Source organism: Heloderma suspectum, chromosome 6 (assembly GCF_057233095.1).
Source record: "Heloderma suspectum isolate Gila_16-S chromosome 6, 16-S_ref, whole genome shotgun sequence".
Lineage (NCBI taxonomy): Eukaryota > Metazoa > Chordata > Lepidosauria > Squamata > Helodermatidae > Heloderma > Heloderma suspectum.
In genome coordinates this window covers 127,832,168-127,953,183 of record NC_139463.1, presented here as the reverse complement: position 1 = coordinate 127,953,183, position 121,016 = coordinate 127,832,168, and the positions used below count along the sequence as shown (strand labels likewise).

Here is a 121,016-nt window from a genome sequence, read left to right as displayed (position 1 = left end):
CTTCTCTGCTGAGCTCTTGAGTCCCAGGAAGAGCTCAAGGGCCAGACATAGGAACAGGGCAAGCTGCCCTAGGCAGAGTCCGATCCCGGGCCCATCTAGCCCAGGACTGTCAACACTGACCGGCAGCAGGGGCTTCCAGGGCTTCAGGCAAGGTTTTTTCCAGCCCTACCTGGAGACATGGGGGATTGAACCTGCAAAGCAGGGGCTCCCCCGCTGGGCTGTGGCCCCTTCCTAGACCCTGCTGACAAGGTGGGGAGCTGCTGCGATGTCTGGGGCTGCTGCTTCCCGATTGCTGGGTAGTGAACAAGAGGAAGTTGCACACTTGGTTAGTTGCACACCTGGAAAGGTAGTTAAAGTTAGTTGTGCACTTTGAAAGTTAAGTTTCTCACCTCTTCTTCGGTCTGCCCACTTTCCCTACAGCAGAAAACCTGTCAAAAAACAGAATAATTGGATGATGCCTTCCGATTGATAGCACTGTAGGGACATTGTACACTAGCACTTCTAAGCGATAAAACAATGTTTGACCTGAGACAGGTCTGCTCTTCTACTTCTAGGCCCCCAAACAGACTTTGGCTCATCAGCACGATGCAAGCAGGCGTTCAACTTAGCTAAGCCACTGTGGTGGCCTTTCTGGACACTACACATCTATAGCCCTCTTTCATTTCTTCCCCCAGTATTCAGAGACAGGGTTTATTCTGAATCTGTAAACACCACTCTGTTCATGCTGCCATTTTTGGAACGCTCGGTTTATTATTTGACTCTGCTTCATACCATGTTGAAGTTGTAGAATATGCAATACCATCCCCCTGCACTCAATAACCTGCAGGATACATGTCCATGAAATCCCCTTTGCTCAATTTAGGATGTGATTGTGTTCCACCATAACCACCTTCATAGTTAAACCTTTTCATTGTTTAAAAAATTATGGTGTTTGCTAACAAAAGCAATTACTATGAATTCGCTATAATTCAGTACCTTCAGCATTTTCTTCTGTATACATTGACATCTGCAAACTTTTTCCTACTCCCCTAGTATTTTTATTTGCTTGATTTTTAATATGTTAACCTGTTTGCTGTAATCTTTTTATCCACACTGTTTATTATTGTTTTTTACTAGGGCTGTGCATGGACCCCCTGATCCGACTTGGAGGCTGCTTCGGAGCTTCCGAGGTGGGCCTGATTTGGCTTGGGATGATTCGGAGGGGCCCCGACTCACTTTGGCCTATGAAGCTGAAGCAGGATTCATACATCCGAATCCTGCTTCCCTCCGGCCAACAGGCTGCCCAGCCCCCAGCTCCTTACCTGGGCCTTTGTTCGGGGGGGGGGGGGAGCTGCTGCCACCAGAGGAGCTGTCACTGCCAGGGAAGCCATTGCCGGTGCGCCCAGGGAACCACAGCTGGCGCTGCTGGGGGAGCCGCTGCTGCCACCGCCAGCTCCTAGGCCCTCTGGACGTGCAGCAGAACAACCAGATAGCTGTTGGTGCACACCCATAGGACCCAGGTAAGGAGCTGGGGGCTGGGCGGTGGCAGCAGCAGCGTGGCAACTGGGCTTCCAGATCACTCCAAAGCACACTGAAGCACTTTGGAGCAACCCGCTTCACTACAGGCCACTTCATGTCCCCTCCGCTTCGCCTTGGAGGTGGCCTGCAGTGGTCTGAAGCACCCCACTTCAACTTGGAGCTCGGGCTTCAGGCCAAAGCAGTACACAGCCCTCTTTTTCTGCATTCTCCCCTGCACCAAATCCTCCTAGGACGTCTTCAACACTTCTTTTCTGCCGTAGAGTTTGTTGGTGTGACCCATATGTCCTCTGCAGCTGGACACTTCTGTGATTTCATTGTTGCCATGCCTTGGTTGCTATGCTTAGATGTGGAGCGCACCTGGCGGTGGGGGGAGAATCTGGATACATTGATGACAGACAAGTCCAAATTCAGCTGAGCTGACACAGTTTGATGTTCCAGTGCTTCTGTAGCACTGTACTGTTTAAATGAAAAATCGTATCTTTTCCAGACACTGTTCTGGAATGGTGGTCTCAACTTTTGCAGGTGTCACAAACAAATTGTTGGCTGTTGATTCAGGAACTATTGTTGTCTTTGGGCAACTGGTGCGCAGTTCTTCAGGTCAGTGGGTCTCACACCACAGCTCTCGAACATTTTGATGGGTCCTAAAATTCAGGATCTTATTTCTTTCAAGCGTCCATTCTACCTCAGAAGTGAGCAGAACTTGTGCGGCAAGAATTTTTCAGGCTGTCCAAAGTAGCTGGTAGATTTTGGAGTCCAAAAAAAGGAAATACAGTATTCCAGTAACACAGTTCTTTACTTGCAATCAGCTCCACAAGAGTTCTTTAGTTGGTATAAACTCCACAACTTTGGGATGCTTTCATCTCTTTTGGTATAATATTTTGTGGTCTTCCTCATTTAGTGTGTCAAATGAATAGTCCATGGCAATCAGCCATATTTAAATTCTTATCTCTTTTAAAGTCATCTGGCAAGTGGCAATGCATCTGTTGGATCTGGCGGACTGGTGCTTGGTCCTAAAAAGAAGTCTTGCACAGAAGTATAACAACAATATCTAACAATAACAAACCATCTACGTATCTCCCTCCCACCATTGCTTTTTTCTGCAACATCCCCCCCACATATTTAAAAGAACAAAATGTAATTATGGAAATTAAGGATCAGAAAAAAATATTGTGATGCACATAAACTACATGATCTTATTCCAATTAGTTCAAATGGAACATATAAGCTGTAAATGATATGGTTATGAAGTGCGTAATACAGTCTGTGTATTTTATTTTTTCTGTAAAACTCCAAATGTTTTAAAGTTGGAAAAGAATAGACTGAGAAGCAATTAGCGTGTGCTGCAATGGTGTGTGTATACCTGATAAGATACTCAGAGCTGAATAGTAAGCGTGTGATTCCCCTCATTCATGTTCACATAATTGTTGCTTATTATAAAAAAAACAACATAACCATTATACACACACACACACACACACACACACACTTAGATTGACCCAATGCACTGCTATTAAGGTATTCATTAGCAATATATTTGTTACACAGGATCCTTAAAAAACACCCTTTAATCACAACCAATCATATTAGCAAACGGCATATATGTGCAAAGAAATTTGTGAATTTTGAATGTGCTCAAAATAAAACAATGAGATGGCCATTTCAACATATATACAAGACTTAGGGAGCAATCCTATGGCTGCTAGACTGCGACTAGACAGCCATAGGATATCTGGTTTTCCAGGAACTGACCTTACAGCTTGCGGTCCAGGGTGGGTTCCCAGAAAACCAGCCTCCCCTGACTTCTGCACTGCTTCCGGGGCAGTGCAGAACAGCCCGCCCTCTGTGCTCGCAAGAGGAGCAAGGAGCAGCCGAAAAGGGGCGTGCCTGGGGGTGTCTGGGTGGGAGGGCAGAAGTGCTTGTACAACACATCCACTGTTGTACAACAGCCTCCTCTCCTGCAGCTAGACAGCTGCAATCGGTTGTCTAGCCGAAAATGCAGAGCAGGAGAAGCGTGAAGGGAACGACCTCCTCCGTGCTTCTCCTGCCCTGCTTTGGATAGGCGGCTGCCTCTGAGTTCAGAGGTGGCTGCCTATCTGAATAGGATTGCGCCCTTACAGTACAAAACATATATCCAAACACAAAACATGAAACATATGACGTAGACGGCTTATTTTGGCAATCATGACTTTTTCTTGATTGAACTTGTTTCATTAATCCTGCAACAATGAATCCTGCAACAATTTTGTAAGGTTAAACAGCAAAGTAAATATTCACAAAAACAACAACTTAGGGAGCAATCCAAGGTCAGAGACAAAAATGGAGCAAAGAATAAAAGGAACCTGGTGGTCGGAGTCTACTACCAGCCACCCAATCAAGGAGAAGACAAGGATGAAACTTTTGAAAAGCAAATAGCCAATGTTTTAAGGAAGCATGATGTAGTAGTAATGGGGGACTTCAATTTCCCCAATATTTGTTGGGACACAAATTCTGCAAAACATGGCCCCTCCAGGAAATTCCTGACCTGTGTGGCGGATAACTTCCTCCTACAGAAAGTAGAGGAAGGAACTAGAGGATCGGCTATCCTTGACTTGATCCTAACCTTCAGAGATGACTTAGTGGATAAAGTAGCAGTTACAGGAACTCTGGGGGAAAGCGACCATGTTGTACTTGAGTTCTTGGTTCTAAGGGAAGCAAAAGCCGAGTGTAGTCAAACGCGTACCCTGGATTTTAGGAAAGCTGATTTTCATAAACTCAGAACAATGATCAGTAAGGTCCCATGGCAAGCGACACTAACGAGAAAAGGAGTCCAAGATGGGTGGGAGCTTTTAAAAAAGGAAATTCTCAAGGCACAATTACAAACAATTCCAACAAGGAGAAAAGGTGGAAGACAACAGAAGAAGCCAATGTGGCTTCACAAAAAGCTTAGGGATGACCTGAAGACCAAAAAGGACACATATAGGAAGTGGAAAGAAGGCCAAGTAACAAAGGAAGAGTACAGGCAGATAGCACAGAATTGCAGGGATGGCGTCAGGAAGGCTAAAGCTGAGAATGAGCTGAGGTTAGCAAGGGATGCTAAAAACAACAAAAAGGCTTTCTTCAGCTACGTGCATAGTAAAAAGCAGAGGAAAGAAATGGTGGTTCAGCTATTAAATAAGGATGGCAAAACGATAACACATGACAAAGAAAAGGCAGAGGTGCTCAATTCCTACTTTGGCTCAGTCTTCTCCCAAAAGAGGGTCTATGACCCACCTGGCAAAGGCGAAGTACAGGCTGAAGGGGAAGGATTGCAGCTTGAGATTGATAGGCATATGGTCAAGGAACACCTAATTCCTTTGAATGAGTTCAAATCTCCAGGGCCAGATGAACTGCATCCTAGAGTAATAAAGGAACTGGCAGAAGAACTCTCAGAACCGCTGTCTATTCTCTTTGAGAAATCATGGAGGACGGGGGAAGTGCCAGATGACTGGAGGAGGGCTAATGTTGTCCCTATCTTCAAAACGGGCAAAAAGGAGGAACCTGGGAACTACAGACCAGTCAGTCTGACATCCATCCCTGGAAAAATTCTGGAGCAGATGATAAAGCAATCCATCTGGAAGCACCTTGACAACAATGCCGTGATTACTCGAAGCCAACATGGATTTGTCAAAAACAAGTCCTGCCAGACAAATCTGATCTCATTTTTTGATCAAGTCACCTCCCTTGTAGACCGTGGGAATGCTGTAGACATCATATACCTCGACTTCAGCAAAGCTTTCGACAAAGTGCCCCATGATATCCTGATGAGCAAACTAGCTCAAAGTGGGCTAGATGAAACAACAATCCGGTGGATCCACAGTTGGCTACAGAATCGGACTCAAAGAGTGCTTATCAACAGGACCTTCTCAAACTGGGGAGAGGTAACGAGTGGGGTACCGCAGGGCTCAGTCCTGGGCCCAGTGCTCTTCAACATTTTTATGAATGACTTGGAGGAGGAGGTGCAGGGAACGCTGATCAAATTTGTAGATGACACAAAATTCGGCAGGATAGCTAATACTTTGGAAGACAGAAACAAAATTCAAAGTGATCTGGATAGACTGGAGCGCTGGGCAGAAAACAACAGAATGACATTGAATAGGGATCAATGCCAAGTTCTGCACCTAGGAAAAAGAAACCAAATGCACAGTTACAAGATGGGGGATACGTGGCTCAACCACGCTACAAGCGAGAGGGATCTTGGAATTGTTGTCGATCACAAGCTGAATATGAGCCAACAATGTGATGTGGCTGCAAAAAAGGCCAATGCTCTTTTGGGTTGCATTCATAGAAGCATAGCTTCCAAATCCTGGGAAGTACTAGTTCCCCTCTACTCAGCACTGGTTAGGCCTCATCTGGAGTACTGTGTCCAGTTCTGGGCGCCACACTTTAAGAAGGATGCAGACAAACTGGAGAGGGTTCAGAGGAGGGCAACAAAGATGATCAGGGGACTGGAAACAAAGCCCTATGAAGAGAGACTGAAAGAACTGGGCATGTTTAGCCTTGAGAAGGGAAGACTGAGGGGAGATATGATAGCACTCTTCAAGTACTTGAAAGGTTGCCACAGAGAAGAAGGCCAGGATCTCTTCTTGATCATCCCAGAGTGCAGGACACGGAAGAATGGGCTCAAGTGACAGGAAGCCAGATTCTGGCTGAACATCAGGAAAAACTTCCTGACTGTAAGAGCAATATGACAATGGAACCCATTCCCCGGGGAGGTGGTGGGCTCTCCCACACTGGAGGCCTTCAAGACGAGGCTGGACAGCCATCTGTCAGGGATGCTCCAACTTGGATTCCTGCACTGAGCAGGGGGTTGGACTCGATGGCCTTGTAGGCCCCTTCCAACCCTACTATTCTATGATTCTGTTATTCTATGACACTGCTCTGACCTTGGAGTGGGGAATCAGAGATCCGATCCTGCTCCCCCTTGCTGCTGGCACAGAAAGAATCATGGTGGTGCCCTCTCTGAGGTCTGGAAAGCGACCTCAGAGAGGGGGTAAAGGGGGCGTTTCAGTGGGCGGGGAGGGGAGGAGACTGGAGAGGCCAGGAAACGAGCTATCCAGTGGCCTCCGCAGCCTCCTTCCCTCTCCCTCTGAAGCAAAAAAGCCTGTCTAGTGAAAATGCAGTGCGGGGGGAGGGGGAGGGAGAGATCGCCTCCACCACTCCTCCAGCCCTGCGTAGGATGAGTCGAAGCCTCCAAGTCTGGGTACTTATGGTCATCGAGGGTGCAACTCTAGGACTGCGCCCCTAAACAATTATGCTGTGTAAGGAGACTACTTCAATTTTGATTTATGCTCTCTTTTTAAAAAAACATTTGGAAGAAGAAAGAACAATGTTTGGAACTACCAGAGTCAAATAGATTTAAAGTGTAGGTTTTCCCATTGTTCTCTCTCTTTCTTCTGACTATCTCTTCTCTGGAAAGACAGAAAAGAGGAACTGCCTCACAACAGTCTTTCCTTTCTGCATTCACAAAAGTGAGTCTCAAACTTTTAGAGCCATTAAGCCTGAATAAACGCATAAAAGCTTTTAATGACAGCTTTTTAGTCTAGTGACACTACTCCTAAAATTGTTTCAAAACATTAAAATAGTTTGTTAAATTGAAGAACCTTTTCTTTCTGTATGTGGTCAGAGGCGCCGTTCTCCTTACTTCCTCTTTGTTTCAATCCCCCCCCCCCCCCGTTAAACTGCATCTTAGAAAAGAGGAAGAACAATTTGGAATATAAAAGGGTGCAATGATGAACTGATTTTCTCTTCAAAAGAGTGCCTTTTTTCTCTTGCCCAAGAGGGAAACAAAACCCTATCTATACTGGACTATTGAGCTAAAGCTTCAGAGGTAAGCAATTTATTGATCCTTCACCTGTTCCCCAGCTTTTTTCCAATACTCATTCTCCACACTGTCCTACTGTCTTCCTGACTCCGTTCCCACTACCCCCACATCCACTCTCAGGCCATGAAAGAAAAGAATTGGTCACTCATAGTCTGACTCTTCTCGAGGTGGGAGTTTTCATGGTTCACTGATGCTACGTTTTCAAAGTGCGAAAGTTTTGCTGATCTCCTAGCAAAAAACACTGTCTGCGACGTATTTATGCGACATAACTCGACAGGCTCACAGCCGGCGCCACTCCACAGACCCAGGATGAGCCGCAGCTCCCCGCCCCCCCCTCGCCGCAGCAGACGCCCGCGGGACCTGCTCCTGCTTCGGCGCGCTGCTCTCGCGCGCGGCAGCTGCACAGCTCGTCCGCCTCGGACGCGGGCAGCACCGCGGGCGGCAGCCGGGAGGGGCCACCGGCGAGGGCGCAACCGCGGCCGCCCAGCTCGGCCGGGCCGGGCCGGGCCGGGCCGGGCCGGCAGAAAGGGCCGCCTCCCTTTCCCCGGGCCGACCGCGCGACCCCTCCTGGCGGCTGCCCGCCCCGCGCGCCCCGGGCGCTCGTCCTCTGCCCTGGGCGCCCCCGCGGGCCGCGCCGGCGACCTGCGCGCGGCTCGCCGCCCTTCGGAGCGGGGCTGGGGGACCGGCCGCCGCCCCGGGACCCGCCTCGCCGGCGCTCGTGCGGCGGCCGCGCGACGCCAGCTGCGCCCGCGCGCGGCTGCTCGGCCGCCTCGCCCGGCTCCGCGGGACTCCGCGGGGGGGCGCGAGCGAGCGAGCGAGCGGGACGCGCGCCGTGCCGTGCCGTGCCGTGCCGTGCCGCGGCGCTGCGCCGCGCTGCGCCCCGAGGCGCGTCGGCCCCGCCCGCGCCCGCGCCGCGGATGCGGCTCCCGGGCGGGCGGGGCCCGGGCCCTTCCTGCCCCGCGGCCACCGTCAGCGAGAGACGCTCGCCGCGCTGCGGCAGCGCCCGAAGGGCCCGCGAGAGGCATGGCCGAGCCAGGGCGGAGGGCCTCAGCGCAGGCACGGGGAGCGGGCGCTCGCGGCGCCGAGGCGCTCACGGTCGTGTTACGCCGCGTATTCCGAGCAGCCCGCGCCTCCGCGCCTGGCATCATTCACCACGCAAATCGCACATCAGGATCAACAGCGGACCAGGCAGGTCACCTGTGGAAAGGTGGCGCGGAGCCCGGTTAGATTTCTGCCACTCCCTGTTCTCTTGGCAGCATTTTCGACCGCAGACGGCCGCGCACCGCGAATGTGCAGGGTTCCGCTACCGGAGGCGGGGGCGAGGGGGTGGGAGGAGAATGCTTCTAGCAATCGCCTGTCTGAGTACAGCGCCTCCCCTCCTCCAATGGCTGTACTGGCTGCGGGAGATGGGACTTGTAGTCCAAGACATCGGGAGGGCGCCGGGTTGGGGAAAGCCTGGGTTAGGAAAAGATCGAATCAACCCCAGGCGTCAAATGACAGAAAAAGGCTCAAGTTCGCTAAGCGAGAGTGGGAGAAATAAGACGCAGCAAAGGAAGCTGACTAGCCAGTTCTACATTTATCCTTTCCTAGAAAGACTTATGTAACCTCGGCATCGCATTTCCCCGGAAGTTTCACGAGTGAAGACACTGCTCAGTGTCAGACTCATCTTTGATTCCAGTGATTCAAGGGGGGGGGGGGGCTGATTTCTGGGAATAAGGATCAGCCAAACTGGAGTAGCCATCATACCAGGGTGGATGGGGACGGAGAGAGCTTTAAGTCAGCCTTGGCATGGCATACATGACATTCAGCATCCCATACACAGAGGAATATTGGCCACTGGCATGTGCCAAAAGCCCAGCAAGGTGGTCCAAGTGCCTCTTGGGTTTATCTCAGATGGATTTAACTAAGGCAACCTTCCCCAACCAACTTCACTCCAGATTGGTGACTACAACTCCCAGGATCCCCCAGGCTACCCCATATACTATGATCATCATCTGAGGCCCTCCTCCAAGGGAGCCTCAGAGGGTAGCAACAGGGGACAGGGCCTCTTCCATGGTGGCCCCTGACTATGGAACGCTCTCCCCAGTGAGGCCCGCCTGGCACCAACATTGTCATCTTTCTGGTGCCAGGTTAAGGCTGTCCTCTACTCCCAGGCATTTGGCAGCATGCAATAAGGTTCTTAACAGGTCTTGGGATGTATTGCTTTCTATTACTGTTAATAATTGTATAAAATTGTTATATTTTTGTATTTAACTGCTTTTATATTATGTTACTGTATTGTGTATTAGGGGCTTAATCATTGTAAACTGCTCAGAGAGCTCTGCCTATTGGGAAGTCTAGAAATGTAATGCATGAATGCATGAATGAATCAAGCCAGTCTTGAGTCTGGCTGCCATGCCCCAGGTGGTGCCTCCCAAAGGCCAATGGCTGCTCCCCTTGGCTTTGGAGAAATCCCTTTGGTGAGTCTTTGGGGTGGGGCAGGGGTCCTAGCTCAAGTGGATGTTGTGCCTGCTCATCTCCATGGGAGGGCTCAGGGTGTGTGTGTGTGTGTGGGGGGTGAACTATTCCTCTTGGATGCTGCAGGCTCACCTCTGAGCTTCTGGAAAGTTCCTCATTTGAACATGGAGGACAAATAATATTGACAGTTCAAAGATTGCACCAGGTGGAAGGGTGAAAGTGAGAGTGTGGCTGGGAGAGGGACAGAGAGTCAACAGACAGGGCTTGCACCCTAGAAATACAAAAGCAAAGGTAAAGAAAGACCAATAAACTCCTCATTTTTAAATTTTATGGCCATTCCTCCTGCTTGGGGTCAGCCAAAAATCAGGGTGTGCATGAGAGGGAGAGGGGGTGGAGAATCCTTGTGGAGTCTTAGTGGGCAAAGCCAAAGGTTTAACTGTCAAAGTCACTCAAGAAAATCCATCATCTTCCAGAGGCACGGAAATGCTGATCGGTTCAAAATTTGGATAAATTCAGGGAGACTGAACATGGTATTTTCCCACCGAGCATGTGTTCAGTTAGATAATTTATTGCAAACAGAAATCACAGTGTCTTCTGAAAGGTAAGCAGGGAGATACCTGAGGAATCTGTCTTCAGCACCTCAAGTGGGATTAATAATTTGGGGTCTGAAATAAAATTGTCCATATGTATTGGAAAGCCAAACTTGTGCATGAAAATTGTGCATCTCTTATTCTGGACAACAAAATAGTTCACATCACATTATCATTTTCTTTTTTGATCAGTCACTTTGTGAAACTGCTAAACTTTGAAACGTTGCTTTTGTGTATGTCACCGGCTATAGGGTTGGGTGTTAAATCACGTTCATTTGGCAATTTCAGGAGGGTACCATGAAACAATTTGATCATGGGCGTCTGACATTTTGACTTAAATATCTGAGCCAGTTTCAGTTATGAAACCAGATTTCATTTCAAATGGGAACTTCAGGCTTAAAAATAATTTCCATTACTAAAAAATTATTGTGGGTGTTAAAATTTTGAATTGCAGTTTGGATTGTGTACAAATGGGTGATGCCAAGTTAACTGTGAACCAAATTTTGTTTGAGATGTGGGACTTTAATGAAATGTTTTAAATTGGATCACTATGATTAACTCCCCCCCCCCCCGCACCGCCATGTTAAAAGGCACCACCAAAATTGTATTTGTTTCTTTTGTCTATTTTTTAAGGGAGGATTATTGAGAATGTGTTTGTTAATCCCCATAATTTTAATCTGTGTGATTGGCTGATAAGTGAAATCCTAAATTGCAAGTCAACGTTTTCCACAAAGTTGGACATCTGGACTTTGATGTACCCAATCTGATGAGAAGGAAGAACAACCCCCCACTCTTTTTTTTTAATGAGATGAGGAAAACTCAGTGGGCATACAGGGGGATTCCTGTCCCACCAAATGAATCTAAAGGGCTTTTTTGCTGCTGTGAAATGTCTACTTAATCAACTTGAAATAATGAGGGAGGTGTGCCCTGAAAAGCTAGAACTCTAGGGCGTGATGTGGGTAGAACCAGACACCAGAGACAACACCCACGGCAGCACTAGCTGGGCCGTTCAACCACAATATGGTTGAAGCTTCAGTTTTCACCACACACCTGGGTCCTTACCTCTTCACCATGCCACTTCTCCCCCACCCCAATACCTTCTGATTCCAGATTCCTCTTGTCCAATCCAAACAACAATGATCAAGAATTATCAAGACATTAAGTCCCTGGACACAGCGGATGAAGGTGACATTGATCTCAGAAGAGGTACCTACCTTCCTTCCTTCCTTCCTTCCTTCCTTCCTTCAGGGGCCATCATTATAATTTATGTTGTAAGAATGCAAGAGCAACTGTGCTGGATCAGACCAAAAGCCTATATAGTTCAGGATACTGTTCATAGAGTGGCCAACCTGGGCCAGATCTATACCTCGTGTCACAGCAATATGATCCCATCAGGGTGATGCTGTATTCCTCTTGCGCATTGATACATCGTAGCAAACACAATTGCATCTGTTGAGGTATTTTGGGTAATACAGAATAAAAAGCAGGAAATAACTCTAGAAAAGTGGTATACAGAGTGCATAATGGGTCCCGGGACTTAGCAGTGTGCTTCAATGCTGATAAAATGCACTGGTGTAGATCTAGCCCTGATCTGCTGGAAAGCCCACGAGCAGCGGTGTTATGGCACCAGGGCTCACAGGGCTGCAGCTGACGCTGATGGCTGATGCCACCCCCTCAGAGTTCCCCATACCCACTGAGCCTGGCTGCAATTCTCACAGTAGCTGTGGGAAATGAATTTTCCCAACAGCAATATACCATTTCCTGTTGTAATACAAAGTATTTGCTGGTGTGTTGGTTGATTAAGGCCCATTTAATTTACAAAAGATCTGCTCCTGGTGGAGATAAAGCTGCTAGTATTTTTTGTGAACCGCCCAGAGAGCTTCTGCTATTGGGCGGGTGTGTGTGTGTGTGTGTGTGTGTGTGAGAGAGAGAGAGAGAGAGAATCTTATATATAATTCAAAGTCGGGAGTTGTTTGGTCATCCCTTTTTGACGAATTCTCATGAAACACACTTCACTGGAAATCTCTTGACACACAGATTCCATGAATAACAACAGTTTTCACTATAATTCAAAGTCAGGAATTTATTTATGTCCATAAAGTGTTTTTTTTTTAAGAGTTAGGCTATCTTCTATAAGGTACTATAAAGTTTTATTTTTAATATCCAAAAATGTCAAGTATAATTAAACAAACATAATTGATTGCAAATTGGAGCAAAATGAAATATGAACACAAAAAAGTCTCTGTACACCTTTGTAAACCCAGGTGTAGACAAAATACACTGATTTGCCAGTAACGTATCGCCTGTAAACAAGTCATGAAGGGATTAAGAGACACTTACACTTTGTTTCAATAAATGCAGTTAGTTAAGTTAAACCTGTCTTGGGTGTATGATGATGATGATATAATAGAAATGGCTCACTGATGTCACCACAACTGCCTGCACTTTTGGATTTCCTTGATGGTGTGGCTGTGAGGACTGTCGTGAGTACTTCAGAACTCACCGCTATGCCCACAAGTAGAACATGAGCATAATAGCCCCCTCCTGCTCATGTTCCCCAGCAAGTGATATATAGAGGCATGCAGCCTCTGATACGGAAGGTGGCATATACCTGTCCTGACTAGTAGCCTTGACAGCCTTCTCCTCTTCCATGGCTGGCTCTGATCCCCTTTTAAAGCCCTCCAAGATAGTGGCCATCACCACATGACCATTTGTATAGGGGGAGTGGTGCACACACACAGGATGGTTCCCCAGTGTGTTCCTCTTCATTGCACCGTCTCCCCAGCCCCTGAGGGGTTTGCTCCACCCCAGTCATGGGGGCGGCGTGTCTGCTCTGGCCGGCGCCTGGTTCTCATCCTGCTGGGCCTCCTCTGCATCGTCGTCATCGCAACCATCACATTTGGCTTCACTGGTGAGTAATCCAGTGGGAAGCACCTTGAACCGCAGGGTGGGGCGGGGCTGGCAAAGAGGGGAAGCAAGGCACTGTACAGCAGCAAGGAACCAGCACTGAGTGTGAAAGGCAGCCCGGCCATGCTGGCTGGGAATGATGGGCACTGCAGTCCAGCACAGCTGGAAGGCCACCTGTTCCAACCCTCGAATGTGCAGAAGCCAGTTTTTGTGTAAGGTCTGCCAACTGGAGACCATTTTCAATCTCTCCATGTTGCTCTTGCCAGTCACCAAAAGCTGATCTGTACATGTCAACTGCATACACCACACCTAGGCCCACTTTTGTGGTGGCAGTAAGAGAATCACCTGATCTACAATGGTTGCTTCCACACTAGCCCTTTTCTCTAGAATTGCCATCCTGCTTTCACTCCCTTTTTATGGAGAAGTCATTGCTGCGAAGACATTGCATTCCAGGGTTTTCTGCACTGAGCTCCCATTTTCCCCTTGATTTGTGGTGAGTTTTATGCAATAAGACACAGTTGCACCACCAAGTCATCTAGTGCGGACTGCCCAAGTGCTATTCAGGCTTTTCGGGGTTACTGTGCCTTTAATGAAAAGCTTCCTCCTTACTACTTCTGCCCCCTTTAGGTCCTCCAGTTCAGCATATTATTGCTGACGAATAACCTCTTAATTAATAACCTTCTGTTCCTATCTGTACCTAATTATTGGTTTCCTTCCATTACTCCCACACACATATACACATACACACATACTTTCTTTATAATGAAATAGAGCTAAAAAAGAAAGAACAGAAAACCAGAAAAAAATTAAAGACCAATCCCCACCCCACCCATGGAAAACAGAAGCTGATTGTTGTTGTTCAGTCATTAAGTCGTGTCCGACTCTTCGTGACCCCATGGACCATAGCACACCAGGCCTTCCTGTCCTCCGCTCTCTCCCGGAGTGTGCTCAAGTTCATAGAAGCTGATTAACGAGGGGCAATTCATCACTAATCCCTCCACCATGCGAAACAGGAAGCAATGAGCTTTTCTACACAGGGCATTCATTGTGCACTTGTCATTCCTTACTCACAGTTGCTTATAGGTTCTTTAGAAGATCTCGTGACCCTCTAGTTTCACTTCTGTGTTTTAAGAGCACTTTTCCGAGCTTCTATAGAAAGGAAAATGGAGTATTATTCTGAAAGTGAAAGAAAAGGTATTTTCCAACTTCTATAGTTACTCCAGTATAGTACCGCACCAACTAAGGTTATGTAGTGGAAAAGCAAGAGAGGAAAAGCTATTTGTGTAGAGCTTGGATCTCAATTCTGCAATGAAACCAAAAGTAGATACAGTGGATCAACAGCCTTGTGTAGAAAAGCTCAATGAAAACAACCATGGCACAGAATGCAAGGAGGAAGTTACTAATTAACATTGCAAGGGACCTTTGTTCAATAGAACATACTTGTGACTAATTTTTTTGGAAAGAACTTGGCTCTGGGGATGTGTTTTGCTGGATAATATAGCAGCTTAGTAAGTGTTGTATAGAACCTCTGTTTTAATACTGTTTCCAGCTGATTGTGGAAAAGCAACAGCCTAGTATGGAAGCAACCAGAGAGCCCATTGGACACAAAGAGAATGTGCAGGGAAGGGTCACAGCCAGGGGTGACAGCGTCAAAGCCCATGTGAGTGTAGGATGCAAGGTGTAATACTGGTGGAGGGGACCAGCATAGGATGTCTGTTTATCTCATCTGCATCAGTTTTCTTCAATCTAGGGCGCAAGTTTGACTCTGGTTTATCAGGGATGCAGGAAGTTCTCAAAAGTGTTAATCACTCTATCTTTGCGGAGTTAGCTGCCTTGAAAAAAAAGGGTGAGTGACTGAAACGTAGGGAAAAGGTGGAAGCAGGGGATGGATTGGGTTTTGTTGTTGTGTGGGGGGCACGATAGGAGTCTAATGGGAAAGGGACATTGACAGTTTGGAACATGGCTGAAAACTCCTCTCTTTCCAGCTGCCTGATCTGGCTAATGATTAAAAACTGCAATGACAGGACAGTATTAGTTCCAAGGCTGGCCACTCTGCTTTAAAACTGTTGAAATGAAATTTCCAAAGTAGCTGACAATACTCTAAAAAAACAAGCAAACACCTTTTAAAACAACCAATAAAAAGCAAGTCAGTTAGCACTAGCCCAGCACTTGCCCACGAGACTCGACAAATAAAAGCATCAGGAGCAGCAATAAAAATGACTAAACACCAGATGGCTAGAACATCCAACAGTGGGCAAGCCCTGGGCAGATCACTGTTCAGTAAAAAGCTTGGGCAAATGAACAGGTCTTAACTGGGCACTGAAATTTTAGCCAACAGGTGCTGGGTGGATCTCTCTGGGGAGGGATGCCAACCCACCAAAGGCCGTCTTCCCAGGACCCAGCTTCCTCACCTCGTGGGGAGGGGGGAGGAGAAAGCTTGGACACAGCTTTGCTAACCTCCACCTAACCCCCTAATCCCTTTGTGCAGAGGAAAGTGATCTGAAGAAGCTCATAAACATTGACAAGATGGTGAAAAACCTGACCGTGGAGGTGAACAAAGGTGGGCCAGCACGGAGGCAAGCGAGAGGCAACGTGGGTTTGTCAGTGTGAATGTGGGCCAGTCTAGGGGTGCCGAGATGTGGAGTTGGGGAGGGGGCTGGCATTACAAAGGCCTGCAGAATCAGACCCAAAGGTTAATCTAGCCCATGTTCTTGTTAGTGGCCAGTTAGACTTCCCCTGAAAATGGAGGATCCACTTAGTCATGAGAGTGAATAGCCATGGCAGACCTCCACCAACTCCTCCCCCATGAATTTGTCTAACCCCTTTTACAGCCATAAGAACATCAGCAGAGCCCTGACGCTGGATCAGACCAAGGTCTGTAGAGTCCAACATTCTCTTCCCAAAGTGGCCAGCCAGCTGCCCAGGGGAAACCCACAAGCAGGGCATGAGTGCAACAGCACCCTCCCACCCATGTTCCCCAGCAACTGGTGTACATAGGCTTACTGCCTGTGGTACTGGAGGCAGCACAGAGCCCTCAGGACTAGTGGCCATTGAGCGCCTCCTCCTCCAGGAGTTTGTCCAACCCCGTTTTAAAGCCGTCCAAAGTGGTGGCCATCACGACATCCTGTGGCAGCAAATTCCACAGTTTGACCCTGCGCTGTGTGAAGGAGTCCTTCCTTTTATCCATCCTGAATCTCCCACCTGTCAGCTTTGTGGGAGGACCCCTTTGGGTTCTAGGGTTATGAGAGAGGGAGAAAAATGCCACTTTCTCCCTTTAAGCCCCGTTGCCACCACATCTTCTGGCTGTGACTTCCATAAGTTAATCATGTGCAGAAGCCCCTCTGTTTGCTAGTCCTGGCTGTCGTGGCCCCTTGGTTTCACGGGTGGCGGTGGCTGCATTCTGGTGTTACGAGAGACAGAGGAAAATCTTGATTTGAATGCATCCACCCACGTGATCAGGAGGAGGGCTGCCCTGTATGGGCATCGCTGAGAACTGTATTCAATGACACTCTTTCCCTTTCACCTGCTCCAGCAAAGACAGAGTTCCGGGACCAAATCTCTAAATTTCGGATCAGTGTCCGGACCCTGAATTGTGAGCTGGAGGACATTAAACGCAACGGAACAGGTCAGTAGTGTGTTTTGTGGGAGCATAAAAGGTGCAAGGTAGCTTTGTGGGGGTAGGCCATTTCCACATGAGGCTTTTATCCTGCACCTTTACTGGGTCTTCTGCTTCTGGATTCTTTGCAGGATTAAGATTGGCTCCTTTACACCAGCTTTTTTTCCAGGGTTTTTCTTTCTCTGCTGTTCTATATGTTTCATTATACAGCCACTAGATGGCACTGTGGTGTAACAGAACTGTGTAAATACAGGGAGCGTTTCATAGCACTGTTCAGGATATACCAGACTTTCCTTGATCTAACTGCCTCCCCCCGCCCCACAACAATGGTTGCAAAATTTGGAAGATGCCCTGGAGGAGGAGGATGGACCTGCAAACTACCATGAGTGAGCAAGGCCAAGTGCAGAATAAAAGCCTCATGTAGAAAAGGTCGTAGAGGGGATAGGGAAGCCACCACCAACCTGGTGCTGTCCAGATGTGTTGGACTACAACTCCCACTGTCCCCAGCTGGGGGGTGATGGGAATTGTAGCCAGACACATCTGGAGGGCACCAGATTGGGGGAAGCTAGGATACGGCATGAGCATGTAAAGCAGAGGTGGAGATACAATACTTTTTAGTGTTCACTGATTTACTGTTTCTTTTTATTTCTTTGAGTGTCTCCAAGTGAGCGGGAACTGGTTTCTTCAGGGCATTTGGGGTGTTTTGAGGAATCTGTCTTGGGAATGCCCCAGTGCCATGCCTAGCCATGCCCTTGTTCCAAGGCATTTGGGATGTATTATCTGCGTGGCGCTGTGTGGACACTGGACATGGGAACTGGGCCAGAGATCAGGACTCCAGCCGCTGGTTCAGGGGTCATTGCCATCACACAGAGTATAGCAAGAATATCCATTCCCTGGTAATCCCTGGTTCATGACAGGCAACAAGCTTTTCTACACAAAGCCTTTACCGTGCAATCATGATTCCTGACTCACAGTTGTGTGTGGGTTCTTTAAAGGGCATTGTGATCTTCCAGTTTCGCGTCTGTTTTTTAAGAGCACTTCCCCGGGGTTTCTGCAGAGCAGGGAAGATGGGGTATTATTTCTGAAAGGGAAAGAGCTACTTGCATATTTGTGCTAATCTGCTGTAGCACTGCGCCACCTAGAGATCATGTAGCAGAAAAGCAGGAGGGGAAAAGCTCTTTGTGCAGAGCTCTGATCTCAATTCAGCAATGGAACTGAAAGTAGATACAGCAATTAACAGCCTCGTGAAAAAAAACCTCAACAGCGTCCTGCGTGCCGAGCATGCATTTTTGGCTAGCGCTCCGAGCTCCTGTTTGTTGCCACGACCTCTCCTCCGTGTATTGATCTGATCCATTTGAGGGCCTTTTTTGTGGGTAGCCATCACAACATCTGGTGCCAGGGAGTTCCTCAGGCTAGCAGGTGGGTCAAACTTCTCCAACTGGAGAAGGTGTGTGGGGCTGCAGCTCCCGCCATTCCCAGCCACTGGGAGTTGCAGTCCAACACAGCTGGAAGGCGCCAGACTGAGAAAAGATGCTGCAGAGGCATTCACGAAACAGGATCATTGCACTAGAACTCCTGGGTTGAGTCAGCCTGCGTGGATTCATGCCTGTGCTTGAGAACCTGTCTGAATGCACCATGCTTCTGTCATGCATTAAAAACGTTGTTGTTCAGGCAGGCATTTGGGGTGGGTTAGGGTATTTTAGAAAATGTTTTTATTGTAGAATTTTATTGTTTTAAACTGTTTTTATTGTATGTTGTACATCGCCCAGAGTGGCTGGGTGACCAGCCAGATGGGCGATTAATAAATTTAATAATAAATAAAATAAATAAAAGGACATGGACACGAGAGCATGACTTGTGCTTCAAGCGCAAGAGGCGCAGGTGCAAGGCTGGAAGAGGGCTGTGCAGGAGAAGAACAGAACAGATGCAGAAAATGCCAATGGAGGAGAGCCGTGGGATACTCTGCATTTGACTGGAAGGGGTGAGAATTCAGCCAAATGCCCCATTTGTGTGAAATCTCACCTGAGGTCTGCAGCTGGTGAAAAGGAGCGCTTGCCCCCAAATGGAGTCGGTGCAGGCCCCTGAGCTGGCATGCTCCGAACAGAGCAGGATTCTTCTCTCATAGAACCATAAGAGCCAGAAGGGACTTTAAAGGTCATCCAGCCCCACCACCCGCTGATGTGGGAAATCTGCTGCTACCAGTGGAGGCTGGTGGCTCGGATGTCAGTGGGGCAGTGAATCCACTCCGGGTTTCAGTCCAAACTCTAAAGGAGCTCTCCAAGGTGCAAAGACCTCTTGCGGAGTCTGACTGAAACCCAGAGCAGCTTGACTGCCCCCTGGCAGCGGAGCCACCAGCCTCCACTGGCTGCTGCAGCAGCACCTGCCTTCCAGCCTCTCCTTCTGCCATCAGACGCTGCCAGAGCTCGGCCATTCTGTGATTCTGTCACCCCCCCTTCCCTCGCCCCCAGGAGGCAACACGGGCTGCTGCCCGAAAGGCTGGCATTCGTTCAGCAAGAGCTGCTATTGGGTCTCCGCCACGGAGAAGACCTGGGAGGATGCCAAAGTGGACTGCGAAGATAAGGATTCCCACCTGGTCGTCATCACCAGCTACCTGGAGCAAGTCCGTGGTTTGGGTTTTGCAGCTCTCTGGCTTCTGCCAGCTTTTTTTGGGGGGGGGAGGCTAGGGAGAAAGGCTGCTGGAGACATTAGGGTGGGCTGGGCTGGATCGAGGACTCCTGCCTGCTCTGCTCCCCGTGCGTGCGCAGGCAGCCCCTGACCAATCACAGCGCCAGTGGTGCAGCTGGGTCGTTTTGAGCCCAGGACCTCATGTTCTTGCAGGTGGGGATGCTGCTAGGCCTGGGAGCCATGGGGCCCTGGCCCTGAACCTATTCCCCAGGGTCCTGGGTGTCCCCTGGGGCCAAAGGAAGTGGCATTTTCTCAGCTTGATTGCTATGCAGGGGACAATCTCGAGGGGGAATTCAGCTGGGGAGGGAAGGGTTAACTCTCCCCATACCACACGCTGCCACACACACACACACACACACACACTATTTACTCACATACCTGATGTGGGTTTGGTGAGAAATGCTGGCTGGCTATGCCTCCTGCGAAATCTGAATGAATCCTACTCACTATTTCGAAACTGGCATATTTAGATGTACACGAGCACGTGCAAATTTATGCGGCTTTGTGTCCTCTGGGCCTGGCCCCCAAATCTTTCAAGTGCCGGCAATGCCCCTGTTTATGGGGCTCCCTTTGGAGGCCAGGCGCATGACTTCAGTTGTGAAGCACCACTCAGCTTTCTTTGCTGCTGCTACGTTCCTGGCACGTGAGACCAGCCCTGATTTCAAAAAAGGCCAACAGGGGCTGACCTGTCTGCGGCCTCTCCATCATCTCTTGCTCCCTGGGTGGCCATTTGGGGGACGCCCAGGACTGTGGGCCCTGCGCACCAGCCCCCCCCCAGCCAAGCTGCACCACCGCTGACTAGTGCTTTGCGTCCTCTCTCATGTTAGCAATTTGTGGCCAAGCACACGAAGCCCCGGAACACATGGATTGGCCTGACCTATGAGAACGTGTGGAAGTGGGTCGACGGGACCACGTACACCATACGCAGGATGTGAGTTGGTCGGCCGCTCTTTCAGTATTGCCCCCCCCCGCCACACAAGGCCTGCGGCTGACGTTATGCCACAACCCCACAGGAGTCCTACAGCAGCTTTTCCTGAGGGGCCATTCCAGCTGGGGATGATGGGAGTTGCAGTCCAACAAATCCGGAGGGCGCCAGGTTGGGAGTGACTGCTCTGGCCCAGCACTCCCTCTGCCCTGGCAAGCATGGCTGGATCTTGCCCCGACGCCTGGCCCACACACACCTTCGCCCCAGGAGCTGTTTTCAGCGCAAGGCTCAGCTCCTGGAATACAAAGTAAAGGGTGCCTCTGAGCATGTGAAGAATGCCATTCCCTCACTGCTCGGTGATCGCAGCAAGCACGCCAGAGGTCAGCACTTGCTTCCCATGCAAGGCTTTGTTCTCACACAGTGCTTGTCTTTTAAGAAACTAAGACCTTCTCCCCCCCTTCTGCACATCCCTCGCTTTCACCAGGTTCTCACACGTCGTTCCGCTCTCAGTCCAGCGAATGGGGAGGGCTGTGGCTCAGAGGTGGAGCCCCTGCTTTGCCTGCAGGTCCCCGGTTAGATCCCCACCAGCATCTCCAGGTGGGGCTGGAAAAACCCCCCGAGAACCGTGGCTGCCTGTCAGTGTCGACAACACCAGGCTAGATGGACCTGGGGTCTGCCTCTGTATAACAGCAGCTTCCTCCATCCCTGTGTTCCAGAGACTGGAGGCCTGGGGAGCCCAACAACTATTCCTACCATGACTTCAGGGAGACAGCGCATTGTGCACACCTCTATCGCGACGGCCTGTGGAGCGACGAGCGCTGCACCCACCAGTACACCTGGATGTGCGAGATGGAGACCAAGGCTTGAGCTGCCCGGGTGAAGAATGGCGCAGCGCTCCATCCCGGAGACACGGCGGAAGTGATGGCATCACGTGGCCACTAGATGTTATCTCGCGCAAATAAAAGGGGTTCTCACACAAAGAAAGGTGTCTTCGGTGCCGCCGTCTCCTGCATGCCGCTCTTCACCACAACTGACCTAGAGAAGGCCAGGGCCCCGCTCAGCCACAGAACCCACTTTGAAGGGCTGGAGCTCAGTGGCAGAGCAGCTGGTCTGCCTGCAGTGGGTTGCAGGTTCAATTCCCGGTCTTCCGCTCAAAGGGAAGCAAGTCATGGTGCACAGCCTCTGCCTGGGGGCATCAGAGAGCTGCTGCCAGTCACAGTATGCAATCAACTGGCTGGATCAGGCTTCCCAAACCTGGTGCCCTCCAGAGGGGATGGACTACAACTCCCATCAGCCCTAGGTTAGCTGGGGAAGTCTGAGCTAGACAGACCAACGGTCTGACTCACTAGAATGTTCAAAGCCTTTGGCAGTCCCTCTGTTGAGCCTACCTCGCAGGGTTGTAAGAATATAAACATTGCCTTGGGCAGATCAAGGGTGCCTCCAGACAGAGGGCTCCTACTGCCGTACAGCTATCCTGTCTTCTTCTCCTTAACAGATTTTCTGTGGTCAGGGAAAAGATGGGAGAAGCGGTAGGAAAACACGGGAGGTTTATGAGTGGGAGACTATGACAACTAGACGCACACACCCCTTCGCGTTCCATGATCGAGGCAAGAGGATGGCACAATAAATGCCTCATCTGGAAGCACCTCCAGAAAATTACAGGCTGGTTAGCTTGACATCTGTTCTGGGTAAACTGGTGGAAAGCATTCTTAAAGATTACAATTACTGAGATATAGACAAGCCCTGCTGAAAAAGAATCAGCATGGCTTCTGCCCAGCCTTCCCCCTTCCATCAGACTGCAGCAGACGGCCTCTCTGCTGGTAGCTCCTTTGGTTCCTCCTCTCCCAGAACTGTTTCCAGCTGGTCATTATAAGAATGACTATTTCACTTTTAGGAATTGGTTACCAAGTTTCTTTTTTTCCCTCCTCCTCTCCTTTTGTGTCATGTCTTTTAGATTAGAAGCCTGAGAACAGGGACTTTTAAAAAAATGGACTATATGTGAGCTGCTCTGGAGCCTTTTTGGCTGAAGAGCAAGGTTAAAAAAATGCTAACAATAAATGAACAAATAAATGCTCTTAGCAGCACACTGAAAAAAGTGACAGAAACTAAGAAAATACAAGGTATTTTAAATCTGTGTTTTATTTTCTATTTGATTGCTAGGCCACAAAGTCTTAGGGGCTCCCAAAGGATGCAGTCACACCACTAAATTCCGCATTGCTCTGTCAGCGAGTGCATAGTCCGACAGGAGTGAGGGCTCCTGAGATTCCTGGGGTCTCCAGATGTGTTGTCACCCAACACATCTGAAGTGACCCAGTTCGGGAAGGCTGACAGAGCTGACTGCAAAGGATGCTGGAAGCCAGGACTCTTTGGCTTCCCAGAGGAGAGGGAGCGGCTGAGCAGGGACATTCTGCTCCTGCAACACAGGGCGGGACTCTCCAAATCTTATATTTATTTATTTATTTATTTATTTATTTATTTATTTATTTCTATACCGCCCAATAGCCGAAGCAAATCTTCAGCCTGTGCCCTCACCCCAGGCACGGCTCATTCCCCCAGCGCCAGTTGCCGCATGGCCTCTGCTTCGAAGCGGAAGACATGCCAGCCCTCTGTGGCCGTCAGGTCCATGGCCCCTTCGCGGAGGTAGAAGTCGATGGCCGGGCGATTCCAGTCTAGCACAGAAAACCTCATCTGTGTGCAGCCCTTTTGCAAGCCAAGCTGGAGGGCAACCAAGAGCAAAGCGTTAACCAGAAAAGGACAGGAAGTGGGTCTGACGGGGGTTGGCATGGGGAAGGGGGGCATAGCTCTTTGGCAAGAGCCCCTGCTTTGAATGCACAAGGCCCCAGGTTTGATCTCCAGCTTCTCCAGGAAGAGATGGAAAAATCCCTGCCTGAAACCCTGGAGAGCCATTGCTGCCAGTCTGTGTTGACAATACTGGGCTAGATAGACCCAGGGCCTGACTCAGCATAAGGCAGTTGCCGATGCCCCTATGGGATGCAAGACTCCTGGGTTCTCTGAGAGGAAAGCGGGATGGCACACAAGTGTTCCACACTCGGAATACTGTGTAGTTCTTTTCACTGCACCTCAAAAGGGATACTGCAGAGTTGGAAACAGGGCAGAAAAGGGCAGCCAGTGATCACGGGACTGGAGCAGCTCCCCTATGAAGAACGGCTGCAACATTTGGGAGTGTTTCGCTTAGAAAAAGGGTGAGTGAGGGGAGACATGAGAGAGGGGTGCAAAGTGATGCCTAGTGTGAGGAAAAAGGAGAGGGAGGCATTTTTCTCGCTCTTTCATAACATTAGAACCCAACGGGGTCCTCCCATGAAGTTGATAGGTGGGAGATTCAGGACAGAAAAAAGGAAGGACTCCTTCACACAGTGCAGAGTTAAACTATGGAACTCAGTATTGCAGGATGCAGTGATGGCACCAATTTGGATGGCCTGAAAAGGGGACTGGGCAAATTCATGGAGGATAAAGCTATCAATGGCTACTAGTCCTGGTGGCTACATGCTGCCCCCACTATCAGAAGCAGTGAGCCTGTATACGCCAGTTGCTGCTTGTCAGTTTCCCATGGGCAGCTGGTGGGCCACGGTGTGAACAGAATGCTGTGCGAGATGGACCTTGGTCTGATCCAGCACAGCTTTTTTTGGTGTTCTTATGTCTGGGGATGAGCTAGGATTCCTGGGTTTTCTGGGAAAGGAGTAGAAGAGGATATGGGGGGCCAGGGTTCCTTGTGTAATTGTGGAAATTCAAGGGGAAAGGGGCGAAGCCTGGACACCTGGGTTCTCAGGAGGGGAGTGAATACCACTGAGAAACACGGTTAGGGAGGCTGCGGCACCAGGGCTGCATCCCTGCCCCTTGAAGCAGGTAGCGGAGAGACTGGGCGGCTTCCAAGTCCCTCCGTTTTGTTGTGAAGGAGGCGTCAAAGTGGCCAAGGACACGCTAGCCGCCCCCCCCCCCCCCCGGAAACTAGTGACTGGGTGATGTTAGGATGAGGAGCACAGAAGCAAATGGTCGTTACCTCAGCAATTGCACTCATGAGTTTCTTCCCGATTCCTTTCCCTGTGATGAAGGGCCGGGGGAGAGGGAGGGAAAGGGAGAGAGCAGTACAACAAGATGACCTGGAAGGGCTAAAAGAGCAGCCAGGACGCCTGTGTCCTCAGACGAGCATTAAGTTTCCAACCACAGCGCTTGCTCCAAAGAGAAAGCCACAGAATTTGACCCACCTTGTCTAGGTTGCCCCCAATCAGCCATTTTGTATTTAAAGGGCCTAAGCCATCCTTCCCCACATACAACCACACAGAGGGCTTCTTCACACGGAGCTTTTGTCCTGCTATGGAGGTGGCTCTGTCACGGAAGTATGCGGGCTCATGAGATGACGCTGTGACCCTCCAGGGTGTCTCCTGCCAATTCCCCCAGCCTATCCCATGTTTTCCCCAAATGCAAAAAATGTGGTATTTTTTCCAGCCCACGGAACAGGAGCGCCATGACCTCCCCGTGAAATTCTCCAGTAATAGAAGAAACCCGCTGTGGGCGTTTGTTTTCAGTTGTTGGGGGCATTGTAAGGATGACGAAGGCACTGAGAATGGGCTGCAGGGCATGACCAGAGTGGGGTTGCACTGAAGGAGACTGAGCAGATGTGACAGGTGCAAGGGCTTGTGCTCTCTCCCTTCCTTGCAAGGAGGGGGGGCACACGGTTTGAGAGTGACTCCTGCCTCCGCTCAAGTCTTGCTGAGGAAGGAAAGATCTGCGCCCAACATGCCCCCCGCTGGCGATTTCCCCCTTTGCTTCAAGGGACCCCCCTGCCAAACTGCCCAAATCCTGGCCACAGCGCAGCCGCTGACCGCTTGGCAACAGCAGCACCAGACGGCGCCAAAGAAGTGCATCACTCTCAAAACCACGTGCCTGCCGTGTAAATGCTTGCGCACATTTCTCGACTGGAGGGAGAAGAGGGTAAAATGCCTCCCTGCAACGAAGGGAGACACATCTGATCCCCCACCCCACCAAGCCAGAAGCAACATCCTCTGCTGATTCAGAGCACCCCATTACGTTCAATGGAGCTTAACTCCCAAGTAAGCATGCCAAGGGTTGCAGATTTACAGCGTGTCAGTCCCCACCCACCAGTAACATGCAAGGGGAAGGAAAGGGAGCAGGAACCAGGAAGGAATTATCACTACACCCTGAGCGGCATCACCGCCCTCCCCTCCGTGAGAAGGAAAGAAACGAAAAATGAAAAAATGAAAAAAGGGGGGGCAGCCATCTAAAGAGAACGACCCAGTCCTGCACTGATACCAGATGGGGAAAGAACCGGCATTGATATGGAATTCTCTGCCCACGTGATGGAGCCCAGAGGCACATCACATTTTATTTATTATACTTTCTGCCCATTTGAACAGGCTCCCTCCTTCTCCTTTCCACCCCGTCCAAATTACCTACCCCGAAATTCTGGCATGACGTAGAGGTCTTCCATGTAGATGTTCCTGCCTTTCCAAGTGCTGTATGTGAAAAAATAGAGCCCATAGCCTACAAGAGTGTGACCTGTAGGAAGAGGCAGGGTGGGGGAGAGAAAAGGGGAAGGGGTTGATCTGTCTTGAACTCAGTTTTACTGCCACAGGCTCTGGAAGTTTCATCTATGTTGCGTTAGACAGCCTCCTGACCCCTTTACAGAACTGAAGTTTCCAACGTTCCTGGGTTGGAAAGATGCCATGAGAGTTAAACAGGCTTGAAACGGGCAGTGCAACCCTATAGATGTGTCCTATTTTTACTTCCTTTTCTAATTACATCCAAGGTGGAATTTGCCTTTTCACAGCAGCTGCTCATGGGGTCAGCATTTTCCTCAAGCAGTCCACCACAGCCCCAAGGTCTCTTTCTCGGTCACGCACCACCAGCTCCGATCCCATCAGCCTCCCCATGAAGTTGGGATTCTTTGCCCCAAGGTGTGCCACTTTGCATGTGCTTCCACTGCACCGCACCGGCCATTTCAAGGCCCGTTCCTCCGGCATGGAGCGGCCCTTTCGGAGCTCTTCTTAATCCCTTTTGGCACCACCCCAGAAGGCCAGCCTGATGCCACAAGCAATTGCTTGGGGGTGGAAATTGTATTTGGAAGCACCAACAGAGCATGGTGGGCCAAGATGCTGTGTGACGGAGCAAGGAGCCCGTGGCCGCCACTCTCAGGCTTGGCGTGGCAGCTCCTCTGCTGCACCACCAAAGTGTCTTGGGTGGGTGGCCAGGGGGGCGGTCCTCTCCTGAGGATGCTGAACAAACAAGTCAGCCATGCTAGTGACCCCCAAGTGAGGGAGGGCTGATTTCCCCCCACATGGCACGCAGGACAGCCAGGGTGGCATAGCGGTTAGGGTGTTGGACCGGGACTCGGGAGACCTGGACTCCAGTCTCCACTCAGCCATGAAATTCCCTGGGTGGCTTTGGGCTAGCCTACCTCACAGGGCTGTGGGGAGGATAAAACAGAGAGGAGGAGGACTGTGTAAGCTGCCTGGGGGTCCTCGCAAGAGGAAAACGGCAGGAGATAAATATAATCATGAAGAAAGAAATGATAAATATCAGCCTCACTTACCGTCTTCGCTCTGGCACTGAGGGGGGACCTCGGCCACCACGCATTTATAGAAGGGGTCCTGGCTGAAGCCATCTTCACAAAGGCCTGTACATGGCAAGGGGGAAAGAAGAGAGCGGTGCCAGAGGAGAGGAAGGGCAGGGAAAAGGGCAGAACGAGGAAAAAAGCCTGCAGGAGCACCGACTGTACAGATCATTTTAAAGGACTTCAATCACAGATGTGTTTTGAGCCCGCGTATTTTTGAAGGGAAGCTTGCACCATGAGGAAGAGAAGGCGGTTGGATCTCTTCACCCACTGGAAACTCATCTTCCATCCTCCTCCCTTTCCTTTCTCATCTTCCCTATACTGAATTGTACATGTAGGTCTCTTGGGGCAGGGACCCATCCTCCTGCACTTTGCGGAGTGCCATGCACAATTGTGGCCCCACCCTAGTCCCATGGGCCAAATCTGGCCCTCTGGGATTCCCCAGAAGGCCAGCCCTTCTGCCCCAGCCCCCCGCTCCCCCCTGCTCCTTTGGTGGCTTCCCAGCCTTTCCCTGTTCCAAAAGGCTGGAATGCCTCCCCTGCAGTCGAGTGGCCAGCAGGAAGAGCTGGAAGCTACGATATCCAGGTGCTTGGGGAATTTTGGCCCCGCCCCTTCCTTTGGTCCCACCCACCACCGGGATGCAGCCCCCGAGTGCTCCTTCGAAGTGGAATTTGGCCCCCGGGCTGACAGAGGTCCCGCTCCCCTGCCCAACACGGATATAAGCTGACCTGGAAATGCCGATGGCTCTGAAGGTGCAGGGTACGCGCTTTAGAAACAAACATGTCCACAGTGACTGAGCAAAGGCCGTGCAGTTGCCTGTGTTTAGAGCCGAGAAGGAGGGAGGCAGTTCTTTCACCAGCCTCTCTCCTTCTGTCATTGTACTGCTCCATTTGCAGGCAACTCTCTGCTGCGGCATCTCAAAGATGGGGCTTGGGGTGAGGGGGTGGGGAAGCCGGCTGGTGGAGACCCACTTGGGCCCACTTGCACAATACATTTTTCAGGCAGAATCGGAATTGTGCGGCCATCCTTGGACAGTTGTTTGGGTGGAGGGGGTGCCGAATCTGAGCACTTCTGGGAGGCCAAGAGAAGGAGGACGGTCCAGCCGCAACACCCCCATCCCCGTTTCTTCATATTAGCTGAGTGTGTCCCTCCAATACGTCCACCTGATCAAGTCTAAAGCAAGCCAGTTACTTAACTTGATATAACTGGGGTGGGGGTTGCAAGCTCTCCAATGAGAAGATTCCACCACCTACCTCCCCGACCCCCAAATATGGCCATGGATCTGTGTGAGTAGAGCAGGGGGAGCTTCACCCAAGCAATTCCCACCCGGAGTCGGGCCTCACCTTGCTCGCTGATCTTCACCTGCTCAGAAAGATTCTCAAATTCCGCCAGTTCCTGAGGAGAGACACAGACACCATCAGGCACAGATGCACAAAACAGCCAGGCTCACCGAATCCCTCTCTCAAGGTCCCACACTTTCACCTGCCCAAATGCTACACTGGAATTTGACCCCCCACCCGACACCTGCTCTTAAAGCAACTCACTTGCATGGGAAACTGTCCCTGAAGCCACCCACCCCCTCCAACGCGCCGATTTTGGAGGGCAGCAGTAGAAACGTGTGGGCAGAATGCCTCAGATGCACAAAAGGAAGGAGATTTTTCCCTTCATCTAATTACTGACTGTTCCCTGGGACTGTAGTCTGTGGCCTGGTCCATCGGCCAGAAAACCAAGGGCTGCTGGGGGGCTGCACCCCCCAGTGACCAACCTGGCCCCATCCATCGCCCAGAGAAGGAACAGGTGCAGGCAGCATGTTTTGCCTGCCAGAAAGAACACCTGTAAGAACTCTGAAACAAAGAACAGCTGCCTGAGCAGTGTTTTTTCCTCCTCCCTCCCAATTCCTTTTCCTTTTGTGTCATGACTTTTAGATTGTAAGCCCAAGGGCAGGGACTGTCTCAATATTCACCTTTCTAAGCAGCTTGGGCAGCCTCTTTTTGGCTGGAGAGGAGGGTAAAAATGTTGACAATAATGATGACGATGACAATTTTATTTATTTATTTATTTATTTATTTATTTATTGCATTTATACCCCGCCTTTTTTCCTCTTGCAAGGAACCCAAGGCAGCTTACATTATCCTCCTCCTCTCTGTTTTATCCTCACACCAACAACCCTGTGAGGTAGGTTGGGCAGAGAGTCTGTGACTGGCCCAAAGTCACCCAGTGCGCTTCCATGGCCAAGTGGGGACTAGAACCCGGATCTCCCAAGTCCCAGTCCAACATTCTTGCCACTATACCACACTGGAGAGTTTGCTGCCACAAGATGTGGCAATGGAGCTTAGTTTAGATAGCTTTGAAAGGGGAATAGACAAATTCATAGAGGAGATGGGAGAGGTCTCTCAGGGGAGGGGCTGTAGCTGTCAGGATTCCTTTTGCCCCACTGAACTTCAAAAGCCGAATCAAACACAGACAAGAGGCTTCAATCTAAGGCTTTTAATCCATTACTTCAAAGGGTCATACAGATGCAAATTCTCAGTGACTCTCAGTCTACAAGGAAATGCCTTCAGGGGATTCAAAAGATAGCTACAAAAGGGAGTCAGTCTCACTAGCCTAACTTAAGGCGGGTGGGAGGTCTCTGTCTCTCGTGAGGTTCCTAGGCGCAGTTGTTCACGCAAGGACAAGCGGGTAGACCGCCTAAGTTCCACCCCAGCCTTCTCCCTCTTGGCTCTGCGTCTGTGCCTGGCATCTATTAATTCAGGCTCCCCAAACCCTGCCTCTCCCTGTTCACTGTCTCTCACAGGGTGTGTGTGTGTGTGTGTGTGTGTGTGCGCGCGCGCGTGTGTGTGTGTGTGAGAAAAGGGACCCTCCTCCTCCAGCTGGACCTTTGAAACCCAAGGAGCCTGCCTAGCCATGTCTGGACTAGCCTGGGAAAATATCTCCCCCATGTCTGGCGGTTCTGCTTCAGAATCTGAACTACTATCCCACTCCCTGCGCTCAGAAACACTCCTGACAGTAGCTCAGTGGCAGAGTGCCTGCTTTGCAGGCAGAAGGTCCCAGGTTCAATCCCCAACAGCTATAGGTAGGATTAGGAAGGAATCCTGCCTGAAACCCTGGAGAGCTGCTGCTGCCAGTCAGTGCTGGCAATACTGGGCTAGATGGATCTAGGGCCTGACTCGGTATGTCCTGTGTTCCTATGGGTTATTAGCTGTTATGGGCAACTGGAACTCCAGGTTCAGAGGTGATCTACCAGAGACCAACAGAGGACGTTTTTTGCCTTTGTGCCCTGCTTACGGGTTTCCCAGAGGCATCTGGCCGGCCACCATGGCAAGCCGAATGTCAGATTAAAATGGCCTTTGGCCCAATCCAGCAGAGAGCTCACTCTAGGTCTTGATGCTGTTTCAAAATATAGGAGTCAATTAAAACAAAGAGTTACAAAAACAGTTTTGTGGCATCTTAAAGACTGCCAAATTTATCGTGGGCAAGAGCCCCCTTTTGTTAGATGCACACAATGTAACCTCATTTGGCAGGTTGTACATGCACCACATACATACATTGGTATATAGAGGAAAACATCATAAATCCTGGGGCCCAAAGGCCATGAAATACAAGCACTATCCATGACATATCTATTCACATTTCAATGTGACATATCTATTTCACATTTGCAATGCAGCAAAAACAGCATTTGTGAGGCCCCATAAACACATAACAGTTTTATTGCAGCAAAAGCTTTGTTATCTTTAATTTGCAAATATTATAGAGGGAGGAGAAGAGCGGGGGTGGGGGGATGCAGCGGGGAATGCCAACTTTAAGCTATGGAACCCAAAAGCCCATGAGATGAGATGCAAGAGTCTTAGCTTGTGACATTTCTATGCAAAGCTCAAAATCATATTGTCAAGGAAAAGGATCCCACTGGGACCAGCCCCACCTCTCTGCAAGGAAGGACCACTCAGGACCCAATCCCAGGACCCCCTTCCCCAAAACAGGACTGGCTGAACTTGGCCTTTCAGTCCCCCAAAATACCCAGTAGCCACCCTCTTAAGCCAAGAGACACTGAAAGTAGCACTGAGGTTATGCAGAGAGATCACACCAACTTATGGTTGGAGGTTTATCAGGATCAAAATAAAGGGGTGGAGGGAAAGGCAAGAATGGAGGTAACAAGTTACACAAGAGGGTGCAAAGCCAAATCACTGAACTATAAACAGAGAGCTTCATGAACGTGCACCCAAGTAAAATAATAAACCTACCTGGCCTATCCTTACATACCTAAGCATGGATCTCCCCGAATAGCAACCAGCCATCTGCAGGTCCAGGACCACAAGGATGAAGGGGGACGCCATGCCTTGACCTCAGCCCACTTTTACAGCCCAGCCCTGGTAACCCTGCGCAGATATTGCTCCAGCCATCACTGGCTCCGTCCCTGGGCGGACTGCCCTGGCCTCCAAGAGGCTGGGACTCCCGACCAGCTCCAGCTGTCAGCATTTCCCAATTTGCAGGGGCTGCGCCTGGCCTTGGGCGAAGGGCCGAGGAGCCTCTCGATTACACACCATTCCAGGCGGTGACCTCCGATGCGACAGCCTGGCCCGATCTTATGGCAGGAAGCAGGCCGTTATCCTTGACACACATACATAAGAGGAAAACCCAGCAGCGGGAAGAAGCGATCGCACCGTTTCCCCAAGCGCTGCGCTAACGCTACCTTTGTGGGGGAGAAATTCTTGGCCTGGTTACGCACTAAACAAGCAGAATCTAACTCCCCGATCCGTTCCAGTTCAGCCGTTTCTAGCTGGCGTCACCCTTTGAAGTCAGAGTAGCGCTACTTTTTCAGCTCAGTGGCAGAGTCGCCCTGGCGAGAGACTGAACTCTTCCCCCACCAGTTTTTCCGAGGGTTGCCATTTGAGGCATCAGATCTGTGTAGATTTATTCTCGGCGTAAAGCAGCCCTCGACTAGCTGGAGCCTTCCAGAAGTGTTGGAGCAGACCGCCCACTGTGCCCAGCCCACATGGGAATGATGGGCTCGCTAATCCAAAACATCTGCAGAGTGCCCTGTGTAGAGGCTGACCTGATTGTCCTGCATAGGCAGCAGGGGGGCATTCCTAGCGGGTGAAGGCTCCTATAGCTCTGGGGGATGGCAAAGAAACAAACAGATTATGCAGTTTTGTTGGTCCATTTTTTTTTGGAAAAAAAGTTCCAACCTCCACAATAGGACCGATTTAGATGTCACTAAAACTCGAACACCCTTTCAGGTTCATCAGAGTGCTTTATCAGGGAGGAGGTGGGAATGATGTCGTTGCTCCCCAAGTCTGCAGTTTGTAACAGCTTTATAAGAACATAAGAAGAGCTGTGCTGGATCAGAGCGAGGGTCCATCTAGGCCAGCATTCTGTTCACATCGTGGCCAACCCGCTGCCCGGGGGAAACCCACAAGCCGGAGCGCAACAGCACCCTCCCGCCCAGCCACTGGCGCACGTCCACAGGCTCGCTGCCTCTGCTACTGGAGGGAGCACACAGCCCTCAGGACCAGCAGCCACTGAGAGCCCCCTCCTCCAGGAATTTGTCCAGCCCCCTTTTACAGGGGGTCCAAACGGGTGGCCACCACGACCTCCTGTGGTAGCGAATTCCAGTTTAACTCTGTGCTGGGTGGAGGAGCCCTTCCTTCGATCTGTCCCGAATCTCCCAGACCCTGTTGGGTTCTAGTATTAGGAGGGAGAAAAATGTCTCCCTCTCCACTTTCTCCACCCCAGGCATCGTTTTGCACACCTCTATCGCGTCTCCCCTTCCTTGCATTTTCTCTAAGCTAAACTGTCCCAGCTGTTGTAACCTTCCCTCACAGGGGAGATGCTCCAGCCCCTTGATCATTTTAGTTGCCCTTTTCTGAGCTTTTTCCAGCTCTACAATATCTGCTTTTTTAGGTGTGGCGCGCAGAACTGGACACAGTATTCTGAGTGTGGCTGCGCCATGGATTTGTACAGGGGCAGCATGATGTTGGCAGTTTTGTTCTCAGTTCCTTTCCTAATTATGCCTAACATGGAGTTTGCCTTTTCCGCAGCAGCAGCACACTGGCTTGACATACAAGGACTGCTATGAGCCCATCTGCCCCAGGGTGGTGGCCTCCAGATGTGTTGGATCCCAACTCCCATGGCCATGCAGGCTGGGAATGATGGGAGTTGCAGTCCAACCGATCTGGAGGCCACCAGCTTGGAGCAGATGGGCTTATAGCAGTCTTGAGCTGGGCTTGTGGGCGTCACTGGATCTGCTCGCGCTGCTGCATGCCAGACAGTATCCAGGGCCATTTTTCGGCGGCACAACCAGTGGGCGACATCAGCCCTCCCACAGCTGGTGCCCTTCAGATGCGCTGCATTGCACCTCCCAGCCAGCCCTGCCCTGCATGATGGGAGCTGTAGTTCTGACACACGTGGAGAGCGCCCAGTTGGGGAGAAGGCTAGCGCAAAGAAATGGGGGTGCGGCCCGCAGGCCAAGGACACCTGAATGGGGCAGCTCACCCCGGTTGCCTGCGTGCCTCTGGCAAGCGCAGCCTGCGTATGTTTACTCTGGAGTAAGCCCCCCTTCCATAGGCCTTACTCTCAAGGAGGCGGGCCAGGTTCCCCCGCCCCAGACGCGTTCACTACCACTCCCAGAACCCCCCACTTGCCGGGGGATTCTGGGAGTCGCAGCCCGACGCATCGGGAGGGGGCGGCGGCAGGAAGGCCGCTCCGCTGCCGGCGCCCTGGCGGGGAGCCCTCGCGGGAGGGGCGGCCTCGCCGGCGGCGGCGGCGAAGGCCGGGGGGCGCCGCGCCGCGCCGCGCCTACCCGGATCAAGCGCACGACGTCCGCACAGTCCTCGGCTCGGCAGGCGCGGACCGAGACGGCGGGGGCGGCCATCGCCAGCGGCTCCGGGTCCGCGGCCGCGCCGCCTTTCCCAGGATGCCCCGGGAGGGGGGTGGGGAGAAGACGGGCGGGGGCGGAAAGAAGCGGGCCCCGGGGCTCGCGGGGCCGGGCCAGATTCAGCCCTACCGCGAGGAGGCCCGCCGCAGCCAGTGGGCGAGAAGCCCGTCGTGGCCGGCTGGTCACGCGCATTTCAGCGGGTCGCCGCGCTGAGGAGGACTTGAGCCTGGATCCAGCCCAGGGGATGCCGTGTTCGATCCGTCAGCCAGCCCCGCAGTCGAGGCGGCCCGAATCCAGCCACTTTAAAAACGGCGATTGGGACGATTAGGGCGCCAACCTGCGCATGTTTAGGCAAAAGCGCCCTAAAACTCCCAGCAACCCCAAGCAGGGAATCCTGGGAGTTCTCGGACTTTTTCTGCCTCAACATGCATAGGATTGTGGGACCTTTTTCTGCCTCAACATGCATAGGATTGTGGGACCTTTTTCTGCCTCAACATGCATAGGATTGCACCCTAAGAATGGCTTATTCTTGAGAATAGTCTTGAATGGTGCATCTCCTCAGCAAAACACTTGGGCAGCTAGGCAGAGGGCTACATCATGCACTAAAGCACCCTTCCCCAACCTGATGCCCTCCAGATGTGTTGGACTGCAACTCCCATCATTCCCAGCCAGGCCCAAGAGGGTCTGAAGGACAGTCTTTCCCCAGTTGTGTGTTTCCCCCCAAATTCCTCACTGTTCACTAATCCCAGTTTAGTGATGATTATTTATTTCTCCACTGACTATTATTACTGAGAGGGAGAAAAGAGAGATCCACTCTGCACATGCTTAGAGGCACCCCAGCTTCCTTGGTACCAATGAGATCTAGCACCATATAGAGACCTTCACCATGGGGCATTTGGCCATGCCACATGCACCAGGACAAATAATAGAGTTGTGTGGCTGGAGAGAAAGGGGAACGGTCAAAGCCAAGGGAGAATGGCTGCCCCAGGATCTTCCCCTCCCAAATCCAGACTCTGCTCTGGTGTAACTCCAGTTTTGTGATTAGCATATTTGCCTAACTAACACAGAGCTGTATACATCACACCAGTGAAGTAAACAGACATGTGTTTGCTTACCATGCATAATTTATTTTACCATCGGGACTGGGAGCCAGGTTTTTAAATATCAGAAATGTCTTGGCGGGGATTGGAGGAACGGAAGGAGGGACAAAGAAGGGATAAGCGTGCGCAGGGTTCTTCCCACGTCAGGTAGGACATGAGGGGCTGCCACAGCTGGCTGGAGTTGTACCCAGTAAAAATCCCATTGGAGGAGGGTTGGATGACCACTTCTGGGGTGTACGAAAGCATTTCCCCTTGATAAGTGGCCTCGTGGTGTGGCCTCGTACTTTGTATTTCAAAAACACACCTCTCCCTTGCAGCATCTGCTTAACAAGAACAACACCACGGTGCATTTAGGAACAGAGGAAGCAGCTATCCAGCCCAGGACTGTCGACACGGACTGGCAGCAGCAGCTCCCCAGGGTTTCAGGCAGGAGTTTTTCCAGCCCTACCTGGAGATGCTGCCAGGGATCGAACTGGGGACCGTCTGGGGGCAAAGCAGGGGCTCCATGCCTGAGCTCTGCCCCCTCACCTGCTTTAAGTGTCCAAAGTGCTTCACAAACATTAACTTGCTTGTAGTCTTTACAATAACCCTGTAAAGTACCTCAGCATTGTCATTTTGCGAGGGTCCCAATAATTTTTAGCTAGCAAATCTTAGCACACAAATAGGTTACAGGGATGATCCCTGGTGTAAATTAACTTCCAAAGGGAGGGACTCTGAAGAACTGAGGAGTCAAATACAGGTGACAGGAGCTGATGCTCTGGGCTTCTTAACAAACTAAAGATTAACAAGTCACCAGATGCGCCAGAGGTCACTCACCCAAGAGTTCTCAAAGAGTCAAATGTGCAACTCCTGATCTCCTAGCAAAAAATATGAAGCCTGTCACTCGGGGCAGGCAACAGAAAGCGCTTTCCGACACAACGCACAATTCGATGTTGGAGCTTGCGGCCGCAAGATGCAAGGCGGCGGCTGCCTAGCTGGAGGGCTTTAAAGGGGGCTTAGGCAACCGTGCAGAGAGGAGGCCGAGCGGGGGCTGCCAGGCACCATGGGAGAGGGGCCCTCCGGGCGCGGGGAAGCCTGACCTCTCCCTGTCAGGTGCCAGGGACAAGGAAGAGGGCTGGGCCGGTGGAGGCTGGGGGCTCCGATGTCAGTGGGGCGGTGAACCCGCTCCGGTTTCAGTCAGAACTCCAAAGGAGCCATCCATTCGCACCTTGGTTCTGACTGGAACCCGGAGCGGGTTCACCGCCCCACTGACATCGGAGCCCCCAGCCTCCGCTGCCTCCAGGTGCAGGGGAGGGCTTCCCGGAGGCACCTTGCGGGCCGCAGTGAGAAGTCCCTCCTCCAGCAGCCCCCGCCTCATGCGGTGAGGCAGGCGGGTGGTCACAAGAGCAAGAGCCTGTGGGGATGACGCCCCGTCTACAGAATGCCCCCCCCAGAGAGACTCGCCTGGCGCCTCCGTGACACCCTTTTCGGTGCCAGGCGAAGGACTCCTTATTCTCCCAGGCATTTCAAAGACTGTCTTTCGTGCTTTCCGGTCTTTGCCCCGTTTTATTTTTGCTGCAGGTTTTATGCTGTCATCATACTCTGTGAGTTTGTCTTTTGTGTTTTGCATCTACCTGGACGCTGCCCAGGGAACGCTGGTTACTGGGGGAGCCACCAGGGCAGTACATCAGCAGAACGCAGGCTGCTGCAGCAGACCAACCTTTGGTGCGACCCCACACGGCTCTTCTTCTGTTTCTTGTGGGCCTCCGCGCCCTGCACCGCAGCGGGCATCTCCTCTCCACCTTCTGCTCTGTGTGGAGCCCTGTTGAGGCCTTTTGTCCACCAAATCCCAGAACTGCCCACTCCACAGGCAGGCAGCGCGATGCCCGCAGGGGCCACTGTGCCTGCAGACACCTCCCTCAGTGCCACGAAGTGCCCTGCTGCTGCCTGGTAGCTTAATATGTACATCGTGGTCCTGGGCAGCCGGGAGGGGAGCGCTTGCCAGGGAAGCCTTCTCTCCAGAGGGTGGCTAGTGGCCATTGCTTTGCTTTGCAGTGCTCCCAGCCAGGGGAGGTTCAGCTACTTGGGCAAGGAGAAGGTTCGGGAACAGCCAGCAGGCCAGCTGAGGGTTGGGGCTGGGGGTGACCTGAGACAAGGAGAGGAGAACTGAAAGAGACTGGGGCTGAAAGAGAGAGATGAGTGACTGGTGTGAGGGGAACCTGTCTGCTGGAGCATGGGGTGAGGGAGAGCAAGAGCGCACGGGCCGAGGACAGATGGTGAACTGTTGTGCTTTGGGGCTCCGTCCCTGCCTCCGCCACATCTTCAGGATCCCAGTCAAGTTACTTGTCTTTTAGCTGCAGCACTTTGCCTTTCTATGAAATGGGTGTGCAGTGAATGGCTGCACACCCACCACAGCAGCCATGTGGTGATGGCACCCATGACGCTTCCTCAAAATGTCAGACCTGCCCAACAACCTGAAAAGGTTGGCAACCCCTCGCTGCCTCGGACTGACAGGAGCTCCCCAAACCAGTGGCTCCCTGTTAAGAGGAGACACCAGGGGCTGAGCCAGCAGCCCTCGCACCCTGAGCCACATGCACCACCACCGAGCATGCCTAGCGGCCTCCCTGAAGGCCCCGCCGAGCTCTCAGCGAGGGAGAGGTCTTAGCCAGCCCTCAGCCGAGACTGCAGGGACTGACCCTGGGCCTTCTGCAGGCAGAGCAGGGAGATGCCACGGCACCTCCCCCTCCCTCGAAAAGGTAAAAGAGGAGGGGGGAGGGACAAGATCCCACCCTGTAGCCAGCTGCACACAGGAGACAGAGAGAGGAGCCCAAGAGGTGCTGGAGCCATGTGTTTCCTTGTCCGTCCCCCCCCCCCCGCCCATGTGCCCCCAGGGACCTGAAGGACATTATGCGGCTTATTAAGGTGAGGAGGGGCAGGATGGCGGGTGCGGGGGGGGGGGCAGCATCCCAAACTGGAAGAAAAGGAGGAGGCCGAAATAAGGCCTGTTCTGCAGCCAGAACCCATCAACCCTGTCCCATCTCTCTATCCCCTGCAGTTGTAAACAGAGTCCGACTTGGAGGTGCCATTAAATGTGGCAGAAAGAGACCTGATCCACAGGGATATCCTGCTCTTGCGCAGCTCCTGTCTAACTCAGTGGGGCTCTGGCTGGAGAATTTCCCAGTGGATTGGGCCCTGAATAAATGAGTGGGGAAGGGCGTGCCAGTTGGATGTTCTGTCTCCAGACATCAAAACCACTGAGGAGAACACCACTCCCTGCCCCAGAGCGCTCAGCCAACCTAGCATCTAATGCCCTCACTTTGATAGCTGGGAGAGGGCCGGCGTCCAGGGTAGGCTTGGTCAGGCCCCTGCTGAGGGCCCACAGCCCAGCAGGGGCCCGCTGACAAGAGCCCCCTGGACTTGCTCTCCTCTCCACCTTTGCCGCCTGCTTGTTCCCCTGCCTCTTGCTCTGGCCCAGGCGACAGAGCTGGCGTGAAGGAGCAGCAGGAGATGCCGCTGCCTCCTTGCTCCATGGCTCTCTGACTGCCAAGCAAGTGAGGTGGAGGAGCAGGAGCGGCTGGTGACAATGGCCATGAGAAAGTAGACTCACTGAGGGAGGGGGCCTTGTCCAAGGGCCCTCCGAACCCTGGAGCCGACGTTGCCTGGGAGCCATACGATACTGGGGAGCCAAGGAGTCCTGTCAGACCCGCCAACGTGCCGCTCCTCTCCCCCTCTCATTCTCCCTCCCTCTTTCCAGGAGGTTGTGACGCATTATGGTGTTCCCTTCGACACGATCAGAACCAACATGGAAGGTAAGGGTGGAGGGGGTTGTGTTGTGCACAGAGCTGGGCACCTCAGCTTTGCCAAGGGTCCTGGACTGCGCTTGTGGGGGAGCGCTCACCTTCATGGGTTTCTTCAGGCTCCTGCGGGCCTGACCGTGGGTTGCTTCCTGGCCTGGTCTTGTTCCTTGAAGAAATAGTGAAGCTCCTTGTTAGGATAAGCATTATTGCTTGCTGATAATATCTTCAGGTCATGCTGATGCTAAAGGCACAGGAGCTGAGACTGATTAAAAAGTTGGCAACTCTAATGCTGCACGCTCCTGTTGCCGGCTTCTTTCAGCAGAATTCACCATCTCCCTCTCCCCCTTCCTTTTTCCCCAGAGCTGAAGGATGCCGGATTCGGGACCCATCCCAGATATGAGTGTTTTGTGGCTGAAGTTCCTCCCGAGCAAAAAAGCAAGGAAGGTAATTGGAGGAGGAAGAAGATCTGAAACTGGATGAAGGCTCCACTCCCTGATGGGATGGATCTTCACACCAAGGGCAGCTAAGAACTCTGACTCCCAAAACATACAAAACATGCAGCCCCGTTGTCGACTGCGGGAAAAACAACACACCCCGTGGCACCTTAAAGGGCAGCTTTCTTTAGCCTTTACGTGGAGTGGAGACATGAGCGTGCTGATCTTTTCAGGTGCCGCAGAACTCCTTGGGTGCAGAGCGGGTGTTTCTAGATGGCTTTTAGGGTGCCATTGCCTTGCCTTATTCAGTTAATTTTATGGGGGATCCAGAGGTTGTCCTCTTCTACTCAAAACCCTCCCATATTTCCCCCCACTTCTTCCCTATTTTTCTTCCCGCAGAGTCTTTTTTGGGGAAAAAGACAGAATGGCTGCACGATGATTGCTGAAGGAGCTCTCTGTCTGGAAGCACCCAGAGACCTAATATTTTAAGAGCACTGGGGGGCTGGTTTGAAAATATTCTCCCTGTACATTCAGTACAAACGTCTATTACTGTACCAAAGTGAGCTCAGGGCACGGGCAGGGGACACAAAAGTTCTATAAGTGCTTTCAGCATAGCTGAACCACAGAGGGCAGGAAAGTGGAATGCTGGTTGTGTATGGAACCTCTTGCCTAGTGCCTGTGACGCCAGCAACTCACCTTCCATCACCAGGCCTCAGAGCTGGTTTACAATTGCTTGTTTTAAGAAGGGGGAGGATGAATGTCTATATACTTTTTTAAAATATCTTTCAAAAAAAGCAAACAGTTTGCCTGAAATATGGGGTGGGGGGCAGGCTAAACCAGTGTCCAGTTTGCTGGCATTCATGTGTAAGCGAAGCTTCGAAGCACGTTGGAGCGCCAGAGTTGTTAAGCCAATTAGGGTGCAATGCTATGCATGTTTAGACAGCGAAAAGTCCTACAACTCACAGCATTCTCCAGCCAGAATGCTGGGAGTTGTAGGACTTTTCTCTATCTAAACAGGCATAGGATTGTGCCCTTAGGTTTGAAGAGCAGACAATGGGAGAAGGTGAAGCATTGCCTTCTGCAGAAGCAAATGATTGATTGATTGATTGATTGCATTTATACCCCACCTTTTTTCCTCTTGCAAGGAACCCAAGGCAGCTTACGTTATCCTCCTCCTCTCCATTTTATCCTCGCAACAACCTTGTGAGGTAGGTTGGGCTGAGAGTCTGTGACTGGCCCAAAGTCACCCAGTGAGCTTCCATGGCTGAGTGGGGACTAGAACCTGGATCTCCCAGCTCCTCGTCCAACACTCTTGCCACTACACCACACTGGCTCTGTCCACACTAGCTCTTCTTATCCACTGATGTTCATCCCCATGTTTTTCACCCTTTGTTCTCTGCTCATCACTTGTTGCAAGCAACCCTTGTGCTGAGGGGGAGGCGGCTGTCCCCACGGTTGGGTTACTCAGCACTCTCGACCACCCTTCACTTTGCTGCGTTTTTCGTGTCATTTTTCTGCTCCACAGGTCACACTCGTGTTGGGTACACCCTGTCCTCTTACACCTATAACAGCTGGAGAGGGAAAAATCTCCACATGGACAATTTGTACGTCACGCCAGAATTTAGAGGTATGGCTAGAAAGGAACTGTTTTGCAAGGGGCGGGGTGGGGATGTTAGCGTATCTTGCTCCTCTTTCTCAAGAACCAGCAGCACTGCACACATGTTTGCTCTGGATTAATTATTCAGAGGCTCTGGAATAAGCAGCTGCTTATGTTTTCCAATAGTGCCGTCGTGGCTGAAGGCGGACGATGCTGCACAGTTGCTGAAGCTGAGCAGGCCTGTGCGGCCGCTTCCATGTGGGGTACCAATTGCGGGATCACCGTGGCTGATTCGCTCACATTTAATAGGGGTGGGGGAGATTAACTGTTGAACATCACCTGTGTGTAATCCTCCTGTGTTTTTCCAGTGCTGCTGCTGTGTTTGTTTTTTTAAACACAGAAAGTCCAGCTTCCTTAAGAAGGACAGGAGAGCAACACAGTCTGCAGAGGTGTGGAGGGCCTTGTCTTTTTTAAGGGGTGTGGTTTTGACATGGGCAGTGATGTATCAGGCAGGTGAACCCTTCATAGCACAGCACACCTTTGTGGTAATTGGCACCATTTTCTCACTTTTTCCCTTAATCAGCCTTTTAAGTGGTGCTAAACACTTTTCTGGCTATAATGTTTAATTTAAGAAATATTACAATAATAGTGAAATGTCACTTAAACAAAAGAGAGTTAGAACACTTTTGTTGTTCAGTTATTAAGTCGTATCCGACTCTTCGTGACCCCATGGACCACAGCACACCAGGCCTTCCTGTCCTCCGCTCTCTCCCAGAGTGTGCTCAAGTTCATATCCATTGCATCGGTGATGCTATCTAGCCATCTCATCCTCTGCCGTCCCCTTCTCCTTTTGCCTTCAGTCTTTCCCAGCATCAAGGTCTTTTCCAGGGAGTTTTCTCTTCGCATTAGGTGGCCAAAATATTTGAGCTTCAGCTTCAGTATCTGTCCTTCCAATGAGCACTCAGGGTTGATTTCCTTTAGGATGGACTGATTTGACCTCCTTGCAGACTGGGGGACTCTCAAGAGTCTTCTCCAGCACCACAGTTCGAAAGCATCAACTCTTCGGCGCTTGGCCTTCCTTATAGTCCAGCTCTCACAGCCATACGTTGCTACTGGGAAAACCATAGCTTTGATTATACGGACCTTTGTCAGCAAGGTGATCCTGGGAAGCACATAAGCCGGGGGTGTGGAACCTCTATGTGGAAACTCCATTTCGTAGAAGCTCCTGCGGGCTGCATTCTAGTGGCAGGTGAGGCCAAAGGCGAAGGGGGTGTGCCCCAAACATGAAAAAGACCAGCATCTTTTAGCTTAAAGCTCCTCCTGCTCGTAACTGAGCTTCTCCACACAGAGGCTTTTTGTCCTGTGATTTTACCGGGGCGTTGGCTTCCGGATTCAGCTCACCCTTTACATGCACTTCCCTTCCCCGCCTTCCCCCCGTTTAACTGTTTCATTTATATAGCCACTAGATGGCGCTGCGGTCTAGCTCCTCTTATAGAGTCATAGAATAGTAGGGTGGGAAGGGGCCTACAAGGCCATCAAGTCCAACCCCCTGCTCAGTGCAGGAATCCAAGTCAGAGCATCCCTGGCAGATGGCTGTCCAGCCTCGTCTTGAATGCCTCCAGTGTGGGAGAGCCCACCGCCTCCCTAGGGAATGGGTTCTATTGTCGTATTGCTCTCACAGTCAGGAAGTTTCTCCTGATGTTCAGCCAGATAACTTGAGCCCATTATTCCGTGTCCTGCACTCTGGGATGATGGAGATGAGATCCTGGCCATCCTCTGGGACAGCCTTTCAAGTCCTTGAAGAGCGCTATCCTCTCTCCCCTCAGCCTTCTCTTCTCAAGGCTGAACATGCTCAGTTCTTTCAGTCTCTCCTCATAGCGCTTTGTTTCCAGTCCCCTGATCATCTTCGTTGCCCTCCTCTGAACCCTCTCCAGCTTGTCTGCATCCTTCTTAAAGTGCGGTGCCCAGAACTGGACACAGTACTCTAGATGAGGCCTAAGCAGTGCTGAGTAGAGCGGAACTAGGACTTCCCAGGATTTGGAAGGTTATTGCAGGGTTTCCTCTTTTCACGGAGAACTGGAAAAGGGATCTTTTTATTGCTAGATTATTTCTGTTTCAAATTAAGCCGCAAAAATGTTTCAAAAGTACGAGAATCATAGAATAGTAGGGTTGGAAGGGGCCTACAAGACCATCGAGTCCAACCACCTGCTCAATGCAGGAATCCAAGTCAGAGCATCCCTGGCAGGTGGCCGTCAGCCTCATTTTGAGAGAAGCTCTGGAGGCTGACAATGTCATGTAAAGGACCCACAAACATCCGTGAGTGACCAATCTCAATCACAGGATAAAACCTCATGTGGAGAAGCCCTTAGGCATTGATAGACTTCCCCTTCATGAAATCCATCTAAGCCCATAGCTGGCACTGTATCTTGTGGCTGCAAATCCCATAACTGTGTTGCATAACAAAGGACTTCATGTGTCTGTCCAGCCTGACTCTCCTGCCGACCAGTTTCATTGCGTGACACTGAAGTTGAGTGTTGTAAGATGGGGTGAAGAACCTTCTCTCTCTGCACTGCTGGACTCCCCCCACATCCCCTCAGAGAGGAGTCCTAGCGTCCATCCCAACCACCCTGGGTTCCTCTTTGTTGATATGCTCTCAAAATAAGCTCCTTCTGTTTGGCCTTTCTGCAGGGAAGGGGATCAGGGAGATGCTAATGGAGCAAGCAACACAGGTGAGTCCGTTCCCAAGTCGTGTGTGTCTCTTTGGCCATGTTCACAAAAGCAGCTGTTCCCAGACCACTGAAGTCAGTGTGAATAAGCCCTCGGCCATGGAGGAGGGTCAAGAGATGGCTTCCTTATGATGTCGCCTGTGGGAGGCCAAATATCCAGGGTGCCAACTGTGTGGGCCAGCCATTACTTCCATCAGGCCCTCACGAAGGCAGAGCAGGGGGCGGTCAATTTCCATGGACGGCTTTCCTTTTTCCTCAGGCTGCCTGGCGTTGAGGGTGCACAGAGCTCCGGATGTGCATTTCTTCCACAAAGGGAGAGAAGGAAAAATTCCTTGCGTGGTGCAACGCTGAAGACCTCACTCTCAAGGAAGGGTGGAACCTCTTCCAGATAGACGCTAACGTGCTCTGGAGAATGCCGGCTCAGAGCAAATTCTAGCAGCAGACAGACAATGTTCACAGGGCAAGATTTGTGGACTTTAACTTCTACAGTTGCCTGCATGCAGCATATTCAATATCTGTGTTAAATTAAAAGAGATATGTTTCCTGAGCATATGCAGAGTGCCTTTCCTCTTGCTCACCAAGCCTCACAAGTCTAGAACTGGAGGAAAGAGAATTCCATGGTGTTAATTCAGTGGTCTAATCTGAGTTCAAATTTGCACCTTCGTAACCCAGTGGGTCAGCAGGCAAAGTACGGCCAGTGTAAAAGACCACAAACGCAAGATTTTAATTGAAACTAATCAAATTGGTTTATTGATACACAGTGCCTGAGAATAATATGATCTTCATATAGAAGATAATAATACTAACTTGAAGACAGACACTGTAACATTAGTATTTAGAAAATATTATCAGTACTCAGAGAAGGTCATAAGAGAGCAATCCACAAATCAAAAAATAAAAATAAAAATAGTTTTAGAATGGCATAAAAATGGTATTGAAATGTCAACAAAGCAATTAAAGGCACAATCCTATGCATGTTTAGTCAGGAAAGTGTCCCACAACTCCCAGCATTCTGCAGCCAACCATACTGGCTGGGGAATGCTGGGAGTTGTAGGATGCTTTTCTGTCTAAGCATTATTATTATTATTATTATTTATACCCCACCTTTTCTAAGTACTGGGACACAAGGTGGCTTACAAACATTAAAACATATACAATTAAAACATATGAAAGTATACAAAAGTTAAAATATAATTAAACAACAATACAATTGAAATTATATTAAAAACATTAACACAGCATTTTAAAACAGCATTTTAGCAGCTTACCCCTAGGTTGCAACTATGTCCCAAAGATCTGCTGGAATAAGAATGTTTTAGCCTGCCTCTGGAAACACATCAAGGAGGGAGCCATCCTAGCCTCTCTGGGAAGGGAGTTCCACAGCCGTGGAGCAGCCACTGAGAAGGCCCTCTCCCGGGTTCCCACCAAATGTGCCTGTGACCGTGGTGGGACTGAGAGAAGGGCCTCCCCAGAGGATCTCAAGACAGGGACAGGTTCATAAGGGAGGATACGGTCTTTCAGATAACCTGGACCGGAGTTGTATAGGGCTATATAGATCATAGCTTTGAATTGTGCCTGGAAACAGACTGGAAGCCAGTGAAGCTGTTTTAACAAGGGAGTTGTATGCTCCCTGTAGCCAGCCCCAGTCAACAGTCTGGCAGCAGCTCTTTGGACCAGCTGCAGTTTCCGAGCACTCTTCATAGGCAGCCCCACGCAGAAAGCGTTGCAGTAATCCAAACGGGATGTAACTAAGGCATGCGTCACCGTGGCCAGATCAGACATCTCCAGGAACGGGTGCAGTTGGCACACTAGTTTTAACTGTGCAAAAGCACTCCTGGCCACCGCTGAAACCTGAGCATCTAGGCCTAGGGCTGAATCCAGGAGCACCCCCAAACTGCAAACCTGAGTCTTCAGGGGGAGTGCAACCCCACCCAACACAGGCTGAATCCCTATTCCCTGATCTGCCTTTCGACTGACCAGGAGCACCTCTGTCTTGTCTGGATTAAGTTTCAATTTGTTCTCCCTCATCCAGTCCATTACTGATGCCAATACTGGTTGAGGACAGAAACAGCTTCCTTGGAATCTGGTGGAAAGGAGTATTAGAGCTGGGCGTCATCAGCATATTGGTGGCACTGAGCTCCAAAACTCCGGACAACCTCTCCCAGCGGTTTCATGTAGATATGAAATAGTATGGGGGACAGAACAGAACCCTGAGGGACCCCACAAGCTAATGGCCATGGAGTCGAACAGGCATCCCCCAACACCACCTTCTGAGTTCGCCCCCCCTAGGAAGGAATGGAGCCACTGTAAAACAGTACCTCCAAGTCCCATCCCAGTGAGGCATCCCAGAAGGATACCATGGTCGATGGTATCGAACGCCACTGAGAGGTCCAGCAAAACTAAAAGGGACACACTCCCCCTGTCCAATTACCGGCGTAGGTCATCCACCAAAGCAACCAAAGTGGTCTCCGTCCCACACCCAGGCCTGAACCCAGATTGAAATGGATCAAGATAATCCGTTTCATCCAGGAACCCCTGGAGCTGGGAGGCCACCACACGCTCTAATACCTTGCCCAAAAATGGTACGTTAGAGACTAAGCATGCATAGGACTGAGCCATAAAGCACTTTGAATAGTAATCCTAGGTCTACATCTCTCTCCAGACACAAGTTCACAATTATTAGAGTGCTCTACTATGACAGGCAAAGTTCATATTTACCAGCCCAGTGCAGTGGTCACATCGATCCTTCCATCTTAGTGGTTGGACATATATTAGTTATTGGGTGGAGTGGAAATGTCGTTGTTGTTGTTGTTCAGTCATGTCCGACTCTTCGTGACCCCATGGACCATAGCACGCCAGGCCTTCCTGTCCTGCGCTCTCTCCCGGAGCGTGCTCAAGTTCATATTCATTGCATCCGTGATGCTATCTAGCCATCTCATCCTCTGCCGTCCCCTTCTCCTTTTGCCTTCAGTCTTTCCAGCATCAGGGTCTTTTCCAGGGAGTTTTCTCTTCGCATTAGGTGGCCAAAATATTGGAGCTTCAGCTTCATTATCTGTCCTTCCAATGAGCAGTCAGGGTTGATTTCCTTTAGGATGGACTGATTTGACCTCCTTGCAGTCCAGGGGACTCGTAAGAGTCTTCTCCAGCACCACAGTTCGAAAGCATCAATTCTTCGGCGCTCAGCCTTCCTTATAGTCCAGCTCTCACAGCCATACATTACTACTGGGAAAACCATAGCTTTGATTAGACGGACCTTTGTCGGCAAGGTGATGTCTCTGCTTCTTACTATGCTGTCTAGGTTTGCCATAGCTTTCCTCCCAAGGAGCAAGCGTCTTTTAATTTCATGGCTACAGTCACCGTCTGCGGTGATCTTGGAGCCCAAGAAAGTAAAATCTGTCACAGCTTCCATTTCTTCCCCTTCTATATGCCAGGAAGTGATGGGGCCAGATGCCATGATCTTCGTTTTTTTAATGTTGAGTTTCAAGCCAGCTTTTGCACTCTCCTCTTTCACCCTCAACAAGAGGCTCCTGAGATCCTCTTCGCTTTCTGCCATTAGGGTGGTATCGTCTGCATATCGGAGGTTGTTGATAATTCTCCCGGCAATCTTAATTCCGACCACTGATTCATCCAACCCGGCATTTCTCATGATGTACTCTGCATATAAGTTAAATAAGCAGGGTGACAATATGCAGCCTTGTCGTACTCCTTTCCCAATTTTGAACCAATCGGTTGTTCCATCTCTGGTTCTTACTGTTGCTTCTTGACCCTCGTACAGGTTTCTCAGGAGACAGGTAAGGTGGTCTGGTACTCCCATCACTTTCAGAATTTGCCACAGTTTGTTGTGATCCACACAATCAAAGGCTTTAGCGTAGTCAATGAAGCAGAAATAGACGTTTTTCTGGAATTCTCTTGCTTTCTCCATGATGCAGCGAATGTTGGCGATTTGATCTCTAGTTCCTCTGCCTCTTCGAAACCCAGCTTGTACTTCCAGTAGTTCTCGCTTCGCATACTGCAGAAGCCTAGCTTGTAGGATTTTGAGCATCACCTTGCTGGCATGTGAAATGAGCGCAATTGTGCGGTAGTTTGAACACTCTTTGGCGTTGCCCTTCTTTGGAATTGGAATGTAAATTGACCTTTTCCAGTCTTGTGGCCACTGTTGAGTGTTCCAGATTTGTTGGCATATTGAATGCAGCACTTTAACAGCATCATCTTTTAGGATTTTAAATAGCTCGGCTGGAATACTGTCATCTCCGCTAGCTTTGTTGTTACTAATGCTTCCTAAGGCCCACTTGACTTCACTCTCTAGGATGTCCGGCTCAAGTTCAGTGACCGCACTATCATGGCTATCAGGGACATTCAGATCTTTCCTGTATAGTTCTTCTGTGTATTCTTGCCACCTATTCTTAATCTCATCTGCTTCTGTTAGGTCCCTGCCTTCTTTGTCCTTTATCATGCCCATCTTTGCACAAAACGTTCCCTTGAGATCTCCAATTTTCTTGAAGAGATCTCTAGTCTTTCCCATTCTGTTGTTTTCCTCGATTTCTTTGCATTGTTCATTTAAGAAGGCCTTCTTGTCTCTCCTTGCTATTCTCTGGAACTCTGCATTCAGTTGGGTATATCTTCCCCTTTCTCCTTTGCTTTTCGCTTCCCTTCTTTCGTGAGCTACTTGTAAAGCCTCATCAGACAGCCACTTGGCTTTCTTGCATTTCTTTTTCTTTGGGACGGATTTCGTTGCTGCCTCCTGAACAATGTTACGGACCTCCGTCCATAGTTCCTCAGGCACTCTGTCTATCAGGTCTAATCCCTGAAATCTATTCCTCACCTCCACTGTATATTCATCAGGGATATGATTTAGGTCATACCTGAAAGGTTTAGTGGTTTTCCCTACGTTCTTCAATTTAAGCCGAAATTTTGCAAGAAGCAGCTCATGATCTGAGCCACAGTCAGCTCCAGGTCTTGTTTTTACTGACTGTATGGAGGTTCTCCATCTTTGGCTGCAAAGGACATAATCAATCTGATTTCGATATTGACCATCTGGTGACGTCCATGTGTAGAGTCGCCTCTTGTGCTGTTGGAAAAGAGTGTTTGCTATGATCAGCGTGTTCTCTTGGCAAAACTCTATTAGCTTTTGTCCTGCTTCATTTTGTACACCAAGGCCATGCCTGCCTGTTATCCCGGTGATTTCTTGACTTATTGTTCTTTACAGCATCGGATTTTCTTTTCACCGCCAGACACTTCCACAGCTGAGTGTCCTTTCGGCTTTGGCCCAGCCGCTTCACTCTTTCTGGCGCTACTTGGAAATACCCTCTGCTCTTCCCCAGTAGCATATTGGACACCTTCCGACCTGAGGGGCTCATCTTCCGGCGTCATATCTTTTAGCCTTGTGGTACGTTCCATGGGGTTTTCTTGGCAAGAATACTGGAGTGGGTTGCCATTTCCTTCTCCAGTGGACCACATTTTGTCAGAACTCTCCGCCATGACCTGTCCGTCTTGGGTGGCCCTGCACGGCATAGCTTATGGCTTCACTGAGTTACGCAAGCCCCTTCGCCACAACAAGGCAGTGATCCATGAAGGGGAGGAAATGTCATAGAATAAATAAATAAATGAAACCTCCATTGGAGCCAGTCAGTGCAGTGAGGCAAAGGTTCCAACTGTCCCCAGTCAAGCCACCCCAACGGAAAAGGAAATGGAAAATATCCAAAAGTATCCCAAAGAAGAAGAGAGATGGAACAGCAGCAGAAAACATAGAACAAGTAGCCACTGAAGGTGCCCAGAAGAGCAGCAGAGCCCTCCCATCCTTTACGTCCATTTCCCTGCTTGTGTGACCCACGCCAGCCTTATCTAGGGGGAAGCGTCTCCAGGGCCTTTTGCATAGGCCAGTTTGGCATATGCCCACACCCCTCACGTGCATATTCTTCCAAAGATTCAATAACGTTTATGATTCTGCATTCGCTGTGAACCTATTGCCAGCTGAAGTGAGTTATCAGCATCTCCCTGTCAACCACGACACCAGTGTCTAAGTTCAGCTGATACATAAGATTCAGCCCAAACTCCCAGCAGCTGACACGGAGAGCTGGATTTTTCCAGCTTGCCATCATGTCTTGCTCTACCGTGGCTGTCCTAAAAACCTGCAGAATGGAGGGGCCCCCTTAGGCCTGGCAGGGCCAAACCAACCCGTGGAAGCAGGCGTGAGGCCCAGCAGCGCTCCTCTTAGGTTAACATTTGCCAGCACGGGAAAGCCCTCCATATTCTGGTTGCCCCTTCCAACTCCAGGGTACCTTTGCCCTGTAGACCAAAGGCCACTCAGAGAGGCTTCCAGTGCAGTTTATTCTGTAACTAAGGTGGGATTGTCCCTGAAACAGAGCTGAGTTCATTCAGTGAAATTCGGGGCAGGCGAAAGAAAGCGCTTTCTGACACAACACACAATTCGATGTTGGAGCTCGCGGCCGCAAGATGCAAGGCGGCGGCTGCCTAGCTGGAGGGCTTTAAAGGGGGCTTAGGCAACCGTGCAGAGAGGAGGCCGAGCGGGGGCTGCCAGGCACCATGGGAGAGGGGCCCTCCGGGCGCAGGGAAGCCCGACCTCTCCCTGTCAGGTGCCAGGGACAAGGAAGAGGGCTGGGCCAGTGGAGGCTGGGGGCTCCGATGTCAGTGGGGCGATGAATCCGCTCCGGTTTCAGTCAGAACTCCAAAAGAGCCATCCATTCGCACCTTGGTTCTGACTGGTTCTGACTGAAACCTGGAGCGGGTTCACCGCCCCACTGACATCGGAGCCCCCAGTCTCCGCTGCCTCCAGGTGCAGGGGAGGGCTTCCCGGAGGCACCTTGCGGGCCACAGTGAGAAGTCCCTCCTCCAGCAGCCCCCGCCTCATGCGGTGAGGCAGGCGGGCGGTCACAAGAGCGAGAGCCTATGGGGGTGACGCCCCGTCTACAGAATGCCCCCCCCAGAGAGACTCGCCTGGCGCCTCCGTGACACCCTTTTCGGTGCCAGGCGAAGGACTCCTTATTCTCCCGGGCATTTCAAAGAACTGTTTGAGTGCTTTTAGTTCCTTGCCCTGTTTTATTTTTCTTCCTGGTGTTACTTTTGTTTTATCCCCTGCAACATTGTTTTTACCCTTTGCTGCAGGTTTTGTTTTGTGGTCTGTTATCGTCATACTTTTATTGTGGTTTTGTCTTTGTGTTTTTTCATTTACTTGGATGCTGTCCAGAAAACATTGGTTGTTGGGCGATCCATCAGGGTAGTGCATCAGTAAAAAGTAGGCTGCTGCAGTAAATGAAGGCTGCATCAATTAAATGAAGGATGCAGCTCTTCTTCATTTCTTTTGGGTCTCCTTATCCTACACTCCAGGGGGCATCTCCCCTCTGTCCTGTCCTGCTGTGCACAAAGCCCTGTTGGTCCCTCTTTGCATGGAGTCTCCAAAGGAGCAGGCAGGAAGAGGGCTTCCCCAGCAGCTGGTCCCTGGCCGGGCACTGAAGCTGTGGTTGTCGGCACACTGAGCCACACGCACCGCCACTGAGCATGACTAGAGGCCTTCCTGAAGGCTCCTCCAAGCTCTCAGGTGGAGAGAGGCCTTTCTTAGCCCTCATCATTAAGTGAGAGGTCAGGGATTGATCTTGGGACCTTCTATACACAGGCTGGCAAGTGCCACGGCCCCTCCTCCCCGGAAGAACTCCCCGAGGAGGAGGAGGGACATGATCCCATTCTCTACCCTTATGCAACCCAGCTGCACAAAGGAGAAAGAGACAGAGACAGAGAGAGGAGCCAGAGAAGGTGCTGGAGCCATGAGTTTCGTTGTCCGCCCGTGTGCCCCCAGGGACCTGAAAGATATTATGCGGCTTATTAAGGTGAGGAGGGGCAGGATGGCGGATGGGGGTGGGGGTGGGCTGCATCCCAAACTGGATGAGAAGGAGGAGGCCGAAATAAGGCCTGTTCTGCAGCCAGAACCCAGGAGTCCTGTCCCATCTCTCTATCCCCTGCAGTTGTAAACAGAGTCCGACTCGGAGCTTCCATTAGATGTGACAGAGAGACCTGATCCACAGGGCTCAATCCACAGGGATATCGTGCTCTTGCAATACCTTGTGGCTATCTTGTGAACTGTCTAGTTCAGTGGGGCTTCTGCCAGAGAATTTCCCAGTGGATTGGGCCCCGAGTTAAGGAGTGGGAAATGTGGTTCCATTTGGATGTCCCATCTCCAGACAATAAAATATCGTGGGACAACCTCACTCCTAGGTCCAGAGAACCCAGATGCATCCTGGCATCTGCTGGTGTCTGGGAGCCAAAGAGCCCTCTTGGTCCTGCAAACTCACATCCCCGCTCTCCACGTCTCTCTCTTTGCAGGAGATTGCGTGTATCTACAACTACCCGTTGGAAGAGATCAGAACCAATGTGGAAGGTGAGGAAGGGGTCGTTGTGTGCGCAGATGAGATTTTCCTAAACTTTTTGTGGGTGTTGGAGTGGGATTGTGGGGCAGGGCAGGTGACTTCTCAGTGATATGGATGCCTTCTGTAGGCCTTGCCTTGGATTGCCTCCTTGCATGGCCTGTTCTTGTTCCCCAAACATCAGCCTGGTCTGCAGAAACAGTGAAACTCCTTCTTATGATAAACAAACATTATCACTTGCTAGTAATATAAGAACATAAGAACATAACACAAGAAGGGCCCTGCTGAATCAGACCAAGGGTCCATTTAGTCCAGCATTCTGTTCCCACAGTGGCCAGCCAGCTGCCCGTGGGAAACCCACAAGCAGGACTTGAGCACAACAGCACCCTCCCGCCCATGTTCCCCAGCACCTGGTGTACATAGGCTCACTGCCTCGAATACTGGAGGTAGCACATGGCCCTCAGGACTAGTAGCCATCAGTAGCCTTCTCCTCCAGGAATTTGTCTAATCCCTTCTTAAAGCCATCCAAATTGGTGGCCATCACTACTTCTTATGGTAGCAAATTCCATAGTTTAACTCTGCGGTGTGTAAAGAAGCCCTTCCTTTTATGTGTCCTGAGTCTCCCACCAATCAGCTTCATGGGATGACTAATTTGGGTTCTAGTATCATTCGAGAGGGCGGAAAATATCTCCCTGTCCACTCTCTCCACACCATGCTCAAGTCGAGTGGGTGCTAAAGGCACGGGGCAGAGGCTGATTAAAGAGCTGGCATGCTTTTTACCCTAGCAACCTGGCTGCTTCTGTTGCCTGCTGGGCACATGCCTTTAACAGCAAGGTTTGCCATCTCCATCTCTTCCTCTCCCCACTTCTCCACCAGAGCTGAAGGATGCCGGATTCGGGACCCATCCCAGATATGAGTGTTTTGTGGCTGAAGTTCCTCCCGAGCAAAAAAGCAAGGAAGGTAATTGGAGGAAGAGGAAGATCTGAAACTGGATGAAGGCTCCACTCCCTGATGGGATGGATCTTCACACCAAGGGCAGCTAAGAACTCTGACTCCCAAAACATACAAAATGTGCAGCCCCGTTGTTCATTGCGGGGGGCGGGGGGACACCTTATGACCTCAGCTCTCTTGGCTACAAAAGTTCTTCCAACCCCAAGACGTCTGCTGGGCTTTTAAGGTGCTGGAGAAGAGAGGAAGAAAAATATTTTAAGAGCAGTGGGGATTGGCTTCAAAATACTCTCCCCTAGTGTTCAGTACCTTGGCTTCTGCTGTACCAAATTGACTTCTGGAGGGAGAACATCAACAATGCTGTGACTGTTTTCAGCATAGTTCAGTTTGAACCACAGAATGTGGGGAGGTGGAATGTTGGTTGTGTATGGCATCTCTTGGCTAGTGCCTGTGATGCCAACAACACACCCCTTGCCACTGATTCCCAGAGTTGGTATGCTATTGTTTTGAATAATGGGAAGGATGGCTGCATATATATTTTTAAAAGTTGATGGTCTGCCTGAAATATAAGGGGTAGGACAGGCTAAACCAATGTCTGTCTTGCTGGCTGGCACTCATGTATAAGGTGAAGTTGTGAACTCTGGAACTCTGTGAAGCCAACCTAAGCTTGTAGGGGAGACACAGGCAGAAAGTGAAGCATTGTCTTCTGCAGAAGCAAATAATCTGCAGTGCTTATCCTCTGATGTTCATCCCCATGTTTTCCACACTTTGTTCTCTGCTCATCGCTTGTTGCAAGCAACCCTTGTGCTGAGGGGGAGGCGGCTGTGTCCCCACGGCTGAGTTACTCAGCACTCTCCACCAACCTTCACTTTGCTGCGTTTGTCATGTCATTTTTCTGCTCCGCAGGTCACACTCTTGTTGGGTACACCTTGTCCTCTTACACCTATAACAGCTGGAGAGGGAAAAATCTCTACATGGACAATTTGTACGTCATGCCAGAATTTAGAGGTATGGCTAGAAAGGAACTGTTTTGCAGGGGGGGGGGGCTGTGTGCGTGGGGTTATGGCATCTCGCTCCTCTTCCAGAAGAATAAGCAGCACATCCCCCAGGAACGTATGCCCTTGGTCTGTTTAGCCCGGTTCTGTCAACATCTTTTCCCAGATCTACCTGGAGAAGCTGCCGGGGATTGAGTCTGGGCCTTCTGCAGGCAAAGCAGGGCTCTGCCACTGAGCCACGGCCCCTTCAGTCTGGACAAACGACTGACATGGTCTGGAAGAAATGTCTGCTTTTGTTTCTCAGCAGTCCCATTTGTGGTCCGGGGCTTGGTTTGTGGGCAGCGATGCTGAAGCTAAGCATGCCTCTGCAGCTGCTTCCATGTGGTACACCTACTGTGGAATCGCCACGGCTTGTTCGCTCACAGTTTACGGAGGGGTGCGGCGAGCACCTGACATGGTCACCCGTTTGCTCTCCTGGGAAGAGTTAATAAAAAATTTAACTAGTTAAAGTTACATGTCAGCAGCCTTTAAAATTACACTGAGTTCAAAGTTAAGCATTTCCACTTTCAACTAGTTAAAAGTTAATCTAAAATGAAAAAAACTAGTTACAACTTACGGGCACAACCCTAAGCCTGTTTAGCCAGAATAAAGTCCTACAAATGGCTGGCTAGGGGATGCTGGGGGTTGTAGGGTTTTTTTTCCTGTCTTAACATGCATAGGCTTGCAGCCTTACTCACATATTTTCTGCAGCCTGCAAATTTCGCGGCAGAAAATGGCTCCCATTCTGACTGGGATCAATGTCTTTGCTAGCTTGTGCTCTTTCTGCAAGAGAGACTTCTCCAAGAGCCCAAACAAAATGCCAGCATGAACTACTGAGGAACTCTGGGACTTGTAGTTCATCAGAGACCATGTCTTTCACAGAAAGGCACACTACTCTCTGTCCCTCCAACAAGAAGTCCTAGAGAGCTTCAATAAAGAAATATTGTTCCGTATAGAATCCCAGAGAGCAGCTGTGTCAGGGGAAACTCTGGATAAGCCAGATTTCAATTTTTAAAAAATTGAACTTATACTTTAGTTAAAGTTAACCTTTTGAAAAAATGTGTTAAAGTTAGAAGTATAATCTTTAGGTGATAGGCATTTTTCCTAAATAACAGTGTGCACAACCTTTTCATCCCTGAGGGCTGCATGTGAGAGAGTACAGGCACCAGGAAATCGGTGCCTGGGGGGAAGGAATTTGGCAGGGGCAGCTGAAGGCACCTATGGGGGAATTCAGGGAAGGCCTGGGAGGCACATGAATCCCCCGGGCCATGGGTTGTGCACCCATGATTTAACTGGTATTAAATGACTACCAGTCAAAAGACAGTGTGCAGCTATTCCATCTTAACGGATGTTTTTGTGTGGTAAGAAAAATGATAGAAGATGTGGTGGGAAAACTTGGGATGGTTACTAACAGGGCCGGCCCAAGACATTTTGCTGCCTGAGGCAGAGCAGCAAATGGTACGCCCCCCTCCCCAAAGTCAAGGTGCATCGTACCCAAAGTTGGTGGAATTACTTTGGTACATGTGGGAGAAAATGCCATAAGCCCCTCTTCCTCCATGGAAGTAGAAATGGGGCAGTGTGATTGCACAGCAAAAGGCTTGTCTGGAAGCACCTCAAAATTATGGGAACGGCAAAAGGTGTCGTAAATGTGGTGATAAGTTCAGGTGCCTGATAAGTCTCTGGCCACATCATAACCACACTACTGAAAAAAGCCAAAAGTGTAGCACTAAGTGCACTGGCATGAACAGAACATAAAGGGAAGCGGCTTGGCAAAGGTTTATTTTTGATTTTTAAATAAAGGGAGGCAATTTGGCAGCTGCTTGAAGACAGAGTCTTCCTTTTCTTTTTTCTTTTTACATGACCTCTGGGCGGGCTCTGCCCCTCTTGCCCTTAAAGACCCACTGCCCATGAAACATAGTGGGACGCGCGCACGCACACACACAAGATGTAGTGATGGCCACCAACTTGGATGGCTTCAAAAGGGGGTTGGACAAATTCATGGAGGAGAAGGCTATTGATGGCTACTAGGTCTGATGGCTATGTGGTACCTCCAGTACCAGAGGCAGTGAGCCTATGTACGCCAGTTGCTGGGGAACACGGGTGGGAGGGTGCTCTTGCACTCATGTCTGGCTTGTGGGTTCCTGGTCAACCCCTGGTTGGCCACTGTGTGAATGGAATGCTGGACTAGATGGGCCTCTGGTCTGATCCAGTAGCAGGGCTCTTCTTGTGTTCTTATGTTATGGAATAAATACCTTACTGGTTATAACAGAGACCATCTCCTGGTTCTCCCCGGTTGTTCTTTCTCGCAGGGAGGCGTATTGGAAAGACGCTAATGGACCGGACTGCAGAGGTGAGTCCTAGGCCCAGGTCAGGCAGGTCTCTTTGGCCACGTTTGCAAAGCCAGTTCTTCCCACATCACGAAAGTCAATACGAATCAGCCCTTAGCTATGGAGCAGGACTGAGGGATGGGTTATTTATGCTGCTGCTTGCTGGAGGCCAAATATCCCTTTTGCCCCGCATTTGGCCCATTTCTGAGGAGGGGCTTAACTTCCATTCACGGCTTCCCTTTTCCCTCAGGCTGCTTGGCGTCGAGGGTGCTCCCAGCTCCGCATGCACTCATCCTCCCAGAAGCCAGAGAACATAGAATTCCTTGCGCGGCGTGGCGGGGAAGACCTCACCGTCAGGGAAGGCTGGCACATCCTCCGGTTGTACCCCAGCAGGCTTTGGAAAATGGCAGCTCAGAGTAAATTCTAGCAGCAGGCAGGCAATGTTCCCAGGGCGAGATTTGTAGATGGAGGGAAGCAGCGTGAGAGTGGGCCATGGGAAGGGAAGCACAGCTGAATGTTTAAGGTTCACCGGGGCTTAGCCCCCAAAACGTGTCTGCAGTGCCAAGGCTCAGCCTAATTAATATTTGTGTAAAAAATAAAGGAGAGTTGTTTCCTGAGCATGTGAAGAGTGCCATTCCTCTCGCTGAGTGACTAGAATTAGGCCCTGCAAGAACTGGAGGAAGAGAATTCCATGGAAGCAGGCTTTTGCCCAGCAGCTGCCCTTTTAGGTTAAAAACTGCCTACGTGGGAAAGATGTCCGTGTTTTAGTTGCTCCTTGGGACTCCAGGACATCTTTACTCTAGAGGGGAAAGGCCATTCGAAGATGCTTCCAGCGCAGCTTATTCTGTAACTAAAATGTTGCTGTCGTTCCCCACTAATCTTTAACCTGAATCTGGCTCCTTTGACCTTGAAACTCATTGCTGAAATTCCTCATCACCATGACCCCATCCGGGTGCTGAGAGCAACATCCACCCCACCCCACCCCACCCCACCCCGAGAGGCCTGAGTCAGAATTCAGCAGTGGCTCCAAATCTCTGCGTTCGGGCGGGAGAGCCCCCCGTTTCTGGTGCCTGTCCCAGGTAAACTGCATTCCCAATTTTGTGGTAGGACAGCCTTCTCCAACATGTCACCCTCCAGATATGTTGGACTACAGTCTCCATCATCCCCAGCAAGCATGGCCATTCTCCAAAGGGAAGGTAGAGCTCCTGCTTTGCAAGCAGAGGGTCCCAGGTTTGACCCCCAGCAGCATCTCCAGGTAGAGCTGGGAAAGATTCCTGCCTGAAACCGTGGAGAGCTGCTAGTCTTTGCCAACAATACTGGGCTAGATGGAGCGAGTGTCTGGCTCAGCATAAGGGCTCCTTCACACGGAGCTTCTTTCCTGCTACTAAGATGGCTCGCTCACGGAAGTTTGCACGCCCTTGAGATGACGCCGTCAACCTCCAGGGCACATGCAGAGGTATTTCCTGGTTATTTCACTCCAAAAAGATCTGGAGCTAATGAACCATTTTTTAAAGTTGGATTGTTATGCTATTAAAATGGCCACTAGAGGTTTCATTGTGTTCTATGGAACCTTGAAAATTAAAAGCTTCCTCCCTCGGCAATCACATGGTCAGTCTGGGAGCCCGCAATAAACGTGGAAAGGCTCCAGAATGGGAGGACTGCAGGGGTTTTCTTTAGGGTAAAGGCAGCGTAAGGCAGCTTCTGAAGTTCCTGTGGGATGATGGGAGTTGTAGTTCAACAAATCTGGAGAGTGCCAGCTTGGGGAAGCCTCTGGTCAGAGGTGATCACAGTAAAAGGGAAATGCCCCCATTGCCTTGACCTGGGGCTTCTTCACACGGAGCCTTTATCCTGCTATCACACGGAGCCTTTATCCTGCCTGCTATTCAGATGGCTCACTCACGGATGTTTGCACGCCCTTGAGATGACGCTGTCAACCTCCAGGGCATCTCCTGCCATTTCCCCCCCGCCTATCCCGTTTTCCCCAAATACAAAAAAAAATTGTACTTTTTTCCAGCCCAGTAGGCATTTGCATAAGTCCCGTTCAGGAAAACCTCAGTGCTTCCTGTTAAGAATGGCAGTGGGATTAGTGGTGAATCCCCAACCCCCACCCCCGCACCCAAATGATAGACTTTCCCCCCTCCTATTTCTTTTCTAGAGCCGTTTCGCTATGAAAGAAATAAAAGTGTGGGGGAAATTCAAAGGTAAAAGGTGTCCCCAACCAGTCGTGTTCGACTCTAGGGTGCGGTGCTCATCCCCGTTTCTAAGCCGAAGAGCCAGCGCTGTCTGAAGACGCTTCCGTGGTCATGTGGCCGGCATGACTGAACACCACATGACACAAAGGTGACACCACGGAACGCTGTCACCTTTCCCGCCGAGGCGGTACCTATTTATCTACTTGCAATTTCTTGCTTTCGAACTGCTAGGTTGGCAGAAGCTGGGACTGAAGACAGGAGCTCACTCTGTCACGCGGCACTCGGGTCTCGAACTGCTGATCTGCCGACCTTCCAGTCTGCAGTTCAGCGTCTTAACCACTAAGCCACCGTGGCCCCGTTTCAAGGAAATTCAAGGCAACCAGTAATTAACTCTTCCCCCCACCCAAAGCAGGGAATAGAAGCTCATGAATGGAGGGGAAATTAAGGGGCAATTCATCACTAATCCCCTAATGGTGCTGACCAGGAAGCAATAAAATGGGCAGAACCAGCAAACAGGAAGTTTTTATTTAAGCAGCCTTCCCCAAGCTGGTGCCTATGAGGTATGTTGGATGACAACTCTCCTCATACAATGGCCATACTGGCTGAGGCTTATGGGAGTTGTAGTCCAAGGTATCTGGAAGGCACCAGCTTGGGGAAGGCTGATTTAAAGCTCTGGTCGTATTTTAACATCTACACTGGACATGCTGGTGCTGCAACTGTATTTTATTGTGGAAAAAACAAAGTCACCGCAAACCAAATATTAAAACACACACACACACACACACACACACACATGGGAGGAAGATAAAATGACCTGACAATGGCCTTGACTGGATTCTCTGTCAGACATCACTGTGCGAAAGAAGGCAATTTCAGAAGGAGGGTTTCTGCGGAAGCCAGCATAGATGGGCGGATCATAGAAAAAGCAGAGAAGCCTAATTTTGTACGCAAGTTGTTGGCCTCTGAAAGAATGTGTCATTGGCGAAATTAAATTGACGGACTGATGGACGGAATCCCATTGGGGTGAATCCAGACACAGTTGTACTTAGAACAGACCCACTGAAATCAATGGGGCTCACTTTAGTCAGGACTAACTTATGTCCCACTGGTTTCAATAGGTCTAAACAAAGCCTGGATCGAACCCACTATGTGCTTTTCCTACTCTTCACAGCGCAGCCCTATACATGTCCGCTCAGAAGTCAGGCCCATGGGCTCAGGGGGATATGCTCAGGTTGGCATGCCATCAGCCAACCTTCCCCAACCTGGTGCCTCCAGATATGTTGGACTGCAACTCCCAGCATTCCCATGGCCAATCCGCAAGGGATGGGAGTTGTAGTCCAAGACATCTGGAGGGCACCAGGCTGGGGAAGGCTGCTGGACACCCCCATGCCCTGTGTCTTGCCTAAGTAGATTGAGTTGTGCAGATGTTTCTTTCTCTTCAGCAGCACCTCTGGTAACACTTTTAAGGAGCTAAACAGTACTGAGTCTACTCTGCGTTGGCAGGAGTAACCACTGTGGTGAAAATGGTGCCACTTCCCTCCTTTAGCCTCCTGGTGCAAACCCCAGGAGTAATTCTATAAAACCAGCTGCTCTTGTTCTCCCTTTGTTACACCACTGAGCCTCTCAGGGGAGCAGCTGTCTAGCTAAGTCCTCACCCATTCCCCTGCTGCTGTTTAAGACGATTCCACCCCATTCTGGGACAAGCCGCGAGCACCTCTTGAGCAAGCGGTGTTGATTCCTGCATTCCAGCCACTTTGTTGGACGAGCACACCAGGCACATCCCTTAGCAGCTGTACCCTGGAATAACTCAGAGGTATACTTACTGGACCCAGTTGGACAGTTTCACATTGCAATTGGCATAGGTAGAACCTAAGTCCATTAAAATAAGGCTGGGGTCACATGGTTGCTAATTTATGTAATTACTGATGAAAACATAATTGATTACGGTTTGGAACCATTGCTGAACATACTGGTTTTGTACTAGGGGCATACACAGTGGAGAATACTAATAGGAACTCAGCTGAATCCTGAGGGCAACTCCTCCTAACAGTGGAACATTCTATGTCCACACCATTCTTTTATAACCTGGATTAAAATTTGGAGTAAACCACTGATTCAAAGGGTACAGTCCTATACACACAACTTGGAAGCCAGCCTCGTGAAATGCAACAGGACTTGCTTCCCAGTAAACACGCATCTGACTGGGTTATAAAGATGTGGTTCTGGGTGGAGGCTGATGCAGACATGATGACCACGTTCTTGGTGTTTTGTTCTTCTGCAGATGGAATGTCACCTGTGGCAAGCCTTTGTTGTGGGGAGCATCCTTCAGTGTAGAGAGGGAACCAAGAGTTCATGGGAAGGGCTGGTCAGGGGGCAGGTTGTACATGGCGTCCAAAAAGATGCTGACGGTGCCAACCATGGTGAAGATGATGAAGGTCCAGAAGAAAAGGCGATCCACCACAATGGCCACGTATTCCCAGTCCTCTTTCAGCTGGAAGAGTTGGGAAAAGGGAAGGAAGCATTTGTGAGGGAGAGAGAGGCAATTAAAAGATCCTCTGGCTCAGGGTGGGAAAGAGGACAGGCCTGGCCCGGCCTGCCCCCGAGGCCCAGATCACAGTTGAGGTCCAAATGGCGCCTCCCTTACACCAATAAACAGGAGCCACAATTCTGCTAGGCAGGTCTCCTGCACAGACCCCATGTAAATGAACGAGGTAAGAGACCCCTAACCCTAACAACGCCCGAGAACCCATTTGCTTCTTTGAAAGACTAGCCCTGCATGCAGGACCGGCGTCAAGGGTAGGCATGGGTGGGCACTGGCCGAGGGCCCACACCCCAGCAGGGGCCCACTGACAAGAGCCCCCTGGAGTTGCTCCTTCTCCTCCTCTTCCCGACTGCAACTTGCCTGTTCACCTGCCTCTCCCCCGGCAATAGGGGAGGGGGGGAGAAGGGGCGCAGCAGTCGCATCTGCGGACTTGCTCTCTGGCAGTCAAGCAGGCCAGCGGAGGTGAGGAGGAGAACGAGGAGTCAGAGCCAGCCCAGCCGGCGCCCACGGCAGTGAGAAAGCAGACTCCCCGAGGGCCGCCGAAACCCGCAGCCGGCACTGCCTGCATGCAACTTTATGTATTTATTTATTACATTTCTGCCCATTTCTATTTATTACATTATATTTCTATAGCCAACACTCTCCCGTTGTTCCTTGTTCACTTGCATAGACCAGGGTCGTGACCACCAGTCAGGCAAGAAGTCCACCGAGGTGGCAGGCAACCGCCTTTCCCTCCCCAGCAACTCACCGCGTCATAGTCGTCCTGCTCCTGCAGTTGCTCAGCTATGTACATGATGGCATCCATGGCAGATTTCATCTCTGGAGGGAGGGCAATACAGTGACTGGGGCCATCAATGAATTTTTTCATATCCGTGGGGAACATCTCCAGGTGAAACCTTGAAAGGGTGGGATACGATGGGGTCAATCATTGATAGAACAAGCACCACACACGAGGTAGAGACCTGGGCCAATCCCATGATTTAGAGAGGCTGTTAAAGACCAGTAAATAGGATGGGGTTTTTTCCTCGTTTTGCTAAAATTATCTGCAGCAAAATAAAATTATTTTATTTCTCATTTTGCTCCAAAAGGTGGCAAAAATATTTGCCCACTCAGTGAGAAGGTAATGCTGATGATCCCAGAAGGATTAGCCTTACTCTCAATTTGCTTTGTTTGTCCTCTCAGTTGGCTTTACAGCACTCGCAATTGGCTTATTGTCACATGAACAAATCTCACTGGCATTGTAATTTCATAAATGGCTCCATCCCATGGGCCACCATTTTGTGTCTGGATCTGGTCAGTGGACTTTTGGACCCCTCCCTTCTCTCCTTCCTCATCCATTTCCTGTGCCAAAGCATCCAATATTAAGTCAGGCACTCACCTGTTGGGTTTGGGGAAGTCACAAGCAGGGGTACGGATGAAATATTCATCCGTACGGCGGTTGCTTTTCATGGTGAGTTCCTGTTTCAGATGCAGGGGGATGGGTTTAAGGGTGGGTTCTGGCTTTGGACGCCGCAGGCCCAAATACCGAGGGAGCTTGTGGATAAAAATCTAGAGAGAGAGAGAGTGAGTGCAGGGAAGAGAAGACGTTTGTATACATTTTTCCTAAACATTTGTTTGAGAGACCCTTGGAAGGCAGAACATATTGTTATGAGTATGGTGGTCCTGATGGTTAGGGTTTTACATAGCCTGGCACCTGAGGGTAGTCAAAAGAGCTTAAGAGAACAGTCCTATGCATCTTTAGATATGGCTGGCTGGGGAATGCTGTGAGATGTAGGACTTTTTTTCTGTCTAACCATGCGTAGGATTGTGCCTTAAGGGTCCTTAATGGATGGGAATCCCTCCAGCCTCTTGGAATGTCACACCCATCATTGACTTGGAGGCAGAGAACTACAGAGGGTCACGTGGAGGCACTGGGAATGCACAAGATTCTCTTGGAAGTCACTCACAGAAATGAGGCCTGGAACTCATAAAAAGAGGCTCATGAGAAGGAATCTGGTATTTTCAGGAAATCTGCGATGTTGAGCTGGTTTTGCATTGCTCGTTGCCTTCCTTCTTAACACTCTTTCTCAAATGGACAATTTGTAAACAAAACCGGGGCGGGCGGGGCAGCCATATCCATGAGAATTGCAGCAGTTCCAAACCGGTTTAAATATGCCCCATGGATGTGGCCTGGTGGGCCTGCAACAGTAGCCTCAAACTTCCTACCATGAGTGGAAAGAGAAGGACCGGGGGCAGGGAGGATTCACAGCCACAGCTCCTGAAACATACAGAAAGGAGATGGCTTCCGAATTGTCCCGCCCCCATCCCCAATCCTGCCCACTTCCCCCATTTATAGTGAAGGGCCGTGGCTCACTGACGGAGCCCCTGCTTTCCAGGCAGAAAGTCCCTGGTTCAATTCCTGGATTCTCCAAGTAGGGCTGAGAAAGAATCCTGCCTGAAACCCTGGAGAGCCGTTGCTGCCAGTCAGTGCCGACAGTGCTGGTTGAGATGGACCAAGCCAGGTCTGACCTGGCTTCTGATGTTCCTCTGCTCCCTTGGACGCAGCTGGTCCCAGACCCGGTGCCCCCTAGAGGGCAAAGCCATACCTGCCTCACCCAGAAGGGCATTTCGTGGGTATTGGGCGAGCGATGGTGCAGGTTGAGGTCCACCACGCTGAGGATGACGGAGAAGGTGACCAGGATCATGGTGAACATGAGGTACTTGACAATGACGGGCACTGCCAAGGAGGTCTGCGGCACCTTGCTGGCCAGCAGGAGCAGGAAGACGGTGAGGGTGAGAAGGGCGAAGATGGAGAGCCCCATTTTCTCGCCTGGGGGTGGGGGGAGAACGGAGACCAGCTCAGTACAGGCTCCTTCCCTACCTGCTGATCGGAACTCAAGGCCTGACACAGCAGGTCAAGCACCGAAGAGGGCAGGAAAGCTGCCTGTCCTTTCCGAGATAGCAGGCAGAGAAAATCATTTGCATTTAAGGCCCATTGAAATCAATGAGAGGATGTCAAGTTCAGAAACTAAGGGTGCAAGCCTAGGCGTGTTTAGACCGGAAAAGGTCCTACAACTCCCAGCATCCCTCAGCCAGACACACTGAGAGTGGTAGGACTTTTTTTGGGTCTAAACATGCATAGGATTGCACCCTAACTTTCTGTCTATCACTCTTTCTTTGCTTTGATAAATCTTTTATTATTATTCTCATTGTTTGATTATGTTTTGTAGTTTTACGTTTTGCTGTATGCCACTTCTGGGGTGTGGGGGTTACCCTAAAAGGCATCTTACAAATCTTTTAAATTAAATTAAAATTGCATTACATCTCTTCCTTTCTCCCACCATCTGTCTCCTTTCCTCTCATCTACTGACCAACCTACCAACCTGCTAAGCACATTTTCACAGACAGCACTGAAAGCAGCCTACAAACCTTCAAACCCTAATCAAAGAATAAAATTATCAAAACAAAAAGTCCACAGCTCAGCAAGGTGAATTAGAAAGGCAGCAGCACCTCATGACTGGCCTTATGGGATAAAGCTGCTTTATGTATGTATGTATGTATGTATTCCATTTCTATACTGCCCAAGAGCCAAAGCGCTCTGCTTTCCTTTAACACCTAAGCAATAACCCTATACTAGCCACTTTCCCCAGCTGAGTGCCCTCCAGATGTATCAGACTAGAACTCCCATCATTTCTATCCCAACTCTAGATGATGGGAGTTGTAGTCAGACACATCTAGAGGGTGTCAGGCTGGGGAAGGGTGCTGTACCATATGATCCCATTCTGGGCACACCGCTAAACGGGACAAAGTCCCTGAGACTTTCTGAGGATGGTGGTAACAGATCAATGTGTTATCAAGAGGTGTGGGTGGCTCTGTGAGCCGGAGGCAGATTTTGGAAGGATGGGGTGACGTGCGTTTTGCCAAGACGCTGGCAGGTTTGCGTGGCACTCCAAGGGAAATAATAAAGTCTGTTTAAAAAGACAAAAAACTTTCGAAGGAGGGGCAACCCCCATGGGCCATAAGAGTCTTGAGGCAGGGGCTGGTTTGGGGCACCCACCAGCATCAGGTGGCAGATAGAAGACAAAAATGGCAAGGATTGTGATCAGGATGCAAGGGATGATCACGTTGACGAGGTAGAAAAGGGGCTTGCGGCGGATGATGAGGTAGAAGGCGATGTCCTCGTACAGTGGGTCTTGGGGGAGGGTGTTCTTCCGGGACGACTTGTGCCAGATCTCCCACTGGCCGTTGTCTACCGAAAGAAAGGAGAGAGAGAAGCATGAGGAAAGGCCCTCCACCCAACCACCAGTCCTGTCCTCTCATCATGTCGATGAGTCTTCCAACTTGGCTGCCCAACCGCCATTTTGTTGTCTCAGGAAGAATCCACAGAGGCGGCATGTAGAAAGAACCCAACACTTCGGATGCGGCTTGGGGATGCGTGAGATGGAAGGGGAACCGTCGGAGATGAAGACCCTGAATTTAATACTAGAAACATGCAGGGAAGGGGAAGGCGGAGCGCGCACCCTGGTATACGTGTGAGGTCTTTGATCAGGCTGGCCCTGGGACTAGGAAGAGGTGCTGGGGTGAGCCTTGGTGAACCCTGGCACCAATCAGTTAAAGTAGCCTGGGGAAAGCTGAACTAAGTCCCATGAAAGAAAGAGAGCAGCACGGACAGTGCTTTCACGTGTACATACATGAGGGTGTGCTAACACAGCCCTCTCTCGTGCATTTCCTCACCGATGAACGTGTTCTCATAGATGACAATCTCCCTGAGCTCCTTCCCGTCCTTGCTGAGCGGGTGCAGAAGGGTGACCTCCGAGGCATCGTACGTTCTCGAGCGGAAGACCATTGTGCAGTTCTGCCAGTCGAACGGGAAGTAGGTCACCTGACAGGCCCCCCCAAACCCAGACAGTGGTCAGGGGAAACGGCAGATCCCACCAAGCACCTGTCTACATGACACGTCCTTCCCACCATGTGTTTGAGAGCACTGCCCTGTGGGTGCACCCCACCTCTGAGCGGGGAGGCATTTCAGGGGCTCCAGGGCTTCGCCAGGGTCCAGTTTCCTTGGAAGGAGGCCAGCAGAGACTTGCAGCATTTCTGCAGTATTGGGTTTATTTACATATCTCTGTGTATCTTGGCTGAGCATAAGATGGGGGGTTCACAGCATGAATGCTCCAGCAGATTCCTTCTCCCCAGATGCTGAGAGCAGGGGTGGGTGACCTCTTTTGGTCCAGGGCTCAGATTGTCCACCTGGACCAAGTGGGCAGGCCAGATGATGTCAAGGGGCGGGGTCCCTCCCCAAAGCCCTGCCCTCCCCATGACATCATCAGAGCTTCCCCCCTTTTGTTTCCTCCATGCAGAGAGCACATACCGCCATGCCTCTCTCTGCATGGAGAAAGGGACCTGCCCGGCTCCTGCAAGTGCCTGCCCTTGGCTATCTCTGATTGGAGAAAAACAGAGGGATTCCTCTCCCCTGCCCCTTCCCCAAGCCTCCAGGCCAGGCGGAGGGGTTTGGGGAGGAGCCCACGAAGGGCGCCCAGCCCTCCAGGGGCTGGACTAGGTCCTTAGGCTGTGGGTTCCCCAGGGGAACCCACAGCACCATCAGATTCCCTGCTGAGAGCCAAGTCAGCTCTTTGCCTCCTTTTCAAATCCAGTTCCAGCACAGACTTGGTGGGTTTGCACACTATGCTAAGCCACCCTGTAAATGAGCTATGCAGTGTGGGTTGTTCATGGAACAAATTATCGGGCTCACCATGGGTTGTTCTCCCCTGCTTTCCCCTCGGTCCTCTGCTGGCATCCCAGTGCCCTGCATGGCTCAACTCATCTTGTCTGCCATCCCCTCCCCCTCCCTGCTCTGATTGTGGCCCCTTTTCATTCCCTAGCTTTTAAAAAAAAAGCTCCAGAAATTTGCAAAATGGGGTCATATTTTTTTTGGCCCCAGAGATTTGCACAAAATGGTGTTGTAACATATTTTCTTCTCTTTTTTTTGTCTGTTGTTCGCAGCTACACAAGTGCGCACTTAGGGGTGTCTGATAGCTGTTGCCTTGCCTTGTCAATGTCCTTGTAAGTTTCAGCTGACAAAGGGAGGAAAGTGCAGTAGGGAACATAGAAGGAAATTGACAAGGTGAGAGTGCATATAGGCTGGTTTGCGCACACTTGCCAGTGACAGCTCTGAAAAATGGGGAAAGATCGGGAGAAGAAGGTGCACCAAAAGGCTTTGTTGTTTATTCGGTCAGTCGCTTCTGACTCTTTGTGACTTCATGGACCAGCCCACGCCAGAGCTTCTTGTTGGCTGTCGCCACCCCCAGCTCCCCCAAGGTCGAGTCCGTCACCTCCAGAATATCATCCATCCATCTTGCCCTTGGTCGGCCCCTCTTCCTTTGGCCTTCCACTTTCCCTAGCATCAGCATCTTCTCCAGGGTGTCCTGTCTTCTCATTATGTGGCCAAAGTACTTCAGTTTTGCCTTTAATATCCTTCCCTCAAGTGAGCAGTCTGGCTTTATTTCCTGGAGTATGGACTGGTTTGATCTTCTTGCAGTCCAAGGCACTCTCAGAATTTTCCTCCAGCATCACAGTTCAAAAGCATCTATCTTCCTTCGCTCAGCCTTCCTTATGGTCCAGCTCTCACAGCCATAGGTTACTATGGGGAATACCATTGCTTGAACTATGCGGACCTTTGTTGTCAGTGTGATGTCTCTGCTCTTAACTATTTTATCAAGATTTGTCATTGCTGTCCTCCCAAGAAGTAAATGTCTTCTGATTTCCTGGCTGCAGTCAGCGTCTGCAGTAATCTTTGTGCCTAGAAAGAAAAAGTCTGTCACTGCCTCCATGTTTTCTCCCTCTATTTGCCAGTTATCAATCCAGCTGGTTGCCAAAATCTTGGTTTTTTTGAGGTTGAACTGCAACCCAGCTTTTGCACTATCTTCTTTCACCTTCGTCATGAGGTTCCTCAGCTCCTCCTCACTTTCAGCCATCAAAGTGGTAACATCTGCATATCTGAGATTGTTAATGTTTCTTCCAGTGATTTTAACTGCAGCCTTGGCTTCATCAAGCCCAGCACATCGCATGATGTGTTCTGCGTACAGGTTGAATAGGTAGGGTGAGAGTATACAACCCTGCCGTACTCCTTTCCCAATCTTAAACCAGTCCATTGTTCCATGGTCTGTTCTTACCCTTGCTACTTGGTCGTTATACAGATTCCTCAGGAGGCAGACAAGATGACTTGGTATCCCCATACCACCAAGAACTTGCCACAATTTGTTATGATCCACACAGTCAAAGGCTTTAGAATAGTCAATAAAACAGAAATAGATGTTTTTCTGAAACTCCCTGGCTTTCTCCATTATCCAGCGGATATTGGCAATTTGGTCTCTAGTTCCTCTGCCTTTTCAAAACCCAGCTTATACATCTGGCAATTCTCGTTCCATGAATTGCTGGAGTCTACCTTGCAAGATCTTGAGCATTACCTTACTGGCATGTGAAATATACCGACATATCTCTGGTTGTACTGATCCATTTATTTATTTATTGCATTTATATCCCAACTTTTTTCCTCTTGCAAGGAACCCAAGGCGGCTAACATTATCCTCCTCCTCTCCATTTTAGCCTCACAACAACAACCCTGTGAGGTAGGTTGGGCTGAGAGTGTGTGACTGGCCCAAAGTCACCCAGTGAGCTTCCGTGACCGAGTAGGGATTAGAACCCGGATCTCCCGGCTCCCAGTCCAACGCTCTCACCACTACACCACACTGGCTCTTTTAGTTTTCATGGCAAGAATACTGGGGTGGGTTGCCGTTTCCTTCCCCAGGGATCGTATTTAGTCTGACCTCTCTGCCATGACCTTCCCGTCTTGGGTGTTTTTAAAAACATATTACATCCCCGTTTAGACAAATTTCTGGGGCTGGAAAAACAATTTTTAAAGGGGGTTGGCAAATGAGTGACAGGCCCCTCCCCCCACTGCCATTCAGGCGTTGTTGGAGGAGCAGTCTCTGGCAAGGGAGGCTCAAGGGGGCATGGGTGGCTGCAGTTGCCAAGAGCGGCAGCGGTCTTGCCACTTTTGTCGAGCAGCTCACTAGCTGCAGCCCACGATGAAATGACTGTCCCAGGAGCGGATGACACATCAACCCATCATAGGTCGAACAACCCCTAGAACAAGCAATGGGTTGTCAGGGTGGCTTGTTGCCAAAAATTAAGCCACCCTGCAGAAAGCAGTCTGGGTTCAGACAATACAACAACCCACTGGGGCTAGTTACCCAGGATGGCTTGTCGTGTTGTGTGAACGCAGTCACTGACTTTCTGCTGCACACACAGATCTCTTTTGTGCCCTCCCCTCATCTAGTGAAGGGGGAGGGAAGAAAGATGGCCCTTATGCTTTCTTGGCTCATTCAAGCTTCCACTGAAATATATCACCAGAATGTTACCGGCTATCAACTGTCCTGTGATCTTAAGAGGCATTGCTCCAGGCATCTACCCTGACTAATCTCCACTTACAGAAATCTTAAGAGTCAAGGATTACAGAGCTGGAAGGGATCTTGAATGTCTTTGTGACTGGGCTGTAAAGCACCCCGAAAGGTCCTTGGACTAACCCCCACACCGACACAATACGTTCTCTTGATTAAACACTTCCTCTCTGTGTGTCCCAAACATGTTGATGCCTTCTCCAGAGAAACCTTCTGTGCAGTCAGCATATTGATAAGGAACTGTGCATTTAAAAATCCACTCTCAAGGGAGGCAGCCCTTTTCCTTGCCCCTGAGAGATGTATTTACACAGCCCTTCAGGCGGTTCAGAACCCTTTATTCATCAGTAACCCCCACAACAACCCCATAAAGCCGATCGGTATCATCATAATGCAAATGGGGGAGAGAGAGAGAGAGAGAGGCTTGCTTAAGGACACTCCATGAATCCATGGAGGGGCAGAAATTTGAATCCAGCACTCCCAACCCTCCCTAAGTGCTCTCCCGATTTGGTGCTCTTCCGATGTGTTGGAGTACAACACCCATAATTCCATAGATGGCTGGGGGATGATAGGAGTTGTAGTTCAACACATTGGGAGGGCACCAGGTTGGGGAAAGCTATATTATGTCAACACAGCCTACATTCATGTAATTATCCAGTTATTTATTTGAGATTTCCCCTTTCCTTAAAAGAGGAGTCAACAAATTCAGAGAACATAAGAATATAGAAAGACATAAGAAGAGCTGTGCTGGATGGGACCAAAAACCTCTCTAGTCCAGTGTTCTTTCTGTTCACACCTTGCCCAGCCAGATGCCCCAATGAGAGGCTCACAAACAGGAATGACGGCAAGAGCACCCTCGGCTAGTGTGCCCCAGCGACTGGCATACAAAGGCCTCTGATACTGGAGGCAGTATATACGCATCTGGACTCTGGACCCATGAGTAGGAGAGGTCTAGCAATGGGCATTAGCCACAGTAGCTAAATGACGGAGCCTCCAAGTTCAGAGGCAGCCTACCTCCAAGCCACCAACCACAGTAGGAGAAGGCTCTGGTCTTCAGGCGCTGTATGTGAGCTTCCTGGAGCAAGGCTGGCCCAGATATTCCACTGCCTGAGGCGAAGAACAAGATGGCGCCCCCTCGTATTCCATGTTCAAAAGATGACTGGACTGCCAGCTTCAAGAGCGGTGATGGCACAGCATCCCCCATGTACCACCACACCTGAAGGCAGCGAGCTGACTTAGGGGGCACAGGGTGGGCGGCTTGGCATGCAGCCCTCTCCTCCAGCACCTTGCTGCTGCCTCCCAGCGTTTGCCGCCTGAGGCGTCTGCTTCGCTTTGCCCAGGGAATTGGAATGCTAAAGTAGGAAGTCAAGAAATCACCGGGATAACAGGCAGGCATGGCCTTGGTGTACAAAATGAAGCAGGACAAAAGCTAATAGAGTTTTGCCAAGAGAACACGCTGATCATAGCAAACACTCTTTTCCAACAGCACAAGAGACGACTCTACACATGGACATCACCAGATGGTCAATATCGAAACCAGATTGATTATGTCCTTTGCAGCCAAAGATGGAGAAGCTCTATACAGTCAGTCAAAACAAGACCTGGAGCTGACTGTGGCTCAGATCATGAGCTTCTTGTTGCAAAATTTCGGCTTAAATTGAAGAACGTAGGGAAAACCACTAAACCATTCAGGTATGACCTAAATCATATCCCTTGTGAATAAACAGTGGAGGTGAGGAATAGATTTCAGGGATTAGACCTGATAGACAGAGTGCCTGAGGAACTATGGACAGAGGTCCGTAACATTGTTCAGGAGGCAGCAACTAAATCCATCCCAAAGAAAAAGAAATGCAAGAAAGCAAAGTGGCTGTCTGATGAGGCTTTACAAGTAGCTGAGGAAAGAAGGGAAGTGAAAAGCAAGGGAGAAAGGGGAAGATATAGCCAACTGAATGCAGAGTTCCAGAGAATAGCAAGGAGAGACAAGAAGGCCTTCTTAAATGAACAATGCAAAGAAATCGAAGAAAACAATAGAATGGGAAAGACTAGAGATCTCTTCAAGAAAATTGGAGATCTCAAGGGAACGTTTTGTGCAAAGACGGGCATGATAAAGGACAAAGAAGGCAGGGACCTAACAGAAGCAGATGAGATTAAGAAGAGGTGGCAAGAATACACGGAAGAACTATACAGGAAAGATCTGAATGTCCCTGATAGCCATGATAGTGCGGTCACTGAACTTGAGCCGGACATCCTCGAGAGTGAAGTCAAGTGGGCCTTAGGAAGCATTACTAACAACAAAGCTAGCGGAGATGACAGTATTCCAGATGAGCTATTTAAAATCCTAAAAGATGATGCTGTTAAAGTGCTGCACTCAATATGCCAAAAAATTTGGAACACTCAACAGTGGCCACAAGACTGGAAAAGGTCAGTTTACATTCCCATTCCAAAGAAGGGCAACGCCAAAGAGTGTTCAAACTACCGCACAATTGCGCTCATTTCACATGCCAGCAAGGTGATGCTCAAAATCCTACAAGCTAGGCTTCAGCAGTATGCGAAGCGAGAACTACCGGAAGTACAAGCTGGGTTTCGAAGAGGCAGAGGAACTAGAGATCAAATCGCCAATGTTCGCTGGATCATGGAGAAAGCAAGAGAATTCCAGAAAAACGTCTATTTCTGCTTCATTGACTACGCTAAAGCCTTTGATTGTGTGGATCACAACAAACTGTGGCAAATTCTGAAAGTGATGGGAGCACCAGACCACCTTACCTGTCTCCTGAGAAACCTGTATGAGGGACAAGAAGCAACAGTAAGAACCAGACATGGAACAACCGATTGGTTCAAAATTGGGAAAGTACGACAAGGCTGCATATTGTCACCCTGCTTATTTAACTTATATGCAGAATACATCATGAGAAACGCTGGGTTGGATGAATCACAGGTCGGAATTAAGATTGCCGGGAGAATTATCAACAACCTCCGATAAGCAGACGATACCACCCTAATGACAGAAAGCGAAGAGGATCTCAAGAGCCTCTTGTTGAGGGTGAAAGAGGAGAGTGCAAAAGCTGGTTTGAAACTCAACATTAAAAAAACTACCATCATGGCATCTGGCCCCATCACTTCCTGGCATATGGAAGGGGAAGAAATGGAAGCTGTGACAGATTTTATTTTCTTGGGCTCCAAGATCACTGCAGATGGTGACTGTAGCCATGAAATTAAAAGACGCTTGCTCCTTGGGAGGAAAGCTATGGCAAACCTAGACAGCATAGTAAGAAGCAGAGACATCACCTTGCCGACAAAGGTCCGCCTAATCAAAGCTGTGGTTTTCCCAGTAGTAATGTATGGCTGTGAGAGCTGGACTATAAGGAAGGCTGAGCGCTGAAGAATTGATGCTTTTGAACTGTGGTGCTGGAGAAGACTCTTACGAGTCTCCTGGACTGCAAGGAGGTCAAATCAGTCAATCCTAAAGGAAATCAACCCTGACTGCTCATTGGAAGGACAGATACTGAAGCTGAAGCCACCTAATTTTGGCCACCTAATGCGAAGAGAAAACTCTCTGGAAAAGACCCTGATGCTGGGAAAGACTGAAGGCAAAAGGAGAAGGGGACGGCAGAGGATGAGATGGCTAGATAGCATCACGGATGCAATGAATATGAACTTGAGCACGCTCCGGGAGAGAGCGCAGGACAGGAAGGCCCGGCGTGCTATGGTCCATGGGGTCACGAAGAGTCGGACACGACTGAACGACTGAACAACAACAAAGGGCTGGCCCTCCTGGAGGAATCAGGCTGAACACAGTAGGAAACCGGGTGGTGAGGTCGATGGGCCCATCTTGGTCTGGTCCAGCAGTGCTCTTCTGACGTTCCTCTTGCTACAATACCATACCCAGCTCCAGATGATTCTTCCTTCCCGGCATAACAGTGGATAATTGCCACTGCCCCATCCCATTCCACGCCATTCCAGACATGCTCACCTGGATGCTGCAGCTGCTCCGATAAATGGCTGGCGGCTGCCACTGAACGGTCCCGTCATGGTTCACGAGAATGTTCACTGCCAGAGCAATGTCAAAGACACCGTCGTTGCTGGAGGGACAGAAGAAATCCGGCTAGCTTCCGACTGCGGTGCAGCTGGGTCATTCGAAGCCCTTTCAACCTGAGGACCAAATTCTGCTTTGGGGAAGCTTTTGGGTGTCGCATTCCAGTGGTGGGTGGGGCCAGGGGCAAAAGGGGTGGGGCCAAAATGCAAAAAATGCGGTCAAAATTCAGCTTTGAGCTCTTCCTGCCCAGCACTCAGCTGGAGGAGGTGGAGAGGCGTCTCAGCCTCTTAGAATACAGGGAAAAATGCACCCAGGCCAGGAAACCACCAAACAATCAGTAATGCGTGGGAGGAGGAAATGGGGGCAGGTCTGGCCTTTTGGGGAGCCCTGGAAAGCCAGATTTCCACTCTTGGATTACAGGATAAAAAGAGTACAGCACAATACAGAAGAAACACAATAAACATTCTATAAATAAATCTTCCCCCACACAGAACCCCTCCAGTTACATGACACCAGCAGATGAGAAGGGGGCCCTGCTAGAAGCTGCCTTGCCCACCCCAGAGGCAGCTGCATTCTGAGAGCAGTGAGGCCCCAGTTGTCACAGCCGCTCACTTGTTCATAAGGACGATGTCCGGGTGCCACAGCATATCGGAGAAAATGCGGATGGAGGTGATGCCCTCGAATTCAGCAGGGTCCCAGGTGAGGCGATAATCCGTCCACTCCTGGCACCCGTGGGGAGACAGGGGGTGGTTGTGCATGCACCAAGGGAGCGATAAGGAAGAGGAAGACAAAGCAGAACAGGAAAAAGATACGGCTCATAAAAATATTAATTTGGGTTGATTATTGGCCACTTCACCCCACAGGCTCATTTTTGGCTCAGCCCTCCTCATGGCATTGCTGTGGGGCAAGCCACTGCTATGAACAGATTCCAGAATGGCGGCTGAGACTGTCTTCTCAACCCTGGCCACACTTCCAAAGGACCCAAACCAGGAGAGGTAGGATTTGAACCCATGTCTCCAATCAATCCTCCCTTCTTCCCATCAAGTTGTCAATCTCCATACCTGTAGCTCCACTCCAGCCTAGATTTTCCAATCATTTAGCAAAAACTGCCCCTGTGCAGGTTTTCCTGGCACTCCAGAACAATGAGGCCTAGAATACTGTGCGCGTTTTAAACAGATTCTGTATTCTGAGGCAGAGGCCATAATGGTCTAGAAATTATGACAGTGAGCCTCACCAAGGGAATCGTCTCACAAAATCTTACACCCCATGTTTATTAGCCTAGGACAGTCTCAAAGGCACTCATGTGGACTAAAATAAGCTCAGGAGGGAAATAACAAGCCCCTTGACTTTGTTTTCCCAAGAGCTACTTCTTTCTTTTTTTTCTCAAAAAACATTTTCTTTATGTTGTTTGTTTTATCTGTGTGCCCTCCCCAGTTACTGTTACGAACATTTTTGAACGATTGGGAGAATGTATATAAAGATTTTAATAAGTACATAGTAAATAAATACAAGAAGGGCACAATCCTATGCATGTTTAGACAGAAAAATGTCCTACAACTCCCAGCATCGCTCAGCTAGCCAGGCTGGCTGGGGGATGCTGCGAGTTGTAGCGCTTTTTTTTTTGTCTAAACATGCATAGGATTCTGCCCTAAATAACTATGACTTAACAAAATGAAGATTCTGGAAGACAAAAGAACAGTCTGAGAGACAAACCAACTAAAAAGTATTGTGATTTTTTTTTGTTTACTCACCAGATACATATAGACTTTTGTAGTCAGTTCTTCATCTTTTTCATTCTAAAAAAGAAGAAAACAGGCCAAAGAAAACAACTGGCTGTAAGTTTCTAGTGGGGTAACAGTCACGTTTGGGTTAGGCCGAGACAGACAGCAGGATACAGACCCAAGGCTCAGCAGGAATTCAAACGGGCATCTCCCCACTTCTAGCCAAACAGTCACAGTTTTCTTTTTATTTAATAACATTAAATGGTTAGTTTTTAAATGGGCCGTAAAGACCTGGATGTTCCAGTGTGCTTTTAAATGGATGGATGCCCATTTTTCTTTTATAATTTTTACTGTTCTTATTTTAAAATGCCTTATCCTACCATTTCAGATAGTTGCGTTTTATATTTTATTGTTTAAAATGCCTTGAGGAAGCTTCACCTTGAAAGGAGGTTTAAAAATATTTTGAATACATAAAATAAAATAAGGTGCCACAAGACTCCTCTTGTCTCAGCAAACAGACAAACTGCACAACCCTTTGCATATCTCTATATTCCAGCTACAGAAGTACATTCACGCATGAGGCTCCTTAGAATCATAGAATCATAGACCAGTAGGGTGGGAAGGGGCCTACAAGGCCATCAAGTCCAACCCCCTGCTCAATGCAGGAATCCAAGTCAGAGCATCCCTGACAGATGGCTGTCCAGCCTCGTCTTGAACGCCTCCAGTGTGGGAGAGCCCACCGCCTCCCTAGGTCATGGGTTCCATTGTCGTATTGCTCTAACAGTCAGGAAGTTTTTCCTGATGTTCAGCTGGAATCTGGCTTCCTGTCACTTGAGCCCATGATTCCGTGTCCTGCACTTCACATGGAGCTTTTATCCTGCTATTGAGATTGCTCGCTCACGGAAGTTTGCAAGTCCTTTTCATGACGTTGTTAACCTCCAGGGCACATTCAGAGGTATTTCCAGGTCTCAAAAAGATCTGTAACTAATGAACCCTTTTTTAAAACTTGGATTGTTCCGTGATTAAAACAGCCACTAGATGGTGCTGTTTCACTGAGTTCTATTTAAGCTTAAAAATTAAAAGCTTCCCCTCTCAGCAATCATAAACACGGAAAGTCTCCAGAACCAGAGGACTGCGGGGGTTTTCTTCAGTGTAAAGGCAGCCATGGATGAAAGAGAGCGCCTATTCTGTGGTGGCAGCCCAATTTCGGAATGTGCTCCTGAGAGAGGTATGCCTCGCGCTGACATCGTATTCTTCTCTTCACCAGATTAAATCCTTTTCCTTTGCCCAGACATTTTTGTGTTTCTCTTTTTCAGCTAGATATATTGTTTTATTCCTCTCCATTTTACTGTATTTTTATTGGTTTATATTTTAATATTGTATTGTTTTTATGTACACCACCCTGAAAGCCATTTTCTGATGAAGACATGGTTTATACATTCTTAAACAACAAGTTCAGTGGGACTTACTCCCAGGTAAGTATGCACAGGGTGTCAGCCTTAACACAGCTATAGCACTCAGGGGGGATGGGGTGTGTGTGTTTGTTTTTTATCAATTGTAAGCCCTCCGGTGGCAGAGATGGTGGCACTTTTAGGTTTTGTACAACCCCTTGCACAGCAAATGCTTGGAGAAATTGTGTGTGTGTGTGTGTATTCTTGCGGCAGCTGGGGAAAAATATTGCAAACAAAATGGATTGCTACAGCCGAGGATGGGAGGTTTGCCACTGAGAGGGACAGAAGGACCCGTTTGCCCTTGTCTCAGTCCTTCTGGATAATTTGGTTATTAATAGCCAGCAACTTCAGCTGTTGCTGCTGTCTTTAACTATTTCCATACCCAAGCTCAGAATGTCCAAAAGCTAAAGTCCAGATGGGTTCTGTTTAGAGCGAAATAAAACTTGGGCTGCACCCACTGCTTTCGAAAACAGACAGAGACCTGATTTGCACACAACGACAACGCAGAGTATGGGCTGAGAATGGGTTGTTGTTGAATTGTGGATTATCATTGTGTGTGAACATGGTTTAACTATAGGCTGTTAACCACAAACAATATTTATCTATTTTTATTTATTTAAAACATTTCTTGGCCACCTTCCAGGACAGAAGCCCTCCCAAGGCAGCTTACAGCAATAAAATACATAAAAACAGTTAAAATATTAAAAGCGATAAAAACATTAAAACAATACAAGCAACAAACAACCCAGAATTCACAACCCAACAACAAACCATGGACTCCCTTCCTGGATTGTGTGTGGTTAACAACCCATAGCTAAACCATAGTGCAGTATTCGCATGTAACAACAACCCACGATTCAAACAGATCCAAACAGCAACTGGTGCTCAGGGTTGTTGTTACGTGCAAATCAGGTCAGACTCTCGCCACACTCCCGCCTCATCCCACAACGCCAAGAATTCCTCTGTATCGCAGAGTGGCTCCATGCTAAGGAGCGCGACTCTCCAGTGTTGCCCTCTGCAGTCGCCTGGTGGTACTTCACCAAGAGGAAAGGGAAACTCTGCTGCCCTCTGCAGGCAACGCACAAGCAGCAGGGCTTGGATGGGCTGTTGCACTGCCACGCCTCTCCCCCTGCTGGGGGCTCCTGGCCCTGCACCGCAAGCCGCCGGCTGAACTTACCAGGCTGATGAGCTGCGAGAGAGACATGCCAATCCGTACGGGGACTTTGTCGGCGATGCGGCGGACTGGGAGGACAGTCTTTGAGTAATGCTGGGAGAGCTTCTCCATCAGGCGGCCCTCAACTTCTGAGGAGCTCACGGCTGCAGTGCGGGGGGAATAGGTTGTGGGGCAGGCGAGTTATTTCTTGCATTTGCATTTGGGGACGGGGCATGGGCCACCTTCGAATGCCCACGCTTTTCATCCATGTGCAGAGCAGCCTTCCCCAACCGGGGCCCCCAGATGTGTAGGAGCACAGCTTCCGTCTTCCCCAGTCAGCATGGCCAGAGGACAGGAGTTGCCATCCAACACATCTGGGGGCACCTGGCTGGGGAAGGCTCATAGAGCATAATACGGTTCCTGGAGAAATACCCCAGAGAGGAATTCAAAGCCACCCACCCCAAGCAGAACCTGCCCGACTCGCCAGGCACCCGCCCAAGGGGCCCAGACGGGTCTCAGCAGCCGGGGCGGAACGCGCACCCAGGGGGAAGCGGCGCGCCCGGAAGCCCCGCTCGGCCCCAAGCGTGGGAGCCGCCATCCCGCCGGCCCTCCGCGCCCCCGCCCCCGCCCGCGGGCGCCCTTCGAAGAGCAGAAGCGCGGAGGACGCACGCCAGGCTCACCCGCAGCGGAGAGAGCCGCCAGGAGCCCCCGCAGCGCCGCTCCGCCGGCCATGCTCGCGGCGGTCTACGCACTCGGGGACCGCCCGGAGGGACGCGTGCGGCCCCCTCCCGCCCCGCCCCGCCCCGCTTCCCGACGCCAGGCGGGGCTTCTCGTTGGGACCAGCGCCCGCCAGTCAGCGGGTGCCCGGAGCGGGCGCCGGGTTTGTCCGGGGAACTGGATAGAGTTCCTGCCTCGGAAGGCGCCGCGTCGGGGGATTCCTCGCCCGCTCCGGCTGCGGAAGCCGCGGGGGGGCGGGGGGGGCCCCCTTCCTCGTACGAGCTAAGCCGCGAGCAGCTCTCAGCCCGTGGACTGGGGAGAAGGCGGCCGCGGCAGCGCTCGGGGGAGAGCGCGAGGAACTCGGATCAGGGTTATTCGAGCCACCAGCAGGACGACCGTGGAAACAGTTGGCGCCTGGAAGCAGAGTCACGCTGAGGCGGGGCGCTCGCTGCAGCTTTCTTCGACTGGGTGCACGCCCGGTGGGTTGGACTACAACTCCCATCATGGTGGGGACTGCCTCCGGAGGGCGCCAGATTAGGGAAGGGCTGGTTCTTAGCAGCCGACAGTTGCGCCGCGGTGGAGCAAGCAGAAGGTCCTGGATCCAAGCCCGGGCGCCCCCAGCTTGTTTACCTGTGGGAAATGTACATGGCAGAAAGTTCCAGAGCAAACCAGAGTAAAACTCACCCGCCTCTCATACTTAATCCACTAGAAAGGGCTGAGGGAGGGGGACCTCCTTTCTGGAGGGTTCCCAGTAATATAGATGCGGGGGGGGGGGCTCTGTATCCCTGGGGTGCTGGGGAGGACATTCTTCCTATTAGGTCCCCTGCAAGACAGGAACTCGGTCTTACTCCCTGGAGAAAGAGACAGTGAAGCAGGACGGTGCGCTCAAGGAAAATGGTAAGTGGCGGAGCTTGGAAGAGCCTCTCTGGTGCTTCCTGTGCACACGTGTGCTGTCTGCTAAAGCTCAAGGCTCCAGGAGCCGGCTGGGCTGGCGGAGAGGTTCCCCGCCCCTGCCTTAAAATGCCATCGATCAGCTTCCTCTGTAACATTAACAGAAATGGATAAGACCTGGATCTGGACTTTTGTAGGCATCGCTGGGAAAGAGGTGGCCAAGCAAAAATCCCAGAAGTGGCTCTCTGGAGCCGCCCCCCGCTCCCCCCTCGCAGATACGCACAGAGACAAGGCCAGGTAGAATAATAGAAACGTTCCTTTTATTTCCAGAGTGCAGGACAAGGGGGCTGGGAGACACTTGACCCTTCACACCAGGTTGACGGAAGGGATACGTTATTGCTGAGAGCCATTTTCTCATGCAGGGCGCCCAGGGCCAAAGGCAAAGAGTTTTCCCGCAATTATTATTGCTTTCTGTGCTGGTCAAGGAAAAAAGGGCAAGGCAGAGAGGGGGAAGATGCTACTGGGGAAGAGCAGAGGGTATTTCCAAGTAGCGCCAGAAAGAGTGAAGAGGCTGGGCCAAACCCGAAAGGACACTCAGCTGTGGATGTGTCTGGTGGTGAAAAGAAAATCCGATGCTGTAAAGAACAATATTGTTTAGGAACCTGGAATGTCAGATCAATGAATCAAGGTAAGCTGGAGGTGGTCAAACATGAGATGGCAAGATTGAACATCGACATCTTGGGAATCAGCGAACTAAAATGGACAGGCATGGGCGAATTTAATTCAGGTGACCATCATATCTACTATTGTGGGCAAGAATCCCTTAGAAGAAATGGAGTAGCACTCATAGAATCATAGAATAGTAGGGTTGGAAGGGGCCTACAAGGCCATCGAGTCCAACCCCCTGCTCAATGCAGGAATCCAAGTCAGAGCATCCCTGACAAATGGCTGTCCAGCCTCGTCTTAAAGGCCTCCAGTGTGGGAGAGCCCACCACCTCCCCAGGTAATTGGTTCCATTGCCGTATTGCTCTGACACTCAGGAAGTTTTTCCTGATGTTCAGCCGGAATCTGGCTTCCTGTAACTTGAGCCCATTATTCCGTGTCCTGCACGGAATAATGTGTCATAGTCAATGTGTCATAGTGTGTCATAGTCAACAAAAGGGTGGGAAAAGCAGTACTGGGGTACAATCTTAAAAATGATAGAATGATCTCAGTACGAATCCAAGGCAAACCATTCAACATCACAGTAATTCAAGTCTATGCCCCAACCACTGAGGCCGAAGAAGCTGAGGTTGATCGGTTCTATGAAGACCTACAACACCTTCTAGAACTAACACCAAAAAAAGACGTCCTCTTCCTCATAGGGGATTGGAATGCTAAAGTAGGAAGTCAAGAAATCACCGGGATAACAGGCAGGCATGGCCTTGGTGTACAAAATGAAGCAGGACAAAAGCTAATAGAGTTTTGCCAAGAGAACATGCTGATCATAGCAAACACTCTTTTCCAACAGCACAAGAGGCGACTCTACACATGGACGTCACCAGATGGTCAATATCGAAATCAGATTGATTATGTCCTTTGCAGCCAAAGATGGAGAAGGTCTATACAGTCAGTCAAAACAAGACCTGGAGCTGACTGTGGCTCAGATCATGAGCTTCTTGTTGCAAAATTTCAGCTTAAATTGAAGAATGTAGGGAAAACCACTAAACCATTCAGGTATGACCTAAATCATATCCCTTGTGAATAAACAGTGGAGGTGAGGAATAGATTTCAGGGATTAGACCTGATAGACAGAGTGCCTGAGGAACTATGGACAGAGGTCCGTAACATTGTTCAGGAGGCAGCAACTAAATCCATCCCAAAGAAAAAGAAATGCAAGAAAGCAAAGTGGCTGTCTGATGAGGCTTTACAAGTAGCTGAGGAAAGAAGGGAAGTGAAAAGCAAGGGAGAAAGGGGAAGATATATCCAACTGAATGCAGAGTTCCAGAGAATAGCAAGGAGAGACAAGAAGGCCTTCTTAAATGAACAATGCAAAGAAATCGAAGAAAACAATAGAATGGGAAAGACTAGAGATCTCTTCAAGAAAATTGGAGATCTCAAGGGAACGTTTTGTGCAAAGACGGGCATGATAAAGGACAAAGAAGGCAGGGACCTAACAGAAGCAGATGAGATTAAGAAGAGGTGGCAAGAATACACGGAAGAACTATACAGGAAAGATCTGAATGTCCCTGATAGCCATGATAGTGCGGTCACTGAACTTGAGCCGGACATCCTCGAGAGTGAAGTCAAGTGGGCCTTAGGAAGCATTAGTAACAACAAAGCTAGCGGAGATGACAGTATTCCAGCCGAACTATTTAAAATCCTAAAAGATGATGCTGTTAAAATGCTGCATTCAATATGTCAACAAATCTGGAACACTCAACAGTGGCCACAAGACTGGAAAAGGTCAGTTTACATTCCAATTCCAAAGAAGGGCAACACCAAAGAGTGTTCAAAGTACCGCACAATTGCACTCATTTCACATGCCAGCAAGGTGATGCTCAAAATCCTACAAGCTAGGCTTCAGCAGTATGCGAAGCGAGAACTACCGGAAGTACAAGCTGGGTTTCGAAGAGGTAGAGGAACTAGAGATCAAATCGACAACATTCGCTGGATCATGGAGAAAGCAAGAGAATTCCAGAAAAACGTCTATTTCTGCTTCATTGACTACGCTAAAGCCTTTGACTGTGTGGATCACAACAAACTGTGGCAAATTCTGAAAGTGATGGGAGTACCAGACCACCTTACCTGTCTCCTGAGAAACCTGTACGAGGGTCAAGAAGCAACAGTAAGAACCAGACATGGAACAACCGATTGGTTCAAAATTGGGAAAGGAGTACGACAAGGCTGCATATTGTCACCCTGCTTATTTAACTTATATGCAGAGTACATCATAAGAAATGCCGGGTTGGATGAATCACAGGTCAGAAGTAAGATTGCCGGGAGAATTATCAACAACCTCCGATATGCAGACGATACCACCCTAATGGCAGAAAGCGAAGAGGATCTCAAGAGCCTCTTGTTGAGGGTGAAAGAGGAGAGTGCAAAAGCTGGTTTGAAACTCAACATTAAAAAAACGAAGATCATGGCATCTGGCCCCATCACTTCCTGGCATATAGAAGGGGAAGAAATGGAAGTAGTGACAGATTTTACTTTCTTGGGCTCCAAGATCACCGCAGACGGTGACTGTAGCCATGAAATTAAAAGACGCTTGCTCCTTGGGAGGAACGCTATGGCCAACCTAGACAGCATAGTAAGAAGCAGAGACATCACCTTGCCGACAAAGGTCCGTCTAATCAAAGCTATGGTTTTCCCAGTAGTAATGTATGGCTGTGAGAGCTGGACTATAAGGAAGGCTGAGCGCCAAAGAATGGATGCTTTCGAACTGTGGTGCTCTTACGAGTCCCCTGGACTGCAAGGAGGTCAAATCAGTCCATCCTAAAGGAAATCAACCCTGAGTGCTCATTGGAAGGACAGATACTGAAGCTGAAGCTCCAATATTTTGGCCACCTAATGCGAAGAGAAAACTCCCTGGAAAAGACCCTGATGCTGGGAAAGACTGAATGCAAAAGGAGAAGGGGACGGCAGAGGATGAGATGGCTAGATAGCATCACGGATGCAATGAATATGAACTTGAGCACGCTCCGGGAGAGAGCGCAGGACAGGAAGGCCTGGCGTGCTATGGTCCATGGGGTCACGAAGAGTTGGACACGACTGAACAACAGAGAGGGGGAAGGCGGGAGTCAGGAAGGACAGGCCCCGCCTCCCCAGCGGGCGCCAAAATTCAGCTGTTTACTATGGACCAGTTGTACATTTGAAACAAAGTGCATGGACCTTTTCTAGTCCTGAAATGCAACAGCATTTGTTTTGCACGCGGAAGTACATTTCTGAAACATGCAAGGCTCACCACACGTCTCATAGCAAAAGTGCCATCTGAACGTCCCAATCATGAGATACGGCTTTTCCTGAAATTTATTCTGAAAGATTGCATTTGCAAGTGCTGACATGTTCAGATTTGAAGATCCACTCTTTGCAAAATGGAAAGAGTAGAATTTCTTTTAAAAATGTGATATTTTGGGAAGTAATCACTCAGATTTCCAGATTTTGAACAGCTGGAAGCATGCAATTTTAAAATAGCAAATCTAAATGGAGTAATTTCACATCCGGATCAGGAATTGGGGGTGGGGGTGCAGAAGGGGCAACAGTTTTAAATTTTTGAATGTCCTAACGTTTTAAAGTATTGTGTAACTTTTGTGTCTGGCAACCTACAGAAAGGAGAAGAGAGAGGAAGGGGAGAATTGAGGCGGGAGGGGAGGTTTAAGGGTTAGGGGAGAGGTGGACAGGACCAAGCACAGGTGCTGGACTGGGGTGTAAAAATTCAAGGGAGCGGAGGAGGACAGAGGCAGAGTTTAAACCCCGCCCTTCCCGCCTCCCCGTTCTTCGGCTGAGGCATTAAGGTGGCTGGAGGGAGAGAGATATACAGAGTTGTATACAGTATAGGCTAGCCTTCAAATAGAAAGTACACAAAAGGGGAAGAGGCTAGATTGTGAACCCATAACCTTTTGTGCCAGCTGGTTATCCCCAGCACACCCTTTGTTCTGGTGCAATCTGGACTTACATTCTCACACACATGCAGGAGATGTGTTGGGAGGATTCGGGTCTGGGGCCACAAATAATTGCCAGCGAAATTATGCAGCAATGAAGTGGTGAAAGCGGCAGGGCAGGGCAGGGGACACAGACAGAGGGCATCATACAATCCATATTGGTGAGCACTGGAGAAGGGGGGACTTATGTCTTGCTCCACATTGGCGTTGAAGAGTTTCAGATAGGGCTGACATTTCACTCCCAAAACAAAATTTGGCAAATGCAAGTGGTCCAAAATAGGGAGATTGCAATCAGTGTTGCTGAGCTTAAAGCTTATGGGTTTTGTTAACTGCTGAGTGCAAAGCATGTGGGTTTTATTCCAAGAATCAAAACAAACTCCTAAACTTCTTACTCTTCAAACTTTGGCATCTGGCAAGGATTGTGCTAAAGGGGCCTCAAACATTACCCACAAAATGCCGGCACTGGCACAAAGCATCATGCTTTGCCATTCCAGTCTCGCTGTCCCCTTTCAAACTGTGGCACACGCGGAGATCACAAATGGGCCAGACGTTTCAGAGCAGAAACGTGAGATGAGTGACCAAGCCATCCAGTTCACCCTGCCATTGCTGGAAATCAGCCTTCGCCAAGGTTTGGACTTTGACCCTGATAGTCTGCTACGGCGAGCTGTGTTTTTGGCTAACCCGCTGAAGAGGCATGTGTGTTGCATGTCACACGGAGTTCAAATGCTGAATGTATCATTTAACTTTGTGAACCACCCAGAGAGCTATGGCTCTTGAGTGGTATGAGAAATGAAACAAAGAAATAATATTTATAACTACATTTGGCTCTTGTTTGGGGCAGAACAGGGAAGGACAGAGTGGTGGTGTGGACGTGCATGTGTGCGAGAACGCGTTTGTACATGTTCCAGAAAAGGAGGGGGGTTCAGGCTGACCACAACTCATTTAAAGCCACACTGGCAGCTCTGTCCATGCACCCACCGGCTCTCCACTGCCCCCTGGTGGCTGGTGAGAACTGCCCCCCCCCCGGCAGCGCTGTCACCCGCTGGAGGCCATGCCTTGCAAGAACACCTCTGCACCCCCGCTTAATCCTTCGCAGAGATCGAATAGAAATCCTGAGTTCACATGAACCCTGTAACCATTTGGGAAAGGTGGGGTGTTGGCCTTGTTTTGACCTCCAGGGTGGCGGCGGGTGTCACTGTTTCCAGTGGGAGACAGCTGTGGCTCTTGCTGCCCTCACCACCCACCCAGAGGAAGGCAAGACAGGGAGTTGGTTTGGTATATGGCTCATTTCATGCCTGGCCTGATGTGACATCTTATCACTTCCTGCCTTTCTCTCTGCTGGCTAAACAGAGATAAATCTCTCCTTCAAACGTGGCTGGACAGATTCGATCAGTGGGAGGTAATTCTGGAGCTGGGAGCAAGGGTGGAGGCCGGAGGCCCAAGGGAAATGGTTTTGGCCTCCCTGCGGGACTCTTCCTGCACAACCAGGACTCCAGGGGCTTTCTGGGATATGGCCCAACTGGAACCGAGTAGATGCAAGGGGGGAGGAGGAATGGATGTGCATGGAGCTGGAAGGCAGGGCGGTGAGGAGGCTTCCAGTGCAAGCCCATAAATGCCCATTCAGAAGTAAATCCCACCAAGTTCAGTGGGGTTTACTCCCAAGTAATGGGTACAATAGGATCACGATCTTGGAAAACAATAGATGCATGTGTACAGAGGTCTGTGTGAGGGAACTTGGGAGTCAGGACTCCTGGATTTGGGTTCTGGAAAGACACACACAAGGCAATGTCAGATGGAAAGTAACAAACCCCTTCCACATCCTCCCCTCACCCCACCCCACCCCAGGCCTTCCTGGGTTCAGCCAAAGGCCCCATTTACTCTCCCTCTCAACCCCACAAGCATTCAATGTCGACCACAAAGTACATTTCTCCACTGGCTTCTCCCACAGCACCACTAATTTACTGCCAGTTCAAACCCCGTAAAGATAGCTGTATGGCGAATTTTGGGCGCCTGGGATGCAGGGAAGTGGGCGAATGGGTGGCGGTGGTGGTAGGCTGGGTGCAGAGTCTTATGGCATACCCCCCCCCCGCAAGTTATTGGCTATTTGTTCCCCCAAAGATCCACCTGCCAGTGAGATCATTGCAAAGTTGCAGGGGTTAAAGATGTCCTGCTCCCCCAAAATGCCAGTATGACAGTGCTGCCACTCAGTGGCCAAATATAGGTATTGCATTTTAGCCCCCCCCCCCAAACTGGCACAGGTCAATTAACTACTTCTGTACTCAATGAATGCAATGTTGCCATCCAGTGGCCAAAAGGGGTATTGCAAGTTGGTTTGTTTTTTGAGGGGGGAGCGATGTTCTCCCAGCAGGTGGTAAAATGCCATCCTTCCTGACAGGATGGCGTTGGCTCCCAGTGTCCCAAATGAATAGTGCAGACTTTTCTCGCTGTAGGAGGCAGCAATCCAGGGTAGGAACAGTCATGGTGGTCTTTCAATGTGCCAAAATTAACATCCCATAGATGAAGAAAAATATTCCACTTTTTAAAATCGCTCCACGAGAACAGTGCGAGTAGATTATATTTTTTAAGGTTTTCCCTCCCCCTGGGTCAGGGGGCTACCAAGAGAAGAGGTCAGTCTCAGCTACCTGAGCTGATTAAAGCATTGGTGGATCTGTTGCCCTTTCCCCCAAGGAATCCCACATCGCTAACTGCCGCTGATATTCACAACTCCTAAAAGGTCAGCAGTGAAATCTCTCTCTCTCTCGGATTCCAAACAGGGCAATGTCACCACCCAGTGGCTGAGAAGGGTATAGCATAGCTGTTTTTAAAAATTCGTTATGAAACAGAAGGTCTTTTTTTTCCCTGTAGTAGGCGATGGAGTGTCGCTTTCCATTGGCCATTAAAAGAATGCCAATACATTTTGTCCACTTCCCTTCCGGCTTCTTCCTGATGTCAGAAGTTATGTGGTCAATGCAGGAGAAGCGAAGCACCGCTGCTGCGCCTTTGTGTTTGCATGGAAGACTGGAAGAGATCTTCTTAAAAAAATGCTAGCAATATTCCTGGCAGATGTAGGAATGCCTGCCGTGCAGAGACAGGATGCGCACAGTGGATTTGTCACCGTTTGAAAAACGGGCATCTGCCTCACACACACACCGCAGTGTCACACATGCGCACACACACCTCGGATGGCTGGAGGTCGTATTGCTCCTATGGCTTGAAATGGAAGACAGTAAGTAGGCGCACGTGTGTGTAATTTCTTCTCACAGCAAAGTGGCAAAGTCAGTGGCCGATGGCCACCGTTCCTTCTCCTTCCTGGCCAGATGTTATGGGTGTTCGAAGTCCCAGAGGCTGAAGACGAGAGGGGGAGAACACATCCTGAGAACAAAGGAGGATCTATGAATATGAGTTTCAGAAGGTGGTTCAGAGAGGAGCGTAGAAGGTGAGGCACGAGCACATGAGGGAAGTGGGGGGTGGAGGAGAACAGAGGCACCCCCCATCCTCAGGGCTACGTGGCTTCAGCCTTGGATATCTCTTTGACGGGGGCCGCAGGGGGGCTGCCTTCCTCTGCTTTCTTGCCCGAGGCTGGCTCAATGACGTTGTGTAAAGAAGGCTCACGATACAAGGCCACTGAGGAGGGAAGAAAGACGGAAAAATTAAAACTGTCTAGCAACAGTCTCCTAGCCCTTCCCCACCAACAGCAGGGCCAGATTATGGACCCAGTCCATTGCCATGACCAGGAGCTGCTCAAGAGCAGTTAAGAGGACTAGGTACATGGCAGGGCTTGTGCAAATTGCACCAGAATAGTAGGAAGGCAAAGCGAGCTGCTCTTGTAAGAGGGCTGCACAAGAGACTGCACAGAGGTGGCTGTGCAAGAGGTTAGTTGCATAAGAGGCTATGCAAGAGGTCATCTGTTTGAGGTTGCTTTGCATCTGAGAAGCAATATGTTGGGATTACTGCTAGAGGTGTTCCCTCCCCCGCCCCACTCTCACCTTCCAGCAGTTTGGGGAGGAAGTGGGCTGCAGCTTTGGTCTTCTTGACTCGGTTCCCCTTCATCACCTGCCCATCTTTGTTGATGCCCAAAAACCATGACCGTCCAGATTCCCGCTGCCGGTACAGGGTGGAGGAATACATGACGTAATAGTTCTCAAACACGCACTCCTTGAAACGGCACTCAGTGGTGAAGTGAGCCTGGAAAAGGGGGGAAAGAAGGGGGTGGCAAAAGGTTTAACCCCATGTGGACTGTAATATAATGCAAATTGGAGTAGCTCCACCTTCTCAGACAGAGGGCTGGATGCTCGACACTGTGCCCAGAATCCTTCATCTGTGTTCTTGCAGTACAAATTGTGGGCTGTTTTAACTAGCTATTCAGTGCTCATATCGCAAAGGCAAGACCACTCATGTGTGTGCATGCGTGTATAGGGGTTCAAGGAACGGGGTATGGCAGTCGCTAATCTTTTTGGAATTTTGAGAGTGTCATGGGTGCTGTCACAAAATGGCTACCACAGGGGGGCTTGCCTGTTCATAAAATGGCTGCCACAGCAGGCACAGCCAGTCACAAAACGCTTGTTTTCCAGAAGGCAAGCTGGTGAGATGAAAAGAAATGCTGCTTGCTCAAGAGCCTAAGTCCGAGGCGGGGGTGGATCTCCAACACACAGAGGTGCTCTTCTGGACCCAAAGAAAGGTGGCGCCGGATGGGGGCGCTTGGTGTCACAGCCGGCCAGGCTCCCTGTTTGTTTTTAAATGTAAAAAAAATTCTTCAGAAAGCAAATGAAAGCCAGGAGGGGCAGGACGCCCAGCGGGCACCAAGAAAAGCGTGTCTGAGCACGTTGGAGACCCCAGGGCTCAAAGAAGCAAGGCCCAAAGAGGGAACTCCGAAGCGCCCTTTCTCCTGCCTGCCCCTCATGCCTGGAAGGCGTGCTTGGGTCTTGTCGGCTCTTTCGCTCCCTTCAGTCCTTCACGCCTAGCCGGAAACCCACCCTCTCCCCTCTCCCCGTTATTCGCCCCCCCCCCACTTTTTGGACACCCTTCCTGGCTCGGCATGGCGCAGCTTTCCAACAGACAACGCTCTCCCAGCTCTCCGCATTTAAAAGGCAAAATGAAATAAGGTCTGTGCAATGCTGGCCGCTTTGGGCTCTGCTTGAGGAGAGGCAGGACGGGACGCTTTAAAAGCAACGGCGACCATTCCAAAGCAGAGCGGCTCCCGCTCCCACAACCCCGACTGTTATGCCAGGTGTCTGCCACCAGGTGGCACTGCCCAATCCCAGATGACTTGGTGGCGGCCCTGATGAGATCACCGGAAAAGAGGGGATTTCTCCAGGATACCTGGGTTCTCATCCCGGAATCGTGAGGAGGAAGGAGCCAAAGGAGCCATATCGTTAATGAGAGCAAAATGTCCCAGCAGAGTCAAAACCAACTCCGCCGATTTCCCGCCCCCCTCCTGACTTAACCCCAGAGTGGCCCCACACGGCTCGCTCTGCCGTACGTTTAACTGACATTAAAAAGGTCTCTCAAGTAACGTCCAGGGACATGGCCGGTGGCGGGGAGTGGCAGTGGGGTGGCAGGAAGAAGCAGCCCCCCGCCCAGGACCCTGGCCCAGCCTCCTGACTTTGGACCCAGATCCATCAGGTCTGGCGCCTGTTTTCAGCTCTGGAACTGAGCAAAAAATCTGAGCATGTTAGGGGTACTTTTCCCTCATGACTCATTAAGCACAGCCCTTGAGCACAGAGAAACACGGAGCCGAGTTTGTGGGGTGGGGGAGGCAGGCCCCTCCAAGTTTAAGACTGTGACGGCAATGTGTGCGACCTCAAACTAGGCGCCCTGTGTTTTGAATTCTTCCTTGATTTCTTTCTGCTCCTTTCACCCTTAACCTTTCTCTCCACCTCACTGTCATACTTCACCTCTTCCCTTTCCCCTCCTATTGCATTTATGATCACTGCGCCCCCCTTCACACCCCAGCTTGCTTTTGTAGCTGGGGGGCAGGGGGACGAAGGAAGGTCCAGGTAAGATTGCCGTTTGCTTGCCTGTTGGGAAGCGGCGACCCCTGACCCGTGGGAGCTCAAATGTGCAGGCTCTGCTAGCTGGGAGATGCTGGGAGCTGTAGTCCCAGCACATCTGGAAAGCACTGGGCGTTCAGCAGGAGGGGATGAGGAAGGCTCTCTGTCCACGCTCAGTGGCACTTGTCTTTCTTTTTAGATTCTGGGATTCAAAGCTATGGCTTACCAAAAAACAGATTTGTATTACTCTTGACTGTTGTTTTTCCTCTCCTTTTATGCTTCTTTTCCGTTATATCACCTTGCCATCCCTGCCCTCGCTTCCCTTCTCCTCCCCCAGGCTCTTTTTCCCATCTATCCTCCCCCCCGCAGTCACTCACACATACACAGAACCATCACCCTCCACTTGCCTCATCGCTTCTGACAGACACCATCTTCCCAGGGAAAACTCCTTTGGTGTCAGCTGTTCCCCGTTCCCCTGCTAGATCGGGGTCACCTCTCTGTGCAGCTGATAAATGATTCATCGTAGCCCCCCCCCACGCCAGCTCTTTCTCCCATCATCCACACACTGTGCTCCACCCTCCCACAACTGCTAGCAAGGGGCCCACACATGCCAAGCCGCCTGCGGCCAGCTGGAGCCAAGGGTTTGCCCAGAGACACTGGCCTTGGCTTCAGGCCACTGTGCCGCAGGCGGGGCTTCCTGGGCCAAAGGGTGGAGCTGATGCTGGGCTCAGGGACGGTGCAGGCAGGCAGGGATCCTGACGCAGGGAAAAGGGTGTCTGATGTAGGCATGTGGCAGCCCCAAAGGACACTGTTTCTCTGTGAGGGCAGGGGGGAGGACTCAGTTTGAGCTGGAGATTAGCCACGGAACCTATCCTGAGTGGCAGTTTTGGAAAGGGAACAGTCGTGGGCTGAACCCGTATCACCTTCTAACGGAGGCAGATTTCCTAGTGGACTAGAACTGGGCACATCAAAGATGAGAACCTTTCGGGGGCCCTCCCTAGAGGTCCTCCTCCCTTCAGGGGGACATGGTTGGGGCCCACATACTGGCAATGGGAGGGGCCAGAGTGTGGGCACACACCACATTCACAGGCATGCATGCGCCAGCATGCATGCGTTCACACACACCCCGTTCACATACACGTGCATACAGAGAGACAGGCACATGGGGCCGGCATCCAGGGCAGGCACGGCCAGGCACCTGCCAGGGCCGCACCCCAGCGGGGCCCACTGGCAAGAGCCCCTGGACTTGCTGCTCCTCCTCTTCCCTCACAGCCCGCTTGTTCCCCGGCCTCTCACTCCAGCCCAGGCAACAGTGGGGGGAGCAGCAGATGCACAGCTGCCAGGCTTCCTGCCTGCCTGCCCGCCCAGCAAGCAGGCGCGGCACTGCTGAGAAAGTGGGGAGGTGCCGGAGCAGCGGGGGGGGGGGCAAGGGCGGCTGCGGAGGATGGGGGCCTCGTCCACGGGTCCCCCGACGCCTGGAGCCGCCGTCGGAGGTGCGGACGCAGGCAGGCAGCCAGAGGGCTGCCTGGAGAGGTGGGGGGGCTGCCGAAAGGAGCAACATGCCCCCTTCCAGATTGGGGGCAGGGAATTCTCCCTCGGGAGGCCTCGTTAAGGAGGGCAGCTCCTAATTGCGGTTGGGAGGGAGGGGAGCGGAGGGGAGGAAGGGGGTGTGCGAGAGCGCTTGCTCCCCTCCCTGGGAAAGGGCTCAGCCCACCTCGGTTCCAGGAGCGCCTGCAGAGCCAGCCAGGAAGGCAGCGCAGGGCGGGGCAAGCGGGGCCCTTGCCCGCCTTAAGGTCTGGCTCTCCATTGCAGGGCAGCATGTACTGCGCTCCAGCGGGGGCTGTGGCTGGCGCTGGACGAAGCACATCCAAGTGAGTGATTGGGCATTGCTGGCTGGGGATGCTGGGAGTTGCAGTCCAACACATCTGGAGGGCACCAGGCCGGGGGGGCTGCCCGACAGTTGTGCTGGTGAGCCAGTGCGCTGCGCGAGCCTCGGCTCCTCCCCACCGTTCTCCTGCTCAGGGCCGGCTGCCCCGACGGCAAAATCTGGGCACTGTCGGAGTGCAAGGACGCAGCCTCTCTGCCTGGCTCTCCCCGCTTCCACCTAGCACGAGAGCCCTGCCTGCCATGGGGCGCCAAGGGGACTGGTGGGGAAGTCGGGGTGGTGGGACTTGCACGCTCCTGCTGCTCCTGCGGCGGAAACTCCAGTTCCTTTGCCTTACCGCTTTCCTAAGAAAGGTCTTGCCATGTTTCTGCCTGCTTTGCAGTTGAGAAAGGTGCAGGAGCCCGGCCGAGGGTGGGTGGAATTAGGGATCTGCGTATTGTGTAAAATCCATGCCGTCTGTGTTTCAGAGATTTTCAGGCACCTTTCGTTCCGCTGTCTGCCCATCCACGGAATTGGATTTTTTTTTTTGTTTTCAAATTTGCGCAAATGCACAGTTGTGCAAATTCATTCATGTGAAAATGCACAAATCCCCCCGGCACATTTTCACACTTTAGCCTATGGGGGAAATGTTCATTTTTGCCAGGCTTTATTAACATTTTGCACATAATTCAGGAAAGTTGGAAAACAGTCTGTGAAGTCCATGGAATCTGCCTGACAAGGGAAAACTCGACCCACTGCAGAATCTGCAGGTGGGATTCATGAAAATCCGAACTCTTTTGGTTCCATTGCAGATTCCTCTGACGCCCCTGTGGGAAACACCTCCCGCCTCCTTGCTCACTTGGCAAAGCAAAGTTAACCCTGGGTCATTTGGGCTCCCTGTTAGCCCCATAAGCGACCATCTGGGCGAGGGGGGTGGGTGGGTGGGAAGGGGAGGAAGGGGAGGAAGGGCAAAGAGGCGAGGATACTCACAGAGGTGTAGAGATAGCCCTCGGCATTCATAGCGATGTACTGCCCAGACTTGCTGCTCTGGATGGCCACCACCCGAAGCCCCACCGGAATCAGGTTGAAGAGCGCTGTGCGGGGGAGAGAGAGGCGAGGAGATTCAGGAACCACAGGTGGGATGAGCGCAGCGCACCAGAGGGCCCAGGCCAGGGTTAGGGACAAAGCTGGCCCCTGGGTGCCAAATGGGATGTAGGACTGGGCAGGAGAGGGTAGCCAGGACTCCATTAGAAGGAAGGAGGAACCGGGAGGGTAACTAAGCATCTGGGAGCCAAGACTGGTGGGTGTTCTCTGGGGGGAGGAGAGGCCAAGGTCCCCAGGTCCTTTGGGGAGGAACCCCGGCAATGGGGAGGCCCAGCCAGTGGAAGCTGGTGGCTCCGAGGTCAGTGGGGCGGTGAATCTGCTCCAGGTTTCAGTCAGAACTCTAAAGGAGCTTTCCAAGGTGCTGGCTCTGACTGAAACCCGGAGTGGATTCACTGCCCCACTGACCTTGGAGCCACCAGCCTCCCCTGGGTCCAACTACCCCCCCCCCCTTCCCCAGTGCTATGCAAGGAGAGTGGGGTTGAAATGGACAGGATGGGATCTGTGCAATGGGAAGGTCAGCCCTTCGGACGGGGGACAGGACTCTGCACCCCCCCCAGGCGCTGTGTCTTTGGCAGGAGACGCAGGCAGTGGCCCATTCCCAGCAGGGCAGTGCAGCCGCTAAATGGGGGTGCGTGCGTGTGCGCGTGCGCACTTCTCCTGTCGCCACCGCCCTCCTGCTTTGCATTTGGGGCGGTTGGCAGGGGGCAGGCACTGCAACTGAGCCCTGCTTGCCAGCTCAGCACATGATGAAGTTGAGAGAACGGGGATCATCAATCACGCGCCCCTCCCCCCCTTTCTCTGCGCTGCCGAGACTCAATTATAGGAGACAGAGAGCCAGGGATGGCCAGATGCGGGGGGGGGGGGGGCGAGAGCAAGAGAAAGGGAGCACAGATGGTGCAGGCAAGTGAGCGGGCAGGCCAGGGCAAGGGAGGCAGTGCCTGAAGCTGAGGAGGGGTGTCCTTTGGGAAGCAGCTGTCCAGGGGTGGGGGTCCCCAAATCCCACCAGGAGACACAGCCAGAATTCAGTATAAAAGAGGAGGGTATCTCCTGTCTCACAAGCCTCCTTCCGAACCTCCCAATGAGGCAGCCAGAACAGGCAACCCCCCCTTTCCCCCCACACAGTGCAAAGCACTGTGGAGGCACTGCTGGGTGGGTGTCCACAGCTGCAGTGGCTGCTGCACTAGCAAAGCAAAACCTGGCCATCTCAGGCCTGGTTTTGGAGAGCAGGAAAGGGGCCAATCTCTGACCCATCATGGGCCCAATCCATGGGGAAGCTCTCCTGCACAATCCCCACTGAAATGACTGGACCAGAAGAGACCGTGGCCAAGCCATAGACAAGACAACCTCCTCCCTGCTGCCCTGTCCCTGGCTGCCCTTACTGAAACCGTTGGTGTCTTCTCTAGTCCCATCGATGCTGCCGTCTGGGTGGACTTGGAGGTAATATCCGTGTCTGCAGAAGAGTTTGGTGACTATGCCCTTCAACTGCGGTTCTGCAGGAGCCCCAATGACAGGTGGAAGACAAAAAATGAGAAAGAAAGAAAGAAAGAAAGAAAGAAAGAAAGAAAGAAGAAACAGCACATAACAGAAGAAGCCTAAAGCCAAGGGGGGGAACTGCAAGGGGAATCCCATCACAAAACACACGCACAGAATAACCAGCGCAAGGCACTGAGAAGGCCTCTTAAACCCAATGGCCCTTCCAAAACAGAAACTGCACTCCAAGAACCCTGCCCACCCCATCCCACAACACGCTTGGAAACGCAGTTGTTTTGCAGGGTTTTGTGGTGGTGGGGGCAGTTAAATCCCCTTCAAACTGATTTACATTTCCAAGCAGGGCTGCCAACCTTTTTTTAAAGCTGGCATGAAGAGATGTAACATTTGCCTCTACTGGATCAGCCAGAGAACCAAAGGCCACTGGGAGGCTGCATCCCCCCCACCTCCCAGGAAGAACATCAGGGAAAGGGGGACACAGCTGGCCCCACCCATCAGCCAGAGAAGGAGCTGCTGCAGGGAGCTTGTGTCGCCCTTCCCTGCTAGAAGGAGCTTCCACAAGGGCTTGGAAAATATGAACTGGTGCCTGAGTTTTGCTGCTTGCTTGCTTGCTTGCTTGCTTGCTTTCTCTCTCTCTCTCTCTCTCTCCCTCCCTCCCTCCCAATCCCTTTTCCTTTTGTGTTGTCTCTTTCGGACTGTAAACCTGAGGGCAGGGACTGTCTCAGTATTGAAAGCCTTTTTGGCTGAAAGGCAGTAGAAATACTGTAAATAAAAATAATAAATGAATATTCCGTCAAGGTTTTTACATCCCCTGCAAGTAACACCCATGCTAGTAATCCCCCCCCCCCGCATTTACTGCTAAATTCTCGCATAAGCTTAAGAAATCTGTCTGCCCAGGTTAGGGAGCAGTGTCCGCCTTCCCTGCTCTGTATTTTGAAGACCACTACTAAAGCCCCAGAAGCAACTCATTAATTCTGGGCCAGGGTCCTCCACCTTTCAGAGATTCGAACTCAGATTGCACGATTCTGAGTCCAGGGTGGCAACCATTACACCGCAGAACCCCTTTGGGGTCTTTTAAGGGATACAACACACTTCCCACCTTGAATTTTGCTCTCCACACAGCCATCCAATACCTAGGAGCCTTTGTCAGGGAAAAGGTAGCCACCCTCGCAGGGATGTGATAATGGGGATTTGGGGCAGGGAAGCGGAGTTCTTGAGAGGCTATGCTAAAGAAGTGTGGGGGGTGAGGCATGTGCCTTGAAGAACAGAGATGGGGAAACTCACGGGCAGGAAGATGTGGACCACTGCCAAGGGCAGCCAGAGATGCCACGTAAGGGCCAGCGGGGCGCCTGTGGAATAAATCAAGGCCTGGTGCGGGCCACCCGGGCTTGCCTGTGCCCAGGGGACCAAGGCGTCCTCGAAGCCCCCGCTTGCAGCCCGGCCCCCCAAGAGCGCCAGGGCCCATCTGTCTGGTGGGCCGCACCCTGAGCCCCAGACTGTCCTTGGCCTCCCCAGGCCTGGCAAGGCCCAGCTGGGTCCTTTGCGCATCTGTAAAGGGCATGGAGAGCAAAATCGGCCCTGACGGAAGGCCCCGGGCGCCGGTGAGCGGGGCAGCTGTGATGCGGGCAGATGCGAGAGCCAGCTGAGGTGGTGCTGGTGTGGCCGCAGAGGCCCCCCCTCTCTGTATCCCAGAGAGTCCTGCAGGCTGCTGGAGGGCCCATCGACTGCCAGGCGAGGAGCCAGCAGCCCCCCACACCAACTCTGCACAGTTTCTCCCCTGATCCCCACGCAGCGTCTTGCAGAACGACCCAGGAGCCCTGGCTCATGTGCCCTAACCACTGGGCAATTCCCCCTTGCAAGGAACCCAATGGACCTCCTTCTAAGCCCGCCGTCCCCAACCTGGCGCCCTCCAGATGTGTGTCAACTACAACTCCCATCGCCCCCAGCCACCATGGTCAATTTCCCTTGTTTGCTAGCTAGATCTGCCCTTTTAGGGCCCTGTCACAGCTACCGAACAAGCTAAATTTGGCTTTGGGGGCGCGCTCCAGTGCTATGGGTGGCATATTTTTCCGGGGGGAAGGTGACTGTATGCAGCCCAGGGCCGCCTGCTGCCCACCCCTGGGGCAGAGTGTCAGGCTGGGACTCGGGAGAGCTGGGTTCGAGTCCCCACTCAGCCATGAAGCTCCCCGGGCGCCTCCGGGCCAGTCGCTGACTCTCAGCCCAGCCTACCTCACAGGGCTGTTGTGAGGAGAAAATGAGGGGAGGAGAGGGGTCACGCCCCCCCCAAGGCGGGATACGGATGTCACAGGTGCCCAAGGCGGAGCCGGCGCGCCGCTGGAGCGGGCGCCGGCCCTCCTCCCCGCCCTCACGCTCGCTGACCGTCCCGCGCCCCTGCGCAGCGCCAATCGCGCGGACGGCGCTGCCGGGTCCGGGGCGCGCCGCGCCGCGCCAGGCTCGGGGCCTTCGCCCGCGCCTTGGCGGGAGGAGCGCGCGCGCGAGCAAGACCCGCGCGGAGCCGGCCGGCGCGAGGGCGCCGCCGGCTGGGGAGCTCCCGCGGGGGCGGCCGCCCCTCCGGACGCGCCTCACGCGCTGCGGCGGCCGAGGGCTCGCCCGCCTCCCGGGCCCCGCGGCGGGGCGGGGCGTGCGGGGAGATGGCGCCTGGCGGAGAAGACTGGGCCCCGGCGGCGGCGGGCCGCGGAGAGCGGCGGCGTTCAGTCAACGTCGGGAGCTTCGGACATTTTAATTCTGTGGTTTCCTTCAAGGGGGAAAGCGGGGAGGAGACGGACATCTGGGAAGAAACCCAAATCTCCCAGTAATGGGATGGAGTGGAGAGGGGAGGCAGCTGGGGGCACCCGGGGGGGGCTCCCGTGAGCACTAGGGGGGTGCCCTGCATTTCGGAAGCGGGGTTACAGCACCTCTTTCAGGCCAAGAGCCGAATCCATTTCAGAGTCGCGTCTGGGGGCCGCTTTCGAGTGGTGGTGGGGGGGGACGCATTCTGCATGACTGGGGGTGGGCGACTGGCTAGGGAGTTGGGCCACGAGGGGGCTTCCTGCCAGCCAGGATCTCTGGATTCCCTGGATGAAAATGGGGCCCACCTTCCATGCTGGGGCGGGCAGGCATTTGGGTTCTGGCGCCCACAATTGCCCGGTCCCCTCTCCTCCCTGCAGGCCACCCAGCCATCCTGGTAATGGATCACTCCAGCTGTCCCCGATGGTGCTTCTTCTAAGTGGCGGTGTCCACGCTTCCTCAGCGGCAGCATTAGCCAAACTGAAGGACGAGCCGCACGTTCCCAGCAAATCCTGCCCAGCCCCCCCGGTCTCTGAATCGGGGTTTTCATTGCTAGCTGCCTTCACGCCTCGATCTCGCGGGGGATTCTGTTCCTTCTCGGAGGACCCACAAAGTGACTCAGCAGATTGCTCCCAATTCATTCATCTACTCATTTTATAGTCTTTGTCCCGCGTGGCTCTTGACCTGTGGCACAGATCAAAGATAGTCCCATTTTACAGATGGGCCGAGAAAGAGAGCGATGGAAGAATATCAGAACAGCCGGTCTGGACCAGGCGGAAGACCTCTCTACGTCAGCATTGCCCCACAGCAGCCAACCAGATGCCCGAACGCAACAGCCCACAAGTGCAACAGCTCGTGTCCCCCAGCAACTGGTGTGCGTTGGCATACAGCCTCTGGTACTGGAGGTAGCACATGGCCAACAGGACTGGTAGCCATTGAGAGCCTTCTCCTCCAGGAGTTTGTCTAACCCCTTTTAAAGCCGTCCAAAGTGGTGGCCATCACTACGTCTTGTGGAAGCAAGTTCCATAGTTTATGCGCTGTGTGAAGGACTTCCTTTGGTCTGTCCTGAATCTCCCACCAATCAGCTTCATGACCCTACTGGGTTCTAGTATTGGGAGAGAGGGAGAAAAATGTCTCCCTCCCCACTTTTCCCACACCAAACATAATTTTGAACACCTCTATCACATCTCCCCTCACTTGCCTTTTTTCCAAGCTAAACAATTCCAGATGTTGTAACCTTCCCTCACAGGGGAGCTGTTCCAGCCCCTTGATCATTTTTGTTGCCTTTTTCTGCATCTTCTCCAGCTCTACAATATCCTTTTTAAGGTGACCACAGCTGTACACTGTATTCTAAGTGTGGTCGCATCATAGTTTTGTACAAGGGCAGTCTGATCTTGGCAGTTTTATTTTCAATTCCTTCCCCAACCGGGTCCCCTCCAGATGTGTTGGACAACAATGACCATCAGCAGGTGCTGCCCACCCTGGCTGGTGATGCTGGGAGTCTGACATACCTGGAATCCCTGGACCCAAAGGTGGGACCTCTGGAGCTAGGCTTGGTGAACCTGGGCATGGATGAAGCCTCGCAAAGGAGGGACCGGAACTCAGGCCACCGTGGTGATGTGCCAGTTTCCCATTTACTCATCCTGGCCCTCATGGAAGGGGGTGGGGTGGTTAGGTTGAGTGGTTTGGGCAATGCAATAACCATGCAAAGGATTGCATGGTGAGGTGTGGAGGGCCAACGTTTCTTTCGCTCTCTCTCTCTCTCTCCTTCCTTCCTTCTCCTTCCTTCACTGCCCCTCCTCTTTGGCTCACTGCAGCTGCAGACAGAGAGGAGAGCAACCTGCAAGGTTACACGAATGCAGAGTAGCTTGCCACTGTAGAAGGGCTGGAGGCTGGGCTGGGCTGGGCTGGGCAATTCCCTGGATTGGGATGGGGTGGGGTAGGAAGGGAAGCACTTTAGAAGGAGGCATCCACAGGAGAGGACATCTGGCTGGGGGTGGGGTAAGGTGTGCATCATGCAGTCTGGGATGGCTGTGATATTGGGGGTCCAAAAACAGAGCATGTGTGTGTGGGGGGGGGCCTCATGGCCAAGCTTGGAGTGCTGGGCTGGCAGCCTGTGAGGCAGAACTGAGGCCACCACAGATGGGCGCATCAACAGGATTGTGATATAGGGGATGTGCATCGACTTGTCTGGGATATTTGGGGAGGAGGCTCTGGATGGGGCTTGAAAAGCAGGGCTGGAGCATGTGCAAGGCAGGGGTACAGGCGAGTGGTTAGGGGTTACGAAGGCAGAGGTACTGGGCGGCCGATGGAAGGACAGAGACAAATATCACCAGACCAGTGATTCAGGGGGTAGAATAAGTGCAAATTGAGGGGTTCAGAAGGGAAGGGATGGGAGGGTTGGGGAATGCCAGGCCTCAGATATGGAGGGGGGATTGGAGGGGCTCATGAGGACTAGAATAGTGGGAGAGCAGTGGTGGTTTTGGAGCATGACTGGAATATTTGGGGAAGAGCAGGGGGTAATTGGAATATTGGGGGGCTGTGGGGTGGGTACTGAGGGCCCTCCCAAGTTAGAAAGTTGTGGGGGGATAATTGCCAAACAGAACTGAGAGCAGAAATATGGGGGGGGTGCAAGAGAGATTATTACTGGGGGAGGGGAAAGCAGGGGAATAAACACCTACAGATAATTATTCTCTTTCGAGAAGCAGCCGCCAGTTCTTAAATACATGCTGGCAGACCCAGGGGTCAGCCGCTTCTCCCTGCCAACTTCTTCCCCGTTTCCTTTTCCCGCAACCCCCCCCATTGTGTCACCTGCTCCCTCCCGCTATAATGTATGCAAATATATTTAAATGGCTTTAATTTATTTTAATGTGCATATGTTCACTGTATGGCCTAGAGGGTTACAGCTTGGGAGCAAAAAAAAAAGTAAAATAAATAGATGGAGGATTAAAACGGCAGGTTTTGCTGGGGGGGGACATCTTGGTAGGTGTGAAATGGCTTGACTGGGGGGGGATTAACATGAGAAAAGGCAGGAGCTGCAGCTTATCTAACTGCTAAAGTTGGATGCGTTGGGGGTGGTATGGGTGGCAATACCGGGGAAAGACTCAGCAAATTGCGACTGGGTGTTGTGACCAAGGAGGGAACCCTACAGCGGAGATGTTGGCAATGGCGGAGGGGGTCAGGCGCGAATCACACCTGAGTCATGCTGGCGGGGTGTGAGCACTCCTGGATCCTTGGCATCCACTAGCGGAGGCATCCATCATCTTTATATCCCAATTTTCCAATACGATTACAAATAAAACCCAGTGTCTTTGAAAGCTCAAGCGGGCCTCTTTCTCGGCCTCGGCGGCTCCTCCGAGTCCCATAAATATATTTATTCTCAGCAATAAAAGCAGCCTCTTTTTATCTGCCTCGTCCGATCACTTATCTAATGAGAAAACAAAAAATGCCTGTAAGGTGGAACCCGATATTCCCCCGCAGGCCTGGCGGGTGATTCCCCCAACGATGTGACCGCAGAGCTTGGCGGTAACTGCAGCTCAGGTGCCCTCACTGACCCCTTTCCCAGCCCTCCCAGCAGTGGCAGGGATACCCCCTCCGTTACTGACATTCTAGAATGGGTGCATTTCCATGAGTGCTCAAACCCACTTGAAGCAGCAATGGTTTCACTCAGAGGGTTTCCCCTTTGTGCATTTTCAGCTCAAGTTTTCCGGGATGGGCATCATGGTCAGCATAGCGCTTGGCCTGTCTGTTGGGCAGGTGGGACATTTGTTCCCCTGTCTGATGTCTGATTCAGGCTGGAGAATCACCCCTAGCTTGGCTCCGGGAGGCGACAAGTGGGGAGAAAAGAGAAAGCGGGAAGGAGACCATGATGGCGGCACGGGGAGAGTTGGCAAAGCTTGAACCAGGGAAACGTGGTTCTCTTGAACCAGGGAAGAGTGAGGCTTGAAGCTGGGGGTGGAGAGATACAGCAAGAGAAAGGGGCGAGTGGGAGAGAAGGAGCAAGGAGAGGGGCCAGGAAGGGAGAGAAAGGAGGAGGCGAGGGATGGGGAAGGGGACACCATTAGCGAGGCTAGAGGCTGGCAGTGGAGAGGGAGGGAGAGAGCAAAGGGGAAAGGTCTGTGTGGATGGAAGAAGATGGGGTGGGGCCAGGAAGCCATTCATTCTTTCCCTTCCAGCCTGCTGCACAGCTGATTGGAGACAGGTTCAGCAGCAGGAAGAAGCAGCTGGTGTCCTAACATTTTCCAGGGTTTTTAAAAATTAAAAATGAATTGTTGAGGGGGCAGGGAGCAGAGATTGTTGCGGGGGCTGTTGGAGTTCCCCATGGGTGTCGGTGCCATCTTGAGGACCCCTGAATTATGGGGTGATTCAGCCCTGCTTCAAACTCCCCCTGGTGGGGGTGGGCTGGGGGATGGATGCCAGGCCTCCATGAAACTCTGCCCATGTGAGGATCCTTCAAAAGACAACTCCTGCCAAGCCAGGAAGCTTTGCATACGGGTCTCCAAATGGGTCTCTGCTGGGCTTCCTCCCTCCCTGCCTTCCCCTCCTCTACTCCTGGGGGAGCTTCAGAAGGCCCCTGCTCTTAATGCCCCTCCAGTATTCACCCTATTTGGTATCACCAAGGTGTGTCAGTTTCTGTCCATGATTCAAGGGTGATTGGATGCAAAACGCAAGCCGGGTGCCATGGGTCGAGGGTGCAGCCGTGGCAGGTCTCTCCCCCGACAGGCAACGCCCCCCGCAGGGAAACTCCTTCAACAGGCTTTTAGGGGCGTTGGGGGCTACTAGGGGCCCGCACAGAGAAGGGCTCCAACTTGCATCAAGCACTGTAGCCCGTGGAAGGCCTCCCATCTGCAGGTCTGGCAGGGAGCGAGGACTCCTCGGGTTCTTCCCCACCCCCAGGTTGGGGGGGGGCAGGAGGCAGGCAGAAAGGGCTATTGTGGGCTGGAGCAGCTGACAATGCACATGGGGGGGGAGGTGTTGCTGGGAAGGCTGTGTTTTGGCCAGCTACCACAGCAAGCGTTGCTTTGCCAGCTGCAAGGACACCACAGGGCAATGAGGCGCAGGGCCCACTGCCAAGAAAACAGCCAGGCCGTGAGTTTTAACGCTGGGTTTGGCGGTGGGAGGGGAGCAGAGCGGGGGCTGGCTGGCTCTGGGCTCGAAGAGGCAGGCTGTGCAGGCTGAGAATCCAAGGGAGGGCACCAGGTTGGGAGAGCCTCCTGCAGACTGTAGGCTCTCTGGGGCAGAGACTGTACCACCGCTGCACCCTCTGCCCTTGCCTGCCCAGCATGCATCTTGCATTATGGGAAGAGAAGGGGGTGGAGGACAGGAAGCTCCTAAGAAGCTCCCTGCTGGATTAAACCACCCAGCATCCTGTTTCCAGCAGTGTGCAGCTGGAAGCTTGCAAGCAAGGCACGGACGCCAGAGCGGTCCCCCTTTCCCCGCTGGCATCTGGTGCTCAGGGCAGTGGGGGCTGGTGGTTCCAGTGTCAGTGGGGCAGTGAATCTGCTCTGGGTTTCAGTCAGAACCAGTCCAACATAGCTCCTTTAGAGTTCTGAGGGAAACCCGGAGTGGATTCACCACTCCACTGACTCAGGGCTAGACTGCGCCTACACAGAGAGGTTCCATTTAGCATCATGTTTAATAGCCATCGAGAGCCTTCTCCTCCATGGATCTGTCTAATCACCTTTGAAAGCTGTCCAAGTGGGTGGCCATCAGGACATCTTGTGGCAGCAAATTTCACAGTTTAACTCTGCCCTGAGTGAAGAAATACTTCCATCTGTCCTGAATTTCCCACCATTCATCTTCATTGGATTAACTTCTTGGGTTCTAGGATTATGACAGAGGGAGAAAAACTTCTCCCTCTCCACTTTCTCCACACCAGGCATCATTTTGGATACCTCTATCATGTCCCCACTTTCTAGCCTTTTCTCTAAACTAAAAAGCCATAATTGTGTTAGGCTTTCCTCATATGGAATTGCGACAGACCCTGATCATTTAGTTGCCCTTTTTAATTAATTTATCTGCCTTTATTTAAAGTGATATTTAGACCGCCTTTAAGGATAGAACCCTCTCAAGGCAGCATATAAGATAAAAACAGTACAAAACAACTGTTGTCAACATGCAATATATTAATATTCAACAAAAATTCTATAAAAACAGATGTCACCAATAAAATCTGCAGCCCATGGACTATGGGAAGGCCAGCAAAAACAAATGGTTCTTCAGAGCTTTCCTGAAGATTTGCAAAGAAGGGGCCTGATGAGCCGATTCCAGAGATGCAGGGCCACCACAGAGAAGGCCCTGTCCCTCGTACTCATCAGCCTAACCATCCTTGTCGGCAGAGTGGGCAGGCGGGGTCGGGAAAAAAGCAGTCCTTCATACAACTTGGGCCCAAAGGATTTAAGCCTCTATAGATTAAAATCATCACTTTAAACAGGGTTCAGAAATGTGCTGACAGCCAGTGCAGCTGGTTTTGTCTTTTTCTGTCCCTTTTCGAACTCCATGACCCCTTTTATGAGATGGGACAGGAGGTCATGAGAAGGTGACTAGGAAAACGGAAGGGTGGCTGTCGTGAGCCTAGAGCAGCTTTTAGGCCTCACGACAACCCTTTGAGATAGGCTAAGTTGAGAGGCAGTGACTTGTAGCAGTCCACCTGACTTCAGTGGGGATTTTGATAGCCGGGCCAGACACCTGGGCCACCATCCTGTACAGAATTAACGTTTAAAAAGGACTGAGCCAAAGTACATTTTGTCCTGGTACTCCATCCTTCCCCACCCTTGCGCCCTCCAGATGTGTGGGACTACAACTCCTAGCATCCCCCAACACACCCAAAGGGCTCTGGATTGGGGAAGGGTCCCAGATTAGGGAAGGTACACCAACACATGCAAGGTGGCACACACAACTCTTTGCACATGTGTGTGAGTAAAGTGCATCTTTGATGCATGAGGGAGCCAAGTGCTTGACTGAGCTCCTGCGGAGGATTCTGGGAGCTGAGAGCATCTGGGCCTGGGAGAAATACAGTGGCATCCTGCAAATGCGTGAACAGATTTCCTTTTCCCAACAGCACTGGGAATCCCCATCGCTTTCTCAGAAGGTAGGCAGGGCTGCTTGCTCACCCATGGGTTCTCAACAAAATGCAGTGCAGTAAAGAGTTCTTTACTGGGAGATATCAAAATATCACCTCCCCAGTTCTACCCCTTTGTGCTAGTTTGGTTTGGGCACCAAACCAGGGAAAGTATCTGCCTGGCGCTGAGATATGAAGACACTGGCTGCCTGAGGAGGATGGAGACTTTCACTACATTGACTGGGGGAATTTAGAGAAGGGACCCAGGCGTCCTGGAGTTCTGCCCTATTGCCCTTTGGGCGTGTGGGAAGTGGGAACCTTCCATACCAGCCTGGCCATGTATTATTAAGAACTTCAGATGAGCCCCTTCTCAGAGTACCATCAGTTAGTGAAGTACTGAACAAAGGAGGGGACTTTTCCGAGGCGGCAGTTCCATGAATCTGAAACACCCTCCCCAAGAAAGTTCAGTGGCACTGACCTTACAATCTTTGTAGCACCATGTCAAGACATACCCGTTCACCCAGGCATTGTAAAATGGGTTTGTTCCCTCTCTGCAGTTTCACGGATTTGTTGCCTCTCACTTTTATGTTATGTGAAGGATGATGAAATGTTGCTTTTACAATTTGTGCTTTTATTATTGTAGACTCCCCTGGAATCCAGTAAGGTGAACTGGGGTCGGGGGGGGGGGTTCTACAATGTGTTAAGTAATAAGTAATAAGCAAAGAGTGAGATTTGGCAAGAGAGGCACCCATCTGTCCAAAATGGAGGCCTAGCCCCCAGTTCAAATCCTGCCCAGAAAATCATTTCGACACCATAGACTTTTGAGCCCAAGCACTGGTCTGCAGTTTAAACAGGGAAGAAGAAAAAGGTTACTACACTAGTGTAATTTAAGAACTAGGCAGCGGCCTTATACCGAGTGAGACCCCGGGTCCATCTAGCCCAGTACTGTTGATGCTGACTGGCAGCAACGGCTCTGCAGGGTTTCAGGCAGGATTCTTTTCTAGCCTTATCTGGAAATGCCGAGGACCGAATCTGGGACCTTCTGCAGGCAAAATAGGTGCTCTGCTACTGAGCTACGGTCACCAGTTTACAGAGATGTGTCTTTTGGAATATTCCCTTGGATGGGGCTACTGGGGAAAACCTGCCTGCCTACATACCACCACACCCTTCCTCTGCCCAGGTGTTCACCTTTCCCAAACTAAAAAAGGGGACATACTTGTAGCATCCTTATGGTCACATTCAGAACACAGCCTGACGTTCCCTGATCCCCCGCCCCCGTGAGCAGATCCTTCCACATCACCCAAGGCTACTCCACCGGGTTCTACAGCCCATTCCATTTACACTGCGACAGCCAGGCCTGCACTAATTCAAAAGCCAAGGACTGTGTCATGTGTTGCTCGAGATATTTCAGAAAAATACCATTGCGCTACAGGATGTTACAGACTCAGGACATCCCTCAGCAGCTGAAGCATGTGTGAAACGGCAACCTGTGCGTTGCAAGCTGTGCATAGTCATTTTTGCACCTGCATTTACATGCACATGGCCTAGAAAACATTGGGCACTGCCTTGGACCCGAGCCAGACCCATCTAGCAGTGGTGGCTGGTGGCTCTGATGCCAGTGGGGCAATGATCTAGTTTCAGTCAGAACTCTAAAGGAGCTCTCCGGGGTGTGAAACCTTTAGAATTCTGACTGGTTCTGACTGAAACCCAGAGTGGATTTATCACTGCCTCCACTGCCATCCCGTCTAGTAGTGTTTGCACTGACAGGCAGGGGCTCTCCCTCCAGCGTTTCAGGCAGGAGTCTTTTTCTCAACTCTACCCAGAACTGAACCTGGGACCTTCTGTATGCAAAGCAGGGCCTCTGCCCACTGAACTGCAGCCCCACCCTGTAGAGAAGATGCCTCCATATACTTCCACCCATGTCTAGAGAACCCTGCAGGAGTGGAACTCATACACGGTTTTAAACAAGGCATCCCTGGAAGGCCGAAAGGGGGCCAAAGAGGGGGAGTGAACAACAAGCAGTTACTGTCCAGGGTAAATGGGTGCTTGGTTGGAGGGCACCATAAACAGGATGTAGGACACAATTCTATGCATGTGCACCCCCCCCCCAAATATGGGATTCATTGCAGAATTCTGCACACCAACCATCTCAGGTTGTTTTCTCTCGGGGCTGTTCGCACATCACGGCAGCATATCGTGGGTTCATTAACCCACGATAAGCAGGGATGTGCACCATGCACAAGCCCCTTGCCTTTCCTGTAAGCAACCTGCAATTGCTGCGATCAGAGGTTGTCAGTATGACATGCGAACAGGGCTGGCCCAAGATATTATGCTGCCTGAGGAGAACAAAATGGCGCCCCCTCCCATTCCATATACAAAACCCTTTCTTCAAAACTGAACTTCTTTCTTCAGCACCAGTGATGGGACAGCATCCTCTGCCACACCTGAAGGCAGCAGGCTAGCTTAGGGGGTGTAGGGAAGGCCACATGGCACACAATTCTCTCCTCCCAACACCTTGCTGCCACCTCCCAGCATTTGCCACATGAGGCAACTGCCTCATTTTGCCTAATGGTAGTGCCAGCCCTGTGTGTGAACCTGGACCGATGGGTCGCTTAGGGGCTAAACAACCCAGTGGTTAACCCAACAACAAACCATGGATTCACCGCTGGGTTCTTTAGCCCCTAAACACCTCATCATTTTCAGTTTGTGCATCATGCTGACAACCCCTGAGTGCGCTTACTGGAGGTTGTTTGCAGAAACTGGGAGCCGCTCGCAGGCAGTGCACATCCCTGTGAATCGTGGCTTAAATAACCTGCAATTTGTCAACATTATGTGTGAACCAGGTCTGCGTCTAAACCATAGCAAGATTCTGGCTGCAAAGGACTGGCTTCAAAATGACGCGGACACTTTCATCTGCAGCCAGGGAACAGCCAGGGCGTCAGAAGCTTGCCTGCCTGTGTAGCCCTTCCCTTAACTGGCAGAGGCAGAATAAATTAACCCTACAGCCCCTAATAAAGATAGCAACTGTATGCAAATTTTAGGATTTTGCATCATGTCTGCAAGTTGCAGAATACATAAGAGCCCTGCAGGATCAGACTCAAGCTCCATCCGCTCTGGCATCCTGTAGGAAGCCCACAGACACAGCCAGCCGCCTTGTGGTCAGCCCATCGGTGCATTGCAGCCTCCCCGAACCTGGCACCCTCCAGAAGTGCTGGACTACAGCTCCTGGCTGCGTCATCTCTCTGGGGTTTCAGGCAGGGGCTCTTTGCCAGCCCTGCCTGGAAAAGCTGCTGGGGACCGAATCTGGGACTTTCTGCATGCAAAGCAGGCCTCTGTCCCCAAGCTATGGTCCCCTCCCCTAAGCAGGGCAGGCAGGGAAGAGCTCTCCCCAACAGCTGGTACTCAGAGGCAGACCGCCTCAAAGCCAGAGAGTCAGTGTGGTGTAGTGGTTAGAGTGCTGGGCTGGGGAGTCCCAGTTGTAGTCTCCACTCGGCCATGAAGCTCATTGGGTGATTTGGGGCCAGTCACTGGCTCTCAGCCCAGCCTACCCTACCCCACATGTTTGTTGTCAGGCTAAAATGGAGAGGAAGAAGAGCATGTAAGCCGCCTCGCATTCCTTGCAAGAGGGAAAGAAGCAGGGTATAAACGTAATAATGAATGAATAAAAATAAAACATGGCTGGTCTGTATAGGCTTCCTCCTCCTCTGCAAATTTATCTGATCTCTTTTTAAAGCCATCCTTTAATTCAAATTCTCCCTCAAAACCCACCTTTTCTGTGAAGCTCTTGGCCTGATCCCCTGGTCCTCGCACCTTCGTATAACTCTGTCTTCCCAACCTGGTGCCCTCCAGATGTGTTGGACTACAACTCCCAGATTCCCCCAGCCAGCATAGCCCAACATATCTGGGGGGCACCAGGTTGAGGACGGTTGCTGCAACTAAATCTAAGTACAAATCATTGAAATACCTGCCCATTCTCCCCTGTTTATCCATTCTCCTCCTTTTCCTCTATTGTCCCCCGTGTGCCCATTTTTAGTTTGTAATTCCCTTGGGGAAAGGACCGGTCATCTCCTTTTTTGTACATGGATGGCACCAAGACTGGTCTGGGTAGTTCCGAGGAAGGGTGAAGAGGCGTATAAGGTGTATAAGAGGCGTATCTTTCGACAAAGTGCCCCATGATATCCTGATGAGCAAACTAGCTCAAAGTGGGCTAGATGAAACAATGATCCGGTGGATCCACAGTTGGCTACAGAATTGGACTCAAAGAGTGCTTATCAATGGGACCTTCTCAAACTGGGGAGAAGTAATGAGTGGGGTACCGCAGGGCTCAGTCCTGGGTCCAGTGCTCTTCAACATTTTTATGAATGACTTGGAGGAGGAGGTGCAGGGAATGCTGATCAAATGTGCAGATGACACCAAATTGGGCAGGATAGCTAATACTTTGGAAGACAGAAACAAAATTCAAAGTGATCTGGATAGACTGGAGCGCTGGGCAGAAAACAACAGAATGACATTTAATAGGGATCAATGCCAAGTTCTGCACCTAGGAAAAAGAAACCAAATGCACAGTTACAAGATGGGGGATACGTGGCTCAACAACACTACAAGCGAGAAGGATCTGGGAATTGTTGTCGATCACAAGCTAAATATGAGCCAACAATGTGATGTGGCTGCAAAAAAGGCAAATGCTCTTTTGGGCTGCATTCATAGAAGCATAGCTTCCAAATCCCGGGAAGTACTAGTTCCCCTCTACTCAGCACTGGTTAGGCCTCATCTGGAGTACTGTGTCCAGTTCTGGGCACCACACTTTCAGAAGGATGCAGACAAACTGGAGAGGGTTCAGAGGAGAGCAACAAAGATGATCAGGGGACTGGAAACAAAGCCCTATGAAGAGAGACTGAAAGAACTGGGCATGTTTAGCCTTGAGAAGAGAAGACTGAGGGGAGATAGGATAGCACTCTTCAAGTACCTGAAAGGTTGTCACAGAGAGGAAGGCCAGGATCTCTTCTTGATCATCCCAGAGTGCAGGACACGGAATAATGGGCTCAAGTTACAGGAAGCCAGATTCCGGCTGAACATCAGGAAAAACTTCCTGACTGCAAGAGCAATACGACAATGGAGCCAATGACCTGGGGAGGCGGTGGGCTCTCCCACACTGGAGGCGTTCAAGACGAGGCTGGACAGCCATCTGTCAGGGATGCTCTGACTTGGATTCCTGCATTGAGCAGGGGGTTGGACTCGATGGCCTTGTAGGCCCCTTCCCACCCTACTATTCTATGATTCTAAGGCACTGACACTATCTCCCCCCCACACTCCCTCCACTCCCAACCACTGGAAGTCTTATTTGGGGGCATGCCTCTGGCTCCTCAGCTTTCAGCAGGCTGTTGCTCATATAATGTTGAGCATATCTTCGCGGTCAGTAACGACTAGTTACTTGTTTTTTAAAAACAAAAGCTAAGCTTAAACTGGAAGCTGGATTTTATGCCCAGTACCACAGTTGGTATTTTCCCTATCCTCTTGTATGGCTTAGGGCTTCTTTCAGCAAGGTGGCGGGTAGGAATCTAAGTGGTTTGGGACCTGGGTATTTCAAGGGCTACCTTGGTCCAGAGGAACCCGCCTGCCTCTTTTGATCATAGAGAAACTTTTGTGCCTTGTCTCTCCACCATTGGAGGTGCATTGGGCAAGAACGTGGGATGCGGCCTTCTCCGTGGTGGCAGCCAGGTCATGGAATTCACTCGGGGAAACCTTGCCAGTCTCCTATAGTCCTGCCTTCTGGCACCAGCTTAAAACATTGTTTTTTAGGCATGCTTTTGGACAAAATCATTTGGAATCCCACGGCTACTGTTTCTGGTATTCTAAAAGTCCTGATAAATTGCTGCCTCCTGGCTTGTTTTTTGTTTTCCAGTCTTTTAGGGGGTTTTAATTGTTGTTGTAGTAATTTAATTGTTTAATTAATTTAATTGTTGTTGTAGTAATGTATGGCTGTGAGAGCTGGACTATAAGGAAGGCTGAGCGCCGAAGAATTGATGCTTTCGAATTGTGGTGCTGGAGAAGACTCTTACGAGTCCCCTGGACTGCAAGGAGGTCAAATCACTCCATCCTAAAGGAAATCAACCCTGAGTGCTCATTGGAAGGACAGATACTGAAGCTGAAGCTCCAATATTTTGGCCACCTAATGCGAAGAGAAAACTCCCTGGAAAAGACCCTGATGCTGGGAAAGACTGAAGGCAAAAGGAGAAGGGGACGGCAGAGGATGAGATGGCTAGATAGCATCACCGATGCAATGAATATGAACTTGAGCACGCTCCGGGAGAGAGCGCAGGACAGGAAGGCCTGGCGTGCTATGGTCCATGGGGTCACGAAGAGTCGGACACAACTGAACGACTGAACAACAACAAATTGTTGTTCTTATTAGTAGTTGTGGCCACCTTGAAGGCTACGCTCCTTAAATGGGGTGGAAAGGCAAGGCATAAAGATTTCAATTACTAAGACAAATGAAATGGAAAGGGTGAGCATGGAGGAGGGGACAGGGGGGAGGAAGGAGCAGTTTTTGGTGTGTTTGATACATACATACATACAACGTGCTTAGCAGCCATGCAGTCCTCCCATGCCCCCGCATCTCGCTGAGGCCCCAGGCCGGTTGGTTCTCTGTCTGCCTCTACAATTAGTTTTCCTCATTTATTATTTTGTGTTACTTGTTTCACATTTACAGTATGTCAAGCGATGGGGTCTTCAGGGCAAGAGCCCTCCCAAGGCAGCTCACACAATACATTTCATACAGGGAAAACAGCAAAGTCCCTCCCTCGTTTGCTCACACTTTTGAGGGGGGAAATGGGGGTGGGGATGGGCTTAAGGGCTCTGAAAGGGAGTCAAGGCACCGCCCCTGCTCTTTCGGCCTCCTGCTTTCCTCATCTGGGCCTCTGCGATCCGGTAAGCATCGCTGTGGTCGGTTTAGAAATTTGCCGTTCCAAAGAGACTCTCCAATGACACAAAAGCAGCCACGGAAGGAGCATGCCTGAAACAGCCCCCCAAATCCTGGCTAGTGTAGACAGCCCTTGGTTTCTTGGGATTATAGCTTGCCTCATGTCTGGCCCTAGATATGTGGGGTGCCTGAGATGGAACCTCACTGCACATCCACAAGACATTTTGCAGCCTCAGGAGAAGGACAAGATGTACAAAAATGGCCAACTGGATGGGTAGTTGTAAATTTATTCAGCGCTGGAAATGGGACAGCATCCTCAACCCCAAGGCTGTAGGCTAGTTTAGGGGGAGCGTGGCAGATCTTGTAGCCCACACCTCTCTCCGCCAACCCTTTGCTGCCACCTCCTAGCACCTGCCACCTGAGGCAGCCTCCTCACTCTGCCTTATGGTAGGGCTGGACCTGCACATATGCCTCTCCCATTCATTCATTAAAATGGGGAGCAATCCAGAGTGAGTTTCTCCTGCACAAGCCTCCTTCAAGGAGGCTTGTGCAGGACGTCTCTCTGGATTGCAGCCCATGGGGCAGAACTGCTCGTTCTTCACTCCTCGCCCATTATGGCACCCAGAATACGTCACCAATTTGGAGAATGGCGCAATAACCATCCTGCTTTCTTTTGCTTTCATTTGGGAAAGAAGCCTCATGTCGACTCCTCGCCCTCTCTTCAGCTTCCGATCCAGCTCTCCAGACAGCACCATGACCAAGAAGCCACGGCAAGCCAGGGAGGGCCGTGTTATCCCAGGATAACTGACCACATAAACAAGATCCTAAATGGCTCAGGCAGCAATCCCCAGCATTGTTGCAATTTGCCCACAAGCCAGTTCCACTGAACTCCAAGAGGCTGATGTCTGATTAACACCTGGCTGTTTGGGTTCTAAAACTTCAGGCGCTTCTTCCCTTCTTTTTTATTTAAAAAGCTTTACAGTAGAGTAATGCGCTTTTAAATAGAAAGCACTACCCATGAACCGTTACAGTGTTTAAGGGGGGGGCCTCCCAATACACGCTGGGGCTGGATTGACAGTGGGGCCGCAGGAAGTGACAGAGAGGGCAATACCCTCTGGGGTCTGTGATTGTGGCTTACCCGAGGTTCCCCACCAAAAACCCAGTGCCAATCCCTGACCACAATAGTCAACCATTGCTTTTTTTCTGTAGCCTTTTGGGAAGAGAACTTGGACACACACACACACCCCATGCCAGTATGTAGAGCAACTGGGGAATTAGCATCCATCCCAAACAGGTCAGGGGTAAGATGTACAGACATGACCATTTAGGCTAATAAGCCTTAATTATTATTACCCCACCCCACCCCGCCATTAGATAGCACTTGGAGAATAACTAAATAGGTTTCCAGCCTCGATTTCAGGATTCATCAATAGCAGCGCTTTCATTTAAAGGCCTTTAAAATTAATGGGCTATCTTTTAAAAAAGAATTCTGTAAAGTCCACAAAGAGCTCCATCTGCCACCACGTAATCCAAAATGCAACTCACCATGGTGTATTTTATGTAGATTTTTATAGTGGGCTGTACTGCTCAGCCCTAAAAGCCGTGACATACTTAAATGGAGACAGTGAATCTAGGAGTTTCGAGAATGCTGCAGCTGGTTAAGCTCCTACCACCACCAGTAGTTGGGATTAATGGCTAGAGCAGCCTTCCCCAGCCTGGTGCTCTCCAGATGTGGTGGACTACAGCTCCCATTGGCCATACTGGCTGGAGGATGCTGGGAGTTGCAGTCCAACCCATCTCGAGAGCACCAGGTTGGGGCAGAGCTTCTGGGTTAAAGGCCAGGACTTCCTGGTCAGCTTCCAAACCAGCAATACTCATTTTAGAAATTGGCTAGATATGGACTGGTCTGTATAATTGGATTCAAAGAGTGCTAACTTTTCTCAGAAGGGAAGAGGAGAGATGAAATTACAATGTCACCCCCCAGTAGCTGATGTTGTTGCATCCGGGCACACAACAGGGCACTAGATCCGTGGAGGAGATGCTCTGCAGGCACAACAGTTTCATTCAACTCCATCATTTTCCTCAAGAAAGGCTGCTACCACCTCCAAAATACAAGCCTGAGACTACAGGTCACTTGTGGGGTTCCATGTCATAAAAAAGAAGCAGGGCTGCAGCTCCACACTCCCATATTATAAGCGCACCATCATCAACAACCAAGCACACGCACACACAAAAGAATGCTCCTTCAGAAGAATTTCTGGTGACAATCTCATAAATGTAGCAGACTCAAAGACCTTGTTCTATATAGACTAGTCTGTGAATTTATTCCACAGGAATATTTTGAAGCCAAAAAAGAAGCCGGCAACTCCATGAAATATTTCTCACGGGGCGGGGGAAGAATCTCACATAGACAAAGTTTACTAAAACATGTGTGCGCATTTTGAATTCGCCTCCCTTCCTTCTTCCCACTCTTCAGTGTTCCTGCCAACCCCATTCTTATGTTGGCTTTTACTCATTCATTCATTCATTCCCTCCATCACAGACTGACCTGTCCATATATGCATGTCTAATTGTGCGTTATTATTTATGTTCAGATTTGCCACTGCCATTCGAAAACAACCCCCAAATCCCCGTTGTAATGACATGTTCTGCCAATAGGGGGTTCTGCACAAACCTGACCCTGGAAACCTTTCCAGAGTGTCCCCCCTCCCCCTTCGGGTCTTCCGAACTTCCCAGATTTTACCCCACACAATCCGCCCGTCTTCAACATCCTCCTGCCCTCGCTGGGCATACGCGGGTGCCCTCTCCCGCCACGGTCCCACCTCACTCTGTGTCCCCATTTTAGAGACACGTGGAGGCACCTACGCCCTCCTCCTCTCTGCCTCAGGGGCAAGGACCAAAAGTGGATAACGGTCCATATAGCAGCCATTTAGGTGCCCAGCTCCCATTGTTGGCCACGCTGGGTGGGAATGATGGGAGCTAGAGTCCACCACATCCAACCCGCACCAGGTAGGGGGAGCCGCCATGCCGCCTAGCACTCGGCAGGGCCCCCTACCGCCGACTACCGGCAACACAGCGTCAGTCCGTCCACATAGCCCAGCCTTGCACGCCGCCCCCTGCAGGTGATCCTGGGGAGTGCAAGGGTAGACCAGTCCATATAAGCGGCGATGGACCAGCGCCTCCTGCCGCTGACCCCGGAGACTGCAGCTCGAAAGGGGTCCGCGCCAGCCACAGCAGACCCGCGGCCCGCGAGCGCTGCGGCCCGCGAGCGCCGAGAGGACGACGCCCCCCGCGGCTGGGTCCGTCACTCTCGAGCAGCGCCCCAGAGGGGGCGCAGCAGGCGGGGGAAGGGAGCCCATCGTCCCCGCCACGACGGCACAGCGCCCGCGCTGCGGCGCGCTGCGGGAGCCCCCTCTTGCCTCGCCGCGGGCCGGGAGAGCCTCCGGAGCGCACTCACCCGGCGTCTTTTCCAGCCGGCCCTTCCGTCCCCCGCACAGCCGGACTTTGGAGATCAGAATGAGCAGCTGCTTCTGGCACAGGGACTTGGTCCCGCGGGGGCAGACCTTCCTCTGGGTGGCGACGGGGCGGCTGGCGACGGGATCGCGGACCTCCCGCTTCTGCCGGATCAGGGAGCTGGCTAGCGCGGCCATGCCTGCCCCATCCGGAGGCCAGGCGGGTGGGCCCGGGCGGCCCGGGCGCGTCGCTCCGCGGAGGGGCGCCGCCCTCCCCGCTCCGCTCCCCGGCTAGGGTCCGCGGGCCAGCTCGTCCCGGGAAGGGGCGCGCGGGAGGCGGGTCGGTCTCCGCTCGCTTTCGGGAGGGCGGGGAATCGAGGCGCCGGCGCCCGCGCCGCTCCGCCCCAGCCGGCGAGGGGCAGCGTGTCCTGGGCACGGCTGAGGGAGCGGGCGGGCGGCCGGGCGGGCGGCGCCTGTTCGGGCGGCGGGCTGCTACGGCGAGATTTCGTCCATCCTGCGGAAGAGCCCGTCCACGCACGGAAGGTGCGGCGAGTCCCCACGGGCGAGGCCGGGGCGATTCTGCTCTGTGGCTCTTCTTAAGAATTGGCGGCGTGAACGACCCGTCTTTCTTCGTCCACCTCGGCTTCCGCTGCGCTCCGCCGCTTCTGCAGGGCGGGGAGGCGCGCAGGAGACCCCGATGCCCTTCAGAGCTTAATTGTGTGGAGACGGAGAAAAGCGGGGCCGGCGCGGGCGAACCCGGGGACCCTGCCCAGCGCGCGTGTGCGCATCTGTGTGTGTGGCGGGGAGTGAGGGAATGGAGCCGGCAAAAGGGAGCAGTGGGAAGGAGGGGCGGGGCGGGGCGGGCGGGGCGGGGAGGGAGATTGTCACACAGCCGTGACAACGCTTGCGGGGGGGCATTCCCCCACTCTGTAAGCCCCCGCTCTTGGGTGCGGGGGGGGGGAGAAAGGACTGTACCCACCACTGATGAACGACAGGAACGGGAAACAGACCGTGGAGGCACCCCTCCATTGATAGCTTGGGGTGGGGGGTATTTGTGGGCTGCTCCCGTGAGGAATTGGGTAAGGGGCTCCCCGCCCCAGTGAGTTCCCTTTTCAGAGAAACATTCAGCTTAACAGTCTCCTGCGCCACAGAACTAATCAAGCAGACACGCAAAAATACTGTTCTTGCTGTGGTATAAATCCAAACGGTGTCTATTTGGCTTCAGAACAGCCCCACCCCCAGTGCAACCAGAGATAAGCCTACCGTTAATTGGCGGAGGCACTGGGGGCTCCCCGAGGGTCGAGATGGAAGGATATTTTCCATGGCTGGACATTTTCCCCGCGGGCGGAGGCTCCGAAGCACAAGAGGAATGAAAGAGTCATGATGAACCGGGGGTGGGGGGAGAAGTGGGGAAACTGTCCCCAAAGTCACGCTGACTTTGAAAAGGTTCTTGTAAGGGGTGTCAGTCCCTGAGAGGGGTCCGAGAATTATAATGTGGCCTTGGGGGCGGCAAGAGAGAAAGAACCCCGTAAGCGCCCCAAATCCACCTGCTTTCCCTTGAGTTCGCCACGGGCCAGTTCTGGATTGCAAACAGGGCCCCCTACAGGCAACGGTCTCCGTCTCGCCTTCGGGGGATCAGAAGCGGCACCCCCGAGAGGATGCTCCAAAATGCCCCACAGAACCAGACAGATTCATTCGGGGACGTAACGGGAGTGGCAGACCTTTCTGAAGGATGAGGGCAGGGCCTGGTCTGGGATTCATTTTAGACACAAGCGCTCAACTGTGGGAAGCTGTGAAATCATAACAAAGAAATGAGCATGTACAGAGTGGGGTTTTTTTGCCCACCTGCGCACAGAACTGGATTTAGACCTGGGAGATCTGGATTTGTCCTGCCTCTGTCATGGGCTCACTGGGTGGTCATTAAACAGCTTCTCTCTCTGTGCCTCAGTTCCCCCATCTACATAATGGGAATAATTGTTATCTGTCGTGCACAGCTATTGCAAAGGGAAACAGTGCAGGAGCAATTTAAACACAGTGGGGGCTGGTGGCTCCAATGTCGGTGGGGCGGTGATTCTGCTCCAGGTTTTGGTCAGAACGCCAAGCACCTTGGAGAGCTCCTTTAGCATTCTGACTGGTTCTGACTGAAACCTGGAGTGATGCACCGGCCCACTGACATTGGAGCCACCAGCCTCCACTGTTTAAATGTATGTTGTAAATAAAATAATGGCACGCATCAATAAAGCTGAGAGCAGGCTTACTTTGAACCCAGAACAGAGGCGTAGCTCTCCCCAGACCCAGTTTCCTGTGCTATGCTTTGAGAAAGAAGTTGCTGAGCTTGTGCAGAGTGCACCCTCCCCTTCACCACCAAGTCTGTTTCACACACAGTTGGGATGACAGGCCGTCGCTTCCGCAGCAAGGAAGGGGTGGTATCTGGACAGGATTGGATCCCAGCACCTCCTTAGGGTTTCTGTGTACAAATTAGCCAGACATGCAACCCTTAAATCACCTCCTCCTGTGGGGATTTGCAAGGCACAGGGAGGGAGAGGCTGGCATACGGATCAATACAAGAGGAACAAGGACAAACGGCAGCTTATTCCCACCCTGGGCGCAGTCGATAGAAACGATACGGTAAATTATGGAATCCTGCAGAAAGCAGTAGGTCTGCAAAAGGGATAGTGGAGGAATGGTGTGGAGGGAGCCCTTCCCACTGTGGAGCCAAAACTCACGCCCTCTCTTCTGAATTGCGTGAGAATTGTGAGAGGCAATGAAGAGGAACTGTGGAGGCACGGGCAAGACCCAGGGTGACCATCTCCACGACCCAACCGTCCCTGTGCTGGGCCAGGCCAAGGAAAAGATGGCTATGCTGTTCTGGCCTCCAGAAAGGCCTGCCATGAGCTGTCTTTGTTGAAGGAAGATGCCAAGAGCTGTTGAATTATGCAGGGAGAGGCCTTCCTTTGCAGCACCTGCAAGAGACCTGGGGGAAAGGGACTGCTTGTGTCCCACTGATGCCGGCGGATTCACTACCAGTGCACTAGGTGCTGAACAGACCACCAAGCTACGCCACTCCTGCTCAGACAGGTCCCAGCCTTTGTTTGACCGATGAGGCGACACTATGCGCTTTTATAATCCTTGGCTCAGCAGAGACCCATTGCCAATGAGCTGGCTGGTTAGTTCAAATCAATATCTGAAACACACACACACACACAAATGCATCTGGACACAGTTCTTTTGGCTCCCTGGCCCAGTTTTCAAGCCTCCAAAACTCTGCTGCCTGCCCATTCTTTCTGCCAGCACAGTTGCTCCTCTTCTCCATTGGCCATGTTTGATGTTTTCTCCAGTTAAACAGACCTTTCCCTTCCCTCACGGAAGCTGCGCTGCTTATGAACATTCTGTTGCCAGTACCTGGGCCTGAACAGTTGGGATCTCTGTCAACGTTCTGTGACATCACAGAAGCTCACCTAATCATTAGAAGGAAGAGAGCATGCAGGTAACAGACAACCTGTTGCAGGTTGGCATTGTTTGGCCTGTCTAAAGACAAACGTTCTCTTCATCCGCCACTGCAGCAAATATGTCAACTGCTACATTCTGAGGCCCTAAACCAGGGGTGGGCAACATGCATGTCCCCATAGCGATTCTTGGAGCCCCCCATCTCCACCAAATTCACTGTGATGGTAACAAACCACCATTTTGCAAGCACCTTGTTTGCAGGCAGCATTGCACTCTGGAAGCCTCCCAGGAACACAATTGTGCTTGCAAACGAGACACACACTTCTTGCAAGCTTTGTTTGCTTGCAAAACCACAGCTTTTTTTTTTGCTGCCACCACCACCACAGCAAATTCAGCAGCGATTTCAGAGGCAGGGGTGGGGTGCAGCCCCTGGTGGGTTCCGGAGGGGCAATGCAGGCCCCTGTCCCCCAGAACTTGTCCACCCTCACCCTAGGCTGTCCTTGTCAGGGCAGCCCAGAGTTGATTCATGCATCCTGTCTCAACAAGAGTGCCACGGGGTTCTTTCTATCCCAGGAACATGTGTGTGTCCATGTGTGTATATCATGGCTTTATTTGCACTGTGTGGTGCCTGAGAGGTGTGTATTCCAAACACAGAGTTTGCTCCCCTGTGGTTCCTGGCTCCCCCCAATTTCCCATTAAATTTTCATGCAAACCTTAAAAACAAGTGCGGCGTGGAGCAACAAGAAATTATGTAATGCCCATGAAATAATCCTAGAGGATGTTGTACGGCCTCTAGGATGGTGCACGTGCTTTGCGTGCACAATTTTGCCCCCTAGTTCTGCATGGGGTGAAATGCATGTATTTGTGTAGCGGGGGTGGTCACCTCTCGCCTTCAGAAAGAGCAGGATCTCAGGGTCAACAGCAGCTCTAAGGAAGCATTACCAGACAGGGCTAAACCAGAGGAAAACACAGGGCTACAGCTATAATCTGGCATCAGCAAAAGGAACTTTGACCAAGGGACATGCGTCCCTCCCAGCCCTCTGCCAGGTGCATGTGGTTTCTGCAACTGGCTGCATATGGGGTTAGCCCTGGGTCAGAATATAGGTCGCTTTGCCAGACTTGAGCCCTGGTGCTCAGGATCTAAGGGGGACTTTTTAGTTTAGAAAAAGAAAAATAAGGGAACATACAGGACTTGGCAGAGTTTAAGAAGAAAGCCTTCTCCAAGCAGGTGGCCTCCAGATGAGTTGGACTACAACTCCCATCACCCTCAGGGATGACAGGACTTGTAGTCCAACACATCTGGAGGCCGCCTGCTTGGAGATGGCTGGGTTAATAGACAGGGCAAAGAAAATGGTGCAAAGAAAATGGTGCAAAGACAACACCAGAACCAACTTAGGCTCACCCAGCAACATTGACTGATAGGAGATCCAGGTTGGAGACAAGAAATAACATCTCCCACTGCACTGATGGAGTTTGCTGCCCCAAGATGTGGCCACTGCCTTAGGCAGCTTTCCAGTTGGACCAGTTCATGGAGGATACATTCACTAGCAATCGTGGTGGCTACCTGGAAACTCCAGGGTCAAAACCAGCTGAACTGTGGAATTCGCTACCCCCAGATGTAGTGATGGCCGCCCATTGGATGGCTTTAAAAGGCTGTTGGATAAATACTTGGAGGAGAAGTCCACAAATGGCTCCTGATGGCTGTGTGCTCCCCCCTGTACCAGAGGCAGTGCTTATGTACACCAGCTGCTGGGGAACATGGGTGGGAGGGTGCTGTTGCGCTCGTGTCCTGCCTGTGGGTTCCCAGTCAACAGCTGGTTGGCCCCTGTGGGAAGAGACTCCTGGACTAGATGGACCCTGGGTCTGGTCCAGCAGGGTGCCTCTTCTGTTCTTATGTTCAGGCTATGTCTGCATACACCTTGTCTTCACACCCTGCAGCAGTATGCATGTACCATAGTGTGCACCAATGGCACCATCTCATATTCTGTATTTGACTCGTGGCACACTTGCCGAAAAGGCAGGGTAGCAGCAGTACCTTTGGAGTGTGTGCAGAATGGCACCCTCTCACCCCCAAGAGTGCATCAGGTGCCAGAAACAGCTTTCAGGAAGAAGGCTGATTCTTAAGCTGCATGAAGTCATCATGAAGAAGCATGCCCCTGAGCATGCACAGAGAGTGCCCTGGAGAATCACCACAGCCCTGCCACAGGAAGGATTAGGAAGAAGTGTTTCCAGGACCAAGAGTCCACACTGCAGGAGAACACCAGAAGGTCTCTTTTTGGAAAGGAAGAACCACTCCCAACTCGGGAATGCCGCAGGCTGCAAAGAAGCCCACACAATCGCACATGTCCACCCCCACAACTCTGCTTGTAATGGCCCCCCACATCAAGGCAGATGCCTCCACCTTGCTTGAAAAGAGAGCTGGCTCTGGACCCAAATCCAAGAATGAGGAGAAAATGCAAACAGTTTGAGGCAGGAAACATTTTGCAAGCAAAGCCATCATGTTTTGAGCAACATTTTTCTCAGAGGCAGGGAAATCACAAAGTATAGATACATGCAGGAGTCTTTGAAATGCAGTGCAAATCATGTTAAAAACGACAGCCATGTTCTCTCTCCCTCTCTGTATTTTGGGTTTGTTTTTTAAAAAACCTACAGAAGAGGCTCCCCATGTGATGGCTGGCAAAGGAGTGAATTATGCAGAGGGAAAACAAGAGGGCTCCTGCCTGCCATACCTACTTGTGCTCCTGGAGTCGGGGCCTTCCCCATTCTTTCTCCACCAGCACCAAGCCTGCTCTTCTCCCTGTCTCTCCAAGGCC

At 51.3% G+C, this 121,016-nt stretch overlaps 6 protein-coding genes across 33 annotated transcripts; 3 read left to right on the top strand and 3 right to left on the bottom strand.

Annotated features, from left to right (window-relative positions):
- The first annotated feature begins 7,278 nt into the window (after window positions 1–7,278).
- LOC146343171 (asialoglycoprotein receptor 1-like) lies at window positions 7,279–21,525 on the top strand. 20 transcript variants are annotated; one of them, XM_084806754.1, is made up of 10 exons: window positions 7,279–7,363; window positions 11,515–11,610; window positions 13,190–13,315; window positions 15,062–15,157; window positions 15,800–15,871; window positions 16,844–16,936; window positions 19,396–19,547; window positions 20,440–20,543; window positions 21,022–21,134; window positions 21,254–21,515. In XM_084806754.1, exons 2-10 carry the CDS (start codon window positions 11,541–11,543, stop codon window positions 21,415–21,417), a joined length of 990 nt encoding a protein of 329 aa, XP_084662880.1. In that variant the 5' UTR covers window positions 7,279–7,363; window positions 11,515–11,540; the 3' UTR covers window positions 21,418–21,515. The 20 variants fall into 20 exon arrangements, with proteins under 20 accessions (XP_084662880.1, XP_084662878.1, XP_084662888.1 ...); XM_084806752.1 differs by having other exon boundaries at window positions 15,047–15,157; XM_084806763.1 differs by lacking the exons at window positions 7,279–7,363; window positions 21,022–21,134 and adding exons at window positions 10,036–10,105; window positions 10,288–10,415 and having other exon boundaries at window positions 21,254–21,525.
- A 1,126-nt stretch (window positions 21,526–22,651) lies between these two features.
- LOC146343170 (thialysine N-epsilon-acetyltransferase-like) lies at window positions 22,652–34,364 on the bottom strand. Of its 4 annotated transcripts, none has more exons than XM_084806748.1 (6): window positions 33,926–34,036; window positions 28,470–28,521; window positions 27,106–27,189; window positions 25,971–26,072; window positions 24,556–24,596; window positions 22,652–23,252 (listed from the first exon to the last, which is right to left on the bottom strand). In XM_084806748.1, exons 1-6 carry the CDS (start codon window positions 33,995–33,997, stop codon window positions 23,082–23,084), a joined length of 522 nt encoding a protein of 173 aa, XP_084662874.1. In that variant the 5' UTR covers window positions 33,998–34,036; the 3' UTR covers window positions 22,652–23,081. The 4 variants fall into 4 exon arrangements, with proteins under 4 accessions (XP_084662874.1, XP_084662876.1, XP_084662875.1 ...); XM_084806750.1 differs by lacking the exon at window positions 33,926–34,036 and adding an exon at window positions 34,130–34,364 and having other exon boundaries at window positions 22,653–23,252; XM_084806749.1 differs by lacking the exon at window positions 24,556–24,596 and having other exon boundaries at window positions 22,653–23,252.
- Window positions 34,365–37,321: 2,957 nt separating this feature from the next.
- LOC146343169 (diamine acetyltransferase 1-like) lies at window positions 37,322–44,183 on the top strand. Its single transcript, XM_084806747.1, has 6 exons — window positions 37,322–38,001; window positions 38,834–38,888; window positions 39,237–39,320; window positions 40,836–40,937; window positions 43,596–43,636; window positions 43,893–44,183. The coding sequence occupies exons 1-6, from the start codon at window positions 37,987–37,989 to the stop codon at window positions 43,905–43,907; spliced, it is 312 nt and encodes a 103-aa protein (XP_084662873.1). The 5' UTR covers window positions 37,322–37,986; the 3' UTR covers window positions 43,908–44,183.
- A 5,841-nt stretch (window positions 44,184–50,024) lies between these two features.
- Window positions 50,025–56,933, top strand: LOC146343168 (diamine acetyltransferase 1-like). The gene is made up of 7 exons (XM_084808705.1): window positions 50,025–50,226; window positions 51,264–51,474; window positions 51,968–52,022; window positions 52,885–52,968; window positions 53,863–53,964; window positions 56,300–56,340; window positions 56,568–56,933. Exons 1-7 carry the CDS (start codon window positions 50,177–50,179, stop codon window positions 56,742–56,744), a joined length of 720 nt encoding a protein of 239 aa, XP_084664831.1. The 5' UTR covers window positions 50,025–50,176; the 3' UTR covers window positions 56,745–56,933.
- A 2,278-nt stretch (window positions 56,934–59,211) lies between these two features.
- Window positions 59,212–78,602, bottom strand: CHRNB1 (cholinergic receptor nicotinic beta 1 subunit). 6 transcript variants are annotated; one of them, XR_014783999.1, is made up of 12 exons: window positions 78,522–78,602; window positions 77,866–78,005; window positions 75,268–75,312; window positions 74,129–74,238; window positions 73,454–73,562; window positions 65,765–65,912; window positions 65,088–65,279; window positions 63,637–63,860; window positions 62,430–62,599; window positions 61,800–61,947; window positions 59,900–61,000; window positions 59,212–59,771 (listed from the first exon to the last, which is right to left on the bottom strand). XR_014783999.1 is itself a non-coding variant. In XM_084806742.1 (11 exons), exons 1-11 carry the CDS (start codon window positions 78,571–78,573, stop codon window positions 60,860–60,862), a joined length of 1,479 nt encoding a protein of 492 aa, XP_084662868.1. In that variant the 5' UTR covers window positions 78,574–78,602; the 3' UTR covers window positions 59,212–60,859. The 6 variants fall into 6 exon arrangements, 4 of the variants coding, with proteins under 4 accessions (XP_084662868.1, XP_084662870.1, XP_084662869.1 ...); XR_014784000.1 differs by having other exon boundaries at window positions 74,129–74,235; XM_084806742.1 differs by having other exon boundaries at window positions 59,212–61,000.
- Window positions 78,603–86,031: 7,429 nt separating this feature from the next.
- FGF11 (fibroblast growth factor 11) lies at window positions 86,032–114,954 on the bottom strand. The gene is made up of 5 exons (XM_084808703.1): window positions 114,762–114,954; window positions 94,430–94,540; window positions 92,937–93,040; window positions 88,079–88,277; window positions 86,032–87,716 (listed from the first exon to the last, which is right to left on the bottom strand). Exons 1-5 carry the CDS (start codon window positions 114,952–114,954, stop codon window positions 87,595–87,597), a joined length of 729 nt encoding a protein of 242 aa, XP_084664829.1. The 3' UTR covers window positions 86,032–87,594.
- Window positions 114,955–121,016: the final 6,062 nt, after the last annotated feature.

Excerpts from the sequence above, each read along its gene's own strand:
- LOC146343171 (XM_084806752.1), top strand. The coding sequence starts at position 11,541 with ATGATCAAGAATTATCAAGACATTAAGTCCCTGGACACAGCGGATGAA. Across the intron at positions 15,872-16,843 it reads GACCGTGGAGGTGAACAAAG|CAAAGACAGAGTTCCGGGAC; the intron begins GTGGGCCAGCAC and ends CACCTGCTCCAG. Across the intron at positions 20,544-21,021 it reads ACGTACACCATACGCAGGAT|GTTCTCACACGTCGTTCCGC; the intron begins GTGAGTTGGTCG and ends CGCTTTCACCAG.
- LOC146343170 (XM_084806748.1), bottom strand. The coding sequence starts at position 33,997 with ATGGCCGCCCCCGCCGTCTCGGTCCGCGCCTGCCGAGCCGAGGACTGT. Across the intron at positions 28,522-33,925 it reads ACGTCGTGCGCTTGATCCGG|GAACTGGCGGAATTTGAGAA; the intron begins GTAGGCGCGGCG and ends GTCTCTCCTCAG. Across the intron at positions 24,597-25,970 it reads CGTCATGCCAGAATTTCGGG|GGAAAGGAATCGGGAAGAAA; the intron begins GTAGGTAATTTG and ends CCTTCATCACAG.
- LOC146343169 (XM_084806747.1), top strand. Across the intron at positions 38,889-39,236 it reads GATCAGAACCAACATGGAAG|AGCTGAAGGATGCCGGATTC; the intron begins GTAAGGGTGGAG and ends CTTTTTCCCCAG. Across the intron at positions 39,321-40,835 it reads CGAGCAAAAAAGCAAGGAAG|GTCACACTCGTGTTGGGTAC; the intron begins GTAATTGGAGGA and ends TCTGCTCCACAG.
- LOC146343168 (XM_084808705.1), top strand. The coding sequence starts at position 50,177 with ATGGGAGAGGGGCCCTCCGGGCGCAGGGAAGCCCGACCTCTCCCTGTC. Across the intron at positions 50,227-51,263 it reads GCCCGACCTCTCCCTGTCAG|GCTGGCAAGTGCCACGGCCC; the intron begins GTGCCAGGGACA and ends TTCTATACACAG. Across the intron at positions 52,023-52,884 it reads GATCAGAACCAATGTGGAAG|AGCTGAAGGATGCCGGATTC; the intron begins GTGAGGAAGGGG and ends CTTCTCCACCAG.
- CHRNB1 (XM_084806742.1), bottom strand. The coding sequence starts at position 78,573 with ATGGCCGGCGGAGCGGCGCTGCGGGGGCTCCTGGCGGCTCTCTCCGCT. Across the intron at positions 65,280-65,764 it reads CTATGAGAACACGTTCATCG|ACAACGGCCAGTGGGAGATC; the intron begins GTGAGGAAATGC and ends TTCTTTCGGTAG. Across the intron at positions 61,001-61,799 it reads AGCAGGACGACTATGACGCG|CTGAAAGAGGACTGGGAATA; the intron begins GTGAGTTGCTGG and ends CAACTCTTCCAG.
- FGF11 (XM_084808703.1), bottom strand. The coding sequence starts at position 114,954 with ATGGCCGCGCTAGCCAGCTCCCTGATCCGGCAGAAGCGGGAGGTCCGC. Across the intron at positions 88,278-92,936 it reads AGGGCTATCTCTACACCTCT|GCTCACTTCACCACTGAGTG; the intron begins GTGAGTATCCTC and ends CCCCTTTTCCAG. Across the intron at positions 87,717-88,078 it reads CCTCCCCAAACTGCTGGAAG|TGGCCTTGTATCGTGAGCCT; the intron begins GTGAGAGTGGGG and ends TTCCCTCCTCAG.